Genomic DNA, 144,179 nt, shown 5'->3' on the forward strand with positions numbered 1-144,179 from the left:
TTTTGTTTTATTGTAAAATGCCTTGTCTTTTATGCTGCTGCAACAAAAACAATGTCCCAAATTGGGATTAATAAAGTACCATCTTATCTTATCTTATCTTACATCCGGACCAAAACCACCAGACTCAGGGACAGTTTCATCCCACAGGCCATAAGACTATTAAACACCTGAACTTTGAAATAACATCCATAGCATTCATCTGGCTGCTACTACAATGATTTGTCTAATATATCATATATTCCAATCACTTGTATAGACTCTTATTGCACTATTTCACTTTTTTCTTGCACTATTTTTTCTGTTTATCTGTTTTATTGTGTTGCACTGTTGGAGGAGCCTGTGACCTAAGGGGGGGGGGGGGGGGTAGGAGACGTTCGATTCCTGTTTTGAATAGTGTGCCGTCGATGGGTTTCATTCCATTTCAAAATGCTGTTTGTCGCTCAGCGTAAACTTCACCATTGTCAAGCAAAGCACATGGTGTAGTCCCAAATGATAGCTGAGGATTCTGGGTAGTGTAGTGTCTTCGGCCATCCTACACTGAACAAATGTTTGTTTCTCCGAATCGAAGGGGAAAATTACAAAAGCATTGTACACAATTTAAACCAATCAATGTTGTGTAATCAACAAGGATAATCTGGTGTTTTTTAGTTGATGAGTCATGCAGATATCACTGTAAAATCAATCGACAGTAAAGAGTATACTTACTTCCGGGTGTAAAATCCTGCGTTATCCAATGGGAATGGACGCTCACATTGCTCTCCGTAATACAATAAAGGGGACATGATTAAATCGGAATATAATGTTCTTTTAAAAAACGTTAACTAAAGGGAACAATCTATTGGACACAGCTGAAGCTCTGGCCTTCCTTAAAAACAAACTAATTTAATACAAATCACAGTTGTATTACACACAATGCACTGTTTTTTGAGAACAAAAATTCGTAACTAATGCACCATAATACATTCTGTCGAAAAATAAAAATTATTATGAATACAAATAAAATAAAAGAAGCCTCCCGTGAGTTACTACAAGCTATAAAGTAGATTTTAAAAACGTTGTATAGAATAAAAGCTCACTGCGGGACGTTGTAGAAATGCGTGTGTGCACCACGACAAAAGAGCCTAATTCACTTTACATTGGGGTTGTTTGCGTGGTGCCGACACGTAAATGTAACAAAGTTCGTGACACCACCACGCATTGTGGTGTTAAGGAGTCGTGGTGGAGTCACGCATTCTGGTGAGATCAGGTTGTCGTCATCTCATCTGCAAGGTGCTTACGCAGCACCAGTCAATGATCATGGACATCAGAAAATGGTTAAAACAACCAGCCCTAATCGCCAGCAGTAACACTGCATCTAACAGTTCAGATCATGGGGACATTATTACGTTGCCCGCCGCGGCCACTGTCGAGGACACTAACGTCCTTCCGCCCGACTCGCCGGCTTTGCCCGCCTCTCCCACGGAGGCGGAGGAGGAGCAGCCGCAGCCGTCTTCGTTTGCCCCAAATAACACCATCCCTCAGTGGCCCGCAAGTGCCAGAGGACCTCGGCAAAACAGAGCCTGCCCAGGTATATTTAAAAAAGTACCCAACTCATTTTGCAGCTCATGGTTTAAAAACAGAGATTGGCTGGAATATTCATGTGAAAAAGATGCCCTCTTCTGCTATGCATGTAGACATTTCAGTTCAAGTAAGTCAGATGCCTTCACCACAACTGGCTACAACAACTGGCACCATGCTCTTGTACGTCATAAGGGACTGGGAAGGCATGAATCAAGCAAAGAGCACATGAAGTCAGTGGCTTTGTGGAAGGAGAGGTGTGCAAGAAGTGAGACTGGTACTGAGGTTTCCACTCTTGTAAATGCAGCACAACTGGAGAGAAACCGCACCTATTTAGCAGCTATTGTGGACATAATTCAATTTATAGTTGTAAACCAGTTGCCTTTCCGTGGCTCTGTTGATGCGTTGGATGCAAGAGGCGAGGGGAGTTGTGGTATTTTTCTAGCAATGATGGAGTACACCCTTCAAAAGGACAAATAACTTGCTAAGATTTTTATCACCATCCCGTCTAATGCCACATACACCTCAAATCACATACAAAAGTGTGAAATCATCACAGGTGAAATAGTAAATGAAATTGGAGAGGCGTGGTACACATTAAAAGTGGATGGCACCAAAGACCCCACTGGATGCGAAAACATCTCAATTGTGCTTCGCTTTGTGGATAAAAGCAACACTGTGAAGGAGAGACTTGTATCAATGGCAACTAGTAAAACATGTGATGCCAAGTCTCTGACTGAGCTGGTTTTGTCAAAGTTGAGAGACATTGGGTTATGTACAGACAAGGTGCTCAGTTAATGTTACGATGGGGCAAATGTCATGTCTGGAGTACATGGAGGGATGCAGAAAATCCTGCAGGAAGAATTAAAGAGAGAGGTGCCGTATGTGCACTGTTTTAATCACCAGTTGCATCTAGTAGTAATGCATGCCATGTCACCTGACAACACTTTGGAGAACTTTTTTAGTGTATGCAACTCTCTCTACAAGTTCTTCAGGAAGCCTACAGTGGCTGCAGTCTACACGGGAGAGAAGTTGAAGCGTTTGCTTGATCAACGGTGGACAGGCCTCCTGGCCACAGTGACAGTGATCATGAAATCCTTTGAGCACATTGTCCACCTGCTTCGTGAGATTGAAGACAACCAAACCAGTGCTGCAGAGGTGCGAATTGAGTCCACAGGGATTTTGAAGGCCATTACCCAGCCCAGCTTCCAGTTCATTGCCTGCATGATGTATCACATATTGAGTTTGCTGGATCCTCCCAACACTGCACTCCAAGCTAAATCCACTGACCTCTACACTGGTGTCAGACTGGTCCAAAGTGCCCTGGTTTGTGTGGAGGAACTGAGATGTGACAGTCAGTTTGACACACTTTGGGAGAAATTCACAAAAGACAGAGAGGCCATAGAACCTCTTTCAGCAGCCCCTCCGAAGAAACGAGGCAGAGTAATGTCCCACTTGAGAGACTATGTGGTAGACACCACAGTTGGTCACCGGCCGGAAGGATTGGGAGAAAAGACAGAGTGTAAAATGCTGTATTTCAGTACTCTGGATTCTGTAGTGGGAGAAATGACGGTTCGATTTGGTGAAAGAAACAGCAAACTAGTCGAGGCCCTGTGCACCTTACACCCAGGGAGTGAATATTTCATGGATGCAAATAAAGTGAGACCACTGCTTGACTTAACAGGGACAGAGATGAAGGAAGCTGAGTTTGCTGTGGCAAGGCAGTTTCTGCAGGAGGAAATGTCCCAATCAGACAAAAACTGGACAACACAGGACATTTTGAGAAGATACTGCGAGTCTCTGGCAGCCATGCCTACTGTGTTAGAAACACTGAAGCTCAGCTTAACCTTCGGTGCATCAACTGCAACATGTGACAATTCCTTCTCAACTCTGAAAAATGTGTTCAGTGAACACAGAAGGAGCATGCTGCACAAAAGAAAAGCCTGTCTCATCCAGATCGCTGTTGAGAAGGACCTTACCAAAAAGTTCACTGGAGAGTGGAAGGAGAGACTGCTGAGAAGATTCAACACAGCTTCCAGGAGGCTACAGCTCTTCTGAGGGTAAGAAATATTGTTGTATCACTTTAGTTATTTTATTGTATCAATTATATATTTATTTTTACATGATTAAGTAACCTAAGCTGTTGAAGTTGTTGGCTAATGTAAGTAATACTATTGTACTGAGTTTATCTATTGAAAATCTAATTATGTACAATTTATTATGGGTTTAACCTTTGACCTCTGACTCTGTCCAATAAGGATCCTGTGCTCCCTGGTGGTTCCAGTGTGCCACTATCTTTGAAGCTCCTACAGGAAAAATTGGACAACTTGAGATCTTTTGAGAAAATGGCTGCTATGTTACAATGTGAATGAGAATTAAAAAAATACCTCTCAAATCTAGTTCAAATCTTCTGCCACATGTTATTAAAAAGTGAGTTGTGTTGCACTCTAGTCAAAAGTGTTTTTTTTTAGTATAGAATACTGTTCTGTTTTACACCTCACACATATATATATATATATATATATATATAGAAATGTATTCATTGGGATAAACCCCTTGAGATGCACCATCTCGTTATTAAAATCTTATCTCGTATCCCAAGCTTATCAACAAGCTGATGTTGCAGCTGAAATGTTCTCCACGTCACAAAGTCAACCTCACATGATGATGTGATACCAGTTTTCAAGCACAGTAAATTCTCTTCCCAGAGTATATGATGGGACCAAGGTGATGATGTACATGGTTTTAATAATACTAAATTAAATGGTACTCATCTGAGTAACTCACTCACTAATAATGAAATACTATATGACAGTAAAACAAGAATTGTTTAAAAGGGGAGTGTTTTGTAAAATATCCATAAAGAAGAAGTAAATCTGTTTACAGTTCTGTTTCATATGGGTGTTGAGAGAGGTATCCATAGATCTCTTCATGTTGCTCTCAAAGTGCACCAGATTGATGCTTTTAACTTCAATATTAAAAAAAAAAAAAAAAAAAACGTCCCCGGGGAGCATGCCCCTGGACCCCCTAGAGAAGATGAGGACCCCCCCTAGAGGAGGTGAGGACCCCCCTAGAGGTGTTAGGTCCACTCCCCACTTATAAAAATAGCACTTTACCACTGCACCCTCTCTAATCTCAGATGCACCCTCAGTCATTTTGTTCTGGAACCGGGCCTGGTGGGTAGGCCTAAGCCATTTTCAATGTGGGCCGCCGTGCCGACTTAACTCATTTGTAATTGTTACTTGGCTGTGGGTGCCCTGTCATGATAGGTGTTTATATAAATGGTGTTGTTTTGTGTGGTAGAGGGTCGCTGTCATTGATGCGTTTTGCACCCCGGGCCGTTGTGTCAAGACGTAATAACTTTTCTTTTTTTTCTCGACGGAAGGGGGGGGGGGTCAGAGGGCCTAGCTATAAAAGTCACGGCTCACCACTGTCATAGAGTAATAGCATCCTGACATGAAATGGAGTCACACTCCTCTGTGTTGTAATCGGAGCTACAGTCCTCCAGTTCCCCCTCAAGTTCCCCCTCCGCTCCCCCTTAGGTTCCCTCTCCACTCCCCCTCAGGTTCCCCCTCCGCTCCCTCCCAGGTTCGGGTCCGGGAGGATATCAAGAGATCACAAGTTTAAAAACGCTAAAGTCTAAGTGAAGTCACAAGTTATTAATGTGAAAGCCAAAGTCTATTTTGATGCTGTCAAACTAAGTCTAAATACATGAAAATAATGTCCAGATTATGATTGTAGATCAACATGTTGTAGTGAAGAATCTGTCATGTCAGTACTATAACATGCACTTTGAAGAGGCATAATGTATACGGAGGGCAGTAATGCATGGCTGCCTTTCTTACCTTTCCCAATACAAGTGTAGCTTTGGCAGAGGATGGCCTGCAACAAAGAAGAAAATAATGCAGAGCATATTTAAGAAAACCATCATCGTTCACTCCCCTGTTGTGAGACAAATAAGGAATTTTGATTCTGAATCATTATATTCATCTTAGAAACAAGTTGAACTGAGAATAACACATAAAGAAAACTCATCAACATGAATACCTGTACGCCCCGCCAATTCTTATACATTTAGGAAATTATATAACAACCAACATCACAGCCTAGCAGGCAACGTGGGTTTAGTGAAGTGTGGAGCAGAGAGCTGTCTTGTAGAGAAATACCTCGGCAAATTCTCAATCAGAGCCAGCTCCATCAGGGCTGGGGGACAGATGGATGAGCCGGAGAGTCTCTACACAAATCTGCTGTCAAAAAAAACGGTCTAACACAATCCTCCACTGCAGGGAAAGATGTCCATGTCCCGGATCCCCGAGGGATAATAGATAACATTTGTATAGCGCCTTTCAAGGGGCCCAAGACCGCTTTAAATGGTGAACAAACAAACAAGCACAGAAAAGGGGCAAATAATAAAGTAAAAAATTAAATAAATAGCTGTAGGAGTGGAAGCAGGGGGACTGTGATGGGTTAGGGGGTCAAAGGCCATGGTGAACAGGTGAGTTTTTAATGATGACTTCAAGATGTCCAGGGAAGCAGCATTGCAGATCTCTGCAGGAAGTGCATTCCAGATGGCGGGGGCCGCAACACTGAACGCCCGGTCACCAACAGTTCGGAGGCAAGAGCGGGGAATGGAGAGCAGGCCCGTGTCTGAGGACCGCAGACTCCGAGAATGGGTGTAGGGATAGAGGAGGTCCGATAAGTACTGGGGGGCGAGGGCATGGAGAGACTTGTAAGTGAGGAGGAGTGTTTTGTTCTGAATCCAGTGAAGATGGATGAGGGTGGGGGGTGATGTGTTGCCAGGGCTTGGTGCGGGTGAGAAGCCTGGCGGCAGAGTTCTGGACGTATTGGAGCCTCTCCAGGGCTTTGCTGGGAACCCCGGACAGGACTCCATTGCAATAGTCGAGGCGGGAGGTTATGAAAGCGTGTATTAGCGTTTCTGCCAAAGAGTCAGAGAGTGAAGGCCGGAGTCTGGAAATGTTTTTGAGATGGTAGAAAGCAGATTTGGTGACAGATTTGTGGTGTCCAGGATGACTCCCAGGTTGTGGACTTCAGTGGATGGAGAGATGGAGCAGCCGTCAATGGAGAGGAGCAGGTCTCCAACCTGAGCTCGGTTTTATTGCTGTTTAGTTTGAGCAGGTTTGATGACGTCCAGTTTTTTATGTCCTGTAGGCAGTTGACAAGGGATTGAGGGGGGAGCTGAGTTGACGGTTTGGTGCAGAGATAGAGCTGTGTGTCATCAGTGTATGAATGAAAGCTGAGACTATGGTGGTGGATAATTTGACCAAGTGGGAGCATGTAAATGGTGAAGAGGAGGAGTCCAAGCACAGAGCCTTGAGGTACACCTTGGTTGACTGGGACCGATGGGGAACTGCAGTCACTGATGGATGGACCGTTAGTTAATTCACATGACTTTACTTTGATTAATTGCGGATTTAGTGGGGGAGAGAGCCATTGATGTAAAGGAAGAAGAGGAGAAAGAAAGCAGCCTTGAGGGGAACCAGTACGGATGATGATCATTTTGATGAGACGTTTTCAGCTGTATGTGCTGCTTCCTGTTGGACAGGAATTCAGTCTGGAAGGTGCATCTGGGAGAGTTTGTCCTGCAGCAGAGCCGGGACTATTGTATGGAGGCAGTGTTCCCGCCCACAATTAGGATCCTGGCTGATTCCAGCTGCTGCAGGAGGAAGTGGAGGGCCATGTTGACTGCATCTTCTACAGACCTGTTGAGGGTTTTGAGGTGTGAAAGGACAAGGCGCTCAAAAGACTTAATTACAAAGAGGTAATCCGGGTCCAATGTCATTAAGTCCTGTGATCCTGGTTTATTTTTGGACGGGTATGATGGTGGACGAATTGAGCCGGCTGGTACATTGCAAGTCTGGGGTCCAGTTTGTTTGCATGGAGACAGTTGTCTTTGGGACGGGGCTTTAACCATCTGGCTGAGGTTCCTCCAGACAGAAGCAGTCACTTGATAAGAAATGTTGAAATTTAGCATCTCTCAAAGATGTGTTTATTTTGTACTTTGCCTCTTAAAATCTGGCCTTTGTCACTCCTTAACCTGCTAAGCCCAGAGTCTGTTTTTCAGGCCTCAGGCTCGAACATGACATGCCCAGAACAAGTGACTATATCTTCACTTCTAAACGGGGTAAATGAATAATCTTTTTCACAAATCAATGATACACCTGTGTGTTGGCTGTGGAAGTGTCAGAATCAATATAGATGTTTTTATTTTAAAGTAAATTCAGATTGAACATAGTAAAGAAATGTAAATTATAGATTTCGTCTAAAGAAAAACCATTACTTATAGTGAAAACGACCCTTGAATGATGGGATCGGAGACTAAAGCTTTAGGAATCCAAACTCTAACATATAATAAGTACCCTGTATCAAAATGTATGCAAAACAAGCTAAATCTGACCTTTTTAGAGAGGTCTAGAAAAGAAAAGTCCAGGTGGACTCACTTCTGGGTACATTTGGGTGCAGTTGACGTATCTCTGGAACCCATTGCTCGATTTTGGTGATTGACACCTCTTTGTAACCGTTAGAGCCAATAGAATCGAGGGGACATTCCTAAATCCATCTAAACATTACCGTTGAGGGTTAGGATGATGTGCACGCAGTTTGCCCAAAACCGAAAGCTCCGTTACACTCTATATGAAAAATACGTTTATTGCCATAAATGTTATGATGGATTATCAGTAATCATTTCAAAGTGACAGAGACATTGGATTAACCTTCAGCAGCGTTTATATGCTTGTCAATGCCATCGAACACAACTTTTGATCAGAAAACAGCAAAGGTAAGACGTATTTGCCGTTTTGGCCCCGTAAAGTGAAGTTGTGTGTTGTCTTTCCTGGCTTTCGCTGCCATGAGTTTTGGTCGCACAGTGATGATACTTATACCAATGGAATCTGTGGAATCTCAGCTTTCATATGATAGTTTGTGCAGATAGCATGAAGTATAACATATCGCTACCGTGAGTTATGGTTAGCTAAAAATGGTTAATATTGTCTGATAGCTGAGTTTCTTCCCATTAAGTGGGTATGACACATTAATAGGTTAAGAAGCCCTGAGACACAGTTTCGTGCAATATTGTTGCGGGGGGCAATCGGGCTTAAGATGTTAATGTGGGAACAAAACCCATGGAGTGATCACACATGGCCTTGAATGTTTCATTGGACCTTCAGGCTGGCCTGTCTAAAATAAAGGTACTTTCTGCCTGTAACTGGTGAGCTTACCAGCACACTTTGAGAAGGAAGTAAAACATCTTCAAAATGGTAACTTCTTCTTAACTTTAAGCCATGCCATTTGTTTGCTTCCAAGGAGACCATGACAGGACAGCTGCTTCACTTTAATGATAAGTTCTGCTTCAGTTGTCCAGGCAGATCAGGGGAAAACCAGAACACTTTTTCCCATAAAATGGCGGTGTGTGACCTGGTGCCGTAAAGCCTCCTGCATTACACGTGCAAGGCATTTGGGGAGCAGAGTGGGACTGGCAGTGTTCTGCCTATTACGTAACTGTTATATAAGTCCGCTTGTAAGATAGTTGCTATATGTTGCCTTTAAAGTTAACAATTTAAAGATACCATATTTTATTTGTCTAATCCTCAATTACAATGATGTCTCTAGTTCCCTCCACTGACAGTATTGTATTATATGTGGGGAAAAGTCATTGTATCTAAGTATAATGTACTCACCTTGAACTGCAGGCACTGACATTGACATGGATGCCGGCATTGACATGGGAGTTGGTGAGATAACTTGGGTTAGCTGTAGCATTGGTCTCAGCGATGGCCTGACTGCAGATCCATTTGGTCTCGTCCACCACTGTGCGTGCATGAGGCAGACGCCCTACATCCCTAACTTTCATTAGAAGGTGGCCGTCCTGTCTTGAGGATGTGAACTGCCTCATCGTGGGAGATGGTTACAAAGCTCTGTCCGTTGACATCCAGGATCTGGTCACCCACCTGCAACAGATCAGTTTCATCACAACATAATACAACGCAGAGTTTTTGTGGCGTCAGAACAGACCGCCTAAATATACTGTTTATATATATATATTTATATATATACGTACATATATATATATACAGTGGCAAGAAAATGCAGTGAACCCTTTGGAATAACCTGCATTTATGTATACATTTGTACAAAGAAAATGGTATGATCTTCCAAGCCTGTCTCCTCAAAATTAAGTTCCCACATAATTAAACTGCATTCTCAATTACGTTTAGCTAGAAACGTATTGTTTTTACATCTGGAAGTAAGAATTCTCTCTAATGTCGATTGATTTTACAGTGATATCTGCATTACTCATGAACTCAAAAACACCAGATTATACCTGTTAATTACACAACATTGATTGGTTTAATTTGTTTGCAATGCTTTTGTGTTTTTCCCCTTCGATTCGGAGAAACAAATAGTTTTTTCGGAGTTTAAGATGGCCGAAGACACTACACTACCCATAATCCTCAGCTATCGTTTGGGACGACACCAGTCTGCTTTGATCGACAAAACCCCGTGATTAGTCCTCAAGCTCTGTGATTGAATGTTGGAGTGGCAGTGCACCTAGGTTATTCTATATGAATTTTTATCCCCGTAAAAGATAAAACCTTACTTTATTCCGTTCTCGCTTGCTTTACTCTTTGAAAGTCATCATATAAATGCATTATAATAAATGGTTCAGCTGCATTAAATATTACACATCTGCCGTAGTTCTTTATTTATTAGAAAGATTGGGCCTCAAAAGGCTCAATAAAGCTCATAAGGCCTTATTGGGCCTCACAAGGCTCGTAAGGCTCCTCATTGGGCCTTACCGTTCTGTTTTAATTTCACAATAAAGTTAATAGTAAAATCATGTTTGATATTATTATTAACGAGTAATAGTTATAGTTACTGCTCTCAAAAAAGTAACTAGTTATTTTATTAGTTACTAGATTCTAAAAGTAACTAGTAACAAGTTACTTTACATTAAAATAATACGTTTTTGTGTTGTTCTGTGGCACAGTAAGAGAAAGACAACTCCCCATCATTGTAGCAATTATCATTATGAAATGTAGTGGAACAATAAAACACAAAAGATATGTTTAGACATTTTGACAGGCATCTTTATTGTAGCCTCAACAATCAAGTTATAAGTAGTACACTATTTTGGCAGTGTAACAATTAAACAAGAACTACACTCTTTTGGCAGTAACAATTAGATAAATAATAAACTGTCAGACTGACACTGAAGACAAAAAAAAACTATTTTCAGCCTCACAAAAACACACTAACAGTGAAATAATTTACCTCACATCTGGCCATTTAGCATAAACAAAATCAATAATGGTGGATACACTTAAGAAGAGGTGCATTCAGCCTTATAAGTAATACATTGAGATGCTTTTCAGTAAGGCTACAATGTCTGTGCAATGCATAACAAGAGGTTAGGACTGAGGGTGAGGGTGAGGGTGAGCAGCTCATTTGCTTTAGAGAATATTACATCCGGAAGTAAGTATTCTCTCCGCTTCGCTTGACAAAGCCTGTGATAGTCCTCAAGCTCTGTGATTGGAGAGTGTGCTCCGAGGGTTACGCCGAGCATCACCCACACACTAACCTCCTTTTCCCCTCTCTCTCCAAGTGAGGTTCTTACCCTCATTACCTCAGACTATCGCTCCTGATATTCTACCGTTTCTCACCCATTTCATCAACACTTCTCTAACTTCTGGTCACTTTCCAAACAGTCTCAAGGAGGCAAGAGTAAACCCTCTCCTAAAGAAACCCACTCTCAACCCGTCTGATGTTATAAACTACAGGCCTGTCTCTCTCCTCCCGTTCCACTTGAACGCGCTGTCTTTAAACAACTCTCCTGTTATCTCTATCAGAACAACCTTCTGGATCTGCACCAGTCTGGTTTCAAGGCAGGTCACTCCTAGGGTTGCCAGAAACTGACCATGATCAAAATCGATTATTCGGCAGCCCTGGCGAATAATAATCGATTATTCGACGGTTTTTCATACCATTGCTACGCTGACGACACCCAATTAATTCTGTCCTTTCCCCGCTCAGAGACCCAGGTCGTCGAACGCATCTCTGCTTGTCTAGCTGACATCTCTCAGTGGATGTCTGCTCACCACCTCAAGCTCAACCTTGACAAGACTGAACTGCTTTTTCTTCCGGGAAAAGATTGTCCCGCTCTTGACCTAACAATCAACATCGGCACCTCTGTTGTTTCCCCGACTCAGACTGCAAGGAATCTGGGTGTGACCCTAGATAACAACCTGTCCTTCACTGCAAACATCGCTGCTACAACCCGCTGCTGCAGATACACTCTTTACAACATCAGGAGGATACGTCCCCTCCTGACACAGAAAGCGACGCAGCTTCTGGCCCAGGCTCTCGTCATCTCACGCCTAGACTACTGCAACTCCCTCCTGGCTGGTCTACCTGCATGTGCCATCCGACCTCAGCAGCTCATCCAGAATGCAGCGGCTCATCTGGTCTTCAACCTTCCTACATTTTCCCACACCTCGCCGCTCCTCCGCTCCCTCCACTGGCTTCCAGTAACTGCTAGAATCCACTTTAAGACACTGGTACTTGCGTACCATGCTGTGAATGGATCTGGCCCTTCCGACATCCAGGACATGGTTCAACCGTACACCCCAGCACGTGCACTACGCTCTGCATCAGCCAAACGACTCGCTGCACCCGCACTACGAGGGGGACCCAAGTTCCCATCAGCAAAAACACCGTGGGTTCTGCTATCCTGGCTCCAAAATGGTGGAATGAGCTCCCCATTGACATCAGGACAGCAGAAGCTTACACACCTTCCGGCGCAGACTGAAAACTCATCTCTTTCGATTCCACTCTTTGAGCAATAAATGTACTAACAGAGCACTTATATACTAACAAAAGGACTGGCTTATCTAAAGCGTAGCACTTGAAATGTTTTGGCTCTATGAAACCTGATGTACTTATGTGATTCTGTTTTCTTCAAGTTTGTATCTTCTTGGTCGAACGCATTTATTGTAAGTCGCGTTGGGATAAAGCGTCAGCTAAATGCAATGTAATGTAATGTAGAGAGAATACTTATTCCGGATGTAAAATTCTCCAAAACAACTGCTTGGCCAGAAACGTGAGATCGTAACATTATTTTCTCTTGTATAGTATCCTAATAATAATAATAATATAATGGCCAGCAAGATTGTTTCAAATTAATAGCAGCCCCTGTGCATGGTGGGGCGCATTGTTGGAAAGCAAGACAATAAATGGCAAATATATGTAGAAAATAAACGTATTTGAGTTACGTCCAAAATTACCATGTAATGTGGTAGAAAATACATTTCTAGCTTAACGTAATTGAGAATGCAGTTTAGTTCTGTGGGAATGTAATTTTGAGGAGACAGGGTTGGATCTTCACCTAAGTTACAAAAATGAGCAAACACAATCTGTTTCAAACATCCCAGTGTAGTTTGGAAAAAAGTAGAACTGAGTTAAGATTCAAGATTCAAATGTTTATTCTCATAACAACGACATTATTGGATGTGTGTGTGTTGTGTGTGTGTGTGTGTGTGTGTGTGTGTTGTGTGTGTGTGTGTGTGTGTGTGTGTGGTGTGTGTGTGTGTGTGTGTGTGTGTGTGTGTGTGTGGTGTGTGTGGTGTGTGTGTGTTGTGTGTGTGTGTGTGTGTGTGTGTGTGTGTGTGTGTGTGTGTGTGTGTGTGTGTGTGTGCAGGAGGTGCAAAGTATTTGGCAAACTTCTTCTTTGACCTGTAATGGTGTCTAGGTGGTTACAGTGAAAATCAAAAGTGATATACTGTAAATGCATTTACTATTTTAAAAATGGATACTGTTGTAGGGGAAAACCCAGTTCTCAGTGTATCTCTTCACATGTACAAACATACCATTTTGTTGTTGATGGAAAAGCATCATGGGGCATGCATTTGTCTTTTTTATCCAAATGATATACACTCACTGTCTGTAATCCACTTATCTTTGTAATCCCACACCAGCAGTTTCAGTTTTCCCTCATATTAGGTATCAGTGTCAGCCACTCTCTAACCCGGGGTCATGCCTGGCAAAAAAGAGGCTGACACTCATTAAAGTGTCTCAGCTTGTCGCATGAGACACTGGGGGACACATGAAAGCAACCAAACACAAACAAACAGACACACACCAAGCACGCACGCACGCACGCACGCACGCACGCACGCACGCACGCACGCACGCACGCACGCACGCACACACACACACACACACACACACACACACACACACACACACACACACACACACACACACACACAACACACACTCACACACACACACACACACACAAGGAGAGTCAGAATTCAAACAATATGGTCGAGAGTTCTCAATCTCTCAACATGATAGGAGGCCAACGGTAAGTGTGTTGCACATATTATAAAGTGATATTACTTTAAACCATGTCTATAGAGCTGGATGATGGACGCTAGTTTCCCAAGAACGTGTGTTGAATTCAGTCATATTTAAGGCTTGACATTTTTCAATTTCTTCTACTTTTAACTTCAGAACAGCTAGAACTAAAGTCCTAACAAGTAATTTCATATGACATCCATCTGACTATCAAACCATTTGTATCTGCTTATCCAAGGCCAGGTTATGCAGCATGCTAAGCAAAGTGTTCCAGATGGGCTGTACCCTTCTATGTTACCAAATCTTCCTGGGAAACACCAACGTGTCATGGTTAGGATGTAATCTATAAGGCAATCTGTCAATCCAAGTGATCCAGAGTCCCCTAAATCTTCAAAATGGAACTAAAAGGAATCAAAATCAGCCCACCGAGAGTCCAGATATGGCCACTTTCTGGTTGATGAAATGCCATGAAACGGAAACTTAATAATTTCAGAAATTTGACTCAGCATCCTCAATAACCCTCAAAGTTGTCCCAAATCAGCAAAGCAATTTTTTATAGACTATAATGGTAATTCATGCTTATTACTAAAACGTATGCTAATTGTGCAAATTGCCCAACATATGGAAGTTAGCATCCTGCAGTTTCTGTGTGCTGGGGACCGTATTATACATTTAAATCAGCGGTGGCCGGCCTATAGGTGGCACTAGGGGCACCGCCCCATCTCTTCCCACATTCTAGATTGTCATTAAAAATACTTTAATTTTATTAAAAAAAATGTAATGAACAAGGTACATATTATATAGTTGGTGTCAGTTAAATGTATAATCTACGATAAAATATCGATAACAATTGTTTTACAATGTCTTAAGTTACTGATAAGTCACGTGTTTCCTGCTTGGGGCGCAGAAATCTTTGCCCATTGACTCTCGTTATAAGTGGTGAATGCGCAGTCCGCGCCTCTTCAATGCAACAGATAGGAGCAGCTCGGGGCGCACAAACTGCGCCCAAAGCAGCTGTTGACACCGCCAAACAACTAGGGGGCAAGCAGGAGCGGGCAGAGTGAGTGATTGACTTTTGAATGAGAGCTAGACGGAGTGTAAACAAAACTAGATACTGAATATGGAGAAGGAAAATTATGTTTTAATCACTTAAGAAACATTCTTTGAGAGGAGGACACTGGAGGGAAAGCTGGGAGTAAAAGAGCTCGGACCTGATCTGCTGCACCCCCTGATCCCACCAGAAGCGTCTGCGCTGCGCTGCGCCGCGCCGCGCTGTGACCTCCTCCTGCGTCATAACCCACCAGGCGCATTTCAAAACGTTGCGGAAGCGGAGCGTCGTGTGTGCAGCCTCGCAGTTGTTGTTGATTTTGGAATATTTCCTGGACATTTGTACTTCTACAAGTAGGCTACGTAGTTAAATGGTTTATGCTTGTGTTGTTTAAATTGTGTTTATTGTTGTTATTCCTATGTTGTTGTGTTGTAGACTACAGGACACAGTTAATAATATTGTAATATTCCAGCTTATAAACGACATGAATCAAGATGGGTTGCTGTATTTTAGTGGTAAAAAAATATGCATTCATCATCATAATTATTCTATATATATATAATTTACAGTGCCTGTAAACCGGAGGAGAACGCTGGCATGTATTCTCCTACTTGAAAGACGGTGGTGGGGGGGAAGAGAAGGAGCCGGTTTTGGGTGCACCTGGTGCACCCCCACCAGCAAAGCAGACAACAAGGTGATTTTCATCACTTCCTGCCTGCCTGCTGTGCTGCTTCCTGCCTGTGCCGCGTCAAAAATAGGATTCATCCTATATTTTAGAAATTCCTTGCGGCGAGGAGCTTCTGGGATGCATTGACTAGAGTGGCCGCGATGATCGCTAAAAACGCCGCAGCGCAGCGCAAACGCTCCTGGTGGGATTAGGGGGTGACATAGGCAGGAGTTAAGGACAGAGGAAGGCAGTATACGTGCTCTTTTTCAAGGAGCAGGTTCAGCAAGAAGGCTGCGATAACTACCTGTAGCAACACCAGTGCTATATTTTTGCTTTCCCTGCCTCCATTTCAAACGTCAGGATTCAGACCCCGTCTATGGACCAGAGTCAGACCCAGAATGGATCCAGACAGGTGTGAGCGACTTAAAGCACATATCAGAAAAAACATGAACAAACCAGAGTCCACATGGATGATGCTTCTAGCCATGTTTAGGAAAGTAAACACAGCTGTCCAATGAAGGCTACAGGATAGCATAATAAGGAGGTTGACAAAAACAGGCACTAAATAATAGACTGTATCAAGTGCTGTGTGCCTTTGAGCTAGACCTGCGTTGTAATATGACATGTTTTGAGCTTGTGTATAAGTTTGCAAACATTTTGGTCGAGCCCCACCTGGAGAGAAAACTGCACCAGCCGCCACTGATTTCTATCATAAAACTTTGGGGTACTCGTCATTTCCATGTTCACAATAGGATGCGCAAGAGGATAATATGATAATGTATACTATGGTATAACTACCTTATGGTTAAAGAGGTTCCACTGTGTCTGTGGGTTTCTACTTGTTCAGTTGTACAAAATACATTCTAAGAAGTCGGCTGTTCAATATTTCCTTTAAAGCTTGAGGTGATCACCTGCTGCACTGTTTAACCAAACCATCATACTGCCACAACACAGACAAGGAGACAATGCAGGTTTTCCAAGAATGGCAGGGTGACTCTAAACCCTGATAAACACACCCATGCGCACACACATGCACACATACACATATGGGAAATATCTCAACTTTGGATGTATCACCATACATTTGGTATGAGGAAGAATTTAAATAATTAAATGTCATCTACTGTAGCACCATCATCACCAAAGATTTTAATTCGTTTGTGCCATATGCCCCTGTCTGTTCTTTCTCTTTCCTGCTCTCACACTTTGTAGAATGTCAAAAGCTTCCGGTTCTGCAGCATGACCGGTCAATACTCCGTGGTAAAAAAACGTACCTCTTCATCTCTCTGAGACATGTCTTACTTTCAAGGGACAACATTTTGAAGAAAGCATTTAAACCTCTGTTCTTTTAAACTAATTGTTTGTGAGTAAGGCTATTTTTCCCAGGTGTCCCAATTTGTTCAGAATAGCCTACTAAGAAATCAAACCATGAGTTTGATGATTTATTTATATCCAGAAGTAGGACACCGTGTGGTATTATCATGAAAGGTTTCATCCACATTGTTTACAGGTAGGAAACACTGGCTTGTGTGTTGTTGCCTGAGGCAGGTTGAAAAATAGCACCGAGAGTGGCCTGCTTGTTGAGGCAGAAAGCTGACCTGAAAGCACACAGCAGAAATGTAGCATGATAAAGCATTTTGTAGACCTGTCATGGCAGTGAACTCAACTCCCTGGCTGAGGCTGTAAGGCAGGTAGCAGATGTTACTTACAGGTTCAACAGTGTAATGGAAGCAGGTGGTTACACAGAATGAGGCAGCAGATGTTCGGGTGGTGACAGCTGGAACGGTGGCAGACATATTCACATCAACAACTCATTAAACCCATGAATAAGATTTAAAGCACCATTTGAGTGTGTGTTAAAGTTTCAGGGTGTTCTGATACAAAACCAATATGTTTTCACATTGCTGTGAACTGTAATATAGTATTAGTCACGGCTCACCACTGTCATAGAGTAATAGCATCCTGACATGAAATGGAGTCACACTCCTCTGTGTTGTAATCGGAGCTACAGTCCAGTTCCCCCTCAAGTTCCCCCTCCGCTCCCCCTTAGGGTCCCTCTCCACTCCCCCCCAGGTTCCCCCTCCCCTCCCTCCCAGGTTCGGGTCCGGGAGGATATCAAGAGATCACAAGTTTAAAAACGCTAAAGTCTAAGTGAAGTCACAAGTTATTAATGTGAAAGCCAAAGTCTATTTTGATGCTGTCAAACTAAGTCTAAATACATGAAAATAATGTCCAGATTATGATTGTAGATCAACATGTTGTAGTGAAGAATCTGTCATGTCAGTACTATAACATGCACTTTGAAGAGGCATAATGTATACGGAGGGCAGTAATGCATGGCTGCCTTTCTTACCTTTCCCAATACAAGTGTAGCTTTGGCAGAGGATGGCCTGCAACAAAGAAGAAAATAATGCAGAGCATATTTAAGAAAACCATCATCGTTCACTCCCCTGTTGTGAGACAAATAAGGAATTTTGATTCTGAATCATTATATTCATCTTAGAAACAAGTTGAACTGAGAATAACACATAAAGAAAACTCATCAACATGAATACCTGTACGCCCCGCCAATTCTTATACATTTAGGAAATTATATAACAACCAACATCACAGCCTAGCAGGCAACGTGGGTTTAGTGAAGTGTGGAGCAGAGAGCTGTCTTGTAGAGAAATACCTCGGCAAATTCTCAATCAGAGCCAGCTCCATCAGGGCTGGGGGACAGATGGATGAGCCGGAGAGTCTCTACACAAATCTGCTGTCAAAAAAACGGTCTAACACAATCCTCCACTGCAGGGAAAGATGTCCATGTCCCGGATCCCCGAGGGATAATAGATAACATTTGTATAGCGCCTTTCAAGGGGCCCAAGACCGCTTTAAATGGTGAACAAACAAACAAGCACAGAAAAGGGGCAAATAAATAAGTAAAAAATTAAATAAATAGCTGTAGGAGTGGAAGCAGGGGGACTGTGATGGGTTAGGGGGTCAAAGGCCATGGTGAACAGGTGAGTTTTTAATGATGACTTCAAGATGTCCAGGGAAGCAGCATTGCAGATCTCTGCAGGAAGTGCATTCCAGATGGCGGGGGCCGCAACACTGAACGCCCGGTCACCAACAGTTCGGAGGCAAGAGCGGGGAATGGAGAGCAGGCCCGTGTCTGAGGACCGCAGACTCCGAGAATGGGTGTAGGGATAGAGGAGGTCCGATAAGTACTGGGGGGCGAGGGCATGGAGAGACTTGTAAGTGAGGAGGAGTGTTTTGTTCTGAATCCAGTGAAGATGGATGAGGGTGGGGGTGATGTGTTGCCAGGGCTTGGTGCGGGTGAGAAGCCTGGCGGCAGAGTTCTGGACGTATTGGAGCCTCTCCAGGGCTTTGCTGGGAACCCCGGACAGGACTCCATTGCAATAGTCGAGGCGGGAGGTTATGAAAGCGTGTATTAGCGTTTCTGCCAAAGAGTCAGAGAGTGAAGGCCGGAGTCTGGAAATGTTTTTGAGATGGTAGAAAGCAGATTTGGTGACAGATTTGTGGTGTCCAGGATGACTCCCAGGTTGTGGACTTCAGTGGATGGAGAGATGGAGCAGCCGTCAATGGAGAGGAGCAGGTCTCCAACCTGAGCTCGGTTTTATTGCTGTTTAGTTTGAGCAGGTTTGATGACGTCCAGTTTTTTATGTCCTGTAGGCAGTTGACAAGGGATTGAGGGGGGAGCTGAGTTGACGGTTTGGTGCAGAGATAGAGCTGTGTGTCATCAGTGTATGAATGAAAGCTGAGACTATGGTGGTGGATAATTTGACCAAGTGGGAGCATGTAAATGGTGAAGAGGAGGAGTCCAAGCACAGAGCCTTGAGGTACACCTTGGTTGACTGGGACCGATGGGGAACTGCAGTCACTGATGGATGGACCGTTAGTTAATTCACATGACTTTACTTTGATTAATTGCGGATTTAGTGGGGGAGAGAGCCATTGATGTAAAGGAAGAAGAGGAGAAAGAAAGCAGCCTTGAGGGGAACCAGTACGGATGATGATCATTTTGATGAGACGTTTTCAGCTGTATGTGCTGCTTCCTGTTGGACAGGAATTCAGTCTGGAAGGTGCATCTGGGAGAGTTTGTCCTGCAGCAGAGCCGGGACTATTGTATGAGGCAGTGTTCCCGCCCACAATTAGGATCCTGGCTGATTCCAGCTGCTGCAGGAGGAAGTGGAGGGCCATGTTGACTGCATCTTCTACAGACCTGTTGAGGGTTTTGAGGTGTGAAAGGACAAGGCGCTCAAAAGACTTAATTACAAAGAGGTAATCCGGGTCCAATGTCATTAAGTCCTGTGATCCTGGTTTATTTTTGGACGGGTATGATGGTGGACGAATTGAGCCGGCTGGTACATTGCAAGTCTGGGGTCCAGTTTGTTTGCATGGAGACAGTTGTCTTTGGGACGGGGCTTTAACCATCTGGCTGAGGTTCCTCCAGACAGAAGCAGTCACTTGATAAGAAATGTTGAAATTTAGCATCTCTCAAAGATGTGTTTATTTTGTACTTTGCCTCTTAAAATCTGGCCTTTGTCACTCCTTAACCTGCTAAGCCCAGAGTCTGTTTTTCAGGCCTCAGGCTCGAACATGACATGCCCAGAACAAGTGACTATATCTTCACTTCTAAACGGGGTAAATGAATAATCTTTTTTCACAAATCAATGATACACCTGTGTGTTGGCTGTGGAAGTGTCAGAATCAATATAGATGTTTTTATTTTAAAGTAAATTCAGATTGAACATAGTAAAGAAATGTAAATTATAGATTTCGTCTAAAGAAAAACCATTACTTATAGTGAAAACGACCCTTGAATGATGGGATCGGAGACTAAAAGCTTTAGGAATCCAAACTCTAACATATAATAAGTACCCTGTATCAAAATGTATGCAAAACAAGCTAAATCTGACCTTTTTAGAGAGGTCTAGAAAAGAAAAGTCCAGGTGGACTCACTTCTGGGTACATTTGGGTGCAGTTGACGTATCTCTGGAACCCATTGCTCGATTTTGGTGATTGACACCTCTTTGTAACCGTTAGAGCCAATAGAATCGAGGGGACATTCCTAAATCCATCTAAACATTACCGTTGAGGGTTAGGATGATGTGCACGCAGTTTGCCCAAAACCGAAAGCTCCGTTACACTCTATATGAAAAATACGTTTATTGCCATAAATGTTATGATGGATTATCAGTAATCATTTCAAAGTGACAGAGACATTGGATTAACCTTCAGCAGCGTTTATATGCTTGTCAATGCCATCGAACACAACTTTTGATCAGAAAACAGCAAAGGTAAGACGTATTTGCCGTTTTGGCCCCGTAAAGTGAAGTTGTGTGTTGTCTTTCCTGGCTTTCGCTGCCATGAGTTTTGGTCGCACAGTGATGATACTTATACCAATGGAATCTGTGGAATCTCAGCTTTCATATGATAGTTTGTGCAGATAGCATGAAGTATAACATATCGCTACCGTGAGTTATGGTTAGCTAAAAATGGTTAATATTGTCTGATAGCTGAGTTTCTTCCCATTAAGTGGGTATGACACATTAATAGGTTAAGAAGCCCTGAGACACAGTTTCGTGCAATATTGTTGCGGGGGCAATCGGGCTTAAGATGTTAATGTGGGAACAAAACCCATGGAGTGATCACACATGGCCTTGAATGTTTCATTGGACCTTCAGGCTGGCCTGTCTAAAATAAAGGTACTTTCTGCCTGTAACTGGTGAGCTTACCAGCACACTTTGAGAAGGAAGTAAAACATCTTCAAAATGGTAACTTCTTCTTAACTTTAAGCCATGCCATTTGTTTGCTTCCAAGGAGACCATGACAGGACAGCTGCTTCACTTTAATGATAAGTTCTGCTTCAGTTGTCCAGGCAGATCAGGGGAAAACCAGAACACTTTTTCCCATAAAATGGCGGTGTGTGACCTGGTGCCGTAAAGCCTCCTGCATTACACGTGCAAGGCATTTGGGGAGCAGAGTGGGACTGGCAGTGTTCTGCCTATTACGTAACTGTTATATAAGTCCGCTTGTAAGATAGTTGCTATATGTTGCCTTTAAAGTTAACAATTTAAAGATACCATATTTTATTTGTCTAATCCTCAATTACAATGATGTCTCTAGTTCCCTCCACTGACAGTATTGTATTATATGTGGGGAAAAGTCATTGTATCTAAGTATAATGTACTCACCTTGAACTGCAGGCACTGACATTGACATGGATGCCGGCATTGACATGGGAGTTGGTGAGATAACTTGGGTTAGCTGTAGCATTGGTCTCAGCGATGGCCTGACTGCAGATCCATTTGGTCTCGTCCACCACTGTGCGTGCATGAGGCAGACGCCCTACATCCCTAACTTTCATTAGAAGGTGGCGTCCTGTCTTGAGGATGTGAACTGCCTCATCGTGGGAGATGGTTACAAAGCTCTGTCCGTTGACATCCAGGATCTGGTCACCCACCTGCAACAGATCAGTTTCATCACAACATAATACAACGCAGAGTTTTTGTGGCGTCAGAACAGACCGCCTAAATATACTGTTTATATATATATATTTATATATATACGTACATATATATATATACAGTGGCAAGAAAATGCAGTGAACCCTTTGGAATAACCTGCATTTATGTATACATTTGTACAAAGAAAATGGTATGATCTTCCAAGCCTGTCTCCTCAAAATTAAGTTCCCACATAATTAAACTGCATTCTCAATTACGTTTAGCTAGAAACGTATTGTTTTACATCTGGAAGTAAGAATTCTCTCTAATGTCGATTGATTTTACAGTGATATCTGCATTACTCATGAACTCAAAAACACCAGATTATACCTGTTAATTACACAACATTGATTGGTTTAATTTGTTTGCAATGCTTTTGTGTTTTTCCCCTTCGATTCGGAGAAACAAATAGTTTTTTTTGAGTTTAAGATGGCCGAAGACACTACACTACCCATAATCCTCAGCTATCGTTTGGGACGACACCAGTCTGCTTTGATCGACAAAACCCCGTGATTAGTCCTCAAGCTCTGTGATTGAATGTTGGAGTGGCAGTGCACCTAGGTTATTCTATATGAATTTTTATCCCCGTAAAAGATAAAACCTTACTTTATTCCGTTCTCGCTTGCTTTACTCTTTGAAAGTCATCATATAAATGCATTATAATAAATGGTTCAGCTGCATTAAATATTACACATCTGCCGTAGTTCTTTATTTATTAGAAAGATTGGGCCTCAAAAGGCTCAATAAAGCTCATAAGGCCTTATTGGGCCTCACAAGGCTCGTAAGGCTCCTCATTGGGCCTTACCGTTCTGTTTTAATTTCACAATAAAGTTAATAGTAAAATCATGTTTGATATTATTATTAACGAGTAATAGTTATAGTTACTGCTCTCAAAAAAGTAACTAGTTATTTTATTAGTTACTAGATTCTAAAAGTAACTAGTAACAAGTTACTTTACATTAAAATAATACGTTTTTGTGTTGTTCTGTGGCACAGTAAGAGAAAAGACAACTCCCCATCATTGTAGCAATTATCATTATGAAATGTAGTGGAACAATAAAACACAAAAGATATGTTTAGACATTTTGACAGGCATCTTTATTGTAGCCTCAACAATCAAGTTATAAGTAGTACACTATTTTGGCAGTGTAACAATTAAACAAGAACTACACTCTTTTGGCAGTAACAATTAGATAAATAATAAACTGTCAGACTGACACTGAAGACAAAAAAAACTATTTTCAGCCTCACAAAAACACACTAACAGTGAAATAATTTACCTCACATCTGGCCATTTAGCATAAACAAAATCAATAATGGTGGATACACTTAAGAAGAGGTGCATTCAGCCTTATAAGTAATACATTGAGATGCTTTTCAGTAAGGCTACAATGTCTGTGCAATGCATAACAAGAGGTTAGGACTGAGGGTGAGGGTGAGGGTGAGCAGCTCATTTGCTTTAGAGAATATTACATCCGGAAGTAAGTATTCTCTCCGCTTCGCTTGACAAAGCCTTGTGATAGTCCTCAAGCTCTGTGATTGGAGAGTGTGCTCCGAGGGTTACGCCGAGCATCACCCACACACTAACCTCCTTTTCCCCTCTCTCTCCAAGTGAGGTTCTTACCCTCATTACCTCAGACTATCGCTCCTGATATTCTACCGTTTCTCACCCATTTCATCAACACTTCTCTAACTTCTGGTCACTTTCCAAACAGTCTCAAGGAGGCAAGAGTAAACCCTCTCCTAAAGAAAACCCACTCTCAACCCGTCTGATGTTATAACTACAGGCCTGTCTCTCTCCTCCCGTTCCACTTGAACGCGCTGTCTTTAAACAACTCTCCTGTTATCTCTATCAGAACAACCTTCTGGATCTGCCACCAGTCTGGTTTCAAGGCAGGTCACTCCTAGGGTTGCCAGAAACTGACCATGATCAAAATCGATTATTCGGCAGCCCTGGCGAATAATAATCGATTTATTCGACGGTTTTTCATACCATTGCTACGCTGACGACACCCAATTAATTCTGTCCTTTCCCCGCTCAGAGACCCAGGTCGTCGAACGCATCTCTGCTGTCTAGCTGACATCTCTCAGTGGATGTCTGCTCACCACCTCAAGCTCAACCTTGACAAGACTGACTGCTTTTTTCTTCCGGGAAAAGATTGTCCCGCTCTTGACCTAACAATCAACATCGGCACCTCTGTTGTTTTCCCCCGACTCAGACTGCAAGGAATCTGGGTGTGACCCTAGATAACAACCTGTCCTTCACTGCAAACATCGCTGCTACAACCCGCTGCTGCAGATACACTCTTTACAACATCAGGAGGATACGTCCCCTCCTGACACAGAAAGCGACGCAGCTTCTGGCCCAGGCTCTCGTCATCACGCCTAGACTACTGCAACTCCCTCCTGGCTGGTCTACCTGCATGTGCCATCCGACCTCAGCAGCTCATCCAGAATGCAGCGGCTCATCTGGTCTTCAACCTTCCTACATTTTCCCACACCTCGCCGCTCCTCCGCTCCCTCCACTGGCTTCCAGTAACTGCTAGAATCCACTTTAAGACCACTGGTACTTGCGTACCATGCTGTGAAGGATCTGGCCCTTCCGACATCCAGGACATGGTTCAACCGTACACCCCAGCACGTGCACTACGCTCTGCATCAGCCAAACGACTCGCTGCACCCGCACTACGAGGGGGACCCAAGTTCCCATCAGCAAAAACACGTGGGTTTGCTATCCTGGCTCCAAAATGGTGGAATGAGCTCCCCATTGACATCAGGACAGCAGAAAGCTTACACACCTTCCGGCGCAGACTGAAAACTCATCTCTTTCGATTCCACTTTGAGCAATAAATGTACTAACAGAGCACTTATATACTAACAAAGGACTGGCTTATCTAAAGCGTAGCACTTGAAATGTTTTGGCTCTATGAAACCTGATGTACTTATGTGATTCTGTTTTCTTCAAGTTTGTATCTTCTTGGTCGAACGCATTTATTGTAAGTCGCGTTGGGATAAAAGCGTCAGCTAAATGCAATGTAATGTAATGTAGAGAGAATACTTATTCCGGATGTAAAATTCTCCAAAACAACTGCTGTGGCCAGAAAAACGTGAGATCGTAACATATTTCTCTTTGTATAGTATCCTAATAATAATAATAATAATAATGGCCAGCAGATTGTTCAAATTAATAGCAGCCCTGTGCATGGTGGGGCGCATTGTTGGAAAGCAAGACAATAAATGGCAAATATATGTAGAAAATAAACGTATTTGAGTTACGTCCAAAATTACCATGTAATGTGGTAGAAAATACATTTCTAGCTTAACGTAATTGAGAATGCAGTTTAGTTCTGTGGGAATGTAATTTTGAGGAGACAGGGTTGGATCTTCACCTAAGTTACAAAAATGAGCAAACACAATCTGTTCAAACATTCCCAGTGTAGTTTGGAAAAAGTAGAACTGAGTTAAGATTCAAGATTCAAATGTTTATTCTCATAACAACGACATTATTGAATGTGTGTGTGTGTGTGTGTGTGTGGTGTGTGTGTGTGTGTGTGTGGGTGTGTGTGTGTGTGTGTGTGTGTGTGTGTGTGTGTGTGTGTTGTGTGTGTGTGTGTGTGTGTGTGTGTGTGTGTGTGTGTGTGTGGTGTGTGTGTGTGTGTGTGTGTGTGTGTGTGTGTGTGTGTGTGTGTGTGTGTGCAGGAGGTGCAAAGTATTGGCAAACTTCTCTTTGACCTGTAATGGTGTCTAGGTGGTTACAGTGAAAATCAAAAGTGATATACTGTAAATGCATTTTACTATTTTAAAAATGGATACTGTTGTAGGGGAAACCCAGTTCTCAGGGTATCTTTCACATGTACAAACATACCATTTTGTTGTTGATGGAAAGCATCATGGGGCATGCATTTGTCTTTTTTATCCAAATGATATACCCTCACTGTCTGTAATCCACTTATCTTTGTAATCCCACACCAGCAGTTTCAGTTTTCCCTCATATTAGGTATCAGTGTCAGCCACTCTCTAACCCGGGGTCATGCCTGGCCAAAAAAGAGGCTGACACTCATTAAAGTGTCTCAGCTTGTCGCATGAGACACTGGGGGACACATGAAAGCAACCAAACACAAACAACAGTACACACACCAAGCACGCACGCACGCACGCACGCACGCACGCACGCACGCACGCACGCACGCACGCACGCACGCACACACACACACACACACACACACACACACACACACACACACACACACACACACACACACACACACACACACTCACACACACACACACACACACAAGGAGAGTCAGAATTCAAACAATATGGTCGAGAGTCTCAATCTCTCAACATGATAGGAGGCCAACGGTAAGTGTGTTGCACATATTATAAAGTGATATTACTTTAAACCATGTCTATAGAGCTGGGATGATGGACGCTAGTTTCCCAAGAACGTGTGTTGAATTCAGTCATATTTAAGGCTTGACATTTTTCAATTTCTTCTACTTTTAACTTCAGAACAGCTAGAACTAAAGTCCTAACAAGTAATTTCATATGACATCCATCTGACTATCAAACCATTTGTATCTGCTTATCCAAGGCCAGGTTATGCAGCATGCTAAGCAAAGTGTTCCAGATGGGCTGTACCCTTCTATGTTTACCAAATCTTCCTGGGAAACACCAACGTGTCATGGTTAGGATGTAATCTATAAGGCAATCTGTCAAATCCAAGTGATCCAGAGTCCCCTAAATCTTCAAAATGGAACTAAAAGGAATCAAAATCAGCCCACCGAGAGTCCAGATATGGCCACTTTCTGGTTGAAAATGCCATGAAACGGAAACTTAATAATTTCAGAAATTGACTCAGCATCCTCAATAACCCTCAAAGTTGTCCAAATCAGCAAAGCAATTTTTTATAGACTATAATGGTAATTCATGCTTATTACTAAAACGTATGCTAATTGTGCAAATTGCCCAACATATGGAAGTTAGCATCCTGCAGTTTCTGTGTGCTGGGGACCGTATTATACATTTAAATCAGCGGTGGCCGGCCTATAGGGGCACTAGGGGCACCGCCCCATCTCTTCCCACATTCTAGATTGTCATTAAAAAATACTTTAATTTTATTAAAAAAAAATGTAATGAACAAGGTACATATTATATAGTTGGTGTCAGTTAAATGTATAATCTACGATAAAATATCGATAACAATTGTTTTACAATGTCTTAAGTTACTGATAAGTCACGTGTTTCCTGCTTGGGGCGCAGAAATCTTTGCCCATTGACTCTCGTTATAAGTGGTGAATGCGCAGTCCGCGCCTCTTCAATGCAACAGATAGGAGCAGCTCGGGGCGCACAAAACTGCGCCCAAAGCAGCTGTTGACACCGCCAACAACTAGGGGGCAGCAGGAGCGGCAGAGTGAGTGATTGACTTTTGAATGAGAGCTAGACGGAGTGTAAACAAAACTAGATACTGAATATGGAGAAGGAAAATTATGTTTAATCACTTAAAGAAACATTCTTTGAGAGGAGGACACTGGAGGGAAAGCTGGGAGTAAAAGAGCTCGGACCTGATCTGCCTGACCCCCTGATCCCACCAGAAGCGTCTGCGCTGCGCTGCGCCGCGCCGCGCTGTGACCTCCTCCTGCGTCATAACCCACCAGGCGCATTTCAAAACGTTGCGGAAGCGGAGCGTCGTGTGTGCAGCCTCGCAGTTGTTGTTGATTTTGGAATATTTCCTGGACATTTGTACTTCTACAAGTAGGCTACGTAGTTAAATGGTTTATGCTTGTGTCTGTTTAAATTGTGTTTATTGTTGTTATTTCCTATGTTGTTGTGTTGTAGACTACAGACACAGTTAATAATAATTGTAATATTCCAGTTATAAACGACATGAATCAAAGATGGGTTGCTGTATTTTAGTGGTAAAAAAATATGCATTCATCATCATAATTATTCTATATATATATAATTTACAGTGCCTGTAAACCGGAGGAGAACGCTGGCATGTATTCTCCTACTTGAAAGACGGTGGTGGGGGGGAAGAGAAGGAGCCGGTTTTGGGTGCACCTGGTGCACCCCCACCAGCAAAGCAGACAACAAGGTGATTTTCATCACTTCCTGCCTGCCTGCTGTGCTGCTTCCTGCCTGTGCCGCGTCAAAAATAGGATTCATCCTATATTTTAGAAATTCCTTGCGGCGAGGAGCTTCTGGGATGCATTGACTAGAGTGGCCGCGATGATCGCTAAAAACGCCGCAGCGCAGCGCAAACGCTCCTGGTGGGATTAGGGGGTGACATAGGCAGGAGTTAAGGACAGAGGAAGGCAGTATACGTGCTCTTTTTCAAGGAGCAGGTTCAGCAAGAAGGCTGCGATAACTACCTGTAGCAACACCAGTGCTATATTTTGCTTTCCCTGCCTCCATTTTCAAACGTCAGGATCAGACCCGTCTATGGACCAGAGTCAGACCCAGAATGGATCCAGACAGGTGTGAGCGACTTAAAGCACATATCAGAAAAAACATGAACAAACCAGAGTCCACATGGATGATGCTTCTAGCCATGTTTAGGAAAGTAAACACAGCTGTCCAATGAAGGCTACAGGATAGCATAATAAGGAGGTTGACAAAAACAGGCACTACAATAATAGACTGTATCAAGTGCTGTGTGCCTTTGAGCTAGACCTGCGTTGTAATATGACATGTTTTGAGCTTGTGTATAAGTTTGCAAACATTTTGGTCGAGCCCCACCTGGAGAAAACTGCACCAGCCGCCACTGATTTCTATCATAAAACTTTGGGGTACTCGTCATTTCCATGTTCACAATAGGATGCGCAAGAGGATAATATGATAATGTATACTATGGTATAACTACCTTATGGTTAAAGAGGTTCCACTGTGTCTGTGGGTTTCTACTTGTTCAGTTGTACAAAATACATTCTAAGAAGTCGGCTGTTCAATATTTCCTTTAAAGCTTGAGGTGATCACCTGCTGCACTGTTTAACCAAACCATCATACTGCCACAACACAGACAAGGAGACAATGCAGGTTTTCCAAGAATGGCAGGGTGACTCTAAACCCTGATAAACACACCCATGCGCACACACATGCACACATACACATATGGGAAATATCTCAACTTTGGATGTATCACCATACATTTGGTATGAGGAAGAATTTAAATAATTAAATGTCATCTACTGTAGCACCATCATCACCAAAGATTTTAATTCGTTTGTGCCATATGCCCCCTGTCTGTTCTTTCTCTCTTTCCTGCTCTCACACTTTGTAGAATGTCAAAAGCTTCCGGTTCTGCAGCATGACCGGTCAATACTCCGTGGTAAAAAAACGTACCTCTTCATCTCTCTCTGAGACATGTCTTACTTTCAAGGGACAACATTTTGAAGAAAGCATTTAAACCTCTGTTCTTTTAAACTAATTGTTTGTGAGTAAGGCTATTTTTCCCAGGTGTCCCAATTTGTTCAGAATAGCCTACTAAGAAATCAAACCATGAGTTTGATGATTTATTTATATCCAGAAGTAGGACACCGTGTGGTATTATCATGAAAGGTTTCATCCACATTGTTTACAGGTAGGAAACACTGGCTTGTGTTGTTGTTGCCTGAGGCAGGTTGAAAAATAGCACCGAGAGTGGCCTGCTTGTTGAGGCAGAAAGCTGACCTGAAAGCACACAGCAGAAATGTAGCATGATAAAGCATTTTGTAGACCTGTCATGGCAGTGAACTCAACTCCCTGGCTGAGGCTGTAAGGCAGGTAGCAGATGTTACTTACAGGTTCAACAGTGTAATGGAAGCAGGTGGTTACACAGAATGAGGCAGCAGATGTTCGGGGTGACAGCTGGAACGGTGGCAGACATATTCACATCAACAACTCATTAAACCCATGAATAAGATTTAAAGCACCATTTGAGTGTGTGTTAAAGTTTCAGGGTGTTCTGATACAAAACCAATATGTTTTCACATTGCTGTTGAACTGTAATATAGTATTTTTACATTTGGGCGGCGTGTGGTGCAGTGTGTTGAGCGTTGGTGTTTGTATCAGGGGGGCACAGGTTCAAACCCCACTGCAGTCAGCGTGTCGTTGTGTCCCTGAGACACTTCACTCCAAAGTGCTCCTGTGGGGATTGCCCACACTACTGAGTATGTGAGTCGCTTTGGATAAAAATGTCTAACAAGATACATGTAATATACTATTTCTTGAGTCATCTATCTCACATGTCTTATTTTAGGTTGATCAAATTGTGTGTAATGTAGCAGTGTAGTGCATGGTTTCCAAATGAGTCTGTACCAACAGCTACATTACAACACAGCAGTACTACACTGTGTGCACAATTATTAGGCAAGTTGCATTTTTTGAGGATTATTTTAATTATTGAACAACTACTGTGTTCTCGGTCAATCCAAAATGTTAATGAACCTCAAACCTGAATATTTAAGAAAGTAAAAGTGATGTTCTGGCTTTCTTAGGAGAAAATCTATGTGTGCACCATTATTATGCAACTCAAGGAAAACAAACATCTTCCCACAAAAAAACACTATGAGCACCTCCGCTCACACACAGTTTAAAAAGGACGGAAGGAGAACAAATGCCAGGAAATTGATGGAGTCTGTCAGTTTCTTGATCTGTTGACGATCAACCACAGCCTCCCAGACTCTGTTCAGAGAGCTGTCCTGATCCCTTCACCGGATATCTCCCTTTCAGAGGAGCCCACTAGTTCTCTATAGGATTAAGGTCTGGTGAGGAAGGGTTTAGGTCAGATGAGGAAGGGTTTAGGTCAGATGAGGAAGGGTTAAGGTCAGATGAGGAAGGGTTTAGGTCAGGTGAGGAAGGGTTTAGGTCAGATGAGGAAGGGTTTAGGTCAAGTGAGGAAGGGTTTAGGTCAGATGAGGAAGGGTTTAGGTCAGATGAGGAAGGGTTAAGGTCAGATGAGGAAGGGTTTAGGTCAGATGAGGAAGGGTTTAGGTCAGATGAGGAAGGGTTTAGGTCAGATGAGGAAGGGTTAAGGTCAGGTGAGGAAGGGTTAAGGTCAGATGAGGAAGGGTTAAGGTCAGGTGAGGAAGGGTTAAGGTCAGGTGAGGAAGGGTTTAGGTCAGATGAGGGAGGGTTTAGGTCAGGTGAGGAAGGGTTTAGGTCAGATGAGGAGGGGTTTAGGTCAGAATGAGGAAGGGTTTAGGTTCAGATGAGGAAGGGTTTTAGGTCAGTGAGGATGGGTGGTTAAGGTCAGATGAGAAGGGTTTAGGTCATGAGGAGGAAGGGTTAAGGTCAGATGAGGAAGGGTTTAGGTTAGGTGAGGAAGGGTAAGGTAAGGTCAGATGAGGAAGGGTTTTAGGTCAGGTGAGGAAGGGTTAAGGTCAGATGAGGAAGGGTTTAGGTTAGGTGAGGAAGGTGTTTAGGTCAGATGAGGAAGGGTTTAGGTCAGGAGAGGAAGGGTTTAGGTCAGATGAGGAAGGGGTTTAGGTCAGATGAGGAAGGGTTAAGGTCAGATGAGGAAGGGTTTAGGTCAAGTGAGGAAGGGTTTAGGTCAGGTGAGGAAGGGTTAAGGTCAGATGAGGAAGGGTTTAGGTCAGATGAGGAAGGGGTTAGGTCAGGAGGAAGGGGTTAGGTCAGGAGAGGAAGGGGTTAGGTCAGTGAGGAAGGGGTTAGGTCAGGATGAGGAAGGGGTTTAGGTCAGGTGAGGAAGGGGTTAGGTCAGGAGAGGAAGGGGTTAGGTCAGGAGAGGAAGGGGTTAGGTCAGGATGAGGAAGGGGTTAGGTCAGGAGAGGAAGGGGTTAGGTCAGGAGAGGAAGGGGTTAGGTCAGGAGAGGAAGGGGTTAGGTCAGGAGAGGAAGGGGTTAGGTCAGGTGAGGAAGGGGTTAGGTCAGGAGAGGAAGGGGTTAGGTCAGGAGAGGAAGGGGTTAGGTCAGGAGAGGAAGGGGTTAGGTCAGGAGAGGAAGGGGTTAGGTCAGGTGAGGAAGGGGTTAGGTCAGGTGAGGAAGGGGTTAGGTCAGGTGAGGAAGGGGTTAGGTCAGGAGAGGAAGGGGTTAGGTCAGGAGAGGAAGGGGTTAGGTCAGGAGAGGAAGGGGTTAGGTCAGATGAGGAAGGGGTTAGGTCAGGTGAGGAAGGGGTTAGGTCAGGTGAGGAAGGGGTTAGGTCAGGGGAGGAAGGGGTTAGGTCAGGAGAGGAAGGGGTTAGGTCAGATGAGGAAGGGGTTAGGTCAGGAGAGGAAGGGGTTAGGTCAGATGAGGAAGGGGTTAGGTCAGATGAGGAAGGGGTTAGGTCAGGAGAGGAAGGGGTTAGGTCAGATGAGGAAGGGGTTAGGTCAGGAGAGGAAGGGGTTAGGTCAGGTGAGGAAGGGGTTAGGTCAGGTGAGGAAGGGGTTAGGTCAGGTGAGGAAGGGGTTAGGTCAGGAGAGGAAGGGGTTAGGTCAGGTGAGGAAGGGGTTAGGTCAGGAGAGGAAGGGGTTAGGTCAGGTGAGGAAGGGGTTAGGTCAGGAGAGGAAGGGGTTTAGGTCAGGAGAGGAAGGGTTTTAGGTCAGGTGAGGAAGGGGTTAGGTCAGGAGAGGAAGGGGTTTAGGTCAGGAGAGGAAGGGGTTAGGTCAGGTGAGGAAGGGGTTAGGTCAGGTGAGGAAGGGTTTAGATGAGGAAGGGGTTAGGTCAGGTGAGGAAGGGGTTAGGTCAGGAGAGGAAGGGGTTAGGTCAGGATGAGGAAGGGGTTAGGTCAGGAGAGGAAGGGGTTAGGTCAGGAGAGGAAGGGGTTAGATGAGGAAGGGGTTAGGTCAGGTGAGGAAGGGGTTAGGTCAGGTGAGGAAGGGGTTAGGTCAGGAGAGGAAGGGGTTAGGTCAGGAGAGGAAGGGGTTAGGTCAGGAGAGGAAGGGGTTAGGTCAGGTAGAGGAAGGGGTTAGGTCAGGATGAGGAAGGGGTTAGGTCAGGATGAGGAAGGGGTTAGGTCAGGATGAGGAAGGGGTTAGGTCAGGATGAGGAAGGGGTTAGGTCAGGAGAGGAAGGGGTTAGGTCAGGTGAGGAAGGGGTTAGGTCAGGAGAGGAAGGGGTTAGGTCAGGAGAGGAAGGGGTTAGGTCAGATGAGGAAGGGGTTTAGGTCAGGAGAGGAAGGGGTTAGGTCAGGTGAGGAAGGGGTTTAGGTCAGGATGAGGAAGGGGTTAGGTCAGGATGAGGAAGGGTTAGGTCAGGATGAGGAAGGGGTTAGGTCAGGATGAGGAAGGGTTAGGTCAGGAGAGGAAGGGTTAGGTCAGTGAGGAAGGGGTTAGGTCAGGAGAGGAAGGGGTTAGGTCAGGTGAGGAAGGGGTTAGGTCAGATGAGGAAGGGTTAGGTCAGGATGAGGAAGGGGTTTAGGTCAGTGAGGAAGGGGTTTAGGTCAGGAGAGGAAGGGTTAGGTCAGGATGAGGAAGGGTTTAGGTCAGGTGAGGAAGGGTTTAGGTCAGGTGAGGAAGGGGTTAGGTGAGGAGAGGAAGGGGTTTAGGTCAGGAGAGGAAGGGGTTAGGTCAGGTGAGGAAGGGTTTAGGTCAGGTGAGGAAGGGTTAGGTCAGGAGAGGAAGGGGTTTAGGTCAGGTGAGGAAGGGGTTAGGTCAGGTGAGGAAGGGGTTAGGTCAGGAGAGGAAGGGGTTAGGTCAGGAGAGGAAGGGGTTAGGTCAGGTGAGGAAGGGGTTAGGTGAGGAAGGGGTTAGGTCAGGAGAGGAAGGGGTTAGGTGAGGAAGGGGTTAGGTCAGGAGAGGAAGGGGTTAGGTCAGGAGAGGAAGGGGTTAGGTCAGGTGAGGAAGGGGTTAGGTCAGGAGAGGAAGGGGTTAGGTCAGGTGAGGAAGGGGTTAGGTCAGGAGAGGAAGGGGTTAGGTCAGGATGAGGAAGGGGTTAGGTCAGGTAGAGGAAGGGGTTAGGTCAGGAGAGGAAGGGGTTAGGTCAGGAGAGGAAGGGGTTAGGTCAGGAGAGGAAGGGGTTAGGTCAGGAGAGGAAGGGGTTAGGTCAGGAGAGGAAGGGGTTAGGTCAGGAGAGGAAGGGGTTAGGTCAGGAGAGGAAGGGGTTAGGTCAGGAGAGGAAGGGGTTAGGTCAGGTGAGGAAGGGGTTAGATCAGATGAGGAAGGGTTAAGGTCAGGTGAGGAAGGGTTAAGGTCAGGTGAGGAAGGGTTTAGGTCAGATGAGGGAGGGTTTAGGTCAGATGAGGAAGGGTTTAGGTCAGGTGAGGAAGGGTTTAGGTCAGGTGAGGAAGGGTTAAGGTCAGATGAGGAAGGGTTTAGGTCAGATGAGGAAGGGTTTAGGTCAGGTGAGGAAGGGTTTAGGTCAGATGAGGAAGGGTTTAAGTCAGGTGAGGAAGGGTTTAGGTCAGATGAGGAAAGGTTAAGGTCAGATGAGGAAGGGTTAAGGTCAGATGAGGAAGGGTTAAGGTCAGGTGAGGAAGGGTTAAGGTCAGGTGAGGAAGGAGGCCATGTCATTATTCGTTCCTCTTTAAGGCCTTTACTGGCTAGCCACACAGTGGAGTACTTTGATGCATGCGATGGAGCATTGTCCTCCATAAAATCATGGTCTTCCTGAAAGATGCAGACTTTTTCTTGTTCCACTGATGGAAGAAAGTGTCTTCTAAAAACTGGGAGTAGGTTTGGGAGTTGATATTGAGTCCATCTTCCACCTGAAAAGGTCCAACTAGCTCCTCCTTAATAATACCAGCTCATACCAGAACCCACCTCCACCTTGCTGTCACTGAGTGGAAGTGGAGCTCTCTGCTTGTTACGGCCCGTCCACACAGCGGCGTTGGAAGCTTCTTCCGACGCTTCTGCCCATTCACTTTCCAAGCAGAGCGGAGCTTTCCTGACTTTTCAGGCTTCAAAAATTGAGCAATGTTCAACTTATGAAGCTTCTGAAGCTTTCGGTGGAAGCGTCAGCCAATCAAATCATATGCCAGTACAAGCTCTAGCCAATCAAACCACTGCTTGTGTGTCAGGGGCGGGAGATTCATGTGATTGGTTGTTGGTCGAGCTTCAGACACGCCCACCGGCAAGCTTTTTCCAAAGCCGCTGTGTGGACGGGCCGTTACTGATCCTGCCACGGGCCCATCCATCTGGTCCGTCAAGAGTCACCCTCATCTCATCAGTCCAGAAAACCTTTCTTGGCCCAGTCTTGACGTTTTAACTCATGTGTCTTGTTCAGTGGTGGTTTCAGCCTTCCATGTCTCTGAACACCTGAAACTTCTGGGCCTCCAGGTAGGTCACAGTTCTGGAATATGACAGCAATGGAGGATAATGGCTTCCTGGTGGCTTCACGTTTGATTCTTCTCAGATCTTTGGCAGTTCATTTGCGTCTTATTTTCTCAACACATTTCTTGCCACCCTGTTGACTATTAGCAACAAAACCTTTGTTGGTTCTGTGATCATGCCCCAATATCTTAGCAATTTCAAGAGTGCTGCATCCCTCTGAAAGACTTTTAAAATGTTTGACTAATAATTTTGCACACCATGATATAGGGTGTTGATCTCCTTCCCTCCCTCATTACACAAATACCGATCACCTGATATCCTTAAATCTAATACGCATTCAAGTTCTAAAAAGTCTAAATACTCACTTGCCTAATAATTGTGCACACAGTGAATAGCTTTGACGCGATGTTGAATGGGATGGATAATCATATATGAAGTACATTTTCAATTAGAAGTCATTTCTAATTTAAAAAAATGCCAAACATTTGGAACAAATCTTGTTAATACCTGAATGCCTGATATTAAATATTGTCACTAAGATGGCAGCCAATGTTTTGCTCTCTGGTGCTTTTTCTCTTTTTGTTTATTTATTTAGTTTTCAGGTGTTCCTTTCCAATTAGATTAACCAGGGAGGAACATCTGACAAACGACATATAGTCTATACAGTTTTCTGCACGACGGGTCAGTTTTGGTGGTATTTGAGATCCCGCAACATGTGCGCATGTGCATGTTGATCCCTGTACAGCTCTCCTGTATACTGCATGGTATATCTTCTGTACACATATTTCTGTATAAAAGACATCAAAAAGTGCATTTTGCATGATAGGAGACCTGTTAAAGTTGGTGTTCTTGTTGTAGCTGTATATCCTCCTGTATACTGTGAGTAAGTACACTGAGAGCAACTGAAAAACAGATTTCCCTCTATGAGAATATATACAAGGAAGCACATGCCACTTTAAAACATTGTATTGTGTTTAAAACGTACAAATACGTTTTTTGCAAGCATCTCAAAGATCATGAATTCTCATTTGAGGGACAGGTTTAACGTTGGAATATAGCAATGCTATCAAGAAGGGTTTAGTTAGGGTACCTTTAGGGCACAGGCATCTGCAGCAGATCCAGGGTCCACTCCAGTGATGTAGATCCCCAGTCCATACTCTGCTCCACCTCTGATCATTAGGCCCAGAGAGCGACCATCGTCCATATTTAGGTTACACTGAAGAGGAGACAGGACAATTACCAAGTGTACATTTATTTGCTCTAGAAATTCATAAAGATTCCAACAGGTGGCATGTCTCTCCTACAGGTCACATACATAAGCTTATATGAAAATATAAGCAGTTTGCGTAAATATCCTCCTGCTAGCCTGCTGTACCAACATGTAATACATCAGTTGTAAATCAGCTCCTGAGCTTTTGGATCAATCACACATGAACTGAGCCCATTCAAAATCTGCAGAGCTCTGCAGAGCTGCATTGGCAGGCAGCAGCTCCTCTGCATGGAGCTTTCTATGCATCAGGAAAGCTGTGGGGCTGCAGTAGGATGTGTGGATGCATCCTACCCTCGTGATGGGACACCATCAGTTACACCTTAAGCTTTAATAGCCGATACATAGGTCTAATTCAGAGGAACATTGATCCTGAGCGGAGATTTAAGGATATAGTTTATAAGTGTTGATGGGAATACCACAAAGTGTTCACTGAAATCAATCTCTGTTGGACTGATTCAGTTTTCCCTGATCCAGGTCATGGGTCGAGCTCTGTAAACAATGCTGAACCTTATTTATATGAGCTATCTTTAAGAACTCAAACCCCCACTGCTGAGTTTAAAATGGTTTAACTGAAAGTCAGTACTTTCACTCTCTACTTTTAGAAACTAAGTTATAATTAAAAGTAAAGGTCCCTACAAACATTCTATTAATTAAACCAATCAACTTAACACCTCATTGGTTCATATTACAGGTCTGTATCTAAGTGCTTTTTTGGCAAACATGAATATGTTCTACAATGTGTGATGATAAATCACATGATGATGAATGCAGAAAGCGTGGTAAAACATGTATTTCCGTTGATTCAGCTTGAGTGAATCTTTTGTTGGGGAGCAGCCAGAGAACGAGGCCTGTGCTGGGTGACTGATGGAGGATGACTCGGTCTTCCATAAATGTCACAACACCAAATGTCACAATGAGAATATTACTACAGTACTGAACTGACTTCTGACAGACATCAGCGGGAAGAACATTACCAATAATATCATCCTAAATGATAATATGTTTGTAATATTACAGATATAACAAAATGCCAAGCAAATAGTACATTTTCCTTCAGCCTCAAAAGAAGTTGCTGTGTCTCCAATTTGAAGTCTTTCATTGGTGGCTTGGTTGTAGTTTATGGGTTGGTCTGTTTCCTGTTATATTTTTTAAAGTATTCTCACCCTGTGTCATGTCTGTTGTTAGCGCTTTGTATGATTTTCAGTTGGTGTTCCCATGTTGCCTTTTTTCATAAACACACCTCCTCTACATTAGAATTGTTAGTCCGCTCCTACTCCCAGTGCACGTACACACCTCCTCTGAATGAGCCTTGACGGTAGTTCCAGCTAATCCGTTTTTCTGTTCTCCTGACAGTTTCTATTGTGTGTCCCGGTCTTTTTAGTTGTATCCGTCCCCAACTAGTCTGCATCACTCCTGTCCTGAGATGACTCTGGCCCTGAAGCATTCCTGTGAACTCACTTGGCCTTAGTAGGTCTTCGATTGCTCCTGCAAGACTCTCAGGCTTCATGGCAACACATCCTTGCCAGCCATGAGAACTGTTCCCTTGTATGTCGTATTGTCATACTGATATTCTGTACAAACTGTGAAGTCCACTGAGACAAATGTAACATTTGTGATATTGGGCGATATAAATAAACATTGATTGATGATTGATTCCCTTCTGTCAACTACGTTCCGGGTAATTATTTTTCCCTTGTCCAGTCGTCGATTTGTCGACACTCCCCCCTGCTTGGCTGAGGCAGAGTTCTGTTCCCCCTGCTCAGATGCGACTGACCCTGCATGATCCAGTGTCTGTTGGTGGTCCCGCCACGACATTCAGCCACCAGAGAGCATGTCCAGTCAGCTGAGTGTGGCTGAGATTCTCCTCCCTCATCCAGTGCAGCTCTGCCAGTCTCCTTCTCCTCTCCTGTGAAGCTACACTTTCCAATTGTAGCTCTCTGTCCTAGTCATTGTTGGATCATTGTGCTTGTGTTGTTCCTGTTGCCTTCGATCTCCTGAAAGGATAATCACCATTGTTAGCAAGCTGGCTAATTAGAAATGTAATCATGGGGCGACTGTGGCATTGGGGTCGTGCGGTCCTCTTTAAATCAGAAGGTGTTGGGTTCAGTCCCAGCCCCTGCAGTCAACATTTCGATGTGTCCTTGGGCAAGATAACTAACCCCTGAGTTGCTGCTGATGGATCGGCCAACGGTGTGTGAATGTTAGCTTCCTCGAGATGCGGCAAACTGCCCTGTATGAATAAGGTTTGAATGATGGCTTGTAATCATAAAGCACGTTGAGGGGTCGTTAAAGCGCTATATAAATGAGTCTGGATAAAGCGCTATATAAATAAACATTCATTAACCATTTAGCATTTGCTGTACCAAATAATAACAGACTCTTCAATTCACCAAACATGCAAGCTGATGGCTTTTATCCAACAACAGAATATCATTGCTGGTGAGAAGTGTCCTGTGTTTCCCACTCAACTTTCTGATTTTGATTATGATTGCACTATCTTGTTATTCAATACTCACTGCATTTTGCTATACTTCTTAATGTTAGCGCACTAATGCTAAGGGCACGGATTATGCATCCTTGACTTACGAGTGCAGTTTAATTGAATTGAGTGTTTAAATATTATATTCTTCGATTTTTCTTCATTTTAAGTTTTACCCATTTTGCTGCTGCATTAAAAGTGTGAATTGTACAAACCGTAATTCCAATGAGGTTGGGAGGTTGTGAAAAACGTAAATAAAAACAGAATACAATGATTTGCAAATCCTTTCTGACCTATATTCAATTGATCTATGATATCAATGGGACCAATCTGGATAATTAAAGGTTTGAAATGAAATGAGTACACTACAAAGACAAGATATGTAATGTTCAAACTGATTAACTGCTTTTTGAAAATGTTCACTCATTTTGAATTTGACGCCTGCAACACGTTCCAAAAAAGGTGGGACAGGGTCAACAAAAGACTAGGAAAGTTGACGAATGCTCAGAAAACACTGTCACAAACTGGCTCAGGGAATGCTAAACCTAACCTGTTATAAAGTGACAACATAATATCAAGGTAAGGGCGAGTGTAAGGTGTGTGTGTGTGTGTGTGTGTGTGTGTGTGTGTGTGTGTGTGTGTGTGTGTGTGTGCGTGCGTGCGTGTGTGTGTGTGTGTGTGACCTAGCATTCCTATCCTTGTGGGGACCTAAATCTGTTTACACATAGTCAAGTGTGGGGACTTGCGTCCCTTATGGGGACATAAGGGAAGTCCCCATGAGGGGAATCTTTAATTTTAGGGTGAAGACTTGGTTAGGGTTTTGGGGAAGCGTGGTGCACGGGCTCTCGGGTCAATATGTTGTGTTTAAAAACCTTTTTAAAAACTCCTGTAGTAAAACCAATAAAAGTTTATAAAAGCCCCGTTTGGTCTGTGTTAAAAATGTATAAGAAAGTGCAATAAAAGGGATAAAAGAGAGCAGCGGCTGCAGCACAGAGCCTATGTGGCGGGGTTCAAACCTGTACTCCTGCCCCCCCGACGGGGTCACCCCCGATGGAGTGTCTGAGAATAAAAAAGTCAACCAAGTGTCCCTAAAAGCGTTTAAAACCCAGGCCGAGGTCTAGAGAGGTGGTGCAGGTGAGACATGGGACACGCCTCGGATGATGTTTAAAAATAAAAGACCTGGTAAGTGGGCTGGCTGATTTCCCTCACAATGCCTCACACCAATACAAGTGTCTCGGATGCTTCCTCTCTCGTACCAGCATCACACACATGCCCACATTGTTCTTACCATCCTCTCTTCCATGCCCTGTCTTGGCCTCTGGTTGGCCTCGTGGCTGTCGGGGGGCGGGGACACGCTCCGGCCCTCAGGGTCCACCCAGCTGTACACATGGTTGGTGATGTAGCCCCCAGGGATCCGACCCATGGAACACACTGTAATGGCCAGTTGCTTGCATCCCTTGAGCACCTGCATCACAGAAAGAGGGTAAGGTTGTGAAAGTGCTACATACAGCAGACCTAGACTTGCAGCATGAGTACATGTGTACCACAAAGATTGTTTGTTTGAATAGGAATGGACTTTACATTCACAATGCAATACAATACATATAATGTATTATTCTGTTCCTGATATCAAGTCTACCAAGTCATTATTGAAACAACAACAAACGGTATAGTATCAACACAGTTAAGCGCGTCAGCCAAGTAATTCCCAGGAGTTAAAAGACCACAGCAGCTTTAGTATTAGTATTAGGGTAGGGGGGAGGGGGGTAAGATGAGCCAGTGAGTAAGTTGACCCACCCCCTTTATCCAGGGAACTGTGCACATTTGCTGTCATGTGACCATACATTTAGGAAGCACCCATCATTACTATGTTGCTGTGATGGTCAGAAGCACATGGTAAATCAAAAAATTTTGTCGGGACACAACGACATGCTCACTGCAGTGGGACTGCAGTGGGACTCGAACTCGGACTGCTACCCCCTGATTCGAAGTCCAGCACTCTATCCACTGAGCCACAGCCGCCTAGTGATTTACCAAGGTGTAAAACAGTCTGAATCATTTAGCTAAAGATTAGCATGGAGGACTTAACTTGACAGTTTCTTAAATGTACCCTTTGATTAGATCTTACCCCTCAGAAGACATCCTGAAGTAAAGGTTGTTGTTGTCATTTGACTTCTATCAAATGTTTCCTTGCCTAGCCCTCCGGTATCACTGTGGACGTTTTTGTCCATATGAGTCATTTTTCACTTTTCATTTTGCAATACAGTAACTTTGGTTGTGTTGGTGCGAATGGCCTGATTTGTTGTAACAAGGCTATTTTCAATTTCAATTCTTCAAATCGGTCTTTAATTCACTATGTAACAAATCGACTACGCTTTAGGGGTGTAACGGTATTCGTCCCGTACCGTCCCGGTTGGGACGTCACGGTTCGGCACATGCAGTCACACGGCGAATACGCCTTTTTTTACGAGTGGGGAAAAAAGTCTGTCACTCAGGGAAGTATTACACTATATATAATCCAGGGGGCGGTATTGCGCCTAAAAGCCAGCCGCCCGTAAATAACAAATGAAGAACAAGAACAAAACACAACAAAACAACACAATACATGAAGAAGAAAAGTTAGCTATGGCGAGTTCACACAACACACAGGAGCTAGAAGACCCACCTGCTTCTTTTAAATCAGCTGTGTGGGAACATTTCGGGTTCCCTGTGGACTACAACAATGATGGGGTGCGAGTTGTGGATCGGACGAGGACGGTGTGTCGGCGTTGTTCGACAGCGGTGCGGTATGCTGGTGGTAACACGTCAAACATGCTCAATCACCTCCGAGTCAGTCTCAGTCCCCAGCGAGAGGGTTTCCTCGACGGCAGGTGACATAGTTACCGCCAACAGATCTGACCTCACTTCTGACAACGTAGACTAACTCATCTTTTTGAAGAACAACTTGAAAATAGAGTAAAGCTTGAGTACCTTTATTTAGGCATAATGGACTCGCACACTCACAAGTTAATTACACATGTTAGACATTGCTCCTAAAGGTACAGATGTTATTTTGTTTTATATTTATCATTGTATTTATTTTATATTTTGACATCAGGAGATGTTATACAGTTCTGTATTGCCTTTTATTGATTGTGATTGAAACATTATTATTTATTTTAATATGTTCAAGACATTCTTTTTAGTTGTTCAGCTTATTTAACCTTTTTGTTTGACATCAGCCATTATAAATAATATGGCCATGAGTGTGTGTGTTACTGTTTGTGGTTTGTTTTTAACTGTGTAATACAGTTAATGATTCCAAATGTTAGAGTTCCTTATTTTCATACCAAAACTTGCACTACTGTTAAAAAATAAATAACAGCAAAAAAAAAGTATGCATTTGGGACTTTTTTTGCTTTTCCTTGTTGTACCGAACCCATACCGAACCGTGACCCCCAAACCGAGGTATGAACCGAACCGTGACTTCTGTGAACCGTTACACCCCTATTATTGACCATTCGAGACACAAATGTCCACTGCAAAAGACTTAAAGATAAAAACATTATATTAAAAGGTTTTTTTCACAACTTTTTTGGGTTCAATCTTTAAAGCAACTTCCGCCCTAATAGAAAATACCAAGACTGTAATCATTTTCAGGATTTTAACCCTTTAAATGCCATTTTGAATACATGAAACCGCTGTTTCTTTTCATGATTAAAACAGAGAAAATTTGTTATTTTCCATAAAATACATATCTGGGGACTGGCTCTTTTTTTTTATCACAGTCTTGGATATGTCAAAGATTACTAACAAAATTGATTTTTTTTGCATTATTGGTTTTTGCACAAAATCCGATTGAACAAAAAACTCACACATTAGTCATTCGGGACAAAAATGTCCAGAGCTTACAGAGCATACAGAGCTTCCCATCGCTGCTACCACGTGGAAATATTTCAAATCCCTGTCACGGACTTGTCGGCAGGCAAAGTGTGCCTCCACGTGTGCGAACCACGCCGCGGCGGCATGCTCCCTAGACTCCGGCAGCTTTACAAAAACATCGCGATCAGCCATGTTCATTGAGTCTTCGGAAACTTTCTCGAAAACGTCAGGGTCACCAGTGTAGTGCCGATGAAAGGGAGTCGGAGGCGGTGTATTAACAATGGACTTCCACACTTTATTATCCATTCATCTCTAAGAGGTTAGTACATGAACTGCTCTGCATGACAAGCTAGCAGGAATGACATCAAACCCCGGTACCCTCACTAACGGGTCCGGGTTGCAACACAATAATATCAATGGTGAATTATGTATAATAACGTTTCACCACAGTCTTTAATTAACTATTGGTAGAGAATAACGAGTAATGAATATACTTTATAGGGATCCTATTAATATCTAATGATAAAATAATAAAATTCAATAACGTGCTTCAACCACCAGGTGTCCCTTTCTATCATCTGTGCACCTTTATGGTGTAAATACAGCCTATCTACCAATTGGATCAAATATAAAAGTCAGCCGAATTATTGTTGATACGGCAAGGAGACGTATTGTGTGAAAAGAAATGTAAGATGTTGTTTAATTGTTGATATATTTATGATCCACGTCACGTTTTCAGTTTTGGCGGCAGTTCTCCTGTTTGTCTAGAAGTCTTCTCAGCAGGGCTCTATAAATAGAGAACTACGGCAGATATGTAATATTTAATGCAGCCGAACCGTGTATTACAATGCCGTTATGTGATGACTTCCAAAGAGAAAAGCAAGCACACTCGGAATAAAGTATTATTTTATTTTTAAATTTTTTTTTCGGATTTCACATCACATAAACCCCAAATCCCAGTATGCATTGCAGCTAAACCATCCAATCATCGAGCTGAGGATCTTGCCTACGTCTGTTTCTGGTTTAGTTTATGACGGGTGTATTTTGTTATACACACATTCCTTCACATTTACATTTTATTTGCATTAAAGTATTTCATGAGGCCTTCAAACATGTTTTTAAATATAACTACGGTTGTAGTTGAAGAGTTTGTAAATTAACATGAACCGAAGCTGTTGCCTGGCAACTCAATCGCACAACATCACGTCCGTTAATTCCACATCTACACGCATGGATTAACATCGATTTAATACATTAATGGAGCCTTTGTTTCTGCTAAAAGAGGTGTCGACCAGCTGGGGCAACAAGAAAACCGGCGTAATCGAGTGTGACTGTTAAAAAATAAATCATTATTATATTAATATTGACAATAACAATCGACCGTCGGGGTAGAGCATTTGCTTGGCATTTCCGGTTATTTCTCCACTGGTTAACATGGGTTAACAATACCATGTAACTGTCACGTTTGAAGGGACGAAATCGTGACATCTTCACGTCTCCCAGCATGGTAAATCGTCACATGTTCACATCTTGCCGTGATACCGGGTTGGTCCAGTGACTGCTGCTGTTAGCTTCCTGTCTCTCTGCTAGCAGCTCCGTAATGCTACTGGTAGTGATGGTGAGATGAGGTAGTGATGGCGAGATGAAGCCTTATGAAGCTTTGAAGCTTTCCAGCCACTTGGTTCGCAAAAGGGTTCATCTCATGAGGCTTCATCATGGGCTTCATTTGAACACAAACCCCCTGTTGGTCAAAGTGTGTAAAACAGGCAGATTGGACATTTCAACAGTGTGCTCTATCTCATACCGAGTTCCCAATGAGTAAAGCCTTAGAATAACTCTAAACAACGAACATTAAATCATATGTTCATGTTAACAATATTGTATTTATTCCAGTTGAATGATTGTGATTGAAAAGCCTAAAGAAGCAGTCACGTGGTATCGACAGGCAGCGAGGCTTCGTTTGTCATCGATGACGTCACTGGCCCAAAACGATACAAGCCTCGATACAGGCTTCACAAAAAGCTTCGGGGATTACTCGACACACGCTCCGAAGCCTCGGCGCAATACGTAACATCACTAGCTACAGGGACTCAGCCTGCTCAGCTCATCCGGGGAACATAACTTGAACTCGACTGTGTTTGTTGTGCTGGTGTTACCGAATAAGATGTGGGCCGAACAACTGGTGACAGCTGGTGGTATAGGCAGATGTATCAGGGGCGTGGCCTTTAGGGTTTGAAGTACTATAGTGGAATGCTGTAAACAGCATTTGCACTAAATATCCTTCAGATGCTGCTGTCTTTTAATATATACTGTAATTATTTCTCTGCCGCTAGTTCGTTCCTCGCAGATTCTTCAGTCCCATCAACCTCATCCTTCCATCAGTCCCAGTCAACGCCGCCAGCACACTTCCAGTGTCTGACTCCATATGATATTGTCCTGATGCTGCAAGGGTGATGATGACAAAATGACCCCTCTGAAGTCTGAGTGCTAACTGCCAAGGACCTCATATTATGTCCGTCATTAATGTCATGTCAATGTCATGTCATCACCCATTATAACAATTTTCTTTCCTTTTGTTCTCTTCTCTTAACTGAATAATCCTGTCTTTAAATATAACCCAATGTAAAGTCCTTTTCCTGCACCATTTTAAGGCTTCAAAACAGGCATTTTTACTGTATGTGTTTGGAGAAATGACACAATCAATGGCCCAGAATTGTACTTTATAAACTATGAATCTTGGTGCTTGAAGAAATACACACTGGCTAAGCCGGCCAGGTTATATATATATATATATATATATATACATGCCTTTTTTGGAGCCCTTTTTTGCAATATTTATTAAAATGTCACTAGTTATTTAAACAAACCACTATCTGAGGATAATACAAGCAACCATAAAACGCCCTTTATCTAGAGAGCCATTGAAGCCCATGAAGAATGTATCCTTCCACAAATCTTTTCATCTGCTGTATTAATAAAGTTGCCACGTGTTTTCAAATTCAAGTTAAGGCACTATCTGTGCAGAACATTACAAATATTCTTCATTTGCAGTATTTTATTTTAAAAGTGTTCAGAAAGACTGCATCAATGATATGCTATATAGCTATATAATATCAATATTGTTAACTTCAACCAAAGTCCATTTAAATAGTGGGCAAAAATGGGTTAATTGCCATGCATGTGGTGTTTGATATAGTTTACGTTGAATTTCAACTATTTTAGGCAGAAAAACGTTTACAATTTACTATAATTTAGAAAGGTATTTGTGAGAAATCATTTCAAAGTAAACTTTTTTTCATTTTATATTTAAATTTGAAATGTTTGCACACAACATTATTAATTTATACATTTTTATAATTAAAAAAATTATGAATCCATTTATTGCATTTCCTTGAGGCTGGGGAAGATATCCAACATGCACATGTTCTAATGCAAGTAAGTATAAGTATAACATGGAAAAGGAAATAAAATAAGTTTAGTAGGAGGATGTGGATTTATTTTCTCTCACCTTGTAATTACACAATCAAACCATCTATAATTTAGCTCTGGCCTTCACTCACAAAAAATCATTTTGTTGAATTGGACACATTTTTCGAAGCTCTATTGACTGACATGCAATGACTGGGACTGATGGAAGAATCTGAGAGGAATGAAGTAGGAGGAGATAAATAATCCTATTTAAAAGACAGCAGCATCATAAGAGGCCAACAAGAGTGACAGAGTGTGTCAGTGTGCTGAAGGATAGTTGTGACCAGCTATCCAGGCCAGACTCTAAAGACTTTCCAAGATGTAAAATGCTGTTGCCGGAGTACTGACTGGAAGTATTGCTGATATCAAGTCTACCATCCTCTTAAAATACTCTGTCTAACAATATCAGTCTCATGAAGAAAGGTTTTTTAACGCTTATTCAAAATAGCAGAGAAACATGCATTCCTGTTCTCAGGAGGGGACATTGACAGAGGAGTACTGGAAAAGTACACAGTAAGTACTTCATAGTACTTGTGGGGGTATAGTTTCACTAGTACTGAGTCCAACAGGATCAACCTCACGAAGAACTAATGGCAACAAAAAAGAATTCCCTCATCAAACTCAGCAGAAGTGGCTTGATTTTGTTCTCAGCAGGGGACTTTGTATTTCTCAAACAATACACAGTAAAAGTAGTGTACTTCAATGTATTGTAAGTAGTAGGCTAACTAATACTAAGTCATACAGTATCAATTTCATTAAGAACTAATGGTACAATTATATTTTTATCATTCATCAAAGATAGCAGAAAACCATGCATTATGTACTAAGGAGGGGACTGATAGAGGATTACTCACAAAGTACACAGCAAAAGTACTTCATTTTATTTCTGGTAGAAGTCAAACGAGAACCGAGTCCAAGAGTGTCAGTTTCCTTAAGAACTTGTGGTAAAACATATTTGTATCACTCGTCAAACATAGCAGGAATAATGAAGAGCAGCTGATTTGAAAAAATAAACTGGAGAGGCGGCGGAGTGACCGCAGTGCAGAACCGCTGTATAGTTTAAATCTCCTAACATGTTGTCCATTTTAGACACAGGCTTATTATATTTACAGCCCTTAATAACATCCATTCTCTGGGCTCAATGTGTGTCTTGGTCTAAATTTAAAGTGTGATTTTAGCAAACTATTGCTTTTGTTTTGAAATCACTTCCGTGAGTTTCGCCCCGCCCCTCGCTCCAAGGACGATTTGACCATTTAGTAAGGTGAAAAGCAAAAAGGCCTCTCAGACGCTCTTCCGTTTACGTGTTGTTGTTTTTTTTAAATCAATATGGACCATTACTGTATAATTATCCTTAACCTATGTTATACAATGCACCTAATAAACAAGTATGGCATTTTGAAACATGATGTGCAATACTTTTTACTGTAATTTGTGTGCATTTTGTTGTAAACTAAGATGATGTTATGATTTTTTTTTTGTTAGTATGCACGTGGACGCTTCGGATATACCTGGAGAAGGAAGAAATAGGTCTTCGGAATGATGGGAGTTAAAGACAAAAGCGGAGACTAGTGGAGAAACGATCAAGATGCCACCTTGTCCCTCTGATTAGACGGCATGTCAGGAAGTAGCATTATGAGTGATGAGTGGAGGGCATACAGGAGAGTGCTGAGTAACATGGGGTAAAACCACTGCACCACAAACCACAGCAGGTGGTGTGTGAACCCCAGAAGGCAGTCATACCCAACATAATGGAAGAGCGAGGTCGACCGTCAAAGGACATGTCCGTAGACTGAGAGGAAACCGTACAGAGAGTTAGTTGAAGGAACACCTCAAGGTTCTTGAATGGTCATCTTGGCTCTGCTCACCCTGATGGACTGCTTGGACGCTTGTTCAAGGATATACACAAAGCCTTTTAGTCTGAGTGCCATTATGTCTTACCAAGTCTTTCATTTATGTCTGAGAAAAGCTTTTATGTTTAAATATGTGTATCAGTCATACTAAACAGCCATTACTTTGAGTCCCAATTGTCTTCATGTGTGAATAAAATGTTTTGCTTGGTTCTGTTGCGTCGTACTTTGCATTTCTGTGAACAATTTATATTAGGTCAGCGTAAATGTTATAACTCGTTCATAAATGGACATGTGTATTACACTTAAAAACAACGCACCCTTTCAGTAGTTATAAATATGACTTTACAATAAGACTGCCTTTTACCAATCAGAAGTGGTTGTAAGTCATTAATAAATGGGAATGTGTTTTACACTTTACAAGGCTCCCTTTTGGCAGTTATAAATGTTAGTAACTCATTCATAAATGGTCATAAGAGATGTCAGGAAACATCAAGATGGATGGGGGGAGAATCAACTCGGTGAACAACAGATACCAAGGATGCTGGCTGATGAAGAAGATGAAGTAAGCTAGGTAGCCAATATAAGGCTGAGCAGTACAGATACATGTGGGCTCACTATTTAGCAAGCAACCGGTCACAGTTGCCCTGTTTATCTCATGTCTTATAAAAGCTTATTAATGATTTATAAAGTGTTCACAACCTAATTACTAAATGAATTACAAACTATTCGTAAACCCTTTATAAGGGTAGTCTTATTGTAAAGTGCTACCCACATGTTTAACTCATTCAGTATAACCGCTCCGGCTTGTCAAGAAACTTGTCTTAGTGACATTTTAGAAATGTTTACCTTTAACATGGTCTATAGAGAGTTTAGATCATTCAGATGGGGAAAAGTATTACATGTTGTACTGTATACATGTTCTGGTGCACTGGAAATCAATTGCTAATGGAATGGAGTGAATAAATATGGCAGTGTGTCTGACCTTGAATGCTACATCTGACTCAGCAAAAAGGCTGCTGGCTCTGACTGCAATCCCTGCACTCAGCCCTCAGCCTCCCCCTCAACAGGGAGAACAATGCAGTCCCAGCAGATGGTCCAGTACAATAACTAGACTGTTGTTACGCTCACTACTGAAGTCACAAACATCATTTAACATAAATTGAAAAGGCCTATTGCCTAGTTTTTGTTTTCAAAATGGAGGTACAAGAGGTGGGCTAATAGATCAATTTCAAGAAATACAGTTTGACAAGTCAAAGCAGGAAAAACCTTGGTGGAAAAAGTAACATCAATAATGGTTGCATTGATTTCGGGGAGCCAGTTCCCGGGCTCTGGTATTGTGCAGGCTCCTTCACCGACACTTAACCGGGTTGACAATCAGAATCGTCTGCCTGAAAAGGACTTATATTCCATTCCCCCAGCTGTATTCTAGTATGTCGGTCTGTCTGATACCCAGAAGATCAAACCAGATTAGTTTTTTCTTTACCCTTTATCTCTTGTGCTACCAGACTACAGCATCAAGGGGAACATGAGGCGTTGGGTTTAACATACCGACGTCAGCGTCTAGAGAGTTCTAAGAACCTTTTCACATGGTTTTCATTTTGGTTATGGCCAACATGTCAAACTACAAGCCTCAAAAACTGTGGTCAATAATGGGTGACCTCAAATGTGAATACTTGTATTCATGGTTGAAACTAAGTTATGGTTACCCATAGACTTCCTTTAAGTTCGCTTTAACCAAGTATGACCCATGAACTGTAACTATGTGCCTTTGACCCAACTGCATTGAACATGTGTGCCTCATTAACCTCAGCTTTTTTCATCTATGAATGTCATGTTTGAGAAATATATTTACATTTCCACTTGCTTTAATGTCAGCATCTAAAAGTACTATATGCATGTATTTGTAGGACATGTGGGTGCTATTCCTAAGGATATTTTAGTGCTGCTCTTTTCTGGTAACTGGGTCTGCTCTCTGTCCTGACAATGTTTTGATGGATGATCCTCATCCCACAGCTCTCACAGAGTCCCATCTTTTTGACGGGACATGAAAAGTTCCCCACTTTGTGTCACAGCTTAGATGGTTCTGTTTTTGAGAGTTATGAGAGGGAAGATGGAAAGCTGCTTTGACAGATGATCAGTCTCTAAGAGGAAGTAATGACAGATAGTTTACCTGCTGGCTTTATCGAAGAATCTGAGCAGCCATATAAAGTCCTCTGGATGTTTCCACATCTGGCTAAGCAGCCCAGCGGGGATGCATATAAATAGATTCTGTGGCAGGAAAGGTTAGCAAAGTGATGTTTTGAAGGTTTCAGGTTTAAAAAAGAATGCCAGCTGGAGGATTGATTACACTTTTTACTTGTCATACAGTTCTTTAGATGAACAAGAACCAAGTGGCAACGTGCAGTTCAGCAGGGGGCGGCTCCACTGGTTTAAACATAAGTCTAGTAGAACACTTGAAACATTATAGTAAGAATTACCCTTTGAAGTTGAAGGTCCCAGTTGCTTGTTTCAAGTCTTCTACAACTAAGCATGATGTTTATAAAAAGCAGGGCATGTTTGAGACACGGTTGTAATGTGATCACAGGGATTATGTCCTAAATCACAGCGATTGTTCTCGTCGAGGTGAGGACCCACATATACAATTAGCGTCACTTATGCAATTAACAGAAGAAGAAATGGTGCTAATTATTAGCAGACCTATTATCGATTATTGTTAGCACATAATAACCCCTGGCAAAGTGTTTACTTCTGGTCGTTCCTCAGCCCACCAATTAAATGTTTTTCCATTGACAGCATGTTAGGTAAAACATAGAATTAAAGGACATACTTGTCATAATGTATCCTCTGCCTAAGTACAGCACAGATCAAATGAGGCTGCTAAACAGATTTCAATGGAAAAAGAGCGACCCAGATAAACTGCAGAGAGCGATGGTCATCAGCAACTAGAGCTTCACTAACAAATGACAGAAAAAGCTGCATAACAAAGAAAGACTCCGCAGGCGGGTCCATTTACTTTATTCAGAGGTTGAGGCAGAAGTAGCTGTTTTCTATTCTGGGCCCAACATTTCTGCAGGCTCAGAGCCATCCAGCGAGAAAGAGAGGCAAAGTTCAGTGCCGTAACTGGCAGAGACGAGTGACTATCAAGAGGGATTTAGGCTATATATGCATGCCGCGATGCTGGAGCCGGGATGGAGTGGGTGTAAGAGGAGATCTCAGCGGGTATTGTGTGGGGCAGGATGGGTGGGTGGATGAAGAGAGAGGGGGAGGAATGTGTTGCTATGTTAAAGGTGGTAGATGGGGTTTTTTTAACCAGGAGAGGTGACATATGGGACAAGAGGGCAGTGTATGCCAATGGTCACTGAGTCTATAGGGGCCTCTCTGAGGGCCCTTCAGTGTGACTGAATCACTACTTCAGCCTCTTAGCATGGCTAATGCTGAAAGCACTGCCACATTAATACCTGCTGTCCGGAGATGAACGCAACGTCCAAAATAGTCCAAATAAGTTAATAAGACCCGCTTCCGCCCCGTACCCGCGACGTGCAATACCGAACCCGCCCCGTCCCCCGCACATATTGCCAATTAGTTCCGCAAACCGACCCGACCCGTCGGCACAAGATCCGCAAACCAACCCGAACCCGCATATCCTATGAGCAGTGAAAACATGCAATTATTAACATATGCAGTTGCATATTTGTCTCAAAAAGCGTGGGATGTTGGTTATTTCCTCCATCTAGGAACCAGAAGCCTCCCAGACGTTGGATTTCGCTCTTGAGGAAGTGTTATTGAAAATGCTGTATTCTCCGCTAGAGAGCTTCAGCTCAGCCATTTAGAATGTGGCGCGCACAGCAGCAGATTGATGCGCCGCAGAGGTTATGATTATGCGCGGTCCCGCGGGGGAGAGGTCTGAGGATTTTAAACATTAAACTAAATTATTATTATTTAAATATATTTATTATGCAATACTAAATTATTGCTAAATAATGGTTTGTTGCCTCAGGACAACAATGTGCTACGAGGGTATTGAAACACCCAATACTAAATATTGGGTATTTCAATACCTTCGTAACACTGAGGAGTTTTTAATACTAAAGTACCCGCAGGTACCCGCGGGTACCCGACCCGATGCAGGACTCTGATCTCCGCATCATCCGCCTGTGCGCATCAAAGACGCAGACTCATCGTTCCCAGGGGTGAGTGTAATAAGGAGGCAAAGTTGACATTCAGTGTGTTGCCGGGAGCATATAAGGATTCATCCAGGATGTTGAAAATGTAAAAAAAAATTAGAACATAAAGATAAAAAGGTTTAATGTTTTAAGGTGGTGACGCTACTCAGTCAATCATATTGGTGCAGTCAGTGAGCAATTTCAAATGGCGTGCTCAAAAAAGAGAAAGGTAGACAGCGAAAACAGAGCATTTAATGACTTTTTCTCTTACTGGACCTCTTTGAAATGCAATTGAATACCCCTGCATTATAGCAACAACAACAACAATAATAATAATAATAGCAATAATAATTGGGAGGGGGGGCGCGGCTGTTCTTATGTTCTCTGAGGGGAGGCTCACCTTCCCACACTTTGAAAACCCCTGATTTAGACACTTGGTGTTGGACTTCTGTTCCGTGTAGGTAAAATGGTTAATATCGTCTGTTAGCTGAGTTCTTCCCGTTAAGTGGGTATGCATCATTAATAGGTTGTTAAATGTTAAGAAGCCTTGAGACGCTGTTTCTAGCAAGATGTTGCGTCTGCCCCTATGGTCTGCCCCCGGGAGTCTCACAATAATAAGAGCGCTGTTAGGAGAGAATACGAGTGGCATTCACAGTGGCCAATCAGAGTGGTACTCAAACCGGATACGTCACACGGGATGAGGGTTTCCAACCAACCAGAATTGTTTAAACTAAGGAAGTAGCGTAATTCATATGCCGATAGCAGCACCGTTTGTCCAGCGGCTTAACGGTATACCAATACCGTCCAATCAGGTACCGATACTGACTTAGGACCAGTTCTCGATACCCATCCCTACTTACAGGTATTTAGATTCATTAACCAATTGTGTGCTGCAAACCGTTTTACACATTAAATGATCTTTTTTATGTAATCTATTTAATTTCTTGCTGAGCTTGGTGTAGTTGTAAAGACAGACCTTACAAAGTAGCTTTAGCTAGAAATGCTGTGCTACTGTATGGGATATTTATCCATGTTATATAAGCGTCTTTGAGCATTAGGAAAAGCACTATATAAATCCCATGTATTATTATTATTATATACCATGCTTGTTCATAAAATGAAATTAAAAGCATCCATGTATAGCACTGCCTCCACCTCATGACATTGTTTTGGGGGATTTGATTGGCTACTATAAAACACAATATCAGCAAAGGTGGGTCCTGCATTATGTGCACTCATCTTGTAGGATTCATGTGTCAAAGTCTTCTTGTAAGACTTTTATTAGTGTAGTTCTTATATTGCTCACATTTGTTGAAATAGTGTGCTGAAAACATGTGTTCTTGTATTTCCATCTTTCTCTCTGACTCATGCAGTCATGTGTCCTTTGGTGCGTTAGCTTCACATAATAGTGTGTGCATGGAGACTATTGTACAGCAGCAGCAGCAGAAGCAGCAGCACAGAGAAAGGAACAGAGTGCAGAGCAACTTCTATGGAATGCCATTTAAGCCAAAATGAAATAAATACATAAATGATTAAATAAATACATATATAACTAAATATGCCTATGAAATAAATATATATGGTTATGAAATACATTTTGAAATAAATATAGCAAGAAGCAATAAATATATATACATTTAAATACACATTTATTTATTTCATGGGAATTGTATTTCATAATGCCACATTTATTTCAGAGCTCTTTACATTTCCATTTCTTATATTCAAATGAACAGTGTTAGCTCACAGATCCAGACCAAAGCAACAGCACCACACATTTTCAAATAAAATGGCGGTCCGCTCTCCCCAGCAGAGTGGATTTAAAAGCAGCAACAAGCGGAGGCATCGCTAATAAATGTGAGTATTGGGTTTCAACTGACTTTACAATAACTACAACACACACGGCAAATCCAAGGGGCGATAAAACGTACATTTTGGTTTAAATAATAGGGATAAGTATGTAACGTTAGTGACGCTACTGGCTAGCTGGATGTGCTGCACTGTTGGTTTACACCATAGACTGTATATAAATGGACGTAGGGTCCGTGACGTCACCCATAGGATTCTGCAGAGTTGCCGTGAAGCCCTTAGTAGGCGGAGTCGGCCACTAACGGCTCGACAGTGACGTCAGAGTTCAACTACCGCCTGTTCCAGCCTGCTCCAAATAAGGGCAAAGAGGCGGAGCCGAGGCGGGACCTGCTGCCACCGAGCTGGAAGTTCCAGAGCTAGCTGAAGCTACCAAGCTAAGCTAACATGCTCCCCATCTGCACGCTGCCGTCACATTTTACGTTTCTAAGGTAAGCGGACATGAAACTATTCAGCAAAACTATAAATAATAATCTAAGTTATTGAGTTTTTAGCATAATACTTTAGAATCTTAAAACTCCTTAATGTTTGTATGCAATTGTTCTAAATTCAACACTGGAATCAAGCAAATATTAATATGTTTACATGACATTAGTTATTTGTATTTTGATATCACTTAACTACACATTTAATACATTTAAGTCAAGCTAAGGTACATGTGATGGTAGCTAGTTAGTGCTCTTACCTGTGAGGCCTCCTCCAAACAGCATAATAACCAGACTGTATCATTAAAACTAAGTACCAGTTCTAGATCCTTGACTTTAGACAAACAATTCAAAAGACAACATTTATTTAAAGACCAATCTTTATTTGAATGTGCCTCTTAACCTGAGATATTAGTTATACAGTAATAGTATTGACAATCTAAAAAAACTCAACAGTCCACTTTATGTTTCTTATTGTCTAAAGCATTTATTATTTTCATTTTCCCCCTCTCATATTCAGTGTGGACGGATTGAGACAGCATGGTGTCCAGAGAGCTGCAGAGACTTCAGGGAGAAACCTCCGTGTGATGGACGTCCAGTCTGTTGGTGTGGAGAGGACTGAGGGTCTTTCCTCAGCGAGGAAGACCAGGCCTGATGGAGGAGCACATGCTGGGCAAAGCTGTACCAACTGCACAGGCCTAGTCCTGTCACTTTATTTGACTAAGGGTTCAGTTCACACCTAATAGTCCGCCTCTCTGGTGCGCACCAGATGACAGTTTGTTACATTGTTTCATTTTTCAGAAGGTTCGGTTTGCGTTCACACGGGCAAAACTCAAACGGACTATAAACTTAAACACAAGTCATGTGCTCGGAAATTCTGTTCAACCATTGGTCAGACATTAAGGGGGTACAAACGCACATTTTCAATAAATTGTATTTGTATTTGCATTCCTTTCGTCCATTATTCTTACTGAAAAATGTTAGATTGCACATTCACATCTCACTGAAGATTGGCCCCATTATTTGTGACGTTGCAAACTCTGCGGTACAAGGCACAAGCGATGTGAAGCTCATAAAGTGAGGCAAATAGAAATAATCAGCTGATGGAGTGTAGATGTGGAAATAGGTGCATTCGATTCAGCATGACTGTTTTTTACAATAAAAGTAGTTTCTTAGTGTACTGGTCTTAAAATCTCATAACATCAGCTTTTAATGTTCCTCTTGGATGTTCTTCTTGACCCTCAGAGAAGGAGAAAATGTTGTGTCTTTCAGGCATGTCCTTTCCTAACAAAAATGACAGGAAATATAAAACATATTATTGCAGAACAAGTGTGTTATTTATGAAAGCGGTGTGTTTGTGTGTTTAGGGGCTGTAGATATCATTATTTTGTAATTGTAATGGTTTTTTTTTATTTCAACAGTGAGCTACAAAGACAATCAGATTATGAATGAACAGTATGAAGTTCATCAACATTGAAATATATGTTATTATCAAAATAATATTTAACTGTTATCAAAACGTAGCGCAACTGTAGAAGCTTGCTCTGTTGTCTCACTGAGAGAATAACTTTTGCCACGTTTTTCAGACAATATTGAGAGATAAATAGTAGCAGTTCTCACTATGTGTTAAATATCTTGCCTTCAATACATTAAATTAGAAAGCTGACAAAGTCATATTGCTTGTTAACATCTAAATGTAACTTTTTGCATGGAAAAAACCCTCAACTTAACTGATGTGTAGGTGATCTACTATTTAGTATTGTTTAATGGAATGTATATCAGTGTATTCAAGTCAATACTTCATTCATTTAAACCAATATCTTTCTTGATTCTTTGTACAGTATGAAAAATAGAGTACCTGAGCTGAAGTTCACTGCTGTGAGGAGTCCAGTTCTGTCTCTCACTCTCTGGTCCAGCCTGTCTGCATCACCTGGACAGCTTAAACAAACAGATATATATGTAAAGTACCATGTGTACACACAATATAACTGATTCTCTTCTGTTGAACATGTTGGATTGTGTATTGTCCGAGTCAGGGTCCTTTTTATTTTACTGTAACTTTGGAAGTTGTGTTACCAATGCTTACTGTTTATTTGATATCAATTTGTAATGCAATTAATAAAAACAACAAGGTTTGGGTTCGTTCTTCAGATGACTGTGACGTTAAGGTGTAAGCTCGATAATGAACTCCAGCTCAATCAACCATGTTGTAATATCTAAGTAATCATCTTGAAATATGACATTAATAATTGTAATATACACATCTTATTGTGAGGTTGATTTCACATACACTACTTCGACGTTAGCTTGTCTACATAGGCCTACTTGAGCATATCCAATTTAAATTAACCTTAGCGATGCATACAGTTCCTCCCTACATAGGCTAATAAAATATCTCTACGTTACAAGGATGACCTTATTTTATCAACCTCAAACAGAAGCCGTTTGTTCAACAGTATTATCCCACTTAACGTCTATTTCGTTTTAACCTTTATATATACAGTCTATTATTTTAACTTGGAGGCTACGATTAGCATCGTTAGCACCGATGTAGCTACCACTCGCTACACGCTAACCCAAGCCTTAACATTCATTACGTAGCTGATTAAAATCATTAACACATAAATAAAGCACTCGAATTTCACTTACCGAAAAAACCACATTCACGCACCGTCTGTTTTAACCGCAGAGCGAGTCACAATAGTCCGATATATAAGCATGAAGAACAAACAGCCACGGCCGGCTTCAAGTTGTGTTTCCTGGATGAGCTGAGCAGGCAGAGTCCCTGTAGCTTCACGGAGCAGCTAGCAGAGAGACGAGAAGCTAGCAGCAGCAGTCACTTGACAGAGCCGTCACTCAATGTGACCACGCCCTAATTTATGCAAAAACGTTAAGACCTAATATAAATAAAAGGGTTGTGTTAGAAAACAATTCACTCACAGATCCATAATCATGAAGGTGGAATCTAACTATATCGATAATAAACATTTATGGAGCCAGGGGTAGAAACATGTTTTTTTCTGCTGTAAAGTTGGGCATTTTAACGTGGGGGTCTATGGAAATTGCTCCTTTCTGCAGCCATCGCCTATCGGCCAATATATGAACTGCAGTGTGTGACACTTCCCGTATTGGCGTCCCGGCTATTCCCCAGAGTTTGCCCCTTGGTTTACACCTATTATTAAAATCAGTTAAGAAATGTACTGAAGTCATACAGAGATCTTGGCTCTGTTATAGATAAATGATAATTTATATTACAGTACATCTATAAATAGACCAAAGTGAGAACATTAAGACCTGTATATCCTACAGTCCGGTGTGATTTAATGGTACCCTGACGTGTAGCTGCTGTTTGCTTCTTCTTTTTTTATACTCTGACATTTTGCAATGTTTTTCTGTTTATTAAGCTTCGCGACAACATTTAAACCTTGTTATTCAGCTCATGCAGCTTTGAGGTAAGGGCTAAAAAAAAACTATTTGAAATATTTCCACCAGATTGTATCATCTTTTATTCACCTTTGCTTAGTTGTTGTTGTTGCAGTGCTGCCAAAGGGATGCAAGCTGCCACTTCTTCTTTAAAAAAAAAAAGTAAACCAAAACAGTATGAAATTTAAATAATCATTTAGGGATTGTTTGTCTGTAATGCTTAGCATTTTGCAATCATACTTTTGCAGCCAGGTGTTTATTATGATTCATTCATTTTTTTATTTTTCTCTGTAATTAGGACAATTCTGGAGAAATGGATCTGCTGGAGAAGGACCCCTAACCCCAGCGGATCATCAGGACAGGGCTGCCATCCACCTGGACCCCCGTGGTGCTGGAGAAAGCAAAACAGCTATCAGGGACATCCTCCACCCAGACCTCTGCTTACTGCCGTCCTACAGACGTGTGAGTGTAGAACTGTAGAGATTATCACTGCTGTCACTTTAGCCTTACATGCTTTTACTTCAAATTAACACATTACATCTGTGTAGTACTTCTCATTTTGCATATACTGTATATACTTATTACATTCCTGTTAACAGTTTATTTATTTGCAATAGTGTCTAGACTAAATCTATGATTTTTATTATATTATTTCATCTGCATTATATTACATTGCATTTAGCTGACACTTTTATCCAAAGCGACTTACAATAAGTGCATTCGACCAAGAAGATAGAAACTTGAAGAAATGGTGTTAGTTTATATGTATCTATATGTTATCTTGCACTTTTGTGTGTCTTAGGTTTAGAATTAGATTTTAATGTCCTTTGTTTTTATAGATATTTAATGATTATTGCTTGGTTCTGTCTGATTCCTCAAAATTCTTATCACCTGCTTCTCTATACTTGCTGCAAACATAATACAAATAAACAACTTGATAAACCCACTTTTGCTGATATGTGTTTTACTGCTGTTGATGTTAAATGACATGAATATTCTCATAATAGAAGACATGAAGCTGCAGAGAGAGGATGGATATATTCTTACCTCTACTTTGTGATTAGATGAAAATACAAAATTGAATTAAAATAGTAATTGTTAAATACATTGTTTATTTCATTTACTGAGGTTTTAACCATTATTTACAACATGTGTACATAAGCAGTGGAATAATAGGATATCTCTAGGTCATTAAACTGTCTTCAGTTCGGTTTAATTGTATTAATACATAAAATAGGGCATAGAAAATGTTTAATTGTGTATTTCAGCAGAGCGGGGGGGTCATGGTGCTGCTGGACCTGGAGGTGCTGACCTGGGGCCTGTATTACGAAGCTGGTTCAACCTAAACTGGATATGTTTGAGTTAGCCGGTTGGCCTAATCCAAAACATACGCGCTCTCGCTAAACGGTCCTACGACGCGGGTTATCAAGTGGATCGCTCAAGCCAGCCGTGTCCAGGGGCGGCGGGTACTGTAGGCTAGGGAAGGCTAAGCCTTCCCAAATATTTGTGTCACTGCATCCTGGTAAAATAAAAATATAATGTATAATGTTTGTGTCTTTGACATTAGCGCTGCTATGCAGCCACCTGTGCCCATGTACTACGAAGCCAGTTCAACAGACCCTGGATATGTTTGAGTTATCTTAACTAAACCTAACAAACGAGATCTCGCTAAGCGTCCTACGACGCTGGTTATCAACTTGGTAAATCAAGCCAGGGTTTCTCTCTCCAGCTGAGAGCGAGTTCACGTGAAAGGGGCGGGGTTAGCAACATTTGACCAATCACAAACAGGGACAAGTGTTCTGACATTGCAGCGTCATACTTTATTCATAAAAAGTAAACTAATATTAGACAAATATGAACTTTAAACATCCATGACTTAAACATATAATCCAGGAAACCACATAGCCACCTGCGATAAATAAAATAACTACAGAGTGTTTGAAAGCGTACAACAGGTTTATGATATCACTGCCCCATAAGACACGAGTGGATCTGGCTTTAATTACATTTGAGTGTTTCGTCAACTTAATGTGTTGCTTAAAATAATACTTCTGCATAGGCCTACAGTATGTGACAATGTAAGTGTTGCACGGCCAGATACGGCTCAAGAAGCTGACTGATAAGGAAATATTGTGATATTATATATGATCGATGATCTGATTGATGATGTGATATCAGTGTGATATGAATGATAAGTGCGACACGTCGGCGTCTTCTCTGCATACGGCAGTTTAAACTGTATTTCCTTTCTCCTGTAATATGACTTGAGAGATTTAAACTCCGCACACTGAGCTCTAATTGGTCAGCAGGCGGTGCTTTCACTGAGTTGATCTCTTTTCTATAGACGCTGGGGGCGGGCAGCGTCAGGTAAAAAAAAGTTATTTAGCCTTCCCAAACCTGAGCCTCACGCGCCGCCTATGGCCGTGTCCTATCTAGTTAGGTGCGCGTTCACATGAAAGGGGTGGAATCTGGAGCATTCGACCAATCACAAACATGGAGAAGCATACTGACAGCGCAGCGTCATACTTCCTGAATGAAAAGTCAACTATAATATTAGACATATGAAGAAGTTAAACTTTAAACATCCATGACTTAAAGAGCCTGTGACACGAGTTTCCCCCATCATCCAAACCCATCAATTTGAGTAAATATTGAAACCCGTTACTGAACTGATTTTGGATATTTGTACTTTGATAACCATTAATCTGCCTTCAATGTTGACCATTTTCTGGATCTTCTCAGGGATTCTTCAAGTCCCGCCAAATGATGTGTGACGTCATTGCGGGCACAGCGCTCCAGCTGCACCGTCCAGGATCCCAGCTTCTGCATGTAAACCTTTATATATATACAGTCAGATGTAAACGCACGACGGCGCACACAGCAGCAAGCGATGACAGCGATGACAGTTTAATTTTGAACGTGTCTGAGAGCTCATATGAGGCTGAAGGATCGGTTTATGTTGTATCTGTTAGAAGTTTAGGAATGAGGTGGGTCAATATGGGCGATCATATGGTCATGTAGCCAGTGGTGGACTGGGACTACAAATCATCCTGGGACTCTCGACCGGCACACTTCGGTACCGCTAGTAAATTGTCAACGGGGGGAGTGGGGGATGTGCTAGTGACTTATCCGACCGGCCCACTTCGGTACCGGCCCATCGGGATTCGTCCCGATGACCAGTCCGCCACTGCACCCAGCCCAGCCCACGTAAACTGTCAACGGGGGGAGCCTCGCCGCGGGGAAACGGTGGACCTAGTGTCCCGATCGGAGTGAGAATAATAATAATAATAATAATCCGTGCATTTTATCCATGAATTTCCCCAACATTGTGGTAAAAAAACCACACGTTTAATCCATGTTGGTGTACTACAACTACAAAAAGCATCGGTTTGTTTTCTCATCAGGAAATGCAGACCAGCTCAAACAAACGATCATTTAATGTATCATATGTTCGCCGAATTGACATGAAAGCACTGATAAATGTAGTTTCATCCACTTGAGTTTACAACTGCAAAAATAATCGGTTTGTTTTTATATCACATCCGACGGGAGGAAATTCAGCAGCTCTCACTACCGATTTGTAATCCTAATTTAATCATCATCTTCACCACGATCATTTATGTTTATGTTCGCCGAATTGACATGAAAGCACTGACAAATATGTATATACTGTAGTCAACTTCATTAAAACGTTATTAACGTGCCTAAACTCAGTAATTCACCATTTCTACGCATGACAACACACTTTGTCCGTGTTTGGCTCTCTCGCCGCACAGTGAAGCGTTCCCGCATTGACGTCACTTCCGGCTTCCCCCAAAACTTCAAAATGAGTCGAAGGAATTTCCCCGCGATGTTCGAAATTATTGATATTTATCGGAACGGTATCGCACCTTCTTTTTTAAACTGACGGTTCGAGATGACTAGTAGCCCAATATTTCATTGCACAACAGTTGTTGGGATGCTGTCACAGGCTCTGTAAACACTTGATCCAGGATCAAAGCCACATAGCTGCACCTGCAAGGTGAATACAGCTGGCAAAAGAAAAAGTGTTTGAATGCGTACATTAACAGGTTTATGATTCACTCGTCTAAGACACGAGTGAATCTGACTTTAATTACATTTGTCTCGAGTGTTTCGTCAACTTAATGTGTTGCTTAAAATAATACTTCTGCATACAGTATGTGACACAGAGTGTTGCACGGCCAGATACGGCTCAGTTGACTCAGATAAGGAGATTATGATACATTATGATGTGATATGCCGCGGACTGTACTTAATGTTACTCTGATCCGGTTACTTATGTTGTGGCAGATATTTAAGTAAGCTTTCTTAACGCTAATGTTATAATAGTCAGATTGCTCTGAAGATGGAGGTGATATTCTATTAATGTTCACGTTCACACAGTCGGTGATTTTTGCCGGCCGTCTTTCCTGCGACGGCAGCTTTTCTGTATTTCCTTTCTCCTGTAATATGACTTAATCGCTTTAAACTCCCCACACTGAGCTCTGATTGGTCAGCAGGCAGTGCTTTCACTGAGTTGAGCTCTTAGCCTGCAACCTAACCTGCTCCGGAGCAGGTTAGCCGCACAACATAAGTTACCATGGAGATCTAGCCCGCTAAAAAGAGAACCAGCGTCGTAGGCAGTGGCGCCAGCAGGGGGGGCCATGGCCACCCTGATATATTTGTTGGCCCCCCCACTGGCCCCCCCACCACACAAACCGCCTCGCCAGTCACGTATGCGTATTAGTTTATCTGATATTTAACAACAAATACACAGCCAACCAGTCGCTTGATTTGAGCTTCCAACGCTCATACTGCAGCCCCTCCCTCTCCCTCTGCTACCATGGTAACACTCTGATACTCGGCGCACCACTCTGATACTCACGCGCACCACTCTGATACTCGCACGCACCACTCTGGGATTCGCACAGACAGCAGCAGGTTGCAGCAAAACGTTTCTTTCTACTGACTGAACTGGAGTTGACAAAAATCCACCAGACTTCTAGAAGGTAAGTAATTATTTGTTCGTTGCCTGTTAAGCCCCACAACACTTTAGGCTTTAGTGTGTTAGCTTTAGGTAGCAAAACACGGAGATATGCTCACCTTTAGCTGTTATTCTGATCAAAATGTGTGTTCAATGGCATTAAAACGAGAGAAACGCTGGAAGACCTGGAAAACAGGCTCGGGGCTCAGTAAAGGCTGGCTTGACTTCAGGTATAATTCGTCTGTCAACACACTTTGGCGGCTATCCTAGTTAGCGTTAGTTTAGCTTGCTAAGCTAACGTTAGCTGATGTTGGTATGCTGGGCTGGTGTAATGCGCAGGCTACTATTAATCACTGCTGTGTGTAATGTCAATTTGCAGAAAATGAAGAGAAAGTCAACAGACATCTCTTCTTATTGTAAGAAGAAGATGAGTAAAGGAGAGACAGAGCTGGCAGGGGAGCAGCAGCATAGGGCTAGTGAGGAGATGACCATACATGCTAGAAAGTACATGTGGAACTCTGTTTTTTAAAAGTGAAACTAAAACCTAAGTACAGTTTTATTAATGTGATTGTGACCTTTTTAATCATTTAAGTCTTCTACACACTTTAGGTCTGCAGCTCCTTCAAAATGAAACGAGAATCTATGCAGTTTTTCCTCTTCTGTGTTCTGAGGTTATGAGCCGACCATTAGTCAAGTTTGTTTTCATAATGTTCTGTATGCTAATTAAAAAAAAGGGTAACCAGTTTGTTTATAAAGTATAATGGACAAAACAAAATGGAATACAAGCTATATGTATTATTCTCACCACAGTGGCCTCATCTAAAAAAATAGAAATAGGTCTCGTCACCTATTTTCTGTCTAATACTAAAAGGTTGTGTTTTGTATCATTTATAATGTTTTGAATTTGCTATAAAGGTCAATAATAGATGGTGTTTTTGTGTTCAATCACAGTATTTACCATGTTATACCCCTTGTGTTTTTGGGTACTGTTGAAATAAAATAGTCATGTTTTAAAACTTGATTTAATAAAGTCAGGTCAATCATCTTTGATCCCAGTGTGACACAAACAGCTTTGTTCAGTCTAAAACTATTTATAACCTAGAGACATAATATAACTGAAGAACATGTTGTGTTGCTGTTGTGTATTGTATGTGTTGAGAATGCTGAACATTTGGTGCCTTACAATAAAGGAACTTATTTAAATTAAGCTGTATTTGTCTTTTTAAAAGGAAAGAACAACTAGTATATAGAAAAAACAAAACAATAAATGACCAGCACATGTATACATAACACAAAACAAGGTTCTTTTAAATGTTGTTTGAAGTAAAATGTTAACTATCCGTATTATATTCACTTCAGATGAATAGTATCAGATAATGTAAAATAAGAAACCAAAGTATATCAGTAGGTGATTCTCTTTGCCATTGTTTTCATCTAGTCTATACTTTTACAACAATTAAATTCTTGGTTTTAGTGGGCCACCCCAAGATTTTCAGTGGCCCCATTTGGCCACCCCTATGAAACATTTCTGGAGGCGCCACTGGTCGTAGGACCGGAAAGCCGGAGTTTTCCCTGAAGTTAGCCCGTTAAGCGAAAATCCTGCTTCGTAGTACAGACCTCTGGTGTAGGACATCATCTGGCCTGGTTTAGGGGAAGAAGGAGAATATAAACAGTTATAAACCACAGCTAGATATTAAGATTATAAAACTAATATTGTTAAGAATCAATCTATACAACATGCTTTTGTTCATTTAAAAAAACATATTGTTTTATTAGCACAGAAAAATCAAGACTTATTTCAAATATGAAATAATATGATTAAATGACATCAGCTAAATACATCATGTACTTGTTAACTAACTAATGTAACATTACTGGTGGCTAAAGGAACAGCTTAATCTTATTTACCTGGCCATCGTCCTCTTTATTTCATCGCCGTCGGTGATCTCCAATAAATGGTTGAACTTTTATGGTAAAAGTCAAGTTTCTGGATTCTTTTCAGCTGAGTTAGCTTGTAAGCTAATTTGTTATTCCTTCTGGAGCAGCGCAACAGAACAGTGGGTATCACGTGACGTAAACAGGAAGTGCTCCGTAGGATAGACAATAGAGGCTTCTCAATTCTTAAATGTCCCCTCCTCGACTCCTATCCTCGTGACTTAGTCCCGCCCACAGGAGATGCGAGCGGAGGACTGAGGAGGGGAGCCGAGGAGAGAGGAGGGGAAGCAGCAGGCGGTTAGAGAAATGAGAACTCCTTTCCTCTGAGCGGTCATTTTAAAGAGACGTCCATTAATGATGACAGGAGGCACAGCAGCCCTCTTACCTCATTCACACCAATGGTGTTTCAGGGCCGGTTCGGAGCTGGAGCTTGTATCGGGTTTTCCTGTTCACGAAAGTGACTTTGGAACGGGTCACCAGAGAGTATCACAGCTTCATAGCTGTGGCCCCTCAGCTGAGGGCTTGTCCATTAACAGAATGTTATGGGGAATGGAAACTCAGCTGCGTACTAACAAAGTGGATGGACAGGACGCTGAAACTGGGCTATTCACTCCAGTTTTGCAGCATCCCACCTCCATTTATGGGCATAAGAGAAGTAAACATGTCATCCCAGGAGAGATTCAGGCTCTGGTGCAGAAACAGGCTGTGTCTGTTGTGCACCCTCAGCACAGAGAAAAGGGGCTTTATTCCATGTGCTTCCTGGTTCTCAGGAAGACAGGGGAATTCAGACCTGTTCTAGATCTCTGCAGCCTGAATCGCCACATTTCATACAGGAAATTCCGCATGTTAACTATGAAACAGTTACTGGGGCTTGTGCAGCCAAGCGATTGGTTCACCACCATCGACCTGAAAGACGCGTACTCTCATGTGGAAATTGCTCCAGAGCACAGAAAGTGTCTGCATTTTGCCTTCCAGGGGGTAGCCTACGAGTTCAACGGGCTGCCGTTCGGCTAATCCACCACATTCAGAAAATGTGTGGCCACAGCGCTTCAACCGCTGCGCGCCCACGGCATGAGAGTTATCTTTTACCTAGACGACCTCATAGTCATGGCTGGGTCCCAAGAACAAACAAAATTTGTTCTGAAAAAAAAGTCAGAATTCTGACTTTTTTCTCCCAAGAAAATGTGGCCCTAATCCTCTTCCGTACATATGGCTCCATCAATATGTGAAATAATAAAATTAATATGTCTCATACTCTGCTGGCTGTTTTTCCTACCTTCAAGAGTAGGGATGGGTATCGAGAACCGGTACTAAGTCTGATTGGACGGTATTGGTATAACGTTAAGCCGCTGGACAAACGGTGCTGCTATCGGTATATGAATTACGCTTAGGGTTGCAAAATTCCGGGAATTTTCAAAGATGGAAACTTTCCACGAGAATTAACGGGAATAAACGGGAATTTATGGGAATAAACTGGGAATTTTCTAAATTGAAGGTTGACTCTTCATAGGGAACTTAAATATAGTTGGGGAAAGTATATTTTAGCATAATCTTGACTAAAACAAACAGATGCCATTCAAGTACACTTGAATATCCATGCACACTGCTTACTGCATGGCTATTGGTTGGCATTCGGGCAAACCTAAGGCTCTCTGAGCCTGACACAGAGCCATCCTCAACAAGGCTGGACAGTGACACTGAAGAGGAAGACTCCGAGTGTGATGTTGATGAGGCCCAGGAAGAGCCCGTTGACTGAAAGGGTTTAGCAAAAATGCAGAGGATTGCTTGAAGGAAGATTTGCATGTTTAATGGGACTTTTTGGAGGGAGAAGGGCTCTTTTCATTTAACATTTTGAATGGGACTTTGTGGATGGGGGGTGCATTTTTGTTCATTTTTTAATGAGTGGGGTTGGGGGGGATGAGTAACATTTAACACAACATTCCTGTTTTCGTTCTTCAATGAGAAAAAATATTTGTTCAATAAAATAATTAAAACTTGTTCTGTTCTACTTAAAAAGAATTTAAATTAAAAAAAAAATCTGTCATGTTTTTTTGTTTAATTTTGCATCGCATATTTCCAAAATTCCCCAGCTTAACTTCCCATGGAAACTTTCCGGAAATGTACCGGAAACTTTGTAACCCTAATTACGCTACTTCCTTAGTTTAAACAATTCTGGTTGGTTGGGAACCCTCATCCCGTGTGACGTATCCGGTTTGAGTACCACTCTGATTGGCCACTGTGAATGCCACTCGTCATCTCTCCTAACAGCGCTCTTATTATTGTGAGACTCCCGGGGGCAGACGCAAAATCTTGCTAGAAACAGCGTCTCAAGGCTTCTTAACATTTAACAACCTATTAATGATGCATACCCATTTAACGGGAAGAACTCAGCTAACAGACAATATTAACCATTTTACCTACACGGAACAGAAGTCCAACACCAAGAGTCTAAATCAACACTTAGCAAAACGGGCTAACGGCAAAAACGAACTTGGCTGTGGCCATCATTCTTATCATGGTTTCCTTGTGCCTGTGGGATCCCAAGGTATTCATAGCTGTCCTGAACATCCACAATGTTTGCTTCCGGTAAATCAAACCCATTTAGTTGTGACCAGTGGCGTCGCCTGGCCTGGGCCTGTTTTTTCTGCAGCCCCGGATAATTCTCCCTCAATAATATAATACATTAACCGTGCTTTACCTGAACCTCATCATGACGCTAGAGAGGACGGCAGGATTGTGATTTCCCGTGTTCAGTGAATGCAACAGAGGCAAGACACCAGACCAATCAGAGAGTTGCATGGAAATACAGTATAAGTACTTCTGGGTCTCTGTGTTTAATTCAAGCTCGGCTCTGTGTGTGTGTGTGTGTGTGTGTGGCAGAGGTGTGGACTCGAATCACATGACTTGGACTTGAGTCAGACTCGAGTCACCAATTTGATGACTTGAGACTCGATTTGACAAAATCACAAAACACTTGCGACTCGACTTGGACTTGAACACCAATGACTCAGGACTTGACTTGGACTTGAGCCTTCTGACTTGAGGTGACTTGATACTTTAATTCAGAGGTCTCCAACACGCCGATCGCGAGATGCCGCTAGAAGAGCAGACTCCCCGGGGAGAGCAGACTCTTCACCCGCTCCTACTCTTGCTGTGAATCCATGCAGGCAGGGGCGGGACTTCATTTTGGTGAGCCACCATGTGGCCAATCATATGAGAGGACACACTAGGATCATACCATTATGTGAAAGAAGGGTGGGGGGCAGACGCTCCAAAGACAGCAGGTGTAGTAGTGGTACAGGCCAGCTACACAGAGCGAAGGGGAGACGGGGGCTGCGTTTCACTTCGGTTAAATGGATTCCTTGCGTCCCTCACTTGCGTCGTTTCCCTGCGACTAGTCCCTCCCACCAGGGAAGCATGGAGAGACGCAAGGAAACCACGAGAAGCAGGGAAATTAGTTTTAAGAGCAATGGGACGTCCTTTTCCTCCGGAGCGTTATTTTCACAAACACCCCCGCCTACACATTTACTGACACAAACATTTGTATCATCTGTTGTAGACCCAAATAAATAAAATAAAATAAGAACTCATTCTCAAAAAAGATAAACGCCATTCTTAAAATGTATAAACGAACATTAGTTGGACTAATATTGATTAGAGTGCACGATATAAATACAATAAGAGAGAGTAGAAAAAGATATATGTTATCTATCAAAACCCAGTTGGATTAACATTCATTGGATTGCACACTTTGTTTGTTTGTGTGGATATGTAGCACATTAACATTTTAAATAGCACTTAATGACTGACTGAATGGAAATGAAAATGTAAAACGAAAAAAGCGATCATGAAAATGTTTCCAAAAAATGAATAAAATGATTTGTGACCACTTTGTTGTTCAGATATATCACACATTTGTAACTAAATGAAACATGAATTGAAACAAAACACGGTATAAACTGAGGAGGTCTCCCGTGAGGTTCATGTGTTTTCTTCACTCCGCTGGGAAACTGCTCTCATGTCAAGAAGCATCAGATCAGTGCATGCACTGCATCGTCCAATCAGTGAGCGATACACAGTAAGGGGGCGGGGCGAGTGTCTGAGGATTTCATCGAAGGATGGTCTCATGGTTCCTCGATTATAGCTCCTCCATTATCGCTCCTCGCTCCTCCGGCAAAAATAAGGCCATTGGGACGCTACTCAAGATGGCGCAGACCGAGACCGAGGAGCGAGGAAATTAAAAATAAGAGAAGTGAAACGCAGCCGGGAGCCGGATTTAAATGCAAGCGCGTCGGAAAAAGTCAAGAAATGAGCGAAAACGGAAAAAAGAAGCAGCATCTGGCTGCTTTTCAATTATATTAGAGAAAGCAAAGCTGAGTGCAGGATTTCTAAAATGAAAATAACCTTCAGAGCAGGGTTTTCTTTTTGATAACCACTCAGGATCTATTGTCAGAGGTGGGAGAAGTTCAGATGTTGTACTTGAGTAAAAGTACCAGAATGTAGGAATACTCGGTTACAATAAAAAGTCCTGCATTCAAAATGTTACAAGTAAAAGTACTTGTTACTTTACCAGCAGAGAGAAAATGGATTATTAAATGATTAATGTGACTAATAAAAAGCAGTTTGATTATTAAGTATTATTCTGTTGATGGATGTCATTACATTTGGTGAAAGCACATAATGACTTGTTTAAGACTCGTTTTTCAAAGTTTAGGACTTGGACTTGACTTGAACTTGCCCATCCTGACTTGAGACTTGACTTGGACTTGAGCGCAAAGACTTGAGACTTACTTGTGACTTGAGCGCAAAGACTTGAGACTTGACTCGGACTTGAGCGCAAAGACTTGAGACCTGACTCGGACTTGCAAAACAATGACTTGGTCCCACCTCTGGTGTGTGTAGGGTTGGGTATCGTTTGAATTTCCACGATTCTGATTCCGATTCTACTTTTCGATTCCGGTTCTTAACGGTTCTCAATTCCGATTCTTTGAGGGGCAGGGTAAAAAAATTATAAATAGCTTCTTCCACCAAAAAAAGTACATTTATTCGAGAAACTTTTACACAGGTTAGTTTACAGTAATATTCATATTAATACATCTGCTATGTAACTGTAACCTGAGAACCACTGAAGCTACAACAGTGCAACAGTCCAACTTTTAAAGGAACCCCCCCCCCCCCCATTTAAAAACAGTTCTTGTTGAAAAAAACAAGCATATCTGCCTTCTCAGGCATACCGGGAATAAATGTTTGAACATTGTAAAGTCAAATGCTTCAATCTGGTCCACTTTAAGCAGAATGACTAGAGACTAGATCTCGGGGGTACAACTCTAAACACCCATATGAAAAAGATCGGTTTACATTTGAATAATTAAATAAGTATGTGAGGATAACCAATAACCCATAGCCAATAACAAATACATGTAACATATTTTATTTTTGTTGTTCATTCATATCTTATTTTACTATTTTATTTATGCATATTTTTTTATCTCTCCAGTTTAAAACGATATGTCTGGTTTACTGTCCTATAGTATACATTGGAATGATTTCAAACCTGATTAATCCCAATAATTATAAAGGAGTGCCTTGGAAATATGTGTTTACATAAATTGTGATCAAAACGTTTGAGACCCACTGAGATAACTTAGACTAAAGTGAACTATCTAAACCCTCAGAGTCCTTTACCTCACTGAGCTGTAGTCATCAGCCTCAGTCTGACTGGAGAGGACTCTCCCTCCACATCATTGTAGAAACATCTTCTTCTTCCGTTAGAGCAGCTAGCACCAGATGCTAATAACAACAGCACCCTCCCTTTCTCCCTCGCTCGCTCCCACGCTCACTCGCACTTTGGCTGTGAGCTGCGGTTGCCAGATAAGCCAACATCCCCCATGTTCATCACTTACAGCGCCCATCGTACAGGGCAAATGAAAAGTGTAACCGGGATGAAAAGGGTGTTATATTTACTTAATTATGAATGTTGTTGCATCAAGGCCGAAAATTAGGATGAGCACCAACGGTCAAAACATTTTGTTTCCCTCCCAGAGCTGTCAGCGCAGCGCCTCCACAGATCTGGCACCCTAGGCGAACATCTATAACGCCAGTGCGACGGGCCGGGCCTGGTCTCAGGTTACGCTGTAGGAAGTGTAGGTACAATGCTACATTTCCCGCCCCGCCGCAGTCATACAGTAGGCTACGGAGAGCGGCTAGAAACATTTCCTCAGGCATCGAAAAGCGGAACCGAAATTCACATGTCTAAATGATGCCGTTGGAATCGAAATGTTGGAACCGGTTCCGAACCGGAACCGGTTCTCGGTACCCAACCCTAGGTGTGTGGCAATAGCACATTTAGTGTGATTGAGCGAGCGAGAAAGAGAGCGTGCACCGGTGCCAGCAGGGACCATGGGGCACCAGGGGCAGGGACCGTGTTGTTAGCATCTGGTTAGCAAGCTGCACTAACGGACATTAGGAGCTGTTTCCACAACAAGCTGGAGAAGAGTCCTCTCCAGTCAGACTGAGAGACTCAGGTGAGCTAAAGGACTCTCTGAGTGTTTAGATAGTTCACTTAAGTCCAAGTTATCTCAGTGGGTCTCAAACGGTTTGGTCACGAATTATGTAAAAGATTATTTCCGAGGCACACCTTCATATGATCATTATAGTTATAAAAAAAACAAGAGAATAAATGAAAAACAGGTATGAAATACTATATGGCAGTAAAACAAGAATACAGTTTAAAAGGGGAGTGATTTGTAAAATATCCATAAAGAAATAGAAAATCTGTTTACAGTTCAACTTCTGTTTCATATCGCTGTTGAGAAATGTATCCATAGATCTCTTAATGTTGCTCTCAAAGTGCACCAGATTGATGCTTTTAACTTCAATATTTAAAATAAATATTCCCGGGGAAGCATGCCCCCGGACCCCCCTAGAGGAGATGAGGACCCCCCTAGAGGATGTTAGGTCCACCCACTTTAACTCTGCTTACACCTATATGCCGTGAGCTGATTATCGTGCCTTCATTGTAACACGGTATACTGTGTATGTGCGAGTGGGGAGTGTTGCAGTAGAAAATTCCACTGTAGCGCCCGGTACCTTAATGGGAAACCCTACATGTTTGAGCACCCTCTATGAAACGTCAAGCTACTCCACAGCACCCCCAAAAGAAAATATCTGGCACCGCCACTGTGGGCTAAGCCCCGAATGTTTCCAGGTCCAGGAAACGCCCCTGGTTGTGACCATCTTGCCTTTCTTTGATACCATTTGGCCCCACTTATCCAGTCGAAAGAACATTCCGACATAGGTTAGTGCAGTGGTTCTCAACTGGTCAGGCCTCGGGACCCACTTTTTCCTTTGTCAATAAATCGCGACACGAAATTTTAACCACTCAAATCTATTCAACAATAGATTTTCAGCATTCATTATTAATTAAAGTGAAGTACAGTGCATATATCCCTTATATCCCTTCACAGAACTAAATAATGCTTTTCAAAAAGGTTTAATGAGATGATGGAATCAAAGCTCAACTGTATAACATAAAAAGGCCCACATGCTGAAAACCCCACCCTCAAACATCTACGACCCACTCGAAACGGGTCCCACCAGTTGAGAACCACTGGGTTAGTGTGTCTGGTCTTACTATTCCGAATAACTGCTTTGTCAACCAGTGGCTGGTATTTGGCTACCTGGTGCGAGGGAGTGCGGTCGTCTTTCAACCAGAAGGTTGTGGGTTCAATCCCTGCCCATGCAGTCAACATGTCGATGTATCCTTGGGCAAGATACTTAACCCTGAGTTGCTCCCGATGGCATGGCCAACGGTGTGTGAATGTGTGTGAATGTTAGGTCCTAGAGCAGGGGTGCCCAACCAGTCGATCGCGAGATGTGTCTAAAAATAGAACAACAATATTCTGTTTTATCGTTAATGTCCTATAACATAATCTTCCTGTGCCAGAATAATGCACTTGAACGCATCAAAGCTTTGTGATTGGCCGGCGTGACTCCATGTGTCGGGGCGTGGCTTGTGGGCAGTGGGCATATTTCGCTGATGTTGTCCACATGCATGTCAACAGGAGTGACAGTCCGCACACACACAAGATCGCAATTATGGCAGAAGCAAAAAAGCCCAAAATATATCATTTTCACTCCGAGTGGGAGGATGATTATTTTTGTATCTATTCCAATTCAAAGTCCATCTGTCTCATCTGCAATGCGAGCGTGGCTTTATCGAAGAAGGGTAATTTAGGAGCAGCATTTCAAAACAGTGCACAAACGCTACGAGACGGAATTCTATGGGCATAGATATGTCTCATAATTATTTGTGTGAACATACAAATAATTCGTGTGTAAATATGTGATATGTAAATCTAAAACACCATCCACAAATGCATTTAAAAAAAATGCAAACTCACAAAGAAATGTGCAAGTGTAAAACGGATCTGCTAATACGCTAAATATTTTCACAAATAAAAAAAAGATCTGTGAATATCTCTTTAACATTTACAACTTTCGATCAGGCATTTGTGCATCCATTTTGTATTTGTCGACCAAAAATGCGCTCGCGGATCTCAAATCTCTGTTCGTGGATCGTCTTTTTACACACACGGAATTTTGAGACATATTTTCCGCCGGTCTCGGCTAAAATCTACTCGTGTCACTCGGTTATTTTCGGAAACCACGTGATTGCCCGCTGATGACGACATTTCCGCATGATTTCAAAGTAAGAGCATGATGGTTTGTTTAATGCTCTGTTTTTATATTATAATGAACAGCGGAACGTTAGATGCATTTTTTATCACCATCATCATCATCATCATCATCATCATCATCATCATCATCATGTTATAGTGACACAGTTAGTTTGTGTTAGTTTGGTTCAATACAGCATATATCGAGCACTTTCGTTGATGTTGAAGTACAGGCTATAGCCTACGCCACTTTCGGGTCCCGGGGGAGCAGCTGGCAGCGAAGCAGCCCAGATAAAACTCTTTCTTCATTGTTTATTGTGTATTCAGTCAAGCGGGTCGAAGTTACAAAGCACTTCACATCTTATTAAGCGACCTAATTTTACTTTACCAGTGCAGTAATAAAGTAATCTGTAGAAAAGCACCGTATTTAGGTTAGCCTTCATAGGCTACATTAAATGTTATAATATTCATCGTGTCCTTTCTACTGTATATGCATATATTCCTGTCTATTGCTTTCATTTGTATTTAATGTTATTGTGTTTATACTTGTTTCCACACATTTCATAATTTGGGATGAATGAAATATCTATCTATATATGATATCCATATATCTGTCCATCTGTCTATCTACCTATCTACCTATCTGTATGTATGTCTGTCTGCCTGCCTGTCTGCCTACCAGGGACGTGCACAGGTACGGGCTAATGTTGCCAGGGCAACGGCCCGTTTGGCCTTTTTGGCTGACCTGCCCCTCTGGAGTAGGGTTGGGTATCGTTTGAATTTCCACGATTCCGATTCCGATTCCGATTCCGATTCTACTTTTCGATTCCGGTTCTTAACGGTTCTCGATTCCGATTCTTTGAGGGGCAGGGTTAAAAAATGATACATGCTTCTTCCAACAAAAAAATTACATTTATTCGAGAAACTTTTACACAGGTTAGTTTAAAGTAATATTCACATTAATCAGTCTGTTTATATTCACTGCTATGTAACTTTAACCTGAGAACCCCTGAAGCTACAACAGTTCAACTTTTAAAAACAGTTCTTGTTGAGAAAAACAAGCATATCTGCCTTCTCAGGCATACCGGGAAGAAATGTTTGAACATTTTGAAGTAAAATGCTTCAATCTGGTGCACACACAGAATTACTAGAGACTAGATCTAGGGGGTACAACTCCAAACACCCATATGAAAAAGATCGGTTTACATTTGAATAATTAAATAACAAATAGCCTACATGTAATGCATTTTATTTTTGTTGTTCATTCATATCTTATTTTACTATTTTATTTATGCATATTTTTTTTATCTCTCCAGTTTAAAACGATATGTCTGGTTTACTGTCCTATAGTATACATTGGAATGATTTCAAACCTGTTTTATCCCAATAATTATAAAAGAGTGCCTTGGAAATATGTGTTTACATAAATTGTGATCAAAACGTTTGAGACCCACTGAGATAACTTAGACTAAAGTGAACCATCTAAACACTGAGAGTCCTTTACCTCACTGAGCTGAAGTTATCAGCCTCTCAGTCTGACTGGAGAGGACTCTCCCTCCACATCATTGTAGAAACATCTTCTTCTTCCGTAAGAGCAGCTAGCACCAGATGCTAATAACAACAGCGCCGGTTCCAGTGCACCCTCGTGAGCTGCGGTTGCCAGATAAGCCAACATCCCCCAATTTCATCACTTGCAGCACCCATCGTACAGGGCAAATGAAAAGTGTAACCGGGATGAAAAGGGTGTTACAATTACTTAATTATGAATGTTGTTACATCAAGGCCGAAAATTAGGATGAGCACCAACGGTCAAAACATTTATTTTTTCTCCCAGAGCTGTCAGCGCAGCGCCTCCACAGATCTGGCGCCCTAGGCGAACATTTATAATGCCAGTGCGACAGGCCGGCCCTGGTCTCAGGTTACGCTGTAGGAAATGTAGATACAACGCTACATTTCCCGCCCCGCTGCAGTCATGCAGTAGGCTACGGAGAGCGGCGAGAAACATTTCCTCAGGAATCGAAAAGCGGAACCGAAATTCACATTTCTAAATGATACCGTTGGAATCGAAATGTTGGAACCGGTTCCGAACCGGAACCGGTTCTCGGTACCCAACCCTACTCTGGAGAGAGCAAGAGTTTATTTTTATTTGTTCTGTTGTGGCCGAATCAACATGATAAGCCCACAATTAGAAGCGTCTCGCTGCGGGAAACACACGTTCAGCGCTGTCATCTGCCGGTGCGTTAAGACCACCTCAGTGTCGGATTTTCGAAACTTGATTTTGAGTTGTCTCATGGCAGTTAGGGTATAAGGGACAAACCAGGGGACTTTACTTCCTCTTGATACCATTGGTTATTTACAAAAAAACACCTAAATATAGCCTACTTGTTGTGATTGTGTGTCTTTTCATCTGTAAACTCCTTCAACGGGGCCGCTCGCTCTCTTTTCTTGATCGCCCTCTCATGGGTGAATACTTCAATGTCCCGCTTCATTGTAGGATTTCTGCCATGTCTCTCCCACTTTAGGTTGACCATCTCTGTTATTAAGTTACGGAATACTAAATAAATAAGTAATTAGATACCTTACCGTTACTGGCTGCGCTCATAATGATAAGAATAATGCGTATTGAACTGGTTTAATTAATTAGTGAGTTTATTTAAGGTAGCCTAATTAGTTAGAAGCAGGGGTTAAATTGGGATTTGATATGTGGGGGGGGGGGGGGGGGGGCTCTGTGTGGAGGTGCGAGAGGGGGGGGGGGGGGGGCGGAGGTCGAGGATCTCATTATTTGACCTTAAGGGATATAGGCCTACACTGTGGCCCCTAAAGCAACTGCTCCATTATCTGTATCAAATGCAGACATTGATGCCACCAAATGTCACAATAAAAATAGAAAGTACTACAAATAAACTGGAATTCATTTACATCTTAAATTATGAATATATATACACAAAAAAAGGTTTACAAATATCCAACCTTCAAATTGCTTTTTTAAATCAACACTGCTCTGCACACTTGCTAAAGAACATTTGTGTGGAAATCTCAATTCATTTGTAGGGCTGCATGAGTATAGCCAAAAGGAGTAAATCTCACTGTAAACTATTTAATCATCACCAAATTCTGTGTTATTATGACCGATCATAACTCAGCTTTATGCAGACATACATTTAGCATGGTGTACAGGGCCGGTTCTTGGCATAGGCGACATAGGCGGTCGCCTAGGGCGACATTTTGACTGTTTGCGCTCATCCTAATGTTCGGCCTTGATGTAACAACATTCATAATTAAGTCAAGGTAACACCCTTTTCACCCCGGTTACACTTTTCATTTGCCCCGTACGATGGACGCTGTAAGTGATGAAAGTGGGGGGTGTTGGCTTATCTGGCGTCCGCAGCTCACAGCCAAAGTGGGTGTGGGATCGAGCGAGAGAGATAAATGCAATTTATGTAAACAGATATTTCCAAGGCACTCTTTTATAATTATTGGGGTAAACAGGTTTGAAATCATTTCAATGTATACTATAGGACAGTAACCAAAAATATCGTTTGAAACTTGAGAGATACGCATAAATGTTAACTAGGTAAAATAAAATATGAATGAACAACAAAAATAAAACAAGTTGCATTTATTTGCTATTGGCTATGGTAGGTTATTGGTTATGTTCACATATTTGGTTATTAAAATGTAAACCAATCTTTTTCATATGGGTGTTTTACGGCCCGTCCACACAGCAGCGTGCGTTGAAAGCTTCACCATTCACTTTGAATGGGGTAACGTCACTTTGCTGGCGTGGCTCGCTGCAAAAGTTGAGCAATGTTCAAGTTTTGAAGCCACGGCAGAAGCGTCAATCGAATCATATGACAGTACAAGCTCTAGCCAATCAAACCGCTGCTTGTATGTCAGGAGCGGGAGATTCATGTGATTGGTTGTTGGTTGAGTTTCAGACACGCCCGCCGGGAAGCTTCAACGCACGCCGCTGTGTGGACGGCCATTAGAGTTGTACCCCCTAGATCAGGTCTCTAGTAATGTGTGCTCTAAGTGCACCAGATTGAAGCATTTTACTTTAAATGTTCAAACATTTCTTCCCGGGGGGGCATACCCCGGACCCCCCTAGAGGATGTGATGTCCTCACCCCAATTAAAACATGTTCATATAATACTGAATACATTTGAAGCCTTTTTGATATAACCAACATGTCAATACGTTTCTGTTTTTGTAGTGCATTGGTCTTTTGTAGAGATTTTTCATTTATTTTTTATATATTCTATTGTGTATTCCTTGGATACTTTTATTTGTTCTACTGAACGATTTTCTGGCAGGGGGGGCGCCAGCTAAAATATCGCCTAAGGCAGCAAATTGGTTAGACCCGGCCCTGATGGTGTAGGAAACGGGCTCCGTGTTACAAGACGGGTCGGGGGTTTGGCGGTACCACTGCAGTGCACACACACACACACACACACACAGACACACACACACACACACACACACACACACACACACACACACACCGCTGCAGACTCTCTGCACGAAGGAGCCACGGTGCTGCAGCTCCTGATCGGAGCAGAGACACACGTTCACTAAGCGGAAAAACTATATCCTGTCACAGAGATCTGCTATTTTAAATTTTAAAGTCAACACTTATCGACCCTAAATAAAGTCTATATTAAGAACGACAGATGTTTTGACATTATGGCTTAAACAAATGACAAATGAGCGAGGGCGATGACGTCAGAGCATCGTCCTATGTGCCGGGGCTGAGCCCCGGACTGCCCCGGCCCAATTCAACCCCTGGTTAGAGGCCCTATTTTATCAGTATGTCTGGACTGCACAGACAGGTCAAACTACATTAGAACAGAATTGTCCCCATTTTGTCTTTAATAGTTACTAACATTAGATATTTTAATGAGATATGGACCGCAAAACAAAAAATGTCCCTGATATTCATTTTTGAAATGAATTACACCGAATGCAAGTAGTCGCCTTAGCTTATTTTGTTATGAGATGTGAATTACTGTTCAATTTAGTTGATGTAATAATCATTTGGTTTCTTTTACATTAAAAAAAGGTCTTATGTTTTTGTTCGGGGGGAGGCCCTTTTTCCAGTTTAGAGCAATAGCCCCTCCGCCTGCCTGCCTGCCTGCCTGCCTGCCTGCCTGCCTGCCTGCCTGCCTGCCTGCCTGCCTGCCTGCCTGCCTGCCTGCCTGCCTGCCCTACTAGTTGTTTTGTTTGGAAAGGTTTTGTCATTCTATTGCTCTTTACCGGCACCTGCAGAGCACAGGACTTTACATTGTACTTACAATTTTACATTGTAACTTTGACTCGCTTGACTGAATACACAACAAACAATGAACAAAGAGTTTTATCTGGGCTGCTTCGCTGCCAGCTGCTCCCCCGGCACCCGAAAGTGGCGTATAGCCTGTACCTGAAAGTGCTCGATATATGCTGTATTGAACCAATAAACTAACACAAACTAACTGTATCACTATAACATGATGATGATGATGATGATGATGATGATGATGATGATGATGATGATGATGATGATGATGATGATGATGATGATGATGGTGATGGTGATGGTGATAAAGAATGCATCTAACGTTCCGCTGTTCATTATAATATAAAAACAGAGCATTAAACAAACCATCATGCTTTTACTTTGAAATCATGCGGAAATGTTGTCATCAGCGGGCAATCACGTGGTTTCCGAAAATAACCGAGTGACACGAGTAGATTTTAGAAGAGACCGGCGGGAAAATATGTCTCAAAATTCCATGTGTGTAAAAAGACGATCCACGAGCAGAGATTTGAGATCCGCAAGCGCATTTTTGGTCGACAAATACAAAACAGATTCACAAATGCCTGATCGAAAGTTGTAAATGTTAAAGAGATATTCACAGATCTTTCTTTTATTTATGAAAATATTTAGCGTATTTGCAGATCCGTTTTACACTTGCACATTTTTTTGTGAGTTTGCAAATCTTTTAAATGCATTTGTGAATAGTATTTTACATTTACAAATCACATATTTACACACAAATTATTTTTATGTTCACACAAATAATTATGAGACATATCTATGCCCATAGAATTCCCTCTTAATTCTGCCCTACGCTCCCAAAAGGGGAGGGGCCTGAAAGGACAGCTAAATGCACAGCAGTCCATTTTCACCAGGCCCAACAACAAGAGCAAGGCTGCTACCATAGCATCTTATTGTGTTAGTCACGTTGCGAAACACATGAAGTCACATGAAGTCTTTCAAAGACGGTGAAGTTGTGAAAGAAGCATTCCTGGAGGCTGCCGACGCGCTTTTGGGGGAACAGTAAAAATAACTGTAGCATTTCAACAGGTTTTTCATATAATACAACTCAAGTTAGATACCGTTATTAATCAGCTGTACGTTTTAGTTTGTTTGAACTTATTCATTATAATTATTGTACAAAATGGTATAAGAATGCAAACTTAAATTGATTATAGTCTATTATCAATTCAGGTTAAGAAACTAGTGTTGCTTGTATCCTATTTTAAAGGCATTTCTTTTTATACTCTTTATACTCTAATAAAATGCAACAACAAAGGGTTTGATTATATTAATTTTGTCTCTTTTATTGCACTTTGGCAGCAGATTCCTGTGTAGCTTCAGATCTGAGTTGTCTTATTAGTAAGCCTCATTTATACTTTTGGAGCAACACTATTTTTATATAATGGCAAAGAAAGGGTTCAGTGTCTTTTCTTTTTTTTCTGTGTCATATGTGGCAGCACTGTTCAATGTTTCTTGAAAACATTACCCACTGTAGTATGTGACATGTGAATAAACTCCAACTCTGTATCAACAACACTGTTGTGTAATTTCAGTTACATACTTGTATGTGTGTAGATTAGAAAGAGGTAAGATAAAGGATCTGCAATATTTTATGAAGTATTAATCGTACATAGGGCAGTTGTATACAAGTAGAAGTGTGTATTTTCCTGGTAGTAGGCTGTCAGTAATGGCTACGCCTCTCTATTTGGACTGGTAGATCTCGGCAGACTGGCAACTTTAAAAGTAGCTCTCGGTTCAAAAAAGGTTGGGCACCCCTGTCCTAGAGTAAGGGACACTGCTCTGAATGAAAGGGTGTGAATGGGTGAATGACATGTAGTATGTAAAGCACTTTGAGGGGTCTTAAAGACTGGATAAAGCGTTATATAAGTACAGTCCATTTACCATTTGTCAATTCCTTTCATGGGCCTACTCATCAAGCGGCAACGATGCCTGACAGGCGGCAACGATGCCTGACAGCTTCCATGTTGTGCAGAGGCAGGTTACTATCAAAGCACTTATATACTAACAAAGGACTTATCTAAAGCCAGTTGAGTAGCACTTGAAATGTTTTGGCATCCCTACAAATAATCCACCAGTGGCAGCGCCAGGGTATGGCTGGGGTAGGCTACACCCATACCAAGAAATGGCTTAGCCCCACCATGAAAAATGATGTTAAAGTAAGCAAAATAAAGTCTGCCAGCTCGCGCCGAGAATTGCACAGACAGCAGTTAGTAAGATTGATTTCAGTAGCCACTTGTCTGGAAATACCGAAGACCAGAAACGGTTTTGAAAACTTTTGTCACGTAGTGATCGTCTTCGCAATAGAACATCTTTGATAATGTCTTCTGGCCAATCAGAATCACGATAACGGCGTGGTGTTGTTGCAGGAAGTCCCGACGGAGAATACTTTTGCTGTAGTACAGGGGTGCACATAACTGGTACGCAGGTTATGTGCGTAATCTGAAATGCGTACCGTCACTTGTGTCACAAAGCGCATTTGCGTACCGACGTACTTGTAAAGCTTTTCCAGAAGGCGGTTAGATCACCGGACGACAGAGTCGGTCTCCGTGTGCACAGACAGGGCTGCTGTTAACGTTGGTCTGTACAACGGAATTGTGCCAAAACTACGCCAACCGGCTGCGGAGGGAGACTCCCCCCCTTCACTGGAGTACTGCGCTAAAACAGCTGATCACAACGTTTACGCTCCCCCCCCGTCGACTTTCCTGAAGTACTCCCCCGTTGATAGAAATCAACACGTAATGAATTAAGACCACACGGTTTGATGATTGATAGGTGTGTGACGATAATTGCGTGACGATAATCGCGTGACGATAATCGCATTTTTATTTTTTAGGATGTGCGATATTAAGTAGGCAAATTAACTCAAACACGTCATGTTACAATTATTTTGCTGCTTGCTACAAAAGGAAAACTTCCACGGCTCTCATGTCAGGGGTACTTGAGTGAGTGACATGCAGGCTTTGCATGCACAGCAAACCACCAATCACAATCATTCTTGATCAGATCACAGCAGGATAACCGAGCTAGCTCAGCTTGTTGCTCTGATAACTTAAGATCCAGAAGTCTGTGACTAAAATCCTTCATCCGGTTAAATATTGTTAAAAAAATACCAATTGTATAGCATTAAAGTTCAAGAAAGGATGGTTTGCGGACAAAATAACTGTCTTTTCTTCAATTCCTGTATTTTTTCATATCGCAATATATATCGCAGGGGAAGAAAAATATCGCAATGTCAGTTTTTTACCGTGATCTACCGTGGCTCAAGGGCCTTCACCAGAGCCATCACCACCAAGGACCAGCAGACCAGCATCACTACAGCTGCCTCCACCTCCATCTGTGGCTGCCACCAGGTCAAGATACAAACGGCACAAAGGCTCCACCACAGCCATCACCTTCAACCCAGCCAGCGTGGAGGTCTCGTATAAAGTACCTCCCCCCTTCACAGCAGCCCATGCACCATCACCCCCACCTACACAGCAGCCATACCCACTGTCTTGGAAGACAGACAAAGACCTTGACACTGTCTTTACATTTATAATGAATAGTTGGTTGAAAGTCCTGATGTTCAATATTGTAAATAGAGAGATTTTCCAGTTTTTCATATTTATAATAAATTGTATTTGTACTAGGGCTGTTAACGCAAAACAAAATTAACGCCACTAATTATTTTAACGCGATTAACGAATGCGTATTTTTTTTCCTTGGCCGCCCCGTAGTTTCAGAGCGCATCGAGTTTAAAATACCATCTGCAAGCTGATGCTGACAGCCCCGCTCCTCCTGTCCGCTTGCGGCAGACCACACTTCCACGCTCACCGGCAGGCCCCGACTGGCTATTGGGAGGACCGGGAGGGTGTGTGTATGTGTGGCGCGAGTGAGCGAGAGAGAGACCTTACGTGTATTGTTGTTGTTAGCATCTGGTGCTAGCTAGCAGCGCTAACGGATATAAGGAGCTGTTTAAATTAAAACAGAGGAGCGACATTTCGCCGACAACTGCGCCGAGTACTTGACTTTATGCAGGAAGCCAGACAGTGGGACATTGTACGAAAAGTCAGCACACTCAGCACGGATAGTGCGCGTAACATGATTGCAGCGTCCAGGCAGCTCCCGTTCGAGCATATGCCTTGAGTTGCACATAGCTCCAACGATCCAACACACACACACACACACACACACACACACACACACACACACACACACACACACACACACACACACACACACACACACACACACACACACACACACACACCATTTGTATTCTATTATTGAATGAGAGAGGTTCCAGGTTGCATTGAGGCGAATATTTGTAATGTTCAGAGGTTGTTGTGTTTAATATTCATGAGAATATTTGTCATTGTTCAAATGATAATAAAGCATATTTGTCCACTCATATGTTGATAAGAGTATTAAAAACTTGAAAAATATTCCTCTAAGGTACATTTAGAACAGATAAAAAACGTGCGATTAATTTGCGATTAATCGCGATAAACTATGGACAATCATGCGATTAATCGCGATTAAATATTTTAATCGACTGACAGCCCTAATTTGTACACATCACATGAACCTTGGTATGCAATACGAAGTCATTATTCAGTCCTAATGTATCTCAGTCCCTGCTGTGGTGAAAGTCGAGTGATAAACACCTATTTTACTCAAAATTCGAATTTCATTTGTTTCATTTTAGACATGAATTTCACATTAATATATAGTGTAATTAAAATATTTCACTACTTTTGTGATCCTGAGACTTTGGTAGCCAAATCTAAAACACCAATAAAATTGGTTGACATGGGTAGATTTGTGTTTTCACAAGAGTTTTGAAGATTTTCCAAAAATCTGATTTTGATATGTAACACATGGGGTGCCATGTTATAAGAAGTACATTTAAAAGGTGATTTAAGGAAACATCTAAAAATCGAGAAAATACCCTTCGCCTTCAGAGGGTTAGGGGCCGTCTACATAACTGCAACGCTGAAAATATATACCCATAGAAAATTAAATAACTAATTTGTTTAAGATGTAGTGCTACCAAAATCTCTTAACACATCAATGGTTATGTTGTTGTTACAGTATAACACAGTATAACTATTTTGAATAAATATCCGTTTAAATATTTTCAGGATTTTTTATTTCAAACTATTTTAAATTATTAAAAAATAGTGCTGCCCCGGCCTGAGCTCCGGCCGTAGTTTGGACAACCCTGATGTAATATGAGCAGCAATGTAGCCTACTATTGATGTGTGAAAGGTAGGGGTGTAACGGTTCACAAACATTTCAGTTCTGTACGTACCTCAGTTTTTAGGTCACGGTTCGGTACGTTTTCAGTCCAGAAAAAATGATCACAAAACATAGAATATTTGTTTTGGGTTTTTAATTATTATTAAACTGTGAATATTCACTCAAATAAATACAAAATATAATAAAATAAACATTCAGGTGCAGCATTTCGATGAACTGAAATAATCTGTATTTGAACTGTACTGTACTAGTACCTAAGCAGCCAGTTTGACATTAGAACTTGCTTGTCATTGTATTTTCATGTTTTTTTAAAGAAAAATGTACTTGTCCACATTGCTTGCCGAAAGGGCAGATCTGCTGGCACTAGCAATGTCTCCTGCTGTGGAGAACACCCTCTCTAGAGACAGAGGTAGCAGATACAGCCAGGTAGCGCTTTGCTAACATGGCAACATAAGGAGATTTGGCGTTTGTAATAGCTTTGGCTCGGTCTGAAGTTTTTGTGAGTGGTGGAGGCTTAAATGCTAGCGGGAGTTGGGTTTGCACTTCAGTCTTTTTTCTTTTGGTACCGGTGATATTCACGTTTGGGTGATGCCTTTTCAAATGAGTGCAAGTTTGATGTATTGCCAGCCGCGTAACCAATGTTGGTTGAACAATGCCGACAAACAGCTTTGGTTGGGTCCACCTGTCTTTGTCCGTCATCCTTGTATGTAACTGCAAAAGCAAAACCAAAATGTTCCCAAACCGAAGACTTCAATGATGCTGGAGGATTTTCGAGCTCAACTTTATTTGCGTTTGCCATTCCGACAGTTCCTCAAATTACTGACTACATTTGACATTTTGACTACATCCCTGTGACCAGCTGTCATAGTATGCCTCTCGTCCAATGAAATGACTTGGTCGCTCTATGACGCGTTGAACCCAATGTGAGCAAATGACACTGAATGCTGCGACGCAGCACCTGAGATTTCTTCCAAAAAGTAAAAAATTGTTCACGTTCTCAATTTGTTACGTTTAACGTTATATTCGTCCGGTACATTTTGGTACAGACATGTACCGAACCGAAAGTCCCGTACCGAATAATTTCGGTACGGATACCGTTACACCCCTAGGGAAAGCTGTTTGGTTGCACTACATTGTAAAATGTCAAAGTAATTTAAAGGTCCCATGGCATGGCCATGTCTACTGATCATGATTCCATTTTTGAGGTCTATTAGAATAGATTTATACTGTGCAATGTTCCAAAATCACATTGGTTTCTCAAACAGCATCTCTGTATAGTATGGGTATTCACTCTCTGTCCTAAACGCCTTGTTGGAGCTCCTGCCCCCCCCCCCCCTCCCTATGAGCCCACTGTGCTCTGATTGGTCAGCTCGCCCACTCTGTTCTGATGAGTCCACCACCGTTACAGCTGAACATCAGTGTTTATGTGTTACAATGGCGTTTGTTAACAACCAGAAAATGACTTCAGTAATGACAAATAGATGAGAATGCTGCGTGGTGTCTGGGTGCCGTGTGGGCGGGACGTTGCGCGGCTTGCTGCTGCGAGGAGCGGACAGTGTGAGCTGGGTTCATTTCCTGCTTGCTGCGTGGGGTCTGCGAGACATCGAGGATGGACGCGGGAAGGGGGGGGGCTCTGAGGGGGCTGCAGCACCCCACTGCGAGGCTCCACTAGCACCCCACCCCACCCCGTTGGTCTAGCTTCAGACATGCCCGCCGCCGTGTGTAGGGGCCGTCACAGTTTCGCCGCTGAGAGTGTGTGTGTGTGTGTGTGTGTGTGTGTGTGTGTGTGTGTGTGTGTGTGTGTGTGTGTGTGTGTGTGTGTGTGTGTGTGTGTGTGTGTGTGTGTGTGTGTGTGTGTGTGTGTGTGTGTGTGTGTGTGTGTGTGTGTGTGTGTGTGTGTGTGTGTGTGTGTGTGTGTGTGTGTGTGTATGGGCACGTCACCATACCCAGGAAGAAAAAAATGGAAAAAGACAAATGTCCAACGAGGCGTTCTGGGGCAGCACAGACAGGTCTTCTCTGTGTTAAGCCCCTGTCACACTGTCCCGAAATGTACACCCGATGGACACACGAATATGGAATTGTGAATTTCGCACGAAGATGGCCCCGAACCACACACAAAGGCAACATTTACATTACATTTAAGACATACAACTGCAATGAAAGTACCAACAACAATTATGTTAAAGTACTATGATACTGTACTGATATATTCAGACTTTGTTCTTTACTTTATCCGTCTTTATATGTAGAAAATATTACGTTTTCTCCGTAATGTTGTTTCCATAACAACAACTACTTCCTGTCAACTGTCCTTCAAAATAATATATTATATCCTTTTTAGTTTCACAGAACACAAATTGGGTTATTTACATAATATGTTTACATGATTTTGTTGTGCAATAAAACAACCCGATGGAAACACGATAAAGGTAATGTTCAAATTCGGCTCTGATCGTAGCAACATCGGGCCATTCGTGAGGGCATCTTAAGCCTTCGTATGACTGCCGGTGGAGTTTCTCAGGCTCCGGCAGCAACTTCGTGAGCGGTGGGAAAATCTTTGGCATGCCAAAAAATTGCCAAAGGACCTTGCGAAGGTTCATTTTCGTGTTGAATTCGTGTGTCAATTTTGCCCTTCGTAAGGCCATCGTGAGGGCATGTTGTTATCATCGGTGCCATCGGGCATTCGCCCCCCGATCAGAGTGAGGGCGAATGCCCGATGGCACTGATGATAACACGAAGATGACACGATTCGACAAGATACCCTCACGAGTGCCTTACGAAGTTGCCGCTCACGAAGTTGCTGCCGGAGCTTGAGAAACTCCACCGACGGTCATACGATGGCTTAAGATGCCCTCACGAATGGCGCGATGTTGTTACGATCAGAGCCGAATTTGAACATTTCCTTTATCGTGTGTCCATCGGGTGTCAATTTTGGGACAGTGTGACAGGGGCTTTAGAGTTTTACTCGCTACAGGGTGTACTTTGAGGGTTTGTGATTCTGCAGACCGTTTACATGCAGAAAAACCTTCATAACACAAGGGGACGGGTGATAACCGGAAAATCATGACATGGGACCTTTAAAAAAGCCTGAAAAATACTGACCTTGGCCAGGAAAAACAGGCACTCACTTGTTTAATTATGTTGCGGTCTAGATTTCTTTAATTTTTTTCTTTTTTGCGTGTGTTTATAAATTACCTCGAGGGCCACACCAAATGGTCTCGCGAGCCGTATACGGCCCGGGGGCCGGAGGTTCCCCACCCCTGATTTAAGGCAATGTCAGAGGCCAAAATAGATTTATTTAGCCATGTTTCTGATAAAACAATGACGTCAGCGTCAGTCGAGCTTGCCCAGATACGGACAAAATCTAGTTTACCTAACAGACTGCGCACATTCAAGTGGTTGAAACCCAACCCAGACCTAGCTTTAAAATCAGCAGGAGTAGCGATCTGACTACTACTACTAGGCGGACCAGGGTTAGGTTGTACATTTCCTGATAGTAATAACAACAACAAAACCAGGCATCTTTTCCTCTTAAGCGACACACATACATTGTCATCTACTTCAGAATCACCGGAAAAGTCTGTGAGAGTGTGATTAGAGCTTAAGAAGCAGTCCTGAAGAACCATCATCGCAGGAAAACAAAAAAGACAAACATATTTTGTCGAGCAGATTGACTGTGACGAGGCAACCGGTAATTGTTTGTGTAACACATCCGAACCTTTGCAGGGGATGCCCACTGCGGGTGGCAGAACAGACCTGAATCCAGTAGACTCCTCAGAATGACTAGAGATCTTCTCATAGTCCAAAATAGTTAACAGGCACAGCAGGATCCCGATATGGGCCATTTTCCCAGACCAGCACACAGAATCCGCGACGTTCCCGGAGCAAAATCAGCGCAGCAGCAAAGGACAGACGAAAGCAGCAGCGTGGTATCCCCGGGGTGAAAGCAGGCCTCTGCAACAGCAGAACCAGGACAGGTGGAAAGCAGGCCCAGATCGCAGATCGCAGGCAGCAAACAGGTGGAGCCGCTCCGTCTCTTCGCGACGAGCAGGCCTCCGTAGATCGCAGATCGCAGGCAGCAACAGGTGGAGCCGCTCCGTCTCTTCGCGACGTCTCCGGAGGAAAACACCTCAGTACAGCCGTACTCGACAGGTGGGAGTTGGCCTCCGCAGACAACTAAAACTACTACTTGTATAAGCAGGGATGGCTAAATGTTTGTGAGCAGGAGAGCTAGATGCTAACAGATGCTAACAGGCAGTGGGAGCCTGTAAAAATTGTGACTGTTCTCTCTGACACGCATTGAACAGTGATTACCCAGATGACATCCAGCAGCTCCAGTATTGTGAGCTGGAGCCCTTGAATGGTATGATAAGGGCGGCACCATAGGGCGGCACTGATGGCGTCTGGTCTGTTGCTAAGGACCCAAGATCCGCGTTTCTCTAACAGGGCTTCAACAGAGGGGTATGAGCAGTATGAGGCATGGCTACAATGGGTGATGTGTTTGGTATTTTGAAAAAAATACTTCACAGACATGTTTTGTATATGTATTGCCCTACAATATATGTTTCAAATATAGCATGATAGGTCCACTTTAAGTAATTTCATATTTTTTGGTGAGATATAGGATAATTTCACCATATTTTGACCTTCATTCAAAACATGGTCAACCAGCAAAAAGGGAAATGCAACTTAAAATGTGACACCAACTACACAATGCTTTTTGTACAACGTCAAAAGCCAAAACATTTGGAAACAACTAGTCTTCAACAATATTTTGTAATTGAAAAGCTTGTTATAAAATACATTGTTTCAAATATTTATCTTAAAAGTAACTAGGAACTAAAGCTGCCAAATGTATGTAGAAAAATGTACAATATTTCCGTCTAAGGCAGGGGTGTCAAACTCAATTTCATTGCGGGCAACATTAGCATTATGGTTGCACTCAAAGGGCCAGCTTTAACGTTAAGACTATATAAATATACATGTATAAATATATATTATTTATAAAATAATGTATTATATTACATTATTGGCTCTGCATTGGATTATTATCAGTTCTGGTAATAAATTCATAAATATCTACATCTGAAAGCAGAAGTCTAGGGCAAATCATTGGAAGCAAATATTCAACAATTACACAAATTGTATCGTATATTATATTCTTTGCAACTCTTGCGGGCCATATAAAATGAGGTCCATGAGTTTGACACCCCTGGTCTAAGGAGTAGTAGAGTTGGAGCATTTCATTAAATCCCCAAGAACATCTTTGGTACGCATCTACAGAGCATCAGAGACATCAGGGAGAAGAGGTGCCTGTGAGAGCCCCCCCCCCCCCCCAGCTGCTTTGGTCAGGCTGTGACATTTCTCAACTCATTCTCCACACTCCACAACTAACTTTCCACCAAGTCAAACTGTGACATTCTGCCTGTCTTTCCAGGCACAGTCCCACCTTCCTAAGAGTTTTGATTGTATTTCCTTCACATCCACCAGATGTCCTCAGACATTTTCAACAGACTTCCTCTTCACATCTTTGCCTTATGCCTATACTTCTCTTACCATGACTCACCACAAATAGCAATCCACCTCCTTTGTTCCCCTGTCAGAAAGATTCACTCAGTGTCCTGCCTACATGATGAACTGGCAGAGGAACTTAATTGTTTCTTTGCTCGTTTTGAGGTCAATGCAGTAGAGACGGACACAACAACCTCACCAGCATCCAACAGTCACACCCTCACTGTGCAGGAGCATGATGTGAGGCGTGTGCTCAGAGCGGTGAACCCGAGGAAAGCTGCAGGTCCTGATGGCGTGACGGGGAGGGTGTTGAAGGAGTGTGCACAAAGATCTTCAACCTGTCACTCTCCAAATCCATCATCCCTTCATGCCTGACATCTGCCACAATCATCCCTCTGCCGAAGAAAAACATCACCTCCAGCCTCAACGACTACCGTCCGGTAGCACTCACACCGCTCATCATGAAGTGTTTCGAGAGGCTGGTCCTGCAGCACATCAAAACCATTCTCCCACCCACCTTCGACCCAAATCAGTTTGCGTATATAGCAAATAGGTCTACAGAGGATGCCATCGCCACTGTCCTTCACAGTGCACTGTCCCACCTTGAACACCAGGGGAGCTATGTGAGGATGCTCTTTGTTGATTACAGTTCTGCCTTTAATACAGTCATCCCGGGCAGATTGGTTTCCAAGCTATCTGACCTAGGATTTTCCCCAAACCTCTGCCAATGGATTAAGGACTTCCTAACTAACCGCCCCCAGACAGTGAGAATAGGCCCTCACCTCTCCTCCACCCTCACACTCAGCACCGGTTCACCACAAGGCTGTGTGCTGAGCCCCATGCTCTACTCCCTGTACACCTATGACTGTGCCCCCACTCACCCCACCAACACCATCGTCAAGTTCGCGGACGACACAACCGTGGTTGGACTGATCACAAGAGGAGATGAGTCAGCCTACAGGGATGACATCCAGAGACTGGCAGTGTGGTGTTTAGATAATAACCTTGTTCTGAACTCCATAAAAACAAAATAACTCATTATAGACTTCAGGAAAAACAGCACAACACCAGATCCACTGTCCGTCAACGGCAACTGTGTGGAAAGGGTTCCTGCCTTCAGGTTCCTCGGCACACACATTGCTAAAGATCTATCCTGGTCTATCAACACCACAACATCTGTGAAAAAGGCCCAGCAGCGACTCCACTTTCTGAGGATCCTCAGGACAAACAACCTGGAGGAGAAGCTTCTGGTGTCTTTCTACCGCTGCTCCATAGAGAGTGTGCTGGCATATTGCCTAACCACGTGGTGTGCCAGCTGCTCAGAAAATGACAGGAAAGCCCTTCAGAGGGTCATCAACACAGGCCAGAAGGTCATCGGCTGCTCACTGCCTTCTCTGGAGGAACTCTTCAGCCAACGTTGCCTCAACAGAGCAGGCAAAATAATTGCAGACTCTTCACACCCTGGACACTTCCTGTTTGCTCTTCTGCCCTCCGGTAGATGCTACAGGTCAATTCAATCAAGGACAAACCGACTGAAAAACAGAGCCATACGAGAACTGAACACCGTCAAACGCTGAACTGAACAGTTACAACTTCCAACTGTACTACTTTTTAATAGTTGTATTAACTTATTAACTGATCGTCATCAGAGATGCAAAATATCATCCCTGTGTTTTTTATATTGTAAACTGTATTTAAATTATGTGCGGGCATGTTGGTATGGATGTGTGAGCATATGTTTATGTGTGTATATTTTGTATTCGTTTTATGTGGAAATGCACTGCGAGGATTGCTTTTTTAAATTTCGTTGTACCTGGTGCGATGACAATAAAATAATTATATTCTATTCTATGATGGCTGCCTGCTGGACCTCTTTCCATCTGTGACCTCTACCTTCATTAAATCACTGAAATACTCCCTGCATGAGGGTCCAATCCCTGTTCCAGTATCCCGGCACTGTGACGGCCCGTCCACACAGCGGTGTGCGTTGTCGCTTGCCGGCAGGCATGTCTGAAGCTAGACCAACAACCAATCACCTGAATCTCCCGCCCCAGACACACAAGCAGTGGTTTGATTGGCTAGAGCTTGTACTGGCATATGATTCGATTGGCTGACGCTTCCGTCGAAGCTTCAAAAGTTGAACATTGCTCAACCTTTGCAGCGAGCAAAGCTACGCTTCGCTCCCACAATGCAGTTCGGCGAAGCGTGACGTCGCCCCATTCAAAGTGAATGGGCTGAAGCGTTGAAGCTTTAACGCACGCCGCTGTGTGGACGGGCCATAACACCAGCAGACACTACACTTGACAGATGTAAACCGAGGCTGGGATTGTGGTTTCAAGCTGTGTGTATTTGGCATCTGGCTTACTGAGACCACAGCATCTAAACATACAGCCGCCTTCACATTAACACAAAGTATAAATGTTCTCTCAAACATAAAACTCTCCACTTAACTCTCCATTTAATTGAAACAATTATACTGGGTTACTTTTAAGAAAGTCAGACACCCTGTGTTTCCCATAAGTAACTCTCCACAACACTGTTCTGACATAATTGTAAAAGTATTTATTATCACAAAATCTAATGAGGTCCTCTGTGTCTGCAGCTGACTTTCTTAGCTGGCGAAAAGCTTTTTCTGAAAGAGCCATTTTTTATTTATCTTATTCAGAAGAGTGTCTTGTTGTTTTTTCACTTCAAATGAAGGATGTTCATTATGCCAGGGCTAATTATATTTATGTTATAGTTTTTTTGTTTTTCATGTTCACAGTATCCTATTTTAAAAATGTACTGTAAACGCGTTTGACAGGTTTGACAGAACAGGATGTAATTGAGACATGGAGTTGATAAGTTCCTTTTAGATATTGATTGTTTAAACAAATATGTGTTACAGTTAAAGTGGTACCAAACGTGCAAACCTCACTGTGATGACAAACCTCCAGAGAGCCACTCTGAAAATGCACTAGACTAGCCTATTCACCAAGAAAACGTTTTAGCACACAAGATGAAAGCTGTTCTCACTGAGTTTCAGAGCTGATGGTATGATCGGGCTTTGAATAGTTGGGCTAGCTGTTTTCCCCCTTATGCCTGCCTGCCTGCCTGTCTGCCTGCCTGCCTGCCTGTCTGTCTGTCTGTTTGTCTGCCTGTCTGCCTGCCTGCCTGCCTGCCTGCCTGCCTGCCTGCCTGCCTGTCTGTCTGTCTGTCTGTCTGCCTGCCTGCCTGCCTGCCTGCCTGCCTGCCTGCCTGCCTGCCTGCCTGCCTGCCTGCCTGCCTGCCTGCCTGCCTAAAAACCTGACAGACTTTAACTGCTGACAAACAAAACAGAAACTGTGTGTATATACCCAGGACTGCCTGTTAGTGCGATGGTGTGAACAAAAGCTGTAATTAGCCTCCAGAAAAAGTGGAAATTGTTGTAAAGAGAGTCTATTAGAGTCTGACTCAATGAGAAGCGTGCAACGTCATAAAGTAATTTCAGCAGGCAGTCAAAATACCTGCGGAAAATAAAAAATGTCTTGGACAATTATGAGGGGTATTTTTAAACATGGTGACAACAACAGGCGAATTTTGCTGCCTTCAGACCTTTTCATTGTCTATTTGAAGTATTTTCCTCCCACATGCTTTCACTCCCTTATGTCATCTGCATCAAGTAGAAGAACCAGAGAAATATTATCAATGTGACGACTGACGAGGCTTTCTGATATGTGTATTCTTCTAAATTACTTTTTTACTTTGAGTTAGCTCCAAAAAACCTCATATAAATGGGCAGGGCATTGCATTGATTCTGACTGCCGCTACAATGAGCAGGGAGTCAACAGTTACACATTTGCTAAAACTAGGGCCAATACATGTCCATCGAAAAGAGCCTGGGAACCAGGTCTGGGAACAGAACCTGGTTGATCAAAAATCGGACCATATCTTAGACCTAGGCCAATTTTAATTTTACAATGAGGAAATGGTCATAACTCCATCTGCTAATGAACATTTGATTCCATGCTCGTTCACAGAGCATGCAGTCAAGTAGAAGAATGAAAACAAAGTATTAGACTGGAGGCCAGCAGACAGGCCCGGTTCCATAACAAAATGACTAAGGGTGCATCTGAGATTAGAGAGGGTGCAGTGGTAAAGTGCTATTTTTATAAATGGGAGTGGACATAACACCCTTTAGGGGGGTCCTCACCTCCTCTAGGGGGGTCCTCACCTCCTCTAGGGGGGTCCGGGGGCATGCTCCCCGGGGAAGATTTTTTTTTTTTTCTTTTTTAAATATTGATATTCTGTACACACTGTGAAGACCACTGAGAGAAATGTAACATTTGTGATATTGGGCTATATAAATAAACATTGATTGATTGATTGAAATATTGAAGTTAAAAGCATCAATCTGGTGCACTTTGAGAGCAAAATGAAGAGATCTATGGGTACATCTCAACACCCATATGAAACAGAACTGTAAGCAGGTTTACTATTTCTTTATGGATATTTTACAAATCACTCCCCTTTCAAGACCGAAATGTCTACAGGCATTACGATGCACAGATGGCATCTTTTTTAGAGGAATATTCCAGCCAATCTCTGTTGTGGAACCATTAGCTGCAAAATGAGCGCCTTACCCCACTGTACAGGCGAGTTGGGTACTTTTTTAAATGGCAGGCTCTGTTTTCCCGAGGTCCTCTGGCACTTAAGGGCCGCTGAGGGGTGGCGGTGTTTTGGGGCAACGAAGAGAGCTACCGTGGGTAACGTAATGTTCCCCATGTTCTGAACTGTTATTACCTGACAATGTTATTTAACCATGACAATGTTATTTAACCACAATTACAATTTATTTTATTTCAACTATATTCTTATTATTATTATTACTACTATTATTATTATCATTATTGTTATTATATATGTAATATTTTTCACTTTTAATTAAAAAAAAAAAATGTTAACTTTTATTTATTTATTTTTCACTTTTAATTTTTCAAATGAGGGTGCATAACAACTCAACTGAGGGTGCAATGCACCCTTATGCACCCCCGTAGAACCGGGCCTGCCGGCAGAGGAGGCTGTTTCTAGGGCAGCAAGGCCCAGTGCTTAATGCACGCTCTCTCTGCCTGAGGCATACAGTGTTTACATCTGGATCACCACACAGTCTGCACCATTTCACCAACATGCTCTGTAACTAGAAGGAATTCAGAGACCTCCACCAATGATGCTGCTTTATGCCCCCTTCATTCTGCCAAATGCTGTGTGAACATAATCAGAGGTGGAAGAAGTACTCAGGTCTTGTACTTGAGCAAAAGTACCAGAGTGTAGAAATACTCTGTAACAAGTAAAAGTCCTGTATTCAATATGTTACTCAAGTAAAAGTAGAAAAGTATTGTCATCAAAATATACTTAAAGCAAAAGTAAAAGTAGTCATTGTGAAGATTGGTACATTTGAGAATAGTATATATATATTATGTTTTATAATGATTGATCATTCAAATGTTCTCAAAGCTGGTGAAGGTGCAGCTAGTTTGAATGACTTTGTATACTGCAGGGTAGCTTGTGAATTTACTAAAGTCTAACTAAAGGTAATAAATACATGTAGTGCAGTAAAAGTACACCATTTACCTCTGAACTGTAGTGGAGTAGGAGTAGGAAGTAGCATAACATGGAAATACTCATGTAAAGTACAAGTATCTCAAAATGTTACTTATAGTAGGCCTATACTTGAGTATGCCTACTTAGGGTCTTTACACCACTGAACATTGGTCAGAGATGTAAACATCAAGCTGAGCTGTTCTGTTTTGTTCTTGAGTGGGCAAGTAATTCTTCCAATTACACTGACAAAACTTGAATGCAGCACAAATGCTTTATCTTGCAATGTTGACCAAAGTTGACCATTATCCGGATGTCTCGCGTGATTTGGGTCTGCTCCTAAATATAAGCTATCTGGTCCCCCCTTCCACCAAGCTTCATTGTTAGATTCACAATAATTGTTGACACGTCCAAACACAGCCCCCCTACCTGCACCGCCTCTACGTGAGACACGCGGTCGAACATCAGGTCGTTCACGGTCACTATCTGGTCCCCGATCCTGAGTCCTTCTCTATCGGCCGACGAGCCCGGCTCCACCAGGGACACGTAGATGCCCACGCCGTGTTCCGATCCCCCGCGGATACTGAAGCCCAGACCCTCGTGGCTCCTGGTGCGCGTCAGCAGGACTTTGCGCACCTCTCCAAAGGGACCCTCGCAGAGCGGTGCGGCCAGGGAAGCCAACAGCTCGTCCGAACAGCCGGAGGGGGGGGGCTGCTCCTGGATGGAGCTGACATATTTCTGCAGAGTTGAGTCGCCCTCCGCGCTGCCGTTGCTGGATGAAAGCTCTGTCTTCAGATAGAGTCCCTCGGACGTGTACTGGTCGAACAGCAGCTGGTCAGACCTCGGGATGACCAGGCGCAGCATGGGCAGCAGCTGGCGTTTGCTGCTCGTGTTGAGAATCACTTTGAGAGTTTGGACCAGGTCGAAGACGTTGCGCTTGGCGTGGTACACATTGAGGCAGTGGATGAACTGCTCTCTCTCCGGGCCGCTAAGCAGCAGGTTCAGGGCGGTGTGGAGCCTCCGGACGTTCGCGGAGAGCGCCCGGCCGCCTGAGCCGGCGGAGGAGAGCGGTGTGTTGAGCGAAACGCTCTCCAGATCAGAGCTCATCCTACAGCATGGCGGGGAATCAGTTCATCATACAGACGGGAGGGCGGGTCGATCATCTGTCAACGCGCTGTTCAAGTCGATCCTCTAGTTGTGAAGTAAAACGTGGAACAGCTCGGCGCGCACCCAGAAACTTCAACAGGTGACCGGGGATCTACGCGCGTAACAGCGCTGATGTGCTCCGCACGGGGTGTTTCAGACCGAAACAAACCATTTTCTCTGTCGAAGCTGGCATTGGTCAAGCACTGTAAACCGCATGCATGTTCTTTCTCTCTGTTGTCTTCCTATTCCATGTACAACACAAGCTTCTGCGATTCAAATAGTGTCCGGTGTATCTGTGAAATCCGGCAGAATAAAAATCCTTGAAAGGCTCTCTTTATGCTTGAAAATCATAAAACAGCACATGAGCTTCTCCATGTCCATTGTGTCCACAGAACAAACTATAAATCCATCCGCTCGCTCTGACGGAGCCTCTCTGCAGGAGGGAGCTCAACGGGATGCTCTCAGACCCTTCGCGTTTAGGAAATGACGCAGGTGTGTGTGTGTGTGTGTGTGTGTGTGTGTGTGTGTGTGTGTGTGTGTGTGTGTGGTGTGTGTGTGTGTGTGTGTGTGTGTGTGTGTGTGTGCGTGCGTGTGTGTGTGTGTGTGTGTGTGTGCGTGCGCGTGCGTGCGTGCGTGTGTGTATGGGTTTGTTGCTTAGAAACTGACTACATTATTCACCCTTATTTAAATGACTATTTTTGCCAAAGCATCAGCTGATGTCATGCATAGTAGAGCTTAAGTGTTTCAACTTTAAATACATCACCAGTGAATGTCAGAATTCACAAATTGCATGATAAAATGCCTTGTACCAAAGTTGGTGAATCTGTGCTGATTTAAAAGCACGTGGATGCACTGCTCAGGGTCCATCTTCAGAATGTGTTGGTTGGGTATTTGTATGCAGATGAGCGTAGGTGTATGCCTGTCAGCCTTTAAGCTGATCAAGCTGCATTAGCCGATGCCTCCTTGAGGCTCCTTGTCATAACTACATAAGCCTATTTTTAAAAACAACTATTTATAGGCGTTGTCTTCCTCCTCATAACAGTTAAAATCTCCTTCTGTCTCGCCCAAACTCATGACAGTCCCCAGAAACATTATAACCAGGGGCTGCCCCTCCCCCACACTCAGTAGGTGTTTGTTTCCAGCTATTAAACAAAAAAGATTGCATACATGACCAGTTTTTCAGCACATGGACATGATCCCCTTGAGTCTAAAGTGACCCGGCTGCCATTTTCTGTTATTTGCTGGATAACTGTGGAGAATGTTTTGATATATGTTTTATGGTGAACAAATGCTAAGTAGGAAATATGTACTTTTGGGGAAAATTCACATTTTAACATTCCACACAATTGCTTTAACCATACCTTTAGCATCAATTAACCCCACCCTGTTTAGCAAAGCAGAGTGTTCCGAGTTAAGAATACAGCCTTTCAGATTTCAAAATGCAAGTAAGGGTCAAACACCCCCGTGAATAGGGTGAAAATCTTAAGTAATAGTAAGGTAAACATTTTTTGCGTTTCACGTTGTCTGAAATGTTATATTATGTAAACAAGGCATTCTCTAATTCATTATGTGCTTTTTTATAAACAATTACCTGAACAGACATCTAATCATTTTGTAGTATAGGAAGTCACTGTTTGTAGATAACTAGATCTAGATTTAAAGTAGTAACAGTTGCAGCAGACCAGCAGATTTCTGGGAGTTTGTTCCAGACATTTGGAGCATAATAACTGAACTTCTCCATGTTTAGTTCTGACTCTGGGGACAGAAAGCTGACCAGTCCCTGAAGACCTGAGAGTTTTGGATGGTTCATAATTTAGCAGATCTTTTAGTGAAACCTGTAAAGACACCATTAGTCCAGTCTACTGCAGATTATAGTATGGACAAGTTTTTAAAAAATCCTGCTGTGACATTATTCTTTTAATCCTAGATATAATTTTAAAGTGATAGCAGATTTAGTAACTGTTTTAATGTGACTGTTGAAACAGCTATGTTAAATGTCCCATGTCATGCTTTTCCGGTTATCACCGTCCCCTTGTGTGTTATGAAGGTTTTTCTGCATGTAAACGGTCTGCAGAGTCACAAACCCTCAAAGTGCACCCTGTAGCGAGTAAAACTCGAACACAGAAAATACCTGTCTTTGCTGCCCCAGAACGCCTCGTTGGACATTTTCTTTTTCAATGTTGTAACATTTGAAAGTAAAATGCTTCAATCTGGTGCACTTTGAGCGCCCAATTACTAGAGATCTGATCTAGGGGGTACAACTCTAAAACACCCATATGAAAAAGATCGGTTTGCATTTTAATAATCAAATAAGTATGTGAACATAACCGATAACCTACCATAGCCAATAACAAATCAATGTAACTTATTTTATTTTTGTTGTTCATTTATATCTTATTTTACCTAGTTAACATTTATGCATATTTTTTAATCTCTCCAGTTTGAAACGATATTTTTGGTTTACTGTCCTATAGTATACATTGGAATGATTTCAAACCTGTTTTTATTTATCCTAATAATTCTAAAGGTGTGCCTTGGACATATGTGTTTACATAAATTGTAAAACCCAATTTTTTTTTTTTCATCCTATGATGATTCCCATATTACACAGCTAACCTGCCTCCATCGGCATCTGCTTCCGCAGGCAGCTGGGTGGGCAGAGGGGAGAAGGCCCCTGCCCCCGCTGCCGGGTGACCGAGAGATGCTTGAGTATCTCGATAAAATATTCAAGCTCGGGGTAAAGTAAAGCAGGCTCCGCTTGATGTTTTTCACTATTCGGGTGAAAACATCTTGGCGGAGCGCACGCTCCCGAGGGAATGCGCCATGCTGTGTTCAAGGACCTCAGTAGAGAGTCGGCTCTTTCCGTGTCGACCCCCCATGGGCAAATGCTCCCTTCACGGGAGATTTTGCGGCGGGACGGGTCATCAGGGAATATCACAGCTTTATTGCTGGGGCCCCACAATTAATGGCACATCCCCTGACACAGTGCTACGGAAAGTGGAAACACAGATGCATGCTAACGGAGTGGATGGACAGGACGCTGAAACAGGGTTACTCACTCCAGTTTTCCAGCACCCCTCCCCCGTGTACAGGCATAACAGAGGCGAAGCTATCATCCCAAAGGGAGATAGGCTTTCTCTCAACAGAGGTTCAGACTTTAGTGCGAAAACAGGTGGTATCTGTTGTGCGCACATGGGACAGAGAGAGGGGGCATCATTCTCTGTATTTTCTGGTGCCCAAGAAAACAGGCGAATTCAGGCCCATTCTGGATCTCCGTGGTCTGAATCTTCACATTGTACGCAAAACGTTCCAGATGATGACTGTGAAACGGTTATTGGAACTGGTGCAGCCAGGTGATTGGTTTACAACCATCGACCTGAAGGACGCCTACTTTCATGTCGGAATTGCTCCGAAACACAGAAAGTATTTACGTTTTGCCTTCCAGGGGGTGGCCTATGAGTACAACAGGCTGCCGTTCGGCTACTCCCTGTCCTCACGCACGTTCAATAAGTGCGTGGAGGTGGCACTTCAGCCGCTACGCAGTCGGGGCATATTCTTTTACCTAGACGACCTCATAGTTATGGCCAGCTCCAGGGAACGGGCATTGTGTCATATGGCTCAATTGATCCTACATCTACCCGAGTTAGGATTTGCGGTCAATTGGAAGAAGAGCACCCCCATGCCTCAACAACAGGTATTGTATTTGGGAGTGGTGCTCGATGCAGGCAGGCTAAGTGCCACCCTGTCAGAGAGCAGACAGGCATCCTTGCTACAGGTAGTTTGCAGACTGTGACAGGGGGCAACAGTGACGGCTTTAACTGTTATGCAGAGCCTGGGTCTCATGGCAGCGGCTCACGTTGTGGTCCCGCTGGGGTTACTGCATATGCACCGCCTGCAGAGGTGGTTCTCCAGCCTGTGTTTAGATCTCAAGAGACAGAAACGGCGGATGGTGACCATCCCCCCCTCACCGTTACGTCTCATCCTCCCTCTCTTGGGGAGAGTGAGGCGGGAGCGTCTGTCAATCATCCTAGTAGCGCCGAATCGCGTAGGGGCGCTGTGGTACTCGGAGATGACACAGTTAAAAAAATAGAGTCCCTATCTTGTAAATTGGGTTCCATTTTGTCGTACTTACAGTTGTTGGTGGACAAAGGGCTTGCTCATTCCACAGTGAAGGTGTATGCAGCAGCCATCTCGTCCCGTCATGAGGGATTTGGCGACAAGGCAGTTTTTGCCCAGCCACTGATGTCGCGGTTTTTGCGAGCGGTCAGCAGGCAGCGCCCAGTGGTGCGTGCCTCTGCCCCGCAGTGGGACCTGCCGCTGGTGCTCGAGACTCTGGTCACGGGACCATTTGAGCCTCTGGAGCTCTCCTCCCTGAAAGCACTGTCGTGGAAGACAGCGTTGCTACTTGCCTTAACGTCAGCCAAAACAGTGTCTGAGTTAACTGCTCTATCAGTGCACCCGAGTTGTTAAAACATCCGGGGTGACCAGAGCGGGGCGACACTCAGACCGAACCCCTCCTTTGTGCCCAAGAGCCTAAGGAGTACGTTCAGGTCGAGGGCCATTCAGTTGGGGGGTTTCAATCTCCTCCCCATAGTGGGGCGAGGGAGGCTAAATTGCACCTCCTTTGCCCGGAGCGTGCGCTGGCATGTTAGTGCGCACGGCTGCCCTTAGACTCACAGAACAGCTGTTTGTGTGTTTCGCCGGTGGGGTAACTGGAAAAGCTTTGTCCAAGAAACGCCTGGGGAAGACCTTCCCCACGGGAGTCCGTGCACACTCTACACGAGCCATGGCTGTATCAACAGCCTTATTTAATGGCGTAAGTGTGGAGGACATATGCACGGCGGCATCTTGGTCAACACCAGGTCCCTTCATTAAGTTTTATCTCTTGGACATGTCTGGCTCCGTTTCATCGTCTGTGCTTGCTGGAGCAATGCAGGACTGGTGAGGAGAGAGAGGGGGGCTGTGGGTCAGTGGGCATCCGACCCCCTCCCCTGACGTAATGTGCTTATGTTTCACGGGCCCCGGGGGACGTAACATGCACATGGGCCCAGAGGGGCTGGAGGTTTTTCCTTTCCCCTGCCATAAGACAGGGGGAGGAAATTATCTACATTATGGCACACCTCCACGGGGTAAGCGCGTTAGGGTGTGCCCGGCCCGCCGCAGCCTCTTTTTCTTCTCTCCTTGGCGTTGGCCGAGGGAGAGGTGAGGGAGGCGCAGCGGCTGCTAAACAGAAAGCCGGTCTGAAACAGGGGGATGGAGCAGTACTCTCGCGGGACAGCAGAGCGGGTATACGTCGGGCTCAGCCCCCTGCACCCATAGCGTCCAGTAGAGGGCGGAGCCTGTGAGAGATATAACGTAGGGTTATGTATGGTAACCCATGTTATATAAGCACAGCGGAGCCCTCTACTTGTGGAGCCCTGCTGCCTATGCTGCTCAGCTAAAAGAGAAAGTAAAGGGATAGCAGTGAATGGGCAGGGCCGCCTCTATGCAGTGGATTTCATTTCAAACCTTTATTTATACAGATAAATCCCATTGAGATCATTGATCTCTTTTTCAAGAGAGACCTGCTCAAGTAGTTCCACATGAAACATGTGTGCGCATTCAGGTAGGCCCGCCCAGGGGTCCGGCTACGGGTATGAGTCTCAGTGAAAGAATGCGTGCATAGATAGGATTGAGGGGAGTACCAATAGAGTCCAGTAGAGGGCTCCGCTGTGCTTATATAACATGGGTTGCCATACCCTACGTTTCAGGCATGTCCTTTCCTAACAGAATTAATAAGAAACTTAAAACATGAGATATTGATATTATAGTGTATTATAGTCATTACTTTATCTATTTATAATAATAGTAATAATAATAATAATAATAATAATAATGTTTATTCCATAAACAGAGAGTCTGTGCTGCTCATAGATAGACTATTGACTAAAATGAGAACTACCTAGTGAAAAGCATTATTTCAATCTGAAATGAACATAACCTGGCTCCGGTTATGTCTGCAGCATAAGTTTCCATGGTGATCTAGACATGTTAAAAGAGAGCCACCTTTTTATTTTTCACCTCTCCAATCCACTAATCTGCTTTGTGGCACTGTTGCCTCTGCACAGACAGCAGACATTTGTTGAGTGACTGCTTTAACTCTGTATGTCATGCTGATATAACTCCCACTGTCTTCCTCTTTGCTTTAGCAGCAGTGGCAGTTGGTGGGCGTTTATTCTCTGCGTTGGAAGAGTAGTGCGGTAATTAGAGGCCTGTGTTCACAGGCCATTTAAATGGAGCTATCAGCAGATCCGGTGCCCCCACATTGCTTTTCTTTTTTTTTACAGTTACCATCTGTGACGACAGTTAAAGCACCTGACATTTCCATTGCTGGCAATTAATGCCCAGGCCTGTTACTTCCCACGGTTTTGAGGGAATCAAAACTACATCCAACTACTGCTATCTTTAGTTCGTCACCAGACACACAGTTAGAGGGATGTGAAAGGTTCCTGAATTCATGCTGTATTGGAAAGGTATAAGAAAGGTTCTGCAGCAGAAGATCTGCTGGAGGCTACACTGAGGATGGAGTTGTAATGCTAACATTGGCAGACTGAGCCACTTTGTTATTTTCACCCAGATGGCCTTTGATTTTGACGTATCAAATGTGCATTATGAGAAGGTCGGATTTGTAATTTAATTATATGTAGTTTTGTTGCGTTTTTGTATATACCAATGTTAACCATGTCAAAACTACAACTGTGATCTGGAAGAGAATACGTTTCCCCCTACACCAGGGCTGTCAAAACTTTTTTCACCGAGGGCCACATACAGAAAAATATATAAGAAGGGGTGGGCCACTCACTAGAGGTTTATTACCTCATAAATTCTGTTATAAGTTGGAAAAGTCAATCCAATGTAGGTAAATTATTATTGATACTTGAAAATGCTTTTAGAAAAAACAGCCTCTATCACAGCTCTCCAGAGGGTTTCATTTGTTGTGTTGGCAGCTCATTCCTTAAAAACAGGGGCCTCAGATTGCTTTTAGAGGAAATATGGAGGGTATATTTCAATTTATGGAAATAAGTTATTGGGATTTTTTAGATTTGTTAGAACATGTTTTCAACTTTAATTGACTGAATTTATTTGAAAATTGGGCCTATTAACACTACTGTGTAATATATTTGAACATTTATATATAAGAATTACAATATAAGACAAGCAGAAGTTTATTATACTTAAGTCATTATACTTTTTTAATTTGCTGAGTGAGGGCCGATTCAAAATGGTCCGCGGGGCACATTTGGGACCCGGGCCGTAGTTTGGACACCCCTGCTCTAAACAATATTGAGCGTGCAGTTGTATGACAATGTAATTTTGTCATAATAATTTTGCTCAAATATGCTTCATCATAGGGAACCTGTGTTCATAGTGATGACCCGAGGGAAATAGACAAAACAGTAATGCTTTACCTGTTACCAAAAACCCTTATTTTCACAATTACCAAGACACAAAAGATGCAATTATTAGTTTGAAAACAACACACAATAATGATTCCGTCCAAACTTTCACAAAATTCGTAAGTAAGGACATTTGTGTTTGGTAGACTATTTCTTTGTTGTAACAATGCTTCTTGGCAATACATTGTTTACCGTTGGAAAGCCTGTTTAATTACCCATGGTGCCACATTTGTAAGGAACATGCATTTGTGGGAACAGCAGGAGAGCTGAGTATGTGGGGTGCGTCCATGAAAAATGTGACAAATCTCCTCTGCCAATGCCAAACAGCAGCTGCCAGGAGGCCTGCCATGAGTGTCCTTCACCTTCAGGCCCACTTGCACTGGAACCTCAACATGTGGAGGAACATTATGTTCAGAGCACTGGAATATGAAGGTAGGTATGGTGCAAAATGCGAGAGCTTGTAAAACCTGATGTGAGCACTTGTAGAGTACAATGTGAGAACTTGCAGAAAAATAATCTGAGCTTGTGTGCATACATTTACACTTGTATAAAATATCCATGTAGGCCTATCTGTGAACCAAATTTGAAGTCACAAAAAAAAAAAGTGTTGTAGCTTGTAGGAGAAAAATGAACTTAGTGATGAAATGTTCACTTTTTTTAATATATTTTCCATTTCAACTGCAACTTGGTTATTACAACCTCTCAAATCAGTCATTACAACTTCACGAATCTGCTCTGTGGCAGTATAAATCGACGAATCTGCGGCCTTGACTTTTGCTACACTTCTTGCGATGAATGTGTCGCTAAAGTAATTTTCACCTGTAGATGTGGGGGGAGCAGTGTTACGATTATTGTGTTATGTCACGTTTTGTATGTCTTGTTTTGGGTGTTTTCCTCTTGGTATATTGTCTGGTCCTTTTCCCTGTGTTCTATATCGTATAAGGCTTCGCCCTCTAAGGCTATCGCTATTGGGTAATCCCCACTGCACGTGTGCAGCACTGACAGACTTATTCCACGCCCACCTATGACGTGGGCCCCACCTCCAGGCTCACTTCCGTATAAATAGGAAGTAGGCCCTACAATCCACTCCTACTTTTCTTCAGCACTCCGTTGCAGAAGCATTGACAGGCAAAACCAGTTCTTTTAAGAGCTACTTACTGAAAAACAAACATTCCTCCTAAAAAGCTTTGTTTTTCTGGTAAGATGGAGACTGGGCAGGAAAGTCAAGGTTGCGTTAGGGATTGCCTCGTATGCGGGTCGGGCTACATTATGAGCTTTGACAGGCACTCACAGTGTGAGTCCTGCCTGGGAATAGAGCATGCGAACACTGCTCTCACTCCCGGGGTATCATGCTCGCATTGTGCCCGGCTGCCGCTGGCCCTCAGACAGCAGAGAGCGGACGCTCTCGCTGCTGCAGGTGCCAAGGACGATTGGCCTGTCCAGGAGGAGTACTGCGGGGACAAAGCCCTTGATTTCCTGGATCCGAATGGCGGGCACGAGTCGGACGACTACGTCCCCTCCATTCAGGGATCACCGGGTGAGGAGTCCCCCATTATCTCTCCCCTCCGGACGGAGGAGACAGGTAGGGGACCCGGTGTAGGTCCGGTGTATGACCCCGTGATCCCTATCTCCGCCAACACGGCATTGCCGTCGATTGGCGGGATTCTCCTGGAACTTCCGGAGATTATATCCAAGGCGGCCGCCTGGAGAAATCTCCCCGTTCCCCTAGCTCAGGAGAGCTCGCCTCCGGATGACATGTCCGGGGTGTTCTCCCGAGTACACAGGGTAAGGAGTGACCCGGTCTGGCCACGCTTTCAATGAGGGCTCCGATAGGGACATACGTGCCCCTCACTAGAGTGGTGGGATTCACGGATGTAGGTTTCCCGACCGTGCCTCCTCCAGAGCCGAACCTCACAGCGTTCTTTGGGGATAGGCAGGCCAGCGCAGTTACCGGACGGCAACCCATGCTGGCTGCCACCAAAGATCGGTTTGTCGCCCGACAGACGGACAGAATGCACCAGTGTGCGTTTCAGCCGTCAGCGGCGGCGAACAATATAGCGTTGCTGTCAAACTCCATGGTGGAAATGTCCGAGCGGTCAAAAACTATGTCCTCAGTGGAGGCTGAGGAGATAGGGAAGGCGGCCAGTCCTGCACTTACACTGTGCGCAGCAGTCGCAGTCTCGCAGGCGCGGATTGCGGCATGGGCGACACAGGTCCACCGGTATCTCTGGCTACAGCAGGGGAATATACTGGAGGGTGCAGGAAAGGATCTGCTGGAGGCTCCAATCAGTCCGGACGGACTATTTGGACCACAGTTCCACACCATGGTGGAGACTATGAAATCTGCGGCAGAGCAGGCAGATGACATAAGGTGTCACGCTAGCTGGCTTAGAGACAAACGGCCTCAGCGACAGCAGCGGCAGCCACAACAGCCCCCGCATCCCCCGCAACAGTCTCAACGGGGGCAGCGCGGACAGCGGCGAGAATGGAAACGGCATCAGAATCGCCCTTCGGCAGCTGCAGGGGCTCCGTCCCAGGTCTCCGCTCCTCCGCCGCAGAGACAGGATCTGCAGGCGACGAGCCGGAGGGGAAGGAAGAATCCCCGCTCCTGGTCTGCTCCTCCGAGTGAACCTCCAAGGAAGCAGAACCGAAGATGACTCTTTGGGGGGGTTATGTGGGAAGAGAGAATTATCAATATTATAATTATAATATAAATGATTCAAATCTCAACAGTGTGTCTGTAGCAACTGTGTCTCACGTATCCCCCACACTAGTCAGGCCGGCTGCCATTAATCCATTGATTAAAAGGCAGCAGGATTTGTTGCTTAATCCCTCTGCTTTTAACCTGTCAGTTAATAGACAGAGGGACTCGCCGTTTTGAGCCAGCGGTTTCTAATCTGTCGTTTAGCAAACAGCTAGGCTCGCTGTATAAGCCTGCGGTATTTAGCCAGTCGGTTATAAGACAGCAGGGCTTGACATATAAATCGGCCGCTTCTATCCTTTCGGGTAACAAGCAGCACGGTTTTCCTCTGTCTCAGTTGTGCCTACAACAACAATACAGTCGTATTAAGCCTAGCGCGGCTATTACGCACGAGGTGAAAAGCACTGCACACACCTCTGCGAGTTGGAGCATAAATCCACCTCAGGGTCCTGTTTATGAGCCTTCTCCTAAACAGAGACAGGATGAGAGTCGGTGTGTGATGCAGCGTGTGGAGACCCCTGCACAGCCCTTTAGGGCGGGGCCCCCCTTGGGTTGCTTCACAAGCAACAGCGACAAGGGCTCTGGCATGGCTTGTCACCATGACTACCACAGCACAACAAAAACAGGTACGCCCGCTTTCAGCGCGATGCTCAGAGTGGATGTGGATGTTATGTTTAATGGACGGATGGATGAGCAGGCTGATCGGCAGAGGTTACTCTCTGCAATTTGCCTTACCCCCCCCCCCCGCAGTTCGAGGGGATTCAGGAAACACTTCTGTCATCCCAAGAACAGTGTCTTGCGCTCCAGTCAGAGCTGCGGAAACTCCTGTTAAAAAGAGCAATCTCCAGGGTTCCGCAAGGGGAAGAAAATCAGGGGTTTTACTCCCGTTATTTTCTTATCCCAAAAAAGACCGGGGGGATGAGACCCATCCTAGATCTGTCAGCATTCAACAAAGTGATACAGAAAAGGCCGTTTCACATGCTGACAATCAAACAGGTAATGGAGTGTGTTCACCAGGGAGATTGGTGCATTTCCATAGACCTAAAGGATGCTTACTTCCACATAACCATCATCCCAAACACAGGAAATTCCTGCGATTTTCATTCCAGGGAATAGCGTACCAGTTCAATCGACTGCCGTTCGGATATTCCCTGGCTCCACGCACTTTTTCAAAGTGTGTAGAGGCGGCGCTGGAGCCGCTACGCAGAGGAGGGATGAGAGTGTTATTTTATCTGGACGACCTGCTGTTGCTGGCTCGCTCCAGAGAGGAAGCTGCTTTACAGACGGTACAACTCGTATCTCACCTGTCAAGCCTGGGTTTCATAATCAATTGGGAGAAGAGCTGTCCTCTTCCCTCCCAGATCATCATGTATCTGGGAATGGAATTCAACTCAGCCCGCATGAGAGCACGACTCTCACAGCGGAGAGTGGATAATTTGACAGCTCTCCTCAGGCGCGTCACACCCGGCAGGGTGGTGACAGCCCTTTCCGTGAGGCAGCTGTTGGGCATGATGTCAGCTGGTCACGTGGTGATTCCCCTGGGTCTCCTTCACATGAGGAGACTTCAGAGGTGGTTTATTCGCCTGCGCATCGACCCCGTGTGTCAGAGGAGACGCAGGGTGTGCATTCCTCTATCCATAGGTTTGGATCTGACCTACTGGAAAAATCCCCACGTCCTGTCCACCTCGGTGTTTACGGACGCATCGCTCTCGGGGTGGGGGGGAACATGCATGTTGCAGGCAGTGGGGGGACAGTGGCCGCCTCACATGTCCCTTCATATAAACACGCTGGAATTACTCGCCGTATGGAGAGTAATCCAGCACTTCGCCCCGTTGCTGTGGAATCATCATGTGTTGATTCGAACAGACAACAAGACGGCGGCAGCCTACATAAATCGTCAGGGAGGTGTACGATCAGAGCAGCTGCTGAACACAGCCAGACGGCTGTTGTGCTGGGCGTGCACACACATACTCTCGATCAGAGCAGTATATATTCCCGGCGAGCTGAACAGAGGGGCAGACCTCATGTCCAGAGGAGGTCCTCGACAAGGGGACTGGAGCCTCCACCCCGAGCTGGTCTCCCAAGTGTGGAGCAGGTTCGGGAGAGCGGAGGTAGATCTGTTTGCTGCACGCGGGAACGCGCAATGTGCTCTCTGGTTCTCCCTGAGAAGGCAGGATCACCCCCCTCTAGGGGTGGACGCGTTCGCACACAGACCTTGGCCCAGGGTGTTACTATACGCTTTCCCACCAGTCCCTCTGATCCCTCGGTTCCTGGACCGAGTGCAGGAGGAGCGACTGATAGCGGTCTTAATAGCCCCGGAGCGCACGGGAGCGTCCTGGTTTCCCTGCATACAGAGGATGCTGTCAGAGGAGACCGTGGGAAATTCCGTGGCGGGGGGATGCTCTCTCCCAGGCGGAGGGAGCAATCAGCGGTCACCCAGTGTTAGGCCAACGTTTGTGGGCATGGCCCCTGAACGGGAACACTTAGAGGGGCTCGGCCTCTCTCAAGATGTTGTGAGTACTATTCAGGGATCTAGAGCCGCGTCCACCAGGGCGTTGTACACAGCCAAATGGACAGCGTTCCAGCGTTGGTGTGTAGGAAAAGGCGTGGACCCCGTTGCGTGTCCCCTGCCTCACGTGCTATCATTCCTCCAGCTGTTGCTGGACAGGAATTTGGTCTATAGCACAACAAAAACATATGCTGCTGCCATTTCTTCATGCCATGGAGGTTTTGGGATCAGCACAGGGTTTAGTCACCCTCTGACAAAACGATTCCTACGAGGAGTACAGAGACTCAGACCGGTATCACGCGCTTTAGCGCCTCAGCGTCAGAGAGATGGAGAGGAGGGACAGAGAGCCTCAGGGCAGGTTCACACTGTGATCTTTCTGGTTCATGAAAGTGATGAATGGTGCGTTCATGGTCCATCCGTGACAGGTGCAGCCCTCCCCTTGTTACGCTCTGCGCCTCAGCCCTTCTGATCCTGACCCAGGAGTCACAACAACAGCAAACTGCTAGTGTTGGAAACTAAATGTAATGTCATAATTTCATCCAGGTGATCCATGTCGAGCACCTTGTCACTGAGAAATAAGAAAACGCTGCTTTTGTCTTCTGTTGAAAATAATGTGTACATTAACTTCTCACCTGTTTAACACTAGAACTTCCAACGGGGTCAATTTGACCCAGAGCTGTTTTTTATTGTATGTAACTTTTTTTCAATAACATATTAAAGTGTCCCAGTCCGTGACTTTTCCTGAAAGTGTGTTATGTAGCACCCTATGTTGTTAAAAATTGTCAATATGAAGTCAGATTGAAGAAATCGGCAAAAGAATTGGCATTTATACCTATTACCGCCAAGCGGGTCATATTGACCCCACCCCTTTTCGCGCTATTGATTTTGCGTGTAAGCAAACATGACGTGTCGCTATAGCAACGCCTTTTGTCTACTGCAGTTCTATTTCGTATATGGCTATATCGCTATTGGGTTATCCCTCTGCGCCCCCACGCAGCACTGAAACACTTGTAGTCCACGCCCACCCGCCAGGTGGGCCCCACCCTCGGGCCTCCTTCCGGTATAAATAGGAAGGTGGCCCGGCAATCTGCCCCCTCTTTTCTTCAACAACCAGCAGTACTGAAGCACGAGAAAGAATCATGAGCAGCAATGATCGTATCCGCATGTGTCCTTCGTGCAATACAGGATATATCATGAGCTATGATTTGCACCCGATATGCGCATCCTGCCTGGGGCCAGAGCACGCGGACGCGGCTCTCAGCCAGCAGATCGCATGTTCTCACTGTGTGCGTCTCCCATCATCCGACAGGAAGCAAAGGGCGGACACTCTAGCTGCTGCGGGTGAGGAGGACGACTGGCCCATCCAGAACAGGGACAACAACCTGTTTCTGGAGGCGAGTGGGGGGCAGGAGTCGGACGACTCCTACCCCGTCTCCCTCCATGGCTCGCCTTACGGCTCTCCCCTTCCCCCTCTTCCCCGGACGGGGGAGACAGGGTCGGAGCGAGAGTCAGAGGTGGCGGCCGAGCACGTGGTCCCCTTCTCCGTGTCCACGGCGCTGCCGGCGTTGGGTGGTATTATGCTGGAGCTGCCGGAGATAATCGGCAAAGCAGCAGCATGCAGAGGCCTCCCCGTTCCCCGAGGATGGGAGAGGGTGGCCCTGGATGACATGGCCGGAGTATTTTCCCGGGTTCAGACGGGCAGGAGTGACCCGATCTGGCCGCGCTTCTCCGCCATTAGGCGTTACCAGGAAGGGACAGCGGCGAACCCGAGGACCTTAAGGGCTCCGGTGGCCACCTTTGTTCCCTTCACTAAGGTGGAGGGGTTCACGGACGAGGTTTTTCCAACCACACCCGCTCTGGAACCGAGCTTAACGGCGTTTTTCGGGGTTAGACAGGCCAACTTGGTCGCCGGACGGCGCCCTATGTTGGCCACCCCCAAAGACCAGTATGTCGCCCGCCAGGCTGACCGGGCGCACCAGTGTGCGTTCCAGGCGTCGGCAGCAGCGAACAACATCGCGTTGCTGACCAACTCGGTGGTGACGTTGGTCGAACGGTCCACCACCGTAGCTCCGGAGGAGGCAGAGGAGTTCGCTAAGGCGGCCAGCACGGCACTCACGCTGTGCGCAGCCGTGGCAGTCTCCCAGGCTAGAATCACGGCCTGGATGACTCAGATCCAGCGCCACCTTTGGTTGCAGCAGGCAGCGGTGACAGAGCCAGCCAGGAATGTTCTGCTGGACGCTCCGATCAGCTCGGACGGGCTGTTCGGACCCCAGTTCCTGGCCATGGTCGAGTCCATGAAGGCGGCATCGGAGCAAGCGGAGGACATCCGCCAGCACGTCAGCTGGCTCCAGCCAGCGGTGAAGCCGCAACGGCTCCAGCGGCAGCAGCGGCAGCAGCAGCAGCAAATCCAGCCACAGCGGCAGACGGACAGACACGCACAGCAGCAACAGCCGAGGCGTCAGACTCGTCCGTCAGCGGCGGTGGGGGCACCGTCCCGCGCCTCCAGGGCACCGTCCTTGCCAAGCCGGCCTTGACGGTTTGGGGGGGAGTGTGAAGGAAATAAAAAAAGATTTTGATGTTGTCTGAGTCATCAGTTACAAATGTATTTCACATATCCTCTACCCTGGGTGAACCAGCTGCCTATGACCTATCAGTTAATAGCCAGCAGAGTTCGTTACAAAAGCCTGCACTATTTAATCTATCGATTAATAAGCGGCAGAGCACAGTAACTACACCAGCTGCCTCCAATCTGTTGATTAGTAGGCACAGGAGTCGCTGCAGAGGCCTGATGGTTATGACTTTTCGGTTATTAAACCACAGACCTCGTGGCATTCCTCTGTCCGAGATATGCCACCTACACACGGTCACAATAAGCCCATGAGCGCCGTGGTAACGCCTCATGTGGATATCACTGCACACACCCCCATCCATCCTCTGAGCGTGTACGCGCGTCATGATGAGAGGCGGAGTGAAATGCAGCGTGTGGAGGTTTCCTCACAGCCCTTTCGCTCTAGGCCCACCTTGGGTTGCCTCACGGGCAGCGAGGGCTCGTCGTCATGACAACCACAACACATCTCGAGCATGTGCGCCTGCTCTCAGAGTGTTTCTCGGAGTGGCAGCGCATGTATCTGATGGACAGATGGATGAGCAGGCTGATCAGCAGAGGGTACACGCTGCAGTTCGCCTCCCCCCCCCACACAGTTCAACGGGATACAGGTGACACGCCTGTCATCCCGAGAACAGTGTCTTGCGCTCCAAGCAGAGCTACGGGAACTCCTGTTGAAAGAGGCTATTTCCAGGGTTCCCCAGGAGGAAAAAAATCAGGGGTATTACTCCCGCTATTTTCTTATCCCGAAAAAGACGGGGGGAATGAGACCCATCCTCGACCTGTCAGCTTTCAACAAGGCAATAATGAAGAGGCCTTTTCACATGCTGATGGTCAAAAAGGTATTAGAGTGTGTTCACCAGGGAGACTGGTTCACCTCTATAGACCTAAAGGATGCATACTTCCATGTACCCATCATCCTGCAACACAGGAAATTCCTGCGGTTTTCATTCCAGGGAATATCGTACCAGTACAACCGTCTGCCGTTCGGGTATTCCCTGGCTCCTCGCACTTTTTCAAAGTGTGTAGAGACGGTGCTACGGCCGCTACACAGAGGAGGGATGAGAGTACTATTTTACCTGGACGACCTGCTGCTGCTGGCTCGCTCCAGGGAGGAAGCAGCTTTACAGACGGTACAACTCATATCGCATCTGTCAAAGCTGGGTTTCATAATGAACTGGAAAAAGAGCTGTCCTCTTCCCTCCCAGAGTATTATTTACCTGGGAGTGGAATTGAATTCAGCCCGCATGAGAGCACGACTCTCACGGCAGAGAGTGGAGAAGCTGACAGCTCTCCTTCAACGTGTCACACCCCGCAGCGTGGTGACGTCACTCTCCGTGATGCGGGTGCTCAGCGTGATGGCAGCAGGTCACGGGGTGATTCCCCTGGGTCTCCTGCACCAGGGTTTCCGCTAGGATTTTTTCTCGCCGGTCAAATTTATTTTACCGGACTAATTTGAAACTTACCGGTCATATTTCAATAATAATAATAAGAGTTGTGTAGCAGAGTTTCCGTTAGCAGGTAATTACCGGACTATGAGCAGATATGCTTCAGTTTAAAACTCAGTTCACGGGTCTCATTTTTATATTGCTTCAGTTTATAATCGTAACAGATCGAAAAATTCAGATTCATTTTTCAATAAATGATTCCACAAACAACAAACAACATAATTATTACATTCAAACAAACTACTTATAGTAGATAACGTACATTATTCAGAAGTTTACATCAACTTTGAATAATAACACGGGAGAAACGGAGCCTCTCTTTTCCCCTCTCTCTCCTGACAGCCCGTCAGTTTCTCATGCAGCTCGCTAAACAGAGGGCGGGGCTTCAGGTGCTCATGCAGAGCTGCGTGTCTCGGTCAGACTCAGCAGCTGATCTGATCTCTCTCTCGCGTCCGGTTACACTTCACTCGCGTTCATGTCCATATGGATCAGATCCAGCTCTCCTGATCGGCCTTTATAGAGAGCACCGATCAAACTATTAAGAGTGAATATCGGCCGATAATGACCGGCGGCCGATCGATCGGAGCCTCCCTAATTATTACCAGACATTTTGACCGTCAGGTTTTGAATTTACCGGTTTTTTATAAATTTTACCAGCTAAAAACCGGTAATTATCGGCTAACGGAAACCCTGTCCTGCACATGAGGAGACTGCAGAGGTGGTTCATCAGCCTGCGCATCGACCCCGTACGACAGAAGAGGCGCATGGTGGTCATCCCTCTGTCCGTGGTTTCAGACTTAATCTACTGCAAAGTCCCCACGTCCTGTCAGAGGGGGTAGCCCTGAGCAGAGTTACGTCACACACCTCGGTATTCACAGACGCATCTCTCTCAGGGTGGGGAGGAACGTGCATGTCGCAGGCAGTGGGAGGACAGTGGCCGGCTCACATGTCTTTCCACATAAATGTGCTGGAATTAATCTCCGTACGGAGAGTAATTCAACAGCATGTGTTGATTCGCACAGACAACAGAGCCGCAGCAGCCTACATCAATCCCCAGGGAGGTGTACGCTCAGCGCAGCTCCTGAACACAGCCAGGCGGCTGTTGATCTGGGCGCGCGCACACGTGCTCTCCATCAGAGCACTGTATGTGCCCGGAGAGCTGAACAAAGGGGCAGACCTCATGTCCCGAGGAGGTCCTCGCCATCTCTCAAGATGTTGTACGCACCATTCAGGGAGCCAGGGCCGCGTCTACCAGAGCGTCCTACACAGCCAAGTGGGCAGCGTTCCAGCGTTGGTGTGTAGAAAGAAGCCTGGACCCCATCACGTACCCCCTGCAAGTGCTGTTATTCCTACAGCTTTTGTTGGACAGGAATTTGGCGTTCAGCACAATCAAGGTATATGCGGCTGCCATATCATCTTGTCACGTGGGTTTCGGAGCAGGGACATTGTTCAGTCACCCACTGACGAAACGGTTTCTGCAAGGGGTACGAAGACTCAGACCGGTGTCACGCGCACTGGCGCCTCAGTGGGATTTGGCTTTGGTGTTACGAGCACTAAGCAAAGCCCCATTTGAACCTTTAGAGCAGGTTCCCCTCAACATGTTATCAGCTAAAGTAGTACTGCTTTTAGCTCTAACATCGGCGAAAAGGGTGAGTGATTTATCGGCTCTCTCTGTGGCCCCGTCATGCCACCGGATCCAAGGGGATGGCAGTTCGGCTGTGTTATGCCCTAACCCAGCCTTTATGCCAAAGGTCATCACAAGCTCTTTTAGGTCAAGAGTGATCACCCTGGACGGGTTTTTTTCCGCCTCCTCATAAAACGGAGGAAGAAGCCACATCTCATCTCCTCTGTCCGGTGCGCGCACTGTCCTGCTATGTGGCGCGCACGGCGGCATGGCGCCGTTCTCAGCGCCTGTTTGTGCATTATAGAGAGCGCTCGATCGGGCAACCTCTGTCTGCACAACGGCTGTCACACTGGCTGTGTGAGGCTGTGTCGCAGGCATATGTCTCCTCGGGGGTGGATCCCCCGGAGAATATCAAAGCGCACTCCACCAGAGGAATTTCCGCCTCCACAGCGTTGCACGGAGGAATGTCAGTGGAAGATATTTGCACAGCTGTATCTTGGTCTTCCCCCTGTTCATTTATTCAATGTTATTTGAGGGATGTCTCCCTTTCCTCTCTGACGCACCCTGTACTGGGTGTCCTGTCGGAGTGAGTGACGTCAGGGATCCAGTGGTGCGCCTCTCTCCTGCCTCTCGGCACACAGAGAGCGGCCCTTTTTTCCCCTCGTATGAGAGGGATGTTCCTTTTACTCTGACACACTTCGTACGGAGTGCCTGATCAGAGTGAGTGACGTCAGGGATCCAGCTGAGCGCTCTCCTACCTGTCTGACATGCAGAGAGCAGCTGTTCCCCCTCTATGATCGCAGGATAAGGTGGGACCTTCGTCTCTACTTTCTCACAGCGGCCGGTATGTATTGTTCCCAGCCTTCACCCCGTCGGGAAGATAGGCATGTTTTGCTATGTTCCAGGGACGGTGATGCACCATTACGCATGGCACAACAGGCAGGGGGTGTTATTGAGCAGGTGTGTCTGTGCTTCTAGTGCCGGGCAGGACCCAGTGGGGCGCAGACTACATCATGCTTCGCCCTTAACCCAATAGCGATAGCCTTAGAGGGCGAAGCCATATACGAAATAGAACTGGGGTTACCTACTGTAACCCAGCTTCTATGAGTAATGGCGCAGCCCTCTAAGCGCCGGGCCCCACTGGCTCTACGAATAGCTGAAGAAAAGTTATATTGTATGGGAGCAGATTGCCGGGCCACCTTCCTATTTATACCGGAAGGAGGCCCGAGGGTGGGGCCCACCTGGCGGGTGGGCGTGGACTACAAGTGTTTCAGTGCTGCGCGGGGGCGCAGAGGGATAACCCAATAGCGATAGCCTTAGAGGGCTGCGCCATTACTCATAGAAGCTGGGTTACAGTAGGTAACCCCAGTTCCTTATAGATTGAGAGATAGATTGAGAGAGAGAGAGAGAGAGAGAAAGATATATATTGATAGCAACAGTCTGTAGTGAAGGAGCGCGCTCCCGCTCACGAGAGACTGCTTGCGCTGCGCTCCGCAGCAAACAGCTGTTTGCTTTTCACCCAACAACGACAACCGCCTCACAAAACCCTATGTTGTACCGTTAATAAACGAAACAATTTAACAAAATTGCTTGTCAATACCACAGGACCATTTTTCTTTTTAAAGCAATACTTTTACTTTGAAAATCAATGCATTCTAATGCTGGGTCAATTTGACCCCGGTAGCGGTTTTAGGTATAACAAATCTCTGGCGGTTCTAGTATTAAATGTGGTATTTAAAGTACTATTACAGTATAACCAGAGCCGTCCCTGGCCAACATGAGGCCCCACGCAAAGTTATATGATGAGGCCCTCTGTTTCGCGAGCGTGGACAGGGGGGGACGGGGGGGTGCTAGTGGAGCCTCGCAGCGGCGAAACCGTGCCGCGCCACACTAATTGCACCGCATAAGCGCATAGGTGCGCGCATTTTCGGCTCAGTTGAGGCACCCTCCTCAAGATGAGTCCCCATCCGCAAGGTGAGGCCCCATTCGCAAGGTGAGGCCCCATCCGCAAGGTGAGGCCCCAGCAGTCTGCATGATCGTCCTGTAGGGAGGGACGGCCCTGAGTATAACAATATTACAACCAGTTACATTGTGAATTTCATGCCAGCACTAGTAAATGACCAAGAACATGTTATTTAGACATTTATTTGGCTGCTTGAGTGACTTTACAGATTCAGATTATTATAGCTAATATAAAATACAAAGTAACTAATACAGGCATATTGACATGTAATTATGGGGTTAGATATCCAGCAGAATTATGTCAAGTGATTACAATTAGCTCCACCTTTCCCAGCTCTAACAAACACATGAATGCATCAACACTCACAATCCAGTGATGTAATATAATTCAGAAATGGGATATTGTGCAGTATTTTGAAGTCAATATAATGTACTTTTACTTAAGTACAATTTTGAAGGCAGGACTTTGACCTGTAACAGATCTGAGTACTGTTTGTACCACTGCCCTGGCCCTGACGACCATTAATGGCGCATTTCCACTGCAGCGGGTAGCCCCGTTTAAGCGTCCTTAACCGTCCTCAAGCGGCCAGGCCAGTTTTTGGTGGCATTTCCATATAGCCTAGTACCGGCTAGCGGGTACTTTTTCCCTCTTTTTCCGGCCCCATAAAATCGTGGTTCTATTTATCAGACCAGGCCAGGGCTGTGACGTCAACACTCTCGACTGCTGATTGGTCAGAGAGAATCGTCACAAGATCGCGCGCGAGTTCATCCCTAGCGTCGCATATATATTTAGAAGCAAGCTTGCAGCATTTTCATAAACAGCATTTTGTAAACGGAGGAGCTACAAAAATGGCTACGTTTTTTAAGAAAAGCACACCGTGGTCGACCGAGGAGGTGACGACGTTCCTTCATCTCATTGGGGATGATAAAATCCAGCGGGAGCTCGACGGAACAACAAGAAATGTAAAAGTGTTCCAGGATGTCTCTGCACAGATGTCCGAACGCGGATTTTCGAGGACTTTCCTGCAGTGTAGGGAAAAACTTAAAAAGATGAAGAGCGAATATCGCATAATAAAGGACAAGAATAACACGAGTGGTGCGGGTCGCAAACAATGGAAGTGGTTCGACTTGTTGGACCAGATTTACGGCCATAGACCAGCCAACGTTGGGAGGGAGGGAGGCCTGGACTCTGCAACGGCTTTACTGGAGTCCCTGCAAGGTACGCTCACTTCTAACAAAGAAGTCTATTTTATCCTTACATTAATGTTCGACAACCCATGCTTTTATGGAGCCCCGAAGAGCTACATAGCTACATAGCTAGTCTATTGTTTGCTAACACCATATATGCCATTGTTTACGTTCAGTTTTTCTTTTCTATAGTTGTTGTTGCTATTTAGTATTGTGCTGCAGTAGTTTGTGGAATGAACAAGTCATTTTGCTGTTCTAGATGATTACATTGGGACTTGTGAGGAGGAACATTCCCGAACAACGGGTGATGGCAGTGTTCCGTCCACATCGTCATCGAATCCAGAACGGACCCCAGCCGAAGACCCTAACCCGACTCAACCACCAACACCGAGTGCCATCACGACACCGCAGCGTGTGGTTCTAGGTAAGAAATAGAAATGGCAAAACGACTGGAATTGTGTTTTGTTTTTTTAAACCGTGGATCATCCATCGTCAGTAATTAAAATAAGCTATACCACTGTGTGGAAATGCTCTGTTACAAGTAAAGTCTTAGCTAGTAAGCAGCTAGTACCGTTGTGTGTGACATCCTATCATATACATATATTTATATTCATTATCAACAGGCTGGACATAATGTAATTCACTTTCACAATCATTGTAAACATCTAGGGCCAGAACTTTCTTTAGTTCACCTTACTGTTGTTCTGTTTATACATGTTATTCTTATATCCTTGTGTGACCTGTACCTGTCCTGTGTTTTTTCCTTATTGCTAATTATTATCTTATTGTCACCCAGGCAAGAGGAAACGAGGAGGAGAGGATCGGGCCCAGCGGCACCATGAACAGCACATGGCCCAGCTGGAACGGCACCTGGACTGGGCCAAAGCGTCTGCTGAGCGGAGATGGGAGTTGGATGCGGCCTTGAGAATGGAGGAGGCCGCCTTGAGAAGGGAGGAGGCCGCTCAAACAGAGACCTTCAACCTAGCCTTCCTGCGCACTCTTGGCGAGGTGCTAGGGGGACTGGGCAGCCGACGTGGCCCGTCTCCTCCTTGTCCAACTTAAAATAACCTTAATAGTTATTGTACATATTATATATTTTTTTTCTAGTTACTTTTTAAATGTGTACTTTCTTGTTTATTTATGTTCTTTAAAATGTTCATTTTATTTGTACAATGCCATGTATAGTTATGCTGGCTGCAATACAGTTTTTAATTTTTAATTTGTATTGTTTAATGGCATGCCTTTTTGATACACCATTTTTTTTTTTGTATACTGCCATCATTAAAGTACTTCTTTGACTTATCTTATCTCTTGTTGATAATGAATGGCACCCAACAGAAAAAAATCAGATTCACATAATCTTTATTTAGAGAAGATATAAACATACATGAATTTATAAAGGAATAACAAACACCATCAGTTAGGAAAAAGCCCCTTATTTTTAAGAGATTTAAAGCAAGAAATTGAGTTTGCTAGCTTGAGGTCCTCCTCTAAAACATTATTACATGTTTATTTTGTAATAGTATTAAGAATACATGATAAATATATAATACATGTAGAAATTTCTCAATTGTAATACCCTCGTTCTACTAGACTCAAACACATTCCTTATATATTTCAAAGACGAGAGAACAAAAGAAACCTATAACCCATTCAAGCAAGCTTTTAACATGTCTAGAAGAAAGATTGAGGTTATATTTTAATATATTTTATATTGTGGATACTTTAGCCTCCATCCAAGTTTACATTGTCCACACTATTTTACACTTGCATTTATGAATATAGTTTTGCTGTGTTTTACACTTTAGTATTTATGTTTATAGTTAGCTTTGATATTTGCTTAATTGATTAGAAAGATTTTCTTTTCATGATCTGATATTTCATCAAATGTTATTATGGGGCAGTACTTACTGGTGCTTGAATTTCAAATATTCAATTCAGATAATATTTGTTTAAAACATTTGACAAACACATGTATATGAAAAAAAAAAGGATTTATTTATGTTCAATACAATGAATACAATACAATGCATATTTAGATATTCAGGTAGCGCATCAAACCCTCTCTGATGTCAGTGCCCTCCTCCTCTGCACCTTGAGCCGCTGCTACCCCAGGCTCTGCGGCTGCTGGTGCATTCCACCCATCATCATAGCTAGTGCTGCGTACCGGTACGCCGAACCGGTACTGGACTTGTAAAAAGTTTCGGTTCAAGTCCGGTTAAAACCGGAACGTTGGGAACCGGTACTTGGACTCGCAAAAAAACTACCACTTACGTATATTCTGGTTTCTGTGGTTATTTAAACATTCCCTGATAAACGTTATTCAGCGTCAATAAATGAGTGCTAATCCCAGTGTGCTCAGTGTACAACATCACATGTCATTTCACCTTCGATTCACGGTTTGAAAACGTAGCATTTCGCCACATGCTAATGATAACCGGAAGTGAAGACTTTTCAGAATAAAAGTATTAAGTTAATAGTGTGAACTTCCGGTTTTTTCAGAATAAAATTGATTTAAATTAAATAGTGTATTTAATTCAAAATTACGCCATATCAACATTGATTTTAATTTCTAACAGTATGTATGTACATCACTATGTATGTAGTATGTACTGTATAATGTACACATGTAGAGTTGTAGAAAAGACATGGTGTACAGACAGTACAGTACACTCTGACTGTACAGTCACTACAGTGTATACTGTATAGTAGGTGTGTAACAGTGTAATGCGTATGGTCTACTCTACACTCTACCTTTCAGCAACGCTTTAGGGATTTAGGCTCAGTCAGCTCAGGGACTGTTTGGTTACTTTAGTTTGGTAAATGAAATAAATGTTTGCACTTTGTAGTAGTTCACTGTAGTTGCTGTCATAAGTCATTTGTAGACTAAGTGGCAAAAAATATTTTTTTTACATTTGTACTTTGTAGATAAATGTAGACACAAGTTGGAAGGGAGCACAATACACCTGACGAGTTTGAATTTGAGTTGATTATGAGTTAATTTTCAATTGATAATTAGCTCACAATAAGTTCACTTTAGTTACTCACACAACTTGACACAAGCCATGGGTTCAGGTCCGGACTTATAAGTCCGGACCTGAACCTGAACCTCTGGACTTGAGTCCGGACCTGAACCTGAATGTGAGTCCAGGTACGCAGCACTAATCATAGCCCTCTCCATGACTCTCGCAGAGGTTATGCAGAGCACAGCATGTCAGCACCATGGATTTCACAAGTTTCACATCACAGTCATTTCTTTTCATGAGGCAACGCCACCTTCCCTTCAGTCTACCAAATGCGTTCTCAACCACAACCCGTGCGCTGCAAATGTTCTTGTTGTATACCACATGTTCTGCTGTCAGCCGTCCAGTGTCTGGGAAGGGTTTTAAGAGCCAGCTTTGCAAGGGATAGGCATTGTCTCCAAGCATGTAATAGCCAGCATTCACCCCACCAATGTCCCTGGTGCAAGGTGGAAAGTAGTTGCCACGACTGGCTAACTCCCACGATGAGGACAGCCTCAAAACCCGAGCGTCATGCATGCTCCCAGGCATTCCTGCAAACACATTCCAGAAATGTCCCTTTCCATCTACAACTCCTTGAAGGATGATGGAGTGCCAGCCTTTCCGGTTGAAATAGTCACAGTGGTATTCCTGTGGTGCCAAGATGGGTATGTGTGATCCATCAATAGCACCTACGCACTGAGGGAGCCCCCACCTGTTCTCAGTGTAGGCAGCCATTTCTGCAAACTTCTGCCGGTCTGGTGAACGAATTAGTTCCGGTACTAACAACGCCTCTGCAGCAGCACAGAAGTCTCGCACACACCGGCACACAGTGGTGTTGCTCACTCCGAAAAGATGTCCAATGCTTCTGTACTCTGAGCCGGTAGCAAGCTTCCACAGTGCGATGGCCACTCTCTTCTTTAGAAGTATACACACGCGGAATGTTGTGTCCCGTCTCTCCATCGCTGGCCGCAGTTTGTTGCACAGGTAGGTGTATGTTTCCTCAGACATCCTGAAGTTATCCACCCACTGAGTGTGTGTGAAAGATGGAACAATCACAGACCACCACTCGGTAGCTCGGTCGAGCATCCAAACACATGGTCTGCGGCGACGTAACTTCTGAAATACACACACAAAAGCATACATATTTTAATACGTAAAAGTGGTAACTACAATTAATTAAATATTTGAAACACTTTGGTCGTATTGTGAGCGTGAGCCTAAACACATGGCTAGTTAGCGAACGTTAGCTTACCGAGTAGTAAGTCCTGTTGTAGTCTCTGCAGCGTTGTAGGACTTCCACAACTCTCTCGTCAGCTTCTTCTGCATCTCGTCTTGCTATACGCAGCCTACTTTGAAACATCACTTTCATGCTTGCTGTGATCACTTTCCTGCTTGCTGTGATCACTTTCCTGCTTGCTGTGATCACTTTCCTTCTTGCTGTGATCACTTTCCTGCTTGCTGTGATCACTTTCCTTCTTGCTGTGATCACTTTCCTTCTTGCTGTGATAACAAGCCACACACCAAGAAACAAGTAAACGATCGCTTCCACATCCTCCATTGTTTGTGTGTGTTTTGTGAGTTGTGTCGCATTGAAGATGACGCCACTGCAGTTTTACTCAGCGTCGCTCCGCCCAAAAAGCTGATCGCCCCGCCTACACTGCGTTGCTACCCCAGGTCCTAAACTGTAATGGAAATGCGCCACGGCCTCGGCCGGCCAGCGAGGCAGCCCGAGGCCTGAGCAAGGACGCTTACGGCCCGTACACACTACAGGCGTCAGAAAAGCTTGAAGCTGGGCGTGTCTGAGGCTTGGCGCTTTCTCGCGCCCAAGGCGACCAACAACCAATCAGGAATCTCCCGCCCGCCCCCGGCATACAAAGCAAAAAAAAGCCCGGCTCTTCTTTACTATTGCCAAAATGGATGCCGGTTTTGTAGCAACGGTAGCGTTGGTTTATTCAATGTCTCGCAGGAGGCCACGTATAGTGCGTCGCTGTTGGGTACATCCGATACTCAGAAAACGTCTGCAACGGGGGAATACCACGTTCTTGTCCAAGAGATCCGCCTGGATGGTGGACTGTTTCAGCAGGATGAGCAAAGACGCGTTCGACGAGTTGCTCGGAAAAGTCGGTCCACTGATTGCAAAGGCAGACACCCGTATGCGTTTGTCAATCGAACCCGCCGAGCGACTCGCCATCTGCCTACGGTACGTTTTGTGTATTTCTACTTCTTTAATATGACTCTGTATATAAAGAGAGAGAATGCATGCCATGGATGAATGAAGTCTGTGATTTAGTTCAGATGAATGACATTAATTAAGATAGCTAGGTAAACGCAGTATTGCTCCCCTGTGTGTGTGTGCGTGTGTGTGTGTGTGTGTGTGTGTGTGTGTGTGTGTGTGTGTGTGTGTGTGTGTGTGTGTGTGTGTGTGTGTGTGTGTGTGTGTGTGTGTGTGTGTGTGTGTGTGTGTGTGTGTGCGAGAGCGTGTGTGTGTGTGTGTGTGTGTGTGTGTGTGTGTGTGTGTGTGTGTGTGTGTGTGTGTGTGTGTGTGTGTGTGTGTGTGTGTGTGTGTGTGTGTGTGTGTGTGTAATTGTGTGTCTGTGATATGTTGGTGTGTGTGTGTCTGCCTGTGGTGTAATTGTGTGTGTCTGTGGTGTGTGTGTCTGTCTGTGATGTGTGTGTGTGTGTGTCTGCCTGTGGTGTAATTGTGTGTCTGTGATGTGTCTGTGGTATGTTGATGTGTCTGTGATGTGTGTGTGTCTGCCTGTGGTGTAATTGTGTGTCTGTGGTATGTTGGTGTGTGTCTGTGGTATGTTGGTGTGTCTGTGTGTGTGTCTGCGGTGTGTGTGTCTGTCTGTGATGTGTGTGTGTGTCTGCCTGTGGTGTAATTGTGTGTCTGTGGTGTGTGTGTGTGTGTGTGTGTGTGTGTGTGTGTGTGTGTGTGTGTGTGTGTGTGTGTGTGTGTGTGTGTGTGTGTCTGTGTGTGTGTGTGTGTGGTGTGTGTGTGTGTGTGTGTGTGTGTGTGTGTGTGTGTGTGTGTGTGTGTGTGTGTGTGTGTGTGTGTGTGTGTGTCTGCCTGTGGTGTAATTGTGTGTCTGTGGTATGTTGGTGTGTCTGTGATGGGTGTGTGTCTGCCTGTGGTATGTTGGTGTGTCTGTGGTATGTTGGTGTGTGTGTCTGTGGTATGTTGGTGTGTCTGTGTGTGTCTGCAGTGTGTTGGTGTGTGTGTGTGTGTGTGTGTGTGTGTGTGTGTGTGTGTGTGTGTGTGTGTGTGTGTGTGTGTGTGTGTGTGTGTGTGTGTGTGTGTGTGTGTGGTGTGTGTGTGTGTGTGTGTGTGTGTGTGTGTGTGTGTGTGTGTGTGTGTGTGTGTGTGTGTGTGTCTCTCTGTGGTGTCTGTGATGTGTGTGTGTGTCTGTGGTGTGTGTGTCTGCGTGGCGTATAACTTTTTTTTTTTTTTAAATCATGTATATTACTTTTTTCTCAGGTACCTGGCAACCGGTGACTCGTACAGGACCATAGCATTCAGCTATCGGGTCGGGCATACAACAGTGGCTGTCATCGTCAAGGAGGTTGCGGGTGCCATCTGGACCGCGCTGGTCGAGGAGACCATGCCGGTACCACAGACGGAGGACTGGAGAGCCATCGCTGCTGGGTTCCAGGAGCGCTGGAACTTTCCAAATTGCGTTGGTGCCATTGATGGGAAGCACGTGGTGATCCAGGCTCCGGCACATTCTGGGTCCCTGTACTTCAACTACAAGTCCACCCACTCCTTGGTACTACTGGCTGTCGTGGATGCCCAGTACCTCTTCAGGGTAGTGGATGTCGGAGGTTTTGGAAGGAGCAGCGACGGTGGGAGCCTGCGGAATTCCGCTTTTGGAGAGAGCCTCCGAGATGGCAGTCTGCAGCTACCACCTGACACCGTCACCCCAGGAGCAGAGCGGCTCGGCCTTCTTCCCCATGTGTTTGTGGGGATGAGGCTTTTCCGCTGCTGGACAACCTGCTGCGTCCGTTCCCTGGACGTCAGCTCACAGGAGGCTGTTCAACTACCGCCTCGGCCAGGTTGGTGGTTGAATGTGCGTTTGGCATCCTCTCATCTCAGTGGAGAATGTTCCGGCGTGTCATCACCACCAGCCCGGAGGTAACAGAGTTGTGTGTGAAGACCGCCTGTGTGTTGCACAACTTCCTCCGCAGGAAGACAATAGGAAGGTCATCATGCACACCTGTCGTCGCAAAGTCGAGTGATGAAGCTCCAACCCTGCGCGATGCACCTATGATGGGCTCAAACAACGCCACACGCCGATCCATCCAACTGCGGGAGACCTTCTGCTCCTATCTGAATGAGGAGGGTGTAGTGTCATGGCAGCAGAACGTGGTGTAGGTCCTATCTGAATGAGGAGGGTGTCGTGTCATGGCAGCATAACGTGGTGTAGGGTCACCACGGCTCCTCCAAACCAAAAGCTCTTTTAAGAGCTACCCATTTTCTTTAAAGAGCAAATGTTCCAAATGAGCCATTTTAAAATCAAACATTGCTAATAAACATGTTTCTTGAATTGATATTATTATATTATGATATGACTAACAACCTTTTTCTTTCAGCCCTGTTTTTACTGATAAACCAGTGAACCACTCATAATTTCAATATGTTTTCACATGACCAATTACAGAAGAAAGCACATTATATATACCGACATACATGAAGCTTCTGGTATGTTGCAACTGACAAACCACATGAACAAGTGAAGACACAGTATAGCCATAACATACTTGAAATAATGTTTTATTTGGTGAATTTGAGTGAAGTGTGTGTGATGAGTGTACATTTTTGAGTATGTGTGAAAAAATGATACATTGTTCTCCTGGTCCACCTCAAAAATGAGCTGGTGTACCCCGAGGCGGACTCTTGCCCTCTGTGCCTTTGTCATCTGCCTCATGGTGGGCAAGAGGCTCTTGAAGAATTGAAAGTCCTCCTCCACCACTGGTGGGGTTGGCTGGGCAATTGGTCACAGCAGACAGCAGACTTCTTTCATGTTTTCTTGCAGACGTTCTCTAATGAAATGAAATGAAATAATAAAGTTAATAAATAATAAAGTGAATTTCTTTAATTTACTAAATTATTCCTCCATTAATGAATGCTATTTTTATGCTACATTCCATGCTGGTTAAATATACTGTCTATGCTTGATAGCTGTGAATCAAATCAAGTTTTATTTATATAGCACATTTATAAACGATTTTTGGTCGAGCCAAAGTGCTGTACATATAATAAAATTAGCCTACAGTAGAGACACTTTACAGCAAATACAACAACACAGATTGTTCAGAATATCAGTATGAGAAAAACGACACCCTCTGCATGTATTATGTTATATATTATGCTTATACTTATATTATATATACTATTTTTTTATTATTATATTAATATATATTATATGTTATCCTACATTACTAGCTGGCTAAATATACTGTCTATGCTTGATAGCTGTGCATGTATTATATGTTATGTTATATATTATGCTTATACTTATTATAATATTTTTTATATAATATTGTAGTGCCGAGAGATATGGGAGTCGGAGGCGATGCATCGAAGGTGGTCACCACAGTAGTTATACAAATGCCATGTTCGTCTCATGAGTATGCATGGAATGTGACAGGTCGCCCCGCCCCTTTGTGCTTTTTTTTTTGACCGGAAGTCCCGCCCGTTTTGGCCGGAAGTCCCGCCTCTTTTGACCGGAAGTCCCGCCCTTTTTGACAGGAAGTCCCGCCCTGCTTGACCGGAAGTCCCACCTCTTTTAACCGGAAGTCCCGCCCCGTTCGACCGGAAGTCCCGCCCCATTCGACCGGATGTCCCGCCCCCACTTCCGGCGGATGTCCCGCCCCGCTTCCGGTTTACAAAATAAAATAAAAATTAAAAAAATGAGAAAAATAAAATGCCATTGTTTCAATCAATTAGTATGCATAGGATATATGTCCCGCCTCCTAACCACTTCCTGTGTGGTTAATCCTGTATACAGTATTGAATGTAACTTACAAATACTTGCAAATAACATGAAATTAATCAAAAGTAAAGCATCTAAAAAAAAAAAACATATATTTAAAAGTCAGCCTCTCTGTTTTTGCGAACATTCCGAGACATGTCAGGACATGAGGGGAGAAAACATATGGTGGCCGAGGGGAGGGGGAACACACACACACACACACACACACACACACACACACACACACACACTTTCCCCACCCCTCACCCCTCTCCCTTTAGAGGCTGTTTAAATAAAAAGCCAGCGTCTTTGGTCACTCTTCAATATTTTTCAAGTCGAGAGAAAATGGCCAAGAGACGTCTTGATATGAGTTTAATCAGCGAGACACCGACGACAACTTACAGCCATCCGTTGGGTGCTCCAATCAAGAAACGAATGCAGTTTGTATGCCGGGTTCAGACGCCTACAGCCGAAGAACTTCACGAAGAATGGATTCTAAAAAATGGCGATGTGTGGGGTTATATATTCAACTATATGGCTAATGAACTGCATTTCTACAATCTGAAGAATGGAGAAACGTATGGACCTCGTAGTGTTAAAGCGACACTGACCTCAACAGATTGGGCTGTGTTAACTCTGGTGTCTTCCCGAGATCTACACGCAACCATTGTATCGGAAGAAGTAGTGCATCAAGAAACCATCGTGGAACCAGAGGTGTACAAGATATTTGCAAAGAAAAGCAAAGAAACACAAACAGCATGCGAGATTAAAGAAGAGTTTGCATCGTTACCCCTCAATGTGGAGGAAGAAGAAGGAGATATTCCCACACAGCCAGAAGGGAGAAGAGTCCTGACAAGCACCGTCTGGGAAACTAAAAGCGGACCCTCTGGGCGTTGGTATTACCGGTCAAGCCGTTTGGTGACGTTGGGTAAGGACCCCTCTGATGATTTTGTTTTGGAGTATTTTAATTCTACCTGCGGGGTATTTCAAACGTCCTTGAGGGTGCCTCTGACTGCATGGCTGGAAATGATTGATGGAAAAGCTACAAAGCTTAAAGAACTTTTTAAACAGAGTCAGACATCGATGGACATTATACTGGTGAAAAAGTCCCTCACGTTTGCAGAGGACTCCGCCCCCCAGTCAACATAACAAGTCCCACCCACCTCAGCAGATCATTTAAAAAGTAAGGACCCCGCAAGGACATTTTTAGAGAGCAGCAACCATGGATCTGAGAAAAACCACGATCTGCAGCCTGGATCAAACGCCTACAGGACCGCCATCCTCACCATCATTTTGGACACCAGATCTGGACAGCGCTATGGCTGACATTGATATCACGGGGTGGCTGGATATGCCTCAACCTCCATCTACTCCACCCGAGTCTCCAGAGGAATCAACAGCAGTAGGCATTGATTCGCCATGCTTTCCTTGTGCTCCCGAGGGTGATGCTACAGAACGTGCTAGGACATCGGCATTCCTGAATACGGTAAAAGCGGTTGTAGTTCATCTGTTGGATAGAGTCCTGCAACTGTACAGAGAGGAAAAATGTAACGGATGTCAAATCGCTCACCCCAGTCAGAGGCAGCACGAGTGTTTATTCCCTACCGATGAATACTATCTGGATCGAAACTATGATGAAGTGGTAAAGAGACTATGGACCGTTCGTTTCATTCCAGCCATTCGGGACGCTCTGCACCAGAACCACCTTCATGTGTCAGAAAGGAGAGTCTTTGGAGCTACAGAGGCTATTCTGCACAATCTCAGAAACACCAGACTCTTTGAGGTTAAAATCGAGAAGCTATACGAACAGCTGATAGAGAACGACGAGACCCAACTGAAGATTACAAGAGCAGCTTGGGCCTTCTGGCAGCATTAGGAAGAGTTTTTATTTTATTTTTGATACTTTTTCGTTAAAGTATGTTTTTATTTTGATCTGTTTTTATATTTTACTTCTTTTGTAACATGTTTTTCTATACATGGGTGTGACATATCAATAAAATGCTTGGCAAGAAAAACTTTTGTACTCATTACCTCAACGAGGTGTAACAGGAAACATGTCTGAGAAACGTGTTATGCATAGAGTGTATTACACTCCTTCTAATCCAGGGAGTTTAGGAGGTGTGGATAAACTCCATAGAGCTGTACAGAATGAAATGGGTAAACAAATAAATGTAGAGAAAGTCAGAGAATATTTATCTGAGCAGGACGCATATACTTTGCACAAGCCGGCACGGGTGCATTTTGTAAGAAACAGAGTTCTATTTCGTCCCTACTGACCGCCAGAGGCGGTGCTTTAGCACTGGATATGTCCATCGCGCGCATGCGCAGCTCGAGTACCAATAACAACAAAGTCACCTGTGACCCACGTGACACCGGCTATATCAGCCGGTATTGTCAGAGGATCTGTTCCTTTTCATCTTCTCGCTGCGCGACCCATGGCTACGTTTTCGTAGCCTACAGCGTTCAGGTTTGAACGTTTGATCTGAGGGATTTCTCTGCAAACAGCTGGCCGCGTGAAGCTTCGCGACTGACAGTCGGGGCTACGGGTCGTTAGACGCGTCCTCCAGGAGCTGCGCCGGCTGTGCAGAGCCTCGACAGACAGGTTTGTGTCAGCTTGTTGCTGGTGATGGCTGTGTTTCCACACCCGCTCCCAGCCAAGTTGTCCTGATTACCATCTTATTGTTTGTGGCTTAGACTTTCTGGTGACGACAGTGTTCCCGCTTCCTCTCCCATAAAGTTGCCCTTATGCTCTTTTGAAAGTTCTGCTTGTGGCGTTGTGCCCGAGCTATCATTAGCATTTGAGTCCCAGCTTTGGCTGCGTCCCTCATTCGATTTAGTATGGAAAGCCAAGAGTGTCATACTTTAAACCCGTTTTTCGTTTAGATGCAGAAAGTAAGGTAAGTACTTTCTATTTTCTAGAAGCTATTATCTGGTCTTAACATCTGTGTTCTGACTTGGTCGCTTGATTGTTAGCAGCAGCCGCTTGGCTAACACCTTGCTGTTGAGCCTAACTATTAACTCAGGGCAGTGCTCCCGCTCCCTGTAGCATAGGGTTTGATTGCAGTAGCGCTAGATCGTTGTATTACTGCTCCTAGTACTAGACTCCTAGCACTAGGATGATATGCAGAGAACATCTTCACGGCGGGTGCTGTGTGCTCGGCATGTGCGGTTACTACTGTAACCAGACACGGTTCTATGCGGGCTGTTCTCTTTCTTAGAAGCTAATTATCTGGTCTTAACATTGTGTTCTGACTTGGTTGCTTGATTGTTAGCAGCAGCCGCTTGGCTAACACCTTGCATGTACGGTTAAGCTTCATTATTTAACTCAGCCGGTGAGGGCAGTGCTCTCGCTGCTGCTCCCGGTAAACGCATGGTATGGTTGCAGTAGCGCTATATCGTTGTATTTACTGCTCCTAGTACTAGACTCCTAGCACTAGGACGATATGCAGAGAACAATCTTCACTGTGTGTGCCGTGTGCTCTGCATGTATGGCCATTAAGGAGGATTTCATCCTCCCAATATTATATTGTCTAGTGGGCAGCCGTTGGCTGACACTTTTAGGCACCGGCCACAGTTACTATTGTAACTAAGGTTCTAAGCCGTAAGTACTGGCCATAATTACTACTGTAACTACGGTTCCAAGCTGTGTAAGTACTGGCCATAGTTAATACTGTAACTACGGGGTTAAGCCGTAAGTACTGGCCATAGTTACTACTGTAACTACGGTTCCAAGCCGTGCACGTACTGGCCATAGGCAATACCGTAACTACGGCTCTATGCCGTGTAAGTACTGGCCATAGTTACTACTGTAACTACGGTTCTAAACCATGTAAGTACTGGCCATAGTTAATACTGTAACTACGGTTCCAAGCCGTGCAAGTACTGGCCAGAGTTACTACTGTAACTACGGCTCTATGCTGTGTAAGTATCCAAGCCGTGCAAGTACTGGCCAGAGTTACGACTGTAACTACGGTTCTAAGCCGTGTAAGTACTGGCCATAGTTACTACTGTAACTACGGTTAGATGCCGTGTGAGCCCTGGCCATGGTTACTGCTGTAACTACGGCTCTGTGCTATTCTATTCTTTAGAAGCTAGTTATCTGGTCTTAAACATGTGTGTTATTTGACTTGATCTCGCTTGATCGTTAGCAGCAGCCGCTCGGCTAACGTCTTGCGTATACTGTTAGCTTCTTTATTTTACCCAGCTAGGTGAAGGCAGTGCTCTCGCTCCCGCTCCCTCTACCGGTAATGCGGATGTAGCTACATCCCTTTTTCTGTTCGGCGAGTAGTAGCACCGCTCTACTCTTCCCGTTCAGCAGGTAGCCGGTGAAGGCTGTGTTCCCGCACCCGCTCCCGGTTACACTGCATCTGGCGTTCGTCTCTAACTCAACCAGTGAAGGCAGTTCTCGCCCCCGCTCCTGGTAGACGCCAAACCGCCGCCAAAGAAAGTCGGCGGATTTCGCCCCGATCTTGGACCTCAGAGGAATCAACAGATTCCTGAAGGTGCTGCCATTCTATATGCTGACTACTGCATACGCACAGGTGGAGTGGTTCCCAACTGAGGGATGCCTACTTCCACGTGGGCCGGGCAAGAGGGTGCCTTATATTCAGTTCCTCCGGCCCTTGGGCAGACTGGCAGCTGCCTCGGCCGCTGGGCCCTTAGGCCCGCTGTCGTTGTGCCCCATGCAGATGTGGCTGAACAGCCTTCACTTGGACGCCAAGTGGCACAGGCACAGTGAAGTCAGGGTGTCGCAGCAGTGCTCCACTCTCCGTCACGCTGGAGGGGCAGGGCCTATCTCTGGTAGGCGTGCCCATGGGCGCCATCCCATCCCGCCAGGAGACCATCACCATAGGTGCATGTCTCTCAGGGTGGGGTGCAGTGCGGCAGGGCAGGACCGTTCAGGGTCAGTGGTCTGCCCAGCAGAGTGCGCGCCGGGTCAACGTGCTAGAGCTTCGGGCCGTGCAGCTTGCACTCACGCACTTTCTACCCCAACTGGGGGGCAAGAATGTGCGTGTTCCTTGGGGACAGCATGTACATTATTGCTTAGACAACAGTCCCTTCTAGATAGTGGACGTTCTCACTCCACTCTGAATTTATGTGGCTGCGATTCTGCCCAACATGTTCGGGTCGACGGCACCACGGCGGGGTGCCACAGGTCGGTGTCCCTCTTTATGAGAGGGGCTTTACGGCAGCGTCCCCCCTTGCACCCCGAGGGCTCCGGCTTGCCCTTGCTGCCGGATGCCCTATCACCTCCTCCCTTCGAGCCCCTGGCCCAGGTGGGGCTTAGGTGGCTGCCCACAAAGGCAGCATTTCTGCTTGCCATAGCCTCAGGGAAGTGAGTCGGGGAGTTGCATGTCCTCTCCATAAACAATACATGCCCGAGGTGAGACTCTCAGACGTTGCCCTTTGGGCAAATGTGGCATTCCCGCCCGGGGTCCTTCCACAAACTCACTTGAATCAGCCTGCCCAGCTGGCACGCTTTGACATTCAGGAGTACGGCACATCGAAGTTGCTGTGCCCGGGGGGTGCCCAAAGGGCGTATATCAAGGCTACTGCCTGTATACGGCAGGAGGAGCAACTCTTGAGTTTGCCCTGGCGGCACTAAAGGAGGTTAGGCCCTCTAACCAGTGGCTTCCCCACTGGGTTGTCGATACCATCTCACAGGCTTACGGGGCCAGTGGCCGCCCCCTGCCATCAGGCTGAGATGCCACTCTACAAGGAGCATCTCAACATATTGGGCTGCCCTGAGAGGGGTGCCCCTGGAGACCATCTGCGCCGCGGCGTCGTGGGCGTCTTCTGGCACATTCTCCAGTTGTCATCAGGTCAATGTCGCCACTCCCCATTCTTTGGGCGTGGTCCTTTTGCCGAGCTCCGCTGCTTCCAGTGGTGAGCAAGGGCTTGGATTCTTCATGACATTGTTGGTATAGGACATCCAGTGCTAAAGCACCGCCTCTGGCGGTCAGTAGGGACGAAATAGAACGATAGTTACGGCTGTAACTACGGTTCTATGAGTCCCGGATGACCGCCAGAGTTCCCTGTCACTCAGAATTCTTGTGTGCTCGCGAGAAGATTCGGGGAACAGATCCTCTGACAATACCGGCTGATATAGCCGGTGTCACGTGGGTCACAGGTGACTTTGTTGTTATTGGTACTCGAGCTGCGCATGCGCGCGATGGACATATCCAGTGCTAAAGCACCGCCTCTGGCGGTCATCCGGGACTCATAGAACCGTAGTTACAGCCGGTACTCGAGCTGCGCATGCGCGCGATGGACATATCCAGTGCTAAAGCACCGCCTCTGGCGGTCATCCGGGACTCATAGAACCGTAGTTACAGCCGTAACTACCGTTTTCGTACTCAGACCGCTGCAACAATTTCAAGCAGATCTCTGCGATATGCAGTCGCTGTCCGAATATAATGATGGTTTTAATTATTTATTAACAGTCGTAGATGTGTTTTCGAAAAAAGCCTATGCTCAAGCATTAAAGAAAAAGACGGGTATTGAGGTTGTCAAAGCTTTTGATACAATTTTAACACACAGCGAGATCCCTAAAAAGTTACAAACAGATGCGGGGAAAGAATTCTTTAATAAAGTTTTTCCAAACTTGTTGAAGAAAAGAGGTATTGCACATTATGCAACAGCCAGTGACATGAAGGCATGTGTGGTAGAAAGATTTAACCATACGCTGAAAACTAAAATGTGGAGGTATTTTACAGCTAAAAACACTCATAGATATATAGACGTCTTACCCGAACTAATTGAAAGTTACAATAATAGTTATCACCGAAGTATTAAAATGACACCAATGCAGGTGACAAAGGAAAATGCGGCTCAAGTGTTTCGGAACCTGTATACCCCCTCTAGCCAACGTAAAAAAGCTGCTGCCAAAATGAACTTTAAGGAGGGCGAACTTGTAAGGATATCCAAATTGAGAGGGGTATTTGATAAAAAATATGAGCAGAGTTATACTGACGAACTATTTACGGTGTCTGAAGGCTTACCTCGGCAGCCACCTGTTTACAAGCTCAAAGATTATGATGGAGAAGAGATCAAGGGGACTTTTTATGAGAAAGAGTTACAAAAAGTGAAGATAACCAATGACAAGGCTTTTCAAGTCGAGAAAATTCTAAAAAGGCGTGTGGTGAGAGGGAAAAAACAAATGTTTGTATCTTGGCATAATTGGCCCGAAAAGTTCAACAGCTGGGTTGATGCAGGCGAAATCAAAGATGTATAAAAGCATACGGAATCAGCGCTCAGTCCTTCATTACAGCCATGGAGATAAATGAAGGGTTCTACATTACGCTGCCGTCCAATGCCAGCATTGAGGTATTTCAAAACAATACAAGCTCTAGTTATCAAGTGAACCTGGCACAACCTTTACACTTGGATGGTTCGTGGCAGGTCGCCCTGACAGAAATATCATACCCACACACCTGGTATAACTTACCTACGGAAGCAGCATGGTTTGAGTGGTTAAAGAAATCAAAACCCCCCGACATGTCCCCGATTGGCAAGTTAAGGCTTCATATGTTTAGAGCTGGTTACTATAGTAGCATAACTCAACTCATGGAGGAACTCGAGTCCTGCTTCAAAAAAATTGACTCTGGTGTCAGTTTATACTATAGTCCGATTCACAGGAAAATCGAATCTCTAGGAGGGGCCCAGTATCGTTTCCGCTTTCCAAAACCCCTCGCTTACATGCTTGGAATACAACCAGACCAGTGGCTCAAATTTGATGATAAATCAGGAGCCTACCCAGCGGATATAAATGCTGGCTCAACACATCTATACTGTTATAGCGACGTGATCAGTCATCAGAGGGTTGGCGACGCTTTTGCTCCTCTATTGAGAACCGTAGATATAAGAGGATCATTCGGCGATACCGTAACTCAGTATTTTAATCCTGCGTATTACTTACCGGTAACCAAAACACACATAGAGAATATAAAGGTAGAAATAAAAAACGATCAGAACAAACCAGTAAAGTTCACCTACGGAAAAAGTGTAGTGAAACTTCATTTCCGACCCTCAAAAACAGGGCAATCTTTTACAAAACGATGATTCATCAAGACCCTCAACGTTTTGTGAGTTATTATGAAAATCAAGCGGGGGGATCCCTGCCTGGTTTTTATGGTGCACCGGTGATGTACGGGCGAGGCATTGGCTCTATATTTTCGAGATTATTTCGTTTTGTAGCACCCCTGGTGAGAAAAGGGTTCGCCATAGCTAAACCTCATCTGAAATCGGCGGCCAAAAATATAGCATCAGATGTCATCGGTAAGGCTGTCCGTAGATTCGGCCGCCAATCAGACCCCGGATCTCAAGAAGGATCAGGTGGTCTGATGGTTTTTGCAAGAAGGGCCAGGAAGAGACCTCCAGGCAAACGGATTCCGAGGGGTGTCAAGAAAGTAAAACACTCAGTCAAAAGAAAATCATTAGGCAAAAAACACCCTCGGAGAAGGAACGTATTGGGGGGAGATATATTTTAGAGTGTTAAATATGGCTCTTTTACATCATAAATCTGCAGAATGCAGCATGGCAGAACTGGATTTATTTTCTGCCCCCATGACACAACTTTCTATCGACGAAAAACACTACACAGAGGTCCTTCCGTTGTCTGCCATTACGGAGGACGGACCGATTGAATCTTTTATTCCCGGGGACAGGGGATAAATACCTAGATATGAATGACACCTTGATACATCTCAGGATCAAAATAACCAACGCCGATGGGACTAATCTGGCAGCTGATGCCCCCGTGGCCCTCGTTAATTATTCTCTGAATACCATTTTTAGCCAATGCGACGTTATTCTAGGGGACAGGCTAATTTATCAATCCAGTTCGACTCATCCTTACAGAGCTATGATTGAAACGCTATTGAATTACTCTGATTCTACTTTAAAAACTCAATTCACTGCCGGCTTATTTTATAAAGACACCGCGGGAGCTATGGACTCTGTAATAATTGCCGATGGACCAAACAAGGGTTTGGTAAAGAGATCTACATTCACAGCAGAATCTAGAGAGCTTCATCTGATGGGAGCTTTACACACGGATATTTTTTTCAGCGAGAGGCTTCTCCTGAACTCTGTAGATTTGAGAATCAAACTCACCAGATCTAATGATGCCTTTACTCTCATGTGTGCTAATGATTCTACATACCGTCTAAAAATACTGGGGGCTTCACTTTTTATCAAGAAAGCCACCATCTCCCCTGCTGTGCGGTTGGGACACGCCGCGGCTCTGATGAGAGGTAACGCCCTCTACCCCCGTGAATTCCAGAATATGCAACCAAGAAAATCTCTTTTTGGGTAATATGCCAAAATACCTAGTTTTGGGTATGGTAAATCACGAAGCCTTCACTGGAAGGAGAGAGCTTTCACCTTTTAATTTCCTTCATAATGATATGGAATACATGGCTCTGTGTCAAGATGGTAGGCAGGTACCGGCCAAAGCATTTCAACCTCAATTTAACCGGGGGTCGTCAGTCAGAGAGTTTTACAACATGTTCACTGCTACAGGGAGACACATGAAAGACTTACCTCTGAGTATAGACAGAGATGATTTCGAACAAGGATACTCATTATTTGTGTTTAATTTAACTGCGGCGGAAGACGCTGAAGCCCTGTCTCCCATCACAAGCGGCAGTTTAAGATTGGAAATGAGGTTCAGAGTACCGCTGCCACAGACTACCACTTTAATCGTATATTCTTGTTTTGATTCGATTCTGGAGATTAATTCAAAACGTCAAGTGTTGGTAGATTATTACTAAGAAGACTACAACATGAATAATCATCAATTGGACAGTCTCCTGCGTCATATGGTGGGGGACTCTTTTGGGGGGGTATGGGCCTCAGACCAGCTCCCCCGAGTAAAACAAATATTTAGATATCCTGTATACATGATTGTAAACACCCACCCATCCCACATGCCCGGAGAACACTGGCTAGCAGTGACTTTGGAGGAAGAGGAAGGGGTTGGAACCTTTTTTGATTCATTTGGGTTATCACCAGATATGAATTATTATCCAAAAACCATCTTACATTTTCTAGAAAAACAATGTAAAACTATTTTATACCATAATCGGCAACTTCAGAATGTCATGTCTACAGCCTGTGGTCAGCATTGTGTTTTCTATCTATGTAAAAGAGCGTCGGGATTGTCATATGAAAATGTATTATCTCTGTATCAGGATGATGTGATAAAAAATGATACTGCTGTAACGAATTTTGTGAAAAAATACCAACGGTGTGAGAGACGTCATAAAGACACTCATTTTAATCACAGTGCTGGTTCTCTACAGATGTTTAAAGATTGTTACAAAATGTAGAAAATAAAAAAGGTCTGGACACAAAATTAATTCTGATGGCTCTGTTTTTTATTAGGAATACAAAAAAATATATAATACAACTTTAGGAGGTAAAATGTAACCAGCTAGGACTTAATATTCTATCTTTCCTTATTCTTTTCTTCTTCTTAAGAGGGGCACTCTGAGGTTCTTCCTCCTCTGCGGGGTCCGAGATTCCAGCCATCTCCCAAGATTTATTATTTCCTCTTCTTCTTCTTCTTTTTAAGGGAATATTCTCTCCGTTTAGTTCGCCCTCTCTGATTATACGATATTGTTCACGAGCGTGCAGGTTTTGAAAAGCTGATAAAGGAATGTTGAGCTCATTCAGACTATTTAAAAAAACCCGCCAGCCTTTAGGCTCCCGGACATTTGTTTTATACGCGTAGGACAAATGTTTAAATAAATCTAACATGTGTGAACCTTTTACAGCTGTACCCTTTTCTACAAATTCCCCCGCCGGTGTCCATCCATCTGTACTCGTGGTTAATTTGCTCATAACGTAATCGGCATTCTTACGGTAACGCGTAGGGAGGTTTTGAAGTACCTCATGTTTTATTTTATCAATGGACGTGGCATCCTTTTCTTCTCTTTTTACCAACCCCGTGTCTTCAGGTAGAGTTAGAGTAATATTTCGTTCCTCATCCCCGTCTTGTTTGAGTAAGGCGAGATATCTCTGTAGAAGGGTGTTGTATTTTCTTATTTTTTCATAAGGGGGTAATCCTGTTTCATTTAGCACGGCTCTCATTTTTTCATCCAGAACATCTTCGGCAGTGCGTCTCATTGTTTCCTTACTATGAGGGTTGTTTACACCATTCTGATTGAGCTGATTAAACTGGTGAGGTGATAACAAAAACATCTTTTGACTCATGATCGAGCGAGCCCCCCTAAAAGTTGTCCTAGAATGGGGATCACAGCACCGAGCAGCGGCAAAAGAAAACCTCCAGATTGTTTTCTTAAGGCTTTGAATTTAGTTTTTAAGTTGGTCTTTTTATTGGCCAAGAGTTTGAAAATTTTCTTTTGCTTCTTGAGCTTCTTATACTGAATGCCTGACAGGGGGATATTACCTTTTAAAAGATTTAGAGACAGTTCACAGAATGATTGAAGAAAATCCGTGGAGCAGTTCTCGAGAATATCCTTGCGCTTTGAAGGCGGGGCTTGACATAAGGCCCTCAGCAGAGGCATGTTTCTTTTTAAACGGGCCGACATACTGTTTTTTCAAGTCTTCGTTTTTGGTACATAAACAACTAACCACTGATTAGGTAGTGCTCCCGATCTAAGCCTGTAGATGTCTGGACAGGTGGGGGTCATGTCTACGATTAAGTAGCTGTGAGGTTCTTTGGTGGCGTCTTCAAAACTTTGTAGGAAAAATGATTTATTACCAGGGTGTATTTGTTGAGCAAGTATGTTCATTTGTAATCTGTCTCTGGGGTTTTTAAACAAGACCATGTAAGTAGTATTTAAACTAATGGTACGACTGTTTTTTCCTTGGTGAAAAACATTTTGGGTAAGCATCATAACACTCATATTTCTATGATGACGGTATTGGGTGAAAAGTCTGACTACTTCCGGATGCTCAGAGGCCTAAAATATAACATCATCTAATATAATCAAATGACTCTGATCAGGCGGAAACAACGATTCATCTTCAAATGATTCAGGCAGACCCTTGACGAACTTTATATTTTTATTCTTTTCCTGCATTTCAGCATACATTGGCTGAAAAGAAGTATAAATCCACACAATATTTTGAGGCTGGACATCCATCACATAAATACAATTTTGTAATACATTCTTGACAAAAAAAGTTTTTCCACACCCACTAGGGCCCACTACTAGACAGGAAAAAGGAACACGCAGTCGGGGGTCAAAATCAATTTGACTTGGTGAAAACATGTTGTCTCTTTTTCAATTATTTTCTCAATACCCAAAAGGCAAAGTATTTCCCCCGGCTAATAAACGTCTCTTGTCAAACACAACTCGAAACTTTTTGGTGAATGACACATTTCTCAAGGCGAAACCCTCTTTATTCCTTACCTTATGTTGTGTTGCGGGACCTCAATTACCCTCCCCCTCTCAGGGTTTTGAACGTAGCCCTCCACCAGGTCGGCCAGACTATCAAAGTTCACTCGTTCACAACATTCGTGCGTTTGTGTGATGCCTTTCACGCGCATCATAACTTTTTTTTGGTTTTTGGTCTGATAAGCATAACTGTTAGGGCCTGCTGAAACAAACTCTTTAATCGTATCGCCCCCCAGCTCGTCTGTCAGGTCTCCCAGATAGACCCCCATCGGTAGGGGACTCTCTCCTTGTCTGGTGACATAGATTATGCTATCTGTGTCGTAGTAGAATACTCTGTGCTGTAATTTCTCCAATTCACTGTACAGTTTCAGCCTGGCATACGCTGTGGTAAAGGCGGCGATGAATATGTTATCCACCTTGTTGGGAGTAGAGTAACAATTGTCACCGTAACACCATTGAACAAGAGCCGTTCGATCGTTGAGGAATGAGAAATACTTAACCTTATGTTTAGCTGAAAACAAGAGGTTGAGAAATTCTTCGGTTTTGGTCACAATCTTAGTCTGAGTCAGGTTGTTTCTCTGGGCAAATTTACCCCAGAAACTGTTGAGACATAGTTTTGCCACTTGTCTTTTGGCAGGGTTTGATTTGATTGTATCTGCATCCAGCAAGATGCCCTGCTTAGCATGATAGTCTGCCACATACTTTTGTCTACTCTCATCATCTGAGGCCTCTGAGGGGTAACCTGATGCTTCTTGTTTACCCTTCATAAATGTGTGTATATAGTCTACAAAAATGCTGTCACTTTTCTTCTCAAAATGCCACACCTCTGTGATCTCAGTCATCTTGTACCCCATGTCCAGGGCTTTGGTGAATTCCGGGGTCACCCAAACCCCTGTTAATGCTCTCTCCTCTTTGCTATGCATGCAGGGCCCCTGTTGGTTGTTAAGCTCAGCGCATGTGCGGCATAGAGTGAACACAAGTTTTCCAGCTGCAGTTCGGTGGGGCAGGACAGGAAAGTATAGACCCCTAGGAGGTTCTACTGTGGCTTTGATTAACCCGAAATAACTGCGAGGGTCTTTGAAATCTCGGAATATGATCTGAGGGTGTCCAAGTGGATATAGACCTGTGCAGTTTACAAAAGGGTAGAGTGAGGTGAAATCACAATAATGAACCAATTCATCTGCAGCTGCTGTATGCCTCAACTTTACTGCACATGTCCTTCCCCCGTATAAAGCATCGCGAGGGGTCAGCGGTTCTGGTGCCTTGTATACCCTGAGGAAAGCCTTCAAATCTTGATTGGATTTTTTCATCTCAACCCATGTATGCTCACGCATAACATTCACTTTGGCCTTGTGAACAGACTCTAGCTCATGCAGTTTTGCCTCACTAACAGCATGGAGATGCTCAAATGTGTCACCTAACAATGGATTTTTCTCATGCCCCTTATAACAAGAGGGGCATCCGTGATAGAAACAACCAATAAATTCCCAGACAATCTTTTCCCCGGTAACTTCGGCAAACCCGTCTACGACGAAACGTCCCACTCGTTTCTCTCCTTCATTCAACGCATGTTGAATAAAAACACCTTCAGTCTGAGCTACCCACTCCAACCACTGAATACCTGCATCTGAGTACGTCTTGTTTTCACGGCGGTAGTCGTCGGGTGGGGGAATTGCTAGGGTTTTAGGCGATAGAAAGTTTGTGGTAAAAACTTTCATACAGGCAGAAGCTATAGTCGAGCGACTAAAAGGATCAACTCCTGTCTCCCCGAGAAAACCTTTCCGAAATAATGTGGCCCCCTGGGCAAGAATGTCCACATCGTTTTTGCAGTAAAGCATTGCCTGCTCTCGGAAGTCAAAAGCACCCTGGCGTACCGTCTCATACCACGTGAAAAAGTCACTCTTTTCACCAGTTGTCATGCGTTCAACCCCATAACAGTGTGCGGGTGGATAAGGGCCTATATAACTCAGGTTAGCCTTGGAGCTGAAACCGTGAGGGAAGTATCCCTTGATTTTATCTCCAAATCCCAAAGCTTTTGGCATGTCTGCTAAACGCATAGACAGATAAGACAGTGAGTCTATGTACTTGTGCCCGAAATCCTTGTCAGTAAAAGAGATCACTTTACTTCCCTACATTATTAACGGGGGTTTTAACCCCTGTGCAATCATTGCGTTGATAATGAAATAGCTGTCAAAACCCTTAGCATTGTGAGCGATGAATGTTGCATTCTTGAACTTTGTGCGCCTAAAGTGTGTCAGAAACTGCTGTGCACAGTTGATTCCCTCGCCGACCCAAATTTCACCCCCCAAGGTTTTTGTACAAACCAAGAAAGGTATATGTACCCCATCTGCCCCCGCCATTGTTTCAAAATCATAAAACACAATGTTGTCATTGTGTTCTGTCTCTTTAGGCAGCACTCCTATAGATGTAGCACTCCAGATCAGACTCAAAAGGGTGTGTCCCAGTCAAAAGCCCAGCGGATGCCAGTGGCTGGGGGTGTTGCCAAATTGCTAGAGGGCGTTGCCCAATTTCCCCATTTGTTCAATTACAGGATTTAACCATGAGATGGCGCTTCATTCACAAAATACACGAAACATGTTGTAGAAACATCAATATTTTAGATCAAATAAAGTATATAGTTTGCTTTATGCAGTATATTTCCTGTAATATTGTACAGTAGATTGAAGTAAATCAACTTATACATTAAGATAAGATAAGATGGACCTTTATTAATCCCGTGGGGAAATTCAGTAGTTCAAACAGCAACAGGGTGAGAGTGAAAAACAGGACAGCACAGATTCACACAGATTAATAAAATCAAAAATAAGATGAGCGATAAAAAATAATAATAATAATGAGAAACTATGAAATAAGAAATGAATAAAACTAAAATGTAATTATCATATCATATATTATAATGTATTGTATTATTAAGTAATATCATACATTAACCCCATTATAGCAGATGCCACATTAAATGGATGAACACATGTATGCATCAATAATTACTAAATACAAGTTGTAAAAATACTTATATGTATTTAATATTAACCCTTTGGAGTCGACCGTCACGCCGGCGTGATCAGATCACATGACCTGTTCAAGCCGGTGCCGCATAAAAACAACAGTCCAGACAACATTGCCGTGTGTTTCTGTCGAAAGTGCTGGCTTGAAACTACTGTATATCCCAGTCTTTGATTGGTGCAAAAAGACCCAGTGAACACGGAGATACGGTGATATAAAGTTAATACATTTCAAAAGTATGAAATATGGAAGCACATATTTGAATATCTTCGCCATATTTGATCATTTTACGAAACGGAAAATACTGGAAACTGTAGATCCTGCTCAACAGGATGTATATGTGTATTTCTGTCGAAAGTACTGGCTCGAAACTATATGCCAGTCTTTGTTTCATGCAAAAATACCCAATAAACACGGACATACGATGATATAAAGTTAATACAGATATATTTCAGAAGTATGAATAATGGAAGCACATATTTTAATATTTTCGCCGTATTTTATCATTTTACGAAACGGAAAATACTGGAAACTGTAGATTCTGCTCAACAGGATGTATTTACCAGGAAGGGGTGAGGTAATCAGGTAAACGGAGTGATACGAAACGAGACGAAAATAGAGGAAGAGGGACGGCGGGAACCGAAGAGAGACGGCGGGAAATGGAGAGAGACGAAGATATACGAAGACAGGCTGCGGGAGACGAAGAGAGGCTGCGGAAGACTGCGATTGAAGTAAAGTGACAAACAAACATTGAAAATGTAGATATAGTTAGATATATTTAGAGTTTTGAAGACTCAACTATGATGAAGAGAACTCTGAACGTGAGTCAAGCTTTAAGCTTGTTTTTTGACATGGAGGAGGAGGAATCTGTGATGTTGCCCTCTGTGTCGTAGTTGACAGAAACCGCTTTGAAGCGTGGCACAGATAAAGACAGAAAAAACAGATTTTTGTACATAATGTGTATATATATATATATTTGTATTATATTTATAATAACACTTTTGCCTTATCAGAATGAAATCCCATGCTACCTCAATCAAACTTTCACATTATCATAGTCACATCCCATGTATATATTTCCAGCTTTTAAATGGTTTCGTTGTGTATGTTTGTGTTGTGAAAAATAAAATCATTTTCAAAATCTGTTTTTACATATATGTTGTGATTTTGGGTCCAAAATGTTCATATAGTAGAAGATCACCTACATCCAAACGAAATAAATATAATTAATTATGATGAATACGTTAAGTCTTGTTCATTGTTTTTCACTTTTATTAAATGTTTGATATTTCCGGTGGAAAATCGGACATTCAAAATGCAGCATATTTTCACTCTTACACACATATATTCTCATTTTACATACATACATTTTCACTCTTAGACACGGATATTCTCCTTTTGCTCTCATGCGAAATCTACTAAATCAAAGTATGTCATGTATATTTAGTTTTCGTTGATGAGACGAGACGGACTAAGGTGTTAATGGTGGACTATCGGACATTCAAAATGCAGCATATTTCCCCCAAGTGTCTGTCAAAATGCATTTTACGTTTCTAACTTGCAATATCAATATTTCAGCTCTCTTCACTCCAGAAGAGCGATTTCCCTCTCTCTCTGTGTGCGGGGGATCACAGGAGGGGGGAGAGCTGTGGAATGTGACTCCACACATTCCGATGGCCAATTAGTTTTAAACAAAGGGTCCCCAACATACATATGAAACATGGGGGGGTTGGGGCTGGAGAACGGTATGGTCCTACCGTTTTCATACTTTATATATCTTAGCATATTCATACACACTGTTCATACTGCTCACAGGCTGAT

At 43.9% G+C, this 144,179-nt stretch overlaps 2 protein-coding genes and 1 non-coding gene across 3 annotated transcripts; 1 reads left to right on the plus strand and 2 right to left on the minus strand.

Annotated features, from left to right (window-relative positions):
- Nucleotides 1-21,931: 21,931 nt before the first annotated feature.
- On the minus strand, nucleotides 21,932-96,537 carry LOC117452174 (whirlin-like). The gene is made up of 5 exons (XM_034090652.1): nucleotides 95,803-96,537; nucleotides 40,384-40,560; nucleotides 36,437-36,562; nucleotides 22,012-22,113; nucleotides 21,932-21,946 (listed from the first exon to the last, which is right to left on the minus strand). The coding sequence occupies exons 1-5, from the start codon at nucleotides 96,478-96,480 to the stop codon at nucleotides 21,932-21,934; spliced, it is 1,098 nt and encodes a 365-aa protein (XP_033946543.1). The 5' UTR covers nucleotides 96,481-96,537.
- A 12,998-nt stretch (nucleotides 96,538-109,535) lies between these two features.
- LOC117453234 (small nucleolar RNA U13) lies at nucleotides 109,536-109,636 on the plus strand. Its single transcript, XR_004552877.1, has one exon. It is a non-coding gene; the product is annotated as a small nucleolar RNA U13 (small nucleolar RNA).
- An 11,517-nt stretch (nucleotides 109,637-121,153) lies between these two features.
- Nucleotides 121,154-122,002, minus strand: LOC139434396 (uncharacterized). The gene has a single exon (XM_071204259.1). The coding sequence runs from the start codon at nucleotides 122,000-122,002 to the stop codon at nucleotides 121,154-121,156; it is 849 nt and encodes a 282-aa protein (XP_071060360.1).
- Nucleotides 122,003-144,179: the final 22,177 nt, after the last annotated feature.

The sequence above is a fragment of the Pseudochaenichthys georgianus genome, chromosome 9 (assembly GCF_902827115.2).
Source record: "Pseudochaenichthys georgianus chromosome 9, fPseGeo1.2, whole genome shotgun sequence".
NCBI lineage: Eukaryota > Metazoa > Chordata > Actinopteri > Perciformes > Channichthyidae > Pseudochaenichthys > Pseudochaenichthys georgianus.

Coding starts and splice junctions, on each gene's coding strand:
- LOC117452174 (XM_034090652.1), bottom strand. CDS start 96,480: ATGAGCTCTGATCTGGAGAGCGTTTCGCTCAACACACCGCTCTCCTCC. Junction 40,561..95,802: donor CTCACGTAGAGGCGGTGCAG/GTAGGGGGGCTG, acceptor TCTGTGATGCAG/GTGCTCAAGGGATGCAAGCA. Junction 36,563..40,383: donor AGGGCATGGAAGAGAGGATG/GTAAGAACAATG, acceptor TCTCCTCTTCAG/TGTAACCTAAATATGGACGA.
- LOC139434396 (XM_071204259.1), bottom strand. CDS start 122,002: ATGTCTGAGGAAACATACACCTACCTGTGCAACAAACTGCGGCCAGCG.